The following is a 144,179-nucleotide window of genomic DNA, read 5'->3' on the forward strand; positions in this document are numbered from 1 at the left end:
CGTACAAATAGTTTTCATTACGTAAATAGATTATAAGTCATATTGAATAGAATATTATTTTCATTACCCAAATAGAATATTAATTTCCATGTGTTTTTTTTGTGCATGCGCTAGCCAGCGCACAGGTTCTGACACCACTATTCGTATGCAGATAGAGATTCTGAGAGCTGAGATGAGGGCACTACAGGATGCGAGGGCACCCCCTCATTTGGTTGCGAGTCTAGATTCAGTTATTGAGGCTCTGGGTCGATTGGACACAGTTGAGGACGTTGTGGATAGCTTTCAGGCACAGGCTGAGGCAGAGATCACTAGTCATCGCTTGGATATTGGAGAGCCATTCGACAGTTGTTTGAGCATGAGTCACATCACAGGTAGGCCTTAGAGGATATGTTTTGGGATGGTCACACTGAGGCGATGCGGCTGCCCTTGCATATTTTACGTTGTAGGCACCCCATCATAGCAGCACACATTTATCCGAGATATCTTGCTGCAAATGGTGGTCGATTGCCTCACAACTGTCAGATAGCCAGGTCATTTGCCATGCAGCTATACGCTGAGTTTGTGCTTGGTCATCGGGTAGACTACCTTAGTACCCGTCCAGGATCAGGAGCGGGACATGGTAGGATGGGGCATCAGGAGCGTCAGACTGCAGGTGTTCTCGGCATCGACGCGAGGCACCAGAGTTGCACACTATCCCTGCACCGGCATTGTGAGCTATTGGAGGACGGATTAGGGGGGATGTTCATTCAGTGGCATCATCCTTGCACCACATGGTCTCTACCCTATCGAGATCACTTTCGATTCCACCTCCCCCACCTCGATCATCGATGGAGCCTCCCACATCTACACCACCTCCCACATCTACACCGCCTCAGCATGAATTGGAGACTCGAGACGCACGGATTGCAGAGTTGGAGGCATTGTTGGCCGAGTCTAGGGATGAGGTTAGTTACTCTGATTATTTTAGTTTATTTTTTTGTAGCGTGTTTTGAACTGAAGTTTTTTGGTTAATTCTCACCATGTACGTGACATGTTTGCATTGCAGGCACATCTATTGCGACAGGATATGGAGTCTCGTGTATGACTGTTGGAGGTAGATTTGGAGGAGCAAAGGATTCGGACACGCATAGCATACCATCGTGCGAAGCACTATATTTTGCAGTTGAGACATATTAGTCGTGATCCATCTCGCCATAAGATCGACCCCAGCGTGGCCCTATACCACCCTGCTCCTCCTGTAGATGTGCCGACTAGGACACCCATAGACGCAGCAGTCATAGCCAGGCTTCCTACCGCCACTTGCGTCCTTTGCCACGAGGAGTTTGACACCGTAGGGTGGTTTGGACTAGGGTGCGGCCACATCGCACATCTCCATTTCATGACCCGCCACATGGTGGCACGATCAGTCTGCCCTGTATGCTTTGCTGACATTGATGTGGCCACATACAGAGGACTAGGCATGGATGATCTGTATCCTGGTTATCGTCAGGCCATTGATCCATTCACCTGCGTGGTCTTGACAGAGCACTATAGGGAGGAGGCACAGAGAGCTTTGCTGATGCAGGAGGGTGCTGATACATCTGTGGTTGTGACGTGTGTTCCACGACGCTTCTCATATGGTGATTTCATGCCAGGTGACGAGGCACGAGTAGAGGAGGCATGCCGTATTGAGCGAGAGGCAGAGCTACAGACATCATTGCAGTAGTGGGTGGAGCAGCAGCTTGGGCGGGGACGAGACCAGTGTCTTCTACATGTAGAGATGATTACTCGCGCTGGATTTGAGGCACGAGTATTCGCAGATGCATGACTATGGGAGCTGAGATGTGCATACATAAAGGAGGCGAGGGAGGCAGAGATGGCAGCGATGGCTCATGCAGCATGCCCTCCTCTTCATCAGGATGAGGCTGGCCCATCTCATGCAGGAGATGAGGCTGGCCCATCTAATCCGACTGGCTTTGCCTGAGAGGGCACACAGCGGACGGTTGGGCAGCGGGTCATACAGGAGCCATGTCAGAGGATGACTAGAGGATCATATGTGGAGTTATCAGATTCTAATTCAGGATGATTGTTTAGGCTTCACACATTTCTTGTTTAGGGATGCACTTCTGCACGATGATGATGATGATGTACATATTCATTTTGGTACTTTCATGATATTGTTCTTACTTTTATAATGTATGAGCATTCTCATACTTTCATGATGTTCTTCACACTTTGTTTATCTCAGTTTATAGTTTGTTCAAATTTAACATAAACATTTAAAATTAGGAGTATGATTTTGAATTTTGAATATCTCAATTCACACATCTAATACATAAGGTATTTAAAAAAGAATGCCATGTGAAGTAATTGTAAACATTAAGCATTGAAAAAGTATTCAAGTATAAGCTCTCTCTCTCTCTCTCTCTCTCTCTCTCTCTCTCTCTCTCTTTCTCGTGCTATGAACTTTATCATTTTGAATATCATATTGAATTTCGTATATATCAATGCTTGCAATTATTACACTAAACCTAAGAGCCGTGCGAAGTTTCATCCCCATGTGCGTATTTAAAATTAAGAGTATGATTTTGAATTTCAGATATCTCAATTTACACATCTAATACATAAGGTATTTTAAAAATAATGCCGTGTGTCGTAATTGTAAACATTAAGCATTGAAAAGGTGCTTGCAAAAATGTACGCATTATACCTTCCACGTGGTGCATACCAAATCAGTTGGACACCAAATCTTGCGTGGATGTACGTCTAGGGTAGCTAAGAGCCGTGTGAAGTTTCATCCCCAATAGGGTTAAGGATTTAGGGTTTAGGGTTTAGTCGTGCTAGTAGGGATTGTAAAAATGTACACATTATACCATCTACGTGGCACAAACCAAATCAATTGGAGACCAAATCTTGCATGGATGTACATCTAGGGTAGCCTAAGAGCCGTGTGAAGTTTCATCCCCAACAGGGTTTAGGGTTTAGGGTTTAGTCGTGCTAGTAGGGATTGTAATTGTACGAATTATACCTTCTACGTGGCGCATACCAAATCAGTTGGAGACCAAATCTTGCATGGATGTATGTCTAGGGTAGCCTAAGAGCCATGTGAAGTTTCACCCCCAACAAGGTTTAGGGTTTAGGGTTTAGGGTTTAGTCGTGCTAGTAGGGATTGTAAAAATGTACGCATTATACCTTCCACATGGCACATACCAAATCATTTGGACACTAAATCTTGCTTGGATGTATGTCTAGGATAGCGTAAGATCTGTGTGAAGTTTCATCCCCAACAGGGTTTAGGATTTAGGGTTTAGGGTTTAGGGTTTAGTCGTGCTAGTAGGGATTGTAAAAATGTACGCATTATACCTTCTACGTGGCACAAACCAAATCAGTTGGGAACCAAATCTTGCATGGATGTACGTCTAGGGTAGCCTAAGAGCCGTGTGAAGTTTCATCCCCAACAGGGTTTAGGGTTTAGGGTTTAGTCGTGCTAGTAGGGATTGTAAAAATGTACGCATTATACCGTCCACATGGCACAAACCAAATCAGTTGGACACCAAATCTTGCGTGGATGTACGTCTAGGGTAGCCTAAGAGCTGTGTGAAGTTTCATCCCCAACAGGGTTTAGGGTTTAGGGTTTAGTCGTGCTAGTAGGGATTGTAAAAATGTACGCATTATACCGTCCACGTGGCACAAACCAAATCAGTTGGACACCAAATCTTGTGTGGATGTACGTCTAGGGTAGCCTAAGAGCCGTGTGAAGTTTCATCCCCAACAGGGTTTAGGGTTCAGGGTTTAGGGTTTAGGGTTTAGTCGTGCTAGTAGGGATTGTAAAAATGTACGCATTATACCTTCCACGTGGCGCATACCAAATCAGTTGGACACCAAAATTTGTGTGGATGTACGTCTAGGGTAGTCTAAGAGTTGTGTGAAGTTTCATCCCCAACAGATAAGTCCACGTGCATATTTCATTAGTACATGGGCCATTTTTCATACGTAGTCGTGCTAGTAGGGATTGTAAAAATGTACGCATTATACCTTCCACGTGGCGCATACCAAATCAGTTGGATACCAAATCTTACGTGGATGTATGTCTACGGTAGCCTAAGAGCCGTGCAAAGTTTAATCTCCAACAAATAAGTCCACATGCATATTTCGTTAGTACGTGTGCCATTTTTCATACGTAGTCGTGCTAGTAGGGATTGTAAAAATGTATGCATTATACCTTCCACGTGGTGCATACCAAATCAGTTCGAGACAAAATCTTGTGTGGATGTATGTCTAGGGTGGCCTAAGAGTCGTGCGAAGTTTCATCCCCAACAGATAAGTCCACATGCGTATTTCGTTAGTACGTACGTGTATTTCGTTAGTACGTACGTATTTCGTTAGTCACGTTTTTAAAATGTCCTAAAGCACAAAACAAATTACAACATTACTTCTAATAAATAATTTTTTGTTTTACAAACACGACAAATCCCATTGAGAAGACATCGGACATCATGTATAAAATAGAATCTAATACAATGATGTGTATGAATGTGTATACAACCATCAGAGTGAAATACAAAATATGAGTCCATGAAAATTACAATGGTACGGTCACACAGTGAGCCTATACATATCGAATACAAAAATGTGTAATCAACTAGTGATACCCAATAAAAATCAATCTGATCAACTGATGATCCCAAAAAATATGATATGTAAAGTGCTACTCCTCAGGATCAGCTCTCATGCCTATAGTTGCAAGTATGCTCTCGTGATCCGCCACTGCAAGGCGCCATCGTGGAGTGGACGTCGCCTTGCGAGTGCGAACACGACTCAAATTAATCTTGATCCCAACAACAAGATGAGAATACATGTATGCCTCCTAATCTGCCATGTACTCCTGGAACTCAATATAGCGACCACGCCTCTGTATCTACTGAAAATAGTGGCCACCTACGATCATGCTATGAGCATTGAAGTGCATCCCATGCCCATCCACTGTATCCTCATTCAGCACACTCTTCAGCATAAAGCATCGCAATAAGTAATAATCCACACCCTCCTCATTGCCCTCCGAAGCAATAACCGCGAAGATATCACCAATACGCAAAATATCTGTAAGCTGGTCATAATCTCTAGAGGAACTGAATCCCGCATCCTGATCATCATCCTGATCATCATGTACCTCCTCCCAAGGCTGGAAGGGAGAAAGCACTCGCCGTACCCATGGATCGGCCCATGGTATCATGGAGCACCCTCCCCAATCATCATATATGCATGCAAAGCAAAAACATGCAAACCGTCAAGAAAAGATCGCGGGGTGAGACTCATCTACGCTCCTGATGGAATGGAAATCAAGAGTGCCAGACACAGAACGACAATCAAAAGGCCTAGACCGATCAAGACTCCCAATGTCCATGCACCAAAAATACCGGCTCACCACCCTATCATCACACGACTGAAACGAGGAGATAGCACTAGTGAATAAGTGCTCGCTGCACCATCGCACCACATCATGTGCATCCTTGAAGCGATAAGCACTGTGACGCAACTGGTATCGATGCAAAGCATGCTTCACGCAAGCACCTGCACCATCATGCTCTCCCTTACCGTGCCCTGTCTCGAAGTATCTCCATGTGATCGGAATGCCTGTCTCACAGTGCCACCTGCAGAACCAATAAAACTGTCTAGCGGATTTGAACTAACCACCACAGCCGTCTGACCAGATCCAGCGCCGCTGCCATGTGACACCATGATCCCTCAAGAAACTATCATGCAAAGTGAAGCAATGCTACACAAAATGAGCATCATGTGATTGATCATCACTAATGTAGAAGTGATACTCTCGCACAATGACACGTGAGTCCATGGTGCTATCAATGCCATCCACATGAGCCTGAGCATGACGATAGCTAATGTGCACAAATATAGCAACCTACAATATGGCATTGAAAAAAAATATGACTATTGAAATAATTCAATATAATGAGGCGGGGAAAAAATCAATACTCAATCACACGTCACCTATTCGGAGAAATAATACTCCGATTGGATCTCATGCTGTGGTGCAAAGGTGAAATTCTCCGCAAAGTCCACCACTGAGACAACCACCCCTGTAGGAAATGTCCTCAAACATGCACGGAACTGACGATCCTCCCATTTCGCAGTGTGTGAGTGGCATATGTAGCGGTACAGCTTCCCTCGAAAACTATCAATAAATACAACACGTGGTGTCTCCTTCCCCACAAGCTGCAACCTCCTCGACTGTGCACCACCATCTAATGTCAAGGTACTGTACTCATACTGCTGCCAACGAACCATCTGCACATCACAAGTATCTAGTGCAACTCATGGCACTCTAGCAAAGTCACCACACAAAGTACACCTGCCTTCCACACAATCAAGGGAGTGGAATAAAGCATCACCATCTCGTGTACACAATATGGAATGAATGAAGTCGCGAGGGCTAATAGGAACCACTCCCCTATGACCATCAAGGGAACGGAATACGTCATATATCAATCCAAAATCCACATGGTAGCGACAACAGCATGTATCACGCTCTTGAGAGCATCGCACAAACCATGGCCTGCGTCGCTCAAATGAAGTCTACCCAATCCTGAACTCCAGGTGTGCCTCTACAAACTGAGTGTACAACTCAGTCTGGGTACACTCCAAAAAACACGCACCATGCTCAATGTACACATCGCATGACACCCTCTTCTGCAATGCCTTCTTGAACACCGGGGATGCTCTGCAATGATCCTCCCAAAACTGTTGTATGAAGGACCTAGTGGAATCATCCAACAATCGATCGCTGCGAGGTGCACGACCACTCGAAGCCCAAAGAGCATAAGTCTCACTATCCTCTAGACTCTGCCTCCTAATCATGCCTGCTCGCAATGTGTGCAGTGCAATCTGAAGAAGACATGAAGCGGTACGCACATGGCCTATCATATGAGGTCTACTAATGGCAGCCACAATAGCACGATGTGCTGCCAAGGCATCACTGGAGTTCCTATGCTTAATAGAAGCATAGGAACGTCGAACACTGCTAAGGACCTCACTAGATACAACCCTATCTCTACGTGCACCAAGACCAGCAAGCCTCCTACACTCTACCAAGTCAGGGTGATCAATCAAGGATGTGAGAAGAGAAGACTTCGAAGCTGGCGTGAGGTCACAAAAATAAGACTTCACAATCTTGCTAGTACGACGATGGATAGTGGACTTCGGCAAGTCACGTCGTGAAGCAACACTGCTGCTGCAAGGTGGGGCAAGGGGATCAATGGGAGATGGTAGGGTGGACGGGGGAAGGGAGGCACCAAGGGGAACGGGGGGAGGGGGAGGGGGAGGGTGGAGGGTGGAGGGGGAAGAGGTAGAGGTGGAGGCCAAAATGTAGGTGGCTAGGGGAAGGGCGGAGGCTAGAGGTAGGGGAGCGGATGAGTATGGGGGGACAATGGAGGTGGGGGTTGGGGTGGGTGTGGAGGTGGAGGTGGAGGTGGGATGTAGAGGTAGAGGTGGAGGTGGATCGGTGGTGGCAGCATGAGCTCTAGCTTTAGAGGCTCTCTTGTACTCACGAGCCTTCTGCTTGCACTCCTTGTCAATGAGATTTGGGGGGGGGTTCCTGCATCTTTCACGTCTACTAGCTCTACGGCTTTGAGAACCCATTCTCAATGAAAATAGGATGGAAGGTGTGACAAAGTGATGAGGAGGCAAGAATGGCTAAGAATGGGTGAAATGAACCAAAACCTGGTGTCTTATAGAGAGCCTCAACTCATCCACTAGATTGCTCTTAGATTGCTCTTCATTATTATTGGTGGAGAAGGTGCTAAGATTGAAACTAATTGGCTGGAATCCAACGTAAATTTTGAATATTTGCATCGTTTGATTTTATTCCAGTTTTGTACCTTCAAATACCTCGATCGAGGTATGTTATGCCAAGTCATATACCTCGATCGAGGTATTCAATGCCTCACACAGGTATAAACCTCGATTGAGGTACCCCTTGGTCATAGCACATACCCCTCGGTCATATACCTCGATCGAGGTATTCTATGCCTCACCCAGGTCATATACCTCAATCGAGGTATTCTGTGCCTCGCACATCGTGATGTGTATACATGTGGCTGATGTGGCACCATGCATGGTCATGATGTGGCAATATAGTCTCTTCCATGATGTGGAAAGGTGATGTGGCATGATGAGTTGGCATTCATGAGGTGGTAGATTGACATGGCAAATTGAGGTGGAGGGATTGGTGATGTGACAAGGTTGATGAGGTATGCCAAGGTGGCAAGGTGTGATGACATGGCTCATGATGTGGAATGATGAGGTGGCACATGTGGCAGCACGTGTGGCAATGTAAGGTGACATGGCAAGGAGTGATGTCACATCTCCTTAATGACATGGCACCACGTGGTCTAACAATGTGGCATGGTTGCAAGGCAAAAATAGATGACTCAGCCTTCCGCATGGGCAGCATGCACACTCCAAAGGCTTGCCACTAGGGTCAGTGATGCTCCTAGCCTACCTCACCAAGCCTAATACCAAGCCTACCTTGTCTTGGTATTAGGCTTGGGTGGCCCTTTTTCCCCCACAAAAGGGAGATTTCACTCTTGGAGGCCATATCGTACGTTTCCTTTACTCAAATTTAACCAAATTTTTTTCCTCTTATTCATCATGCGGAGGACTAAAAATATTGACATTTTTGAAATGTTTGGTCATGTTTGAGAATTACTAGATTTATTGCAAATATTCTTTGTTGATCCTCTCAAGAGTAAAAGTAAAAATTAAACTTCAATCTTCCTAAATCTAACCGTTGGATTTGGGATTTGATGATTCAACCACACACCCTTATGTGCCTACTAACCTTCCACTGAATTGGATTTGCTTAATTATTCAAAATACTAAAAAAATGTGGTGTGCTACTAAAATGCATGTATTTTATGACTTTATTTATTATAAATAATTATTTATAATTAGATAAATCATTCAAAAAATTACCAATAAATCAAGTTAAGCTCTACATAATGCAAAGAGACCACTTACAAAGTTTCAATAACATTTAATCTAAAATGAGTGAGAAATTTAGAATTTAATACGACACTCTCTATTCGTGACAAATGTGTGACCACCCTGGAACCATGCCGTGTGACACAAAGAAATTTTTTGTGTGTGCATCGAATTTTCGATCAGACTATACGATTGTGTGCACAATAGCAAGTGTGATGTTGTGTCAGAAGACTTCAAAGACTAGATCCATAGGGAAGTAGGTGAGATTTGCATTTTTGTGTGCTAAAAAGCTTGTTTTTCCACCTCCTAAGGATTGGGGAGTGAACAAAAAGTGGACACCCTTAGCTTGCTACTTCGTGTGATTGTCCTAAACCAGCATGGTTGAACAGACATTTGTTATTGACCAGCCCGGTGGTTGAAATTATTGTGTTTCTTAGTACTTAAGTTCGTTAAATTTAATTTCCTACTATTTGGGTCATATACCACTGTTAAATTGTGGAATTCAGAAATGAAAAGCAATATATTATTATTTTCTAATGGTGAAATTCAAAAATGAAAAGAAATATACTTGTTATTGTCTAATATGTGAAGTTGAGACCATCAGGCTAAACCATCCCAGTGGTTGAAACTGTAACAGTGTCCTAAACAATCCCGGTGGTTAAAATTGTGACTGTCCTAAACATGTCATAAACCAGCCCAGTGATTGAAATTGTGACTGTCCTAAACCAGCGCAGTGGTTGAAAATTATTTTGCTTCATTATATACTTTAATTAGACCTTTAATTAGACTGTGTTTTGTATCCTTTTAGTAGTAGCAAAAAGGGGGCTCATTATTCTGTTGTTCCCACATGTTGGGTCAACAGACGGAGTTGTATCTCAAGTTTGTGGATCAGAATCCGGACATTTCAATTGGGCAGAGGAGCTTTGAGCATTGTAAGCCTTGGTATGTTAGGAAACTCAAAGATAGGAATGTTTGTTGTTGCAAAACATACATAGACTTTGACCTGGCCCGGCAAGCTATGAATGACTTGAGATCTAGTCATGTTGGAGCATTTCTCCATGGGGATCGATGCCCATGCCTCCCCAATGAATGTGCAGTCTATAGGCCACTTGGATCCTCATCACGTGTTGCAAGGCAGGGCAGGTTTTGTAGCCTGAGGTCTTTGCACGGTCTTTGTGGGAGCCAGTGGTTTGTCCAAAGGGACACCGTGAGTGGCACGGGAGTGAATGCATTCGCAGCACATGCAAGCATTGCAATTTGAAGCTGAAGAAGAAGACATTCAATGTTTGTCCAAATGAAATGAGGAAAGACAACCACATTGCTCTAAAATGGAGGAGATTTGAAAATGTCAATGTTGAAAGATCCGATAAAAGAGATGGCTATTGTCATATATAAGAGCACCCAGCCAAGGGAGCTTGTAGGTCATGTGGTTCAATCCATCCCAAAATATGTGCTTCACAATTTCATGGCCAGCTGGCAGGATAAGCAGTTCAGGACGTGCCTTGCCAATTTTCCCCATGAACAAGATGAGATACAAAGTGCTCACTAGTACAACAAGCAGATAACAATTCTTGTGCATATCATGTATAGTCATTTGCTTGATTCTTCCACACCTGATGCCAATCTGCTTGGTGACTCACAGGAGTCCAAGTCAATGCAACACACTTAAGTACCATTTCTACATTTCAGATGATAGGGAACATGACACCCTATTTGTGGCAGCATGCTTTTATACTGCTTTTATACTGCATTCAGAATGGCTGAAAAAGAAAAATCCCCATGCAGAAATAATAAAACAACATTGGGTGTGGTTAGATGGTGCTACCTCTCAATTTAAATTAGCAGGTGGATTCTACTTCGTCTCAAGGATCAAATCCTTGACCAATCTAGACATGATGTGGAATTTCTTTGGGTCTAGCCATGGCAAGGGTGAACATGATGGATGTAGTGCTGATATTAAGCAAGCTCTGTTTAAACACCAATTAGCATGCCCTCAAGAAAAATTCAATGATGCCCATGATGCTGTAACATGGCTTATAGTCAACCTCTCCATAGGAGCACATTCAACATACAGTAAACAAAGCCTTAAGAATCCTGTAGTACACAGAGTGTTCCATGAAGTGAAAGTGGATGAAGTGCAAAGGAGAAGCCGGCACAATTGCAAGAAAATTAAAGTAGTTCGTGGTCTGCACAGCATATGGGGCTTTTCTAACAACCAACTGATTAAAACAAGAAAACTTTCTTGTTTTTACAGTGCGTGCATCATAGGGGATCATGATGATTGTGAGAATATTGCAATTGCGAAGACATGGGATCGAGTTCAAGATTTTCCTCTATGTTTAGATGGAGTCTTAAACAATGGAGGGACAAACTACTCGCCATAGTTTGGGGAGAGTTTTAATGACCTCACTGACTGTCTAGAAGAGGGGGATAACTTTGCAGTTGTCACAGATTCTGGGGAATGAGGAAGATGACCCATACTTTTTGTTGCAATGCACAAAACCTAAGTACAATGTTGAGGAAACATTTAAGGATAATTGGGGAACACTTATGAGAAGTGGGATGTAGTAGTCGGAGCTTTTTGGTACAAAAAAACATCCAAGAGGGGGCACAATTATGAATTGCTACATAAGAGTCCACAAACATGTGTGTACTCTCATCTAGTAAGAGCTATTAAGTTCCAGATGTACCGTGTGCCACAACAAAAGAAGGGCAAGAGTGTCTTCAAATTGGATTTAGACATGCATGAGCACATCTTGGGGTGTCTTAGAGTGGTGGATGAGGACAACTGAGATAGTACTAAGAAAATGTATGTAGTCTCATCGCAGGGAAACAATATGTCCATTTGTCCTACAAAATGGAATTTGTATTGAGACTGCTTCTTATATCCCAAACAACCACCGTGCTGGTTTATCCAATTATTTTTGTAAATCCCAAACAGTAAAACCCATGCTTGTTTTTAGTATATCCCAACAACCACCGTGCTGGTTTCCCATAACGAATTCACATATTCTACAAATCCATTCATCTTGTAATAATAGAAGCAACAACTGCATTGGTCCTAGTGCAAACCTACCACCGTGCTAGTGATAACTTATCCTACACTTCTACCATGCTATCCCTACACTATTGCCGTGCTATCCTAAAATTTGTTGCACAGTGCTATACTAAAATAGTGCCCTTTAGACTGTTTATCATTTTGTTAACCATAAGATTTCATCCCCTACTTGCTTTTAGTATATCCCAACAACCACTGCGCTGGTTTCCCATAACGAATCCATTCATCTTGTAATAATAGAAGCAAGCCACCACGCTGGTGGTTGTTCATATTCTAGTGCAACCAACCACCGCACTGGTGATAACTTATCTTGCACTAATCCTACACTACTACTACCGTGCTATCCCTACACTACTGACCTGCTATCCTAAAATTTATTGCATAGTGCTAGTGCCCTTTAGATTGGTTATTGTTAATCGTTAGATTTCAACCACCGGGCTACTTAAAACATTTAAGTACTAACATGGAAGCAAGTCGATACAAAATCAGTTATTACAAGCACCATGAGAATATCCACAAGTTCAAGAAAAGTCTACAAGATTTGTATTATTTCAACAAAATTCTAGACTCACAACTATCTTATTAAACTCCCTATAGCAAGCATCGCCCAGCTTTGGAGGCTAGTCTGCTGCACTATGGCAGACCTCTTCACACTCAGATCACACACTGCTTGCTTGACTCTACCGACTTATATGCCCATAGTAACTCCTCCTTCCGCTAGGGGCCCTCTTCATCCTGCTCCTTACGCTCTATACATCTTCGAGCCTCTATGCCCTGCCAAAAGAAACCTACATCATGAGCTTGACAAGAACCTTAGAGTTGTCTAATTGAAATCTTTCGTGCTACAATAGTTCACTAATCGAAATCTTTTAGTCTCACATTAGTGATCTAATCGAAATCTTTCGTCTCACATTACGTGTCAAATTGAAATCTTCTGTCTCATTATTATCACCGCATTGACATGGATCAAAGGACACTATCTAGTCACTTAGCTGAGAAAATATTGCCCAAGTAACGTTTAGAGAAGATTAACAATTCAATAGATTACACACAGATTACATAGATTACAATCTCAAAGACTCCTTCCCTTCATGCCGCTTCCTTTTTCCTTGATTTGAGCTTCCTGGTTTCAGGCTCTGCCCTTTTTGCTCTTTTTCAAAAGGGGGTTGGTTCCTCCCTTCAGGTTCCCTTTCCTCGTAGTCAGGTTCAATCTTGGTCTTCTTTAATTTGAGCTCCTTGTCTTTAAGATCTTTTGCCCAAATGGCGAATTGAGCTGTAGCATCTACTTTCTCATCATAGATAGTTGTAGCAGGCAGGCACATTTGATCTGTCCATGACCTGGGCAATGGTAAATGGCATTCTTTACATAGCAATTTTGTATGCACCCACACTCCAAAGCAAAAAACATGCACAGGGTGGTAGCATGCAGGCCATCGAATACAGCAGTCATCTATGATGGGGGTATGGCAAACCATGCATTTTGGACCCTGCTGCATAGTAGCATAGGCATCCGATTTAACTATTGCTGCCGTCAATACCATAGTCTTGCTCTGTACATGACAAAGTTGCTTCTTGATTCCTTCCTCCCTCATCCTAAGGCTGCGGATGTTCTCCTTCATCTCCTCTACTTTTTGCTCACTCTGTGCAACAATTGCATTAGATTCCTTCAGCATCTGTTGAACTTTCGTAAATTCTTGAAAAACTTCTTCATGGGCGGTTTCCAAGACTTCCACTGTAGTTTGTACATCTCGCAGGGTGACGGACTACTTTTCATAACTATGCAAAGCCACGGCAAGCTTGTAAACATCTATCATGATCTTCTTGTAGGGTATTGTAGGTTGCTCTTTGGACTTCCAATAGTGTTTTGAAAAAACAACCCTCATTGTGGCTGCTGCAAAGTTCTCCACCGCGGTGGTTGGAACTTGCTCCACCGTGGTGGCTGCACTCTGCATCTTTCCTAGCCTGGGGAGCTACGTCATTGTCTTCTCCACCCAGCTGCTCTCTGCCCCATCCTTCCACTTAACTAGACATTCTTGCCATATTGTATGTCATGTTCTTTTTTCTTGTTTATCTAAAATTCTTTTTGGTTCATGCGGTAAAGTATCTGGTTCAATGAGTTCAACCAAGACTTCATTTACAATGAGATTATCCTCATCTCCTAACTTTCTTTTTAGCCTTCTCACATGAAAAACTGGATGTACTCTACATCCCTCAGGTAACTTTGCTAATTTGTAAGCAGGTTCTCCAATTCTCTTAAGCATTGTGAATGGTCCACAATACCTAGGAGACAAATTCAGACATTTACCTGTCTTTAGGGATTCTGAAGATTTAGGTACCCTGAGGTAGACTTTCTCATTTACTTCAAACTCCAACCTTCTACGGTGGGGATTTACATAACTTTGTGCTCTATCCTAAGCTCTTCCTATGCTATATATAGCTAGCTTAAGCATTTGATTCATATCTTCAAGAAAGGCTTTGGCTGCTTGAACCTTCTCTTTTTCGGGTCCAACTGCAACTAGGGCTCTAGATTTATATCATCATGAATGGACTAAAACCTATAGCTGAATGTGTGGCATTATTGTACACAAATTCTAATATGGGCAAATATTGCTCCAAATTAGTTTGCCATTTACTTGGGTCAATGTTAGCTTGGGTGTAGCCAATCACGAAACTATTTTTGGGGCCATTTTGGGGCCATGACGCGATGCGCTTCTTGGTGAATATTTGTATTCTGCGTAGACCCACGCTCTCGTCGAAAATTTTCCTGACGTCATGAAGGTGCACTGGCATAATAATGAGATGCATAGCTCAACACATGGCATCTTTGCACTCCTTCGTGTAGTACAGTTTCTGGCCTACACCACTTGATCATTTATTATTGCGCAGCCTTTTGCTATAGCTTTGCCACTTGTCACTGGGCACGCACCCATGCAGATCATTAAAATTGAAGGTTGGCTTGGAGAGACCACCGCGCTAGTCCTTGTCATAATAATTAGACACAATCTATCATTCTGAACACCAGTGCAGCATGGTCTTTGGCCTAACCATGTGTCATCATGCAACCTTTTGCTGTTTCTTTGCTTGCAGCCCATGCAAATCATAGGTTGGCTTAGAGAGATCATCGCACTAGTTTTTGGTGTAGTAATGAGATGCAATCTATCATTTTGAGCATCACCTCAATGCAGTCTTTGGCATGACCACTTGTCATTGCCCAGAATTCAAGGTTGTCTTGGAGAGACCATCACGCTGGTTCTTGAAGTTATAGCTCTATTACCTATTTTTACGTATTACAGGAGGAGATCTATGAAAGCCACCACGCTGGTTCTTGGAGTTATATATTTGTGTACCAAGGAAAATGTATTCCGTTGTGCAACCAAGCAAAATGCAATTGATGATATGGCCCTGGAGGAGTCCCCTTCAAGGGCAAGGGCCATATCTACGTGCATTATAGAACATCCAGGATGCCACTAGACAGAAATGGCATGTCGATATGGCCCTTGCCCCTAAAGGGGACCCCTCCAGGGCCATATTGTCAATTGCATTTTCTGAAAGTTTAATTGTATTTTTTTAGATGTATCTCCATGCAACCACAACGGTGGGGTTGTTGGAGTTATTTTAGCGCTATTTTGGTCATAAACCAAGGAAACTGTAGTCCTTCTTTCTTGGTATTAAGTCCTTGTTGCAGTAAATATAAATGATGGCAAAAGTATAATTTATCGAGTGAAAATCGAGAAAAAGAGATTACAATGTACATTTACGTCCAATAATAGGTTATATAAAAATTATCAACTTATACTAAGCAAAAATTGAACGGAGGATCTTACATTTATAAAAACTTGGCAATTGTTGAGACCCTTAAACAAAAGATTACATGTAGCGGCCATAACCATTCAAATACAAATATAAAAGTTAACAACAGTGCATACTGAGAGCCTCAAATTGAACAAAAAGAGATTACATAACTGCCTTAGTCTCTTAGAGACCAAAACATTACATATAGTGAGGAATTTGTACAACTCAATTTTTAGCCATAGCTTGTTGCATTAATAATTTTTAGGGAGCCAAAGGAGGATACGATGGAGAGGCCAAAAACCATGCACATTGCTGGGACTCAGTTAATCACCCCCCCAACAAGTTGAGAGTACTCTGCTCTGAAAATATTGAGAGCTTCGTCGACATCTAGGGGGAACCCATACAACATCGCCACAAAGAGGCCCTCTGTGAGCATGTTATCCAAGGTGATGACATTCAGATGTGTGGGGAGTCACGTGTGGGGACAAAGAGTCTCCACTAGTGAGAGCCTTTCTATTCCATGTGAGTGCAATGCAATAACCTTATATGTGAAGGCAGATATTATTGGAATCACATAGCATCGAGAGGGGGACCAACTAGGCATGTTGAAGATGAGTGGGTGAGCAAAAGATGAGCAGGGGAGAAGACGCAATGTCGAGAGTTGGAGGAGGGAGTGTGGAGCAAAGTAGAGAAGGGGTGGAAAAGAGATAGAGGATAGAGGAGGGGTGTGGAGTAAAGTAGCAGAGCATGGGTGGATCAGAGCAACGTAGTAAAATGCCAAATGCCATGGATCTTATATATATATAAAGTTCGATCCACCATGGTGGATGGAGCTCGGGTTCCATCCATATCAATTGCAGGCCACTATGGTGGAATCCCCCAGATGGGCTAGTAATCATAAAGAAGATGCCATGTGGTGCCACTCCGGTGACTGGTAATTAGCTTAGCCACGACAGATGTGGCTGATGAGAGCCACCATCATCGGGCAATAATTCTCATTACCATGTCTAATCACTCATTACCATGCACTCTAGTTCTCTATTGAGCATGTGATCCCGGTGATTGGTAATTTTTACTGCACTCGTAGTGATTATGCATGCTAAAGCATGGTGGTGGGTGAGTGGTGGCACAATGGAATCGTAGCCACAATAGACGTGGCTGATGACAGCGACCACCATCGGGCAGTAATTTCCACAAAAGTAAATCATGAAGCCTAATCACCTCTAATCCCTCATTACCATAATTTACTGGTCGTAGTAATCATGCATGCAAGCATAGCTAGAAGCTGAGTAATTGTGGGCCACTGCGGTGGCTGATAAGTAACTGACAGCCTAGTGGATCTTAGCTACCACCACAAACGTGGCTAGGAATCTTAGATGCCACCACCTCTAATCATTCATTACCATGCAAGTCAGTACTGCCTCCTTGAATTATTCAAAATTTGGGCCAACCACCGCGGTGGCTCTCACCTTGATAGTAGTTGGGATACAAGCACCGTGGTGGCTCTCACCTTGACAATCTAGTCGGCTATTCCATTCCCTTAATCGTTTCCTCTTATATCCCTCTCGAATATTTTGTTCTCCCTTGCAATCTCAAACCTCCACTACTCCATTTCCTTCATTGCTTCATCTTCTATCCCTCTTGACCATTTCTTTCTTCCTTGCACTCTTCCTGCAACTTTTATCCCCTCTCGTAATGGACCCTGCATAGTCTGGGAACTCCTCACACAATCTTTCCTCCCCCTCTGCAGCACAGTGCTAGAGCCCCTCCTCCCCTCATCTTGAAATCATGAATATGGGAGCTCCTCTCTCGCTATTCAATAGGCCAATTTGGATGCTCTCCAAAACTTCACCATGATGGTGCAAGAGGTGAATGTGAAGGAGGGGCAACTAGTCTGTCAAGGTCACAAGATTGCCATCAATGAAAGCGTGATTGAAAAGGCTCTAGAAAGATAGACCTGAAGAGAGTTCAACATGGGAAAGGTAAGTAATCTCCAGAGGAGGTTTTCCAATTTTGTTTTCGAGGATGTAAACAATTCTTAAGGGGAAGGGAATGTTACGTCAGCCACATAATCCGGGAGTGGCATGATTATGGTGAAACGAGGAATCAGAGGGCCTACGGTTACTTGGGGACCCCATTGTTTGGGTCTAGGTTTATGTTAAGCCTAGACATTAGTGAGAGATGCAAAAGGGAAGCCCATAAGAGGGCCTAAATGGCAAAGTCATTTGAGGGACACGTGGCATCAAGTTGGTTTCTACTTGGCAAGCATTGGGTTTAGGGGAGGTTTCTAGGAAGAGAGCTCATCTTAGAAGAATGGAGAGAGAGAGAGAGGGGGGGGAGAGAGAGAGAGAGAGAGAGAGAGAGAGAGAGAGAGAAGAAGAAGACGGGGTTCACATGGTGAACAAGATGAGCACCCTGGAAGCTGAGGCTGAGAGGAATTGAAAAGAGATCCCTCTTTTGTTGTCACAACAAGAGAGTAAAAAGAGTGCAATAGAAAAAGTATGCACAAAGGTGTACAACTGATCTTCACTTCCCCTCAGTTGTTGCAATTGGTGAAGACAAAGTTGATGTCAAAAGTGTATAAACTTGTTAAGGGAAAGTGTCTTGGTGAAGATATCTGTAACCTATTCTTGTGTTAGACAATGTACCAGGTCGATCTCTTCTTTGAGAACTTTTCATGAATGAAGTGATAATGCACTTCATTGTGTTTTATTCTAGCATGAAACACTAGGTTCTTGGCCAATTGGATGCTACTCATATTATCTAAATAGAGCAAGGTAGGGTCTCCAAAAAGGATCTCAATCTTTGAAAGAAGCCACATGAACCAGATTGCTTCACATGTTGTGTTAGTGAAACCTCTATCATCTACTTCGATGGAAGACAATGCCATTGTTGGTTGCTTTTTGCTTTGCCATGACAAATTGATGGAGCCAAAACTGAAGCAGTTTCCACTTGTAGATCTTCTTCAATTTACACTTCCTACCCAATCAACATCTGTGTATCCATGGAAGTGTAAGTCAGATGACTTGGCATAATGTAGTCCATGATCCCATATACCATGAAGGTATCTAAGTACACTCTTTGCTACTATAAGGAGGTGATTCTTCTTGGGATTTTGTATAAACTGACTGAGAACACCAACTGAATAAGAAATATCTGATCTGGTGATAGTCAAGTAGATCAAGTTGCCAATGAGTTGCATGTATTGAAGAGAATCTGAAGATGGAGAATTGGCAAGTGCTAGCAATTTAATATTGGAGTAAGGAGTGGCTTGCAATCATGTAGATGAAACTGCTTATTTACCTTTTGACTGTATTTTCTCTGATAAAGTGTAATCCCTATGTCATTTCTCCATATTTCTATCCCAAGAAAATCATGGAGTTGTCCCATATCCTTCATGTCAACTCTAAGGTGAGCTGACTCTTGCTTCTGAGATGAGTTGTTCATTGGAGCCAGTGATGATCAAGTCATCAACATAAAGTACTACAAGAAGGATGTCTTCTATAGTGTTCTTGATGTAAAGAGATGGGTTTGAATTTGATGGTGGCTAAAAACTAGATGCTAAGAAGTGATACAATGAACCCTTGTATTCCATGCACGAGGGACCTATTCAAACCATAGAGTGATTTTTGCAACTTGTAGACCTTATGTTCCATCCCATTAATGGCATACCCTAGAGATTGTCATGTAGATCTACTCATCCAAAACACCATTGAGGAAGGCATTCGTCACATCCATATGATGAATGGGCCAATCAAAGTGAGATGCAAGAGCTATGGATGTTCTGACCGTGGTTATCTTTGCACAACTTTTGCAAAAGTCTTCTTATAATCACTACCATACTCTTGGCAATATCCCTTGCCTACCAACCTAGCCCTGTATCTATTGGCCTCTCCATTTAAGGTAAGTTTGACTTTGTAAACCCATTTGCATCCTATGGGCTTCTTCTATATAGGAAGATCTATTAAGGTCCAAGCCTAGGTCTTGAGAAGAGCATTGTACATTCCTATAAACTAAAATTTAAATAAATTTTAGCAAAAAAAAAATGCTACATAAAAAAAACCTTACCTGGACTCTCCCGCTCCGTCCATCTCCGTCGTTATCCGTCGGTCGCTCTTCGTCGCTGCCGCAATTCCATCGACCTCCTGCAAATCCGAAATCGAACGATGAGGAGGAGCTCGATCGAGGTATGAAGAATGAGAGGGGTCACTCTCCTTTTATAAGAAAATTTAGGGTTTCCCTACCTCGATCGAGGTATTTCACATGCAACATACATATCGCTCCATCATACCTCGATCGAGGTGTAGACATGCCATGATACCTCGATCGAGGTATTTTGACATGCCCATACACATCGGTACATGTACCTCGATCGAGGTATTGACCTACCATGATACTCGATCGAGGTATGTCAGCAGCAGTCGGATGACACATAACACCTATTTAATTAATTTTGGACTCTTGCACTGTCCAAATTCATTTTGTGAGATAATTCTAGATAAAACATTTCAAAAAAAGAGGCTCTTATAAAACAAAACATTGAGTCAAAAAGGAAGATTTAAAAAAATCAAATTAGAAAAAATGACGTGAGATGTTAAAAATAGAGTACATCACATTGTTAAAAGAGACAAAAAAGTAAGATTTGAAAAAATCAAATTAGAAAAAATGGCGTGACATGTTATGAAAACTAGAGTACATTTCAAAAAGAGCACATCACATTTGTAAAGAAGTAGATCATATTACTCAAAGCCATATGGTGTCAAAAAACACCTTAATACAGTCTCTCTTAACATCATCTTAACATCACATTTGTACAAGAAGTAGATCATATTACTCAAAGCCATATGGTGTCAAAAAACACCTTAATACAAAGCCATATGGTGTCAAAAAACACCTTAATACAAAGCCATATGGTGTCAAAAAACACCTTAATACAGTCTCTCTTATCTAAGTCTAGAAGATCTCATCATTGGTCTCTCTTATCTTCTCAACAACCCAATCCTTCACTGCCTCCACAGCTGTATCCTCAACATAATTACATGCGAAGAAGAAGTTTAAGCAATCACAAATTGTTTCTTTATAATTTCTCTGAGAGGCTCTTATTGTTCTCTCAGCATCCGCATCAAATCGCCCATGACGAGAGCTGCGATAACGCAGGTTACTTAAGAAGTCTAATAGATCTTGTCGTGCTTTTATCATACGTCTTAGAAGTCTTTCACTGTCTGCTATCTTGAGAGTCTCCTCCCTCTTTGCATGCCTTTGTGCAACAAATTCCTCTCTCTCCATGTGTGTCAAAGGAGAACCTTGTCGAATTCTGGCCTCTCTCTGTGCTCCTTGGTCAGCAATCCATTCTTTGAGATTGTTAATTCCAAACTCCACGTCTTCGACAATGCCAAGGACATCCATGGTTGGGGAGATGATAAAGAAAGGGAGATGGACTACGATGCAAGAAAGAAGAGAGTGTCTGTGGAAGAACTAGGATAGAAGAATACTTGGTTATCAGGATGGATGAAAGAAGACTCTGAGAGTGTTTGCGGAAGGACTAGGATAGAAGAATACAACAAGAATACAAGTTAATGAGAAGCACTAGGATGCAAGAAAGAAGAGAGTGTCTGCGGAAGAACTAGGATAGAAGAATACTTGGTTATCAGGATGGATGAAAGAAGACTCTGAGAGTGTTTGCGGAAGGACTAGGATAGAAGAATACAAGAAGAATACAAGTTAATGAGAAGCACTAGGATGGATGAAAGAAGAGAGTGTTTGTGGAAGAACTAGGATAGAAGAATACTTGGTTATCAGGATGGATGAAAGAAGACTCTAAGAGTGTTTGCGAAAGGACTAGGATAGAAGAATACAAGTTACTCAGAAGGACTAGGATGTAAGAAATAAGAGAGTGTTTGTGGAAGGACTAGGATGGAAGAATACAAGTGCACTAAGGCACGATGTGTTCACTACGATAAGGATAAGGGTTGGAATAAAGTGAGTGGCACGATGTGTTCACTATGATAAGGGTTGGAATAAAGCGAGTGGAGATTGAATGCTCTACTTTAAGTGAGTGGAGATGATAAGGATAAGGGTTGGAATAAAGTGAGAGAAGCATTGCGAATGCTCTACTTTAAGTGAGTGGAGACTGTCCAACTGAATAAAATTCTCATCACACAAGGATTTATTTCCAAATAATCACATCATCACACATTCATATCATAAAATTGTGTGCATGAAGAAATATATTACAAATATTACATCATCACATATTCATATCAAAATTCTCATCACACAAGGATTTATTTCCAAATAATCACATCATCACACATTCATATCATAAAATTGTGTGCATAAAGAAATTATATAAATATCATGATTATGCCACTTAAGTAATAAGTCACAAATTGGTGTATAATCAACAAAAACTACAAACACAACATCATCATACATGCATCACAACTCTTGTGATACTTCTAGTGGAGACTGTGGCAACTCTTCGGATGCTTCCAATGGAGGCTGTGGTGCTGTAGATGTACACTCGGTCTCTACTTCTTCTGTAGTATGTAGTGCTTTCGGAGTAGACTCAGTATCCTCTTCCTTAAATGCAAGCGGAGGCGGTGGCAACTCTTCTGATGCTTCCAGTGGAGGCTGTGGTGCTGTAGGTGTACATTGGGTCTCTACTTCTTTTGTAGTGTGCAGTGCTTTCATAGTAGACTCAGTCTCCTCTTCCTTAAAGGGAAGCTCTGGTATTGCTTCAGTTGCACGTTGTATTCTAATGGTAGCAATTAGGTCTCGAATGATTTCAGCCCTAAACAATTGTATATCCTCCTCTGAATATTTGAGCTCCAAAGAGTCTTCCGATGAGATCTGTGGCTTAAGTGAGAAAATTTCTTTGAAAATCAACATGCAGTTGTAGGCAACTCTCCACCCACAACTATGCCCATCTTCCTGCTCTACTACTAAATGCTTTTGGAAGTCTACCGAGTCTTTGTACTGTCCTGTTTCTCTGATAGCAGATACCAACTTCTCAATCGACCTGCTCATCGTGACATATTAAAAAAACTTAGTGTATCTATCACATAAGGTACATAATATAGAAGTAACAACAGATTAATAGAATACTTACGTTTGCACTGAGCCATGAAAGCCTGCAATCGAGTTAACAAACCAACAATAGTTGTCTTCAAGGTTCCAAACCACCAGACTCCAATGTTCCCTACACGAATAATTAAGAACCATTATTATTTAACACAATGTTGCCAGTATAAGATGAAAATAAAGGTTGCCATGATACTTACATCTCATGATATGCCATAAATAGGACTCGCACGCCATGTAAATGTAAAGGCTATAATAATTTACAAACATCGGCTATTGTCTTTCTGCTATCGCTAAGTATAGGAGAAAGGAGGGAATCCAACATATACACACGATTTTGTACGACTCTACCAAATCGTGAGATAACTATACTGCACCAACAAATAAATGAATATTAGCTTATTAGATTTAATCAAAATAAATGAATATTAGCTTATTAGCTTATTAGATTAAATCAAAATATTGAATTATCAAGTAGAGAAAAAGTTTGTATCAAACCTGAGAATGGCCATCATAACGTTGTTATTGACCTCATTTGAAGCTCTAGAGAGAATTGAAATCTCCTCTCCCCCAAATTCAAGATACTGAGGTCTATCTTGAATCATAACCCTAACATTAAAAGAGCTTCCCAATTCTTTTAATGAAGCCATGTTTGTAGAGTTGAGGTCATCTATCCTCTTTGACTCTTTGATGGCATTCATTTCGCAATCAATGATTGCTCGAATGGTACATGTTATAAATGCATAGAGATGCAAATCCGTATATGTTGATAGTGTGGTGTCATTTTGCATCTCAAAAATTTGACCAAGTACCAAAAAGCAATTGTAGCCCACCCTCCATCCACAATTATAGATGTGGCTATGATCTTGATGTGATACCTGACATGTTATATACTCTATTTGTTGTGCCAAGTCACATTGCCGCATTACTATGTCGATAGCATCTACTAATTTTCGAGCTGATCTGCATATCAAAACATATAACAACAATGAATATGTGCATTGCATATCAATCTACATGTCAAGAAGTGACAACAAGTGTAGTCTATACTTACTCTAACACATTGCCATGGACGGATGTCATTGAGTTTGCAAAGAAGCACTTCTTCGCAAGGATGTCCACGACTACCAGACTCCAATGTGAGCTGCATTATCAATAAAGAATAATTACTGTGTTTGAGACAATTCTAGCAATGCAATAGAAAAAACAAGTAGGGTTTGATGCTTACTTCTCATAATATGCTGTAAAAATAACTCGTGCGTCATTCATAGGAATGTGCTTCAACCACTTGCAAACATTCTCTATGGTTTCTTCTTTGTTGCTAAGCACTTCCGAAATACGAGGATCGAGCATATATGAAACGCTTTGTATGTTTTGCGGAAAATTTGCTATAACATTACTATATTTAAAAAAAAAGTATTAGCTTCTTGGGTTTAATCAAAATAAGCAAAGTATAAAGCCAAGGAAAAGGCTGCATCAAACCTGAGGATGGTTGTAATGACTTTGACATTAACCTCATTCTTAGGATTCAAGAGGATTGAAATCTCTTCTTCACCAAATTCAAAAAAATGAGGTTGTTGTCGAATTAACAACATAGCAGTGAATGAACTTCCAATCTGCTCCAATAGATTCATATTTTTATGACTCATCTTATTGAGGGAGTAGTCTACATCGTATTCTTCTTCACTTGCTATGTCCTCCACATCCTCCTTCTGCCATAAAAATATGAAAAAGTTATGCGATGTACACATCCCAAATAAAGGCTTAAACAAGCAGATAAGGTTTCATACATGCTTTCATTAGTGTAAGTCTCTCCTCTGCTTGGAGCAAAAATTTAAAAAGGTTTCATACACGCTTTCATTAGAGTGAGTCTCTCCTTCTCTTGGACGAAAAATTTAAAAAGTTATGAGATTTACACATCCCAAATAAAAATAATGGTTTAAATAATCATAGAAGTATAAAGATAGCATGCTTTCATTAGACAAGTTATGAGATTTACACATCCCAAATAAAATTAAAGGTTTAAATAATCATAAAAGTATAAAGATAGCATGCTTTCATTAGACTCATTCTCTTCTCCTTTTGGAAGAAAATATAAAAAAGTTATGAGATTTATACATCCCAATTAAAGGATCCCAATTAAAGGCTGGAACAAGCATACAAGTATAAAGATAAGGTTTTATACATGCTGCAATGTAGTCATATTTTCATGTTGTTTCCCAATGGTAGTAATTAGATGCTGAATACTCTCAGCTCGAAATGCTAGCAGATCAGCTTCTGTATATGATTCCATTTTGACTGGTAACTCCAAATCAAAAATCTCTCTAAGAAATAACATGCAGTTGTAGGCAACTCTCCACCCACAGCTGTGTCCATCTTTTTGCTCCACTGGCAGACGTCTTTTGAATTCTACTTGATCTTGTTGCTCCGTGGTTGTTCTGACAGCAGATACTAGCCGATATGCAGCACTGTCCAGCATGACATATGAAATATATTAATATGTCATGATCATAAGATACAAAATAAGAAAGTATCAAAAATATTAAGAGAATAATTACCTTGGGGAGTTGGCATGATAGCCTTCTATTGAATTCACAAACCATAAATGGTTGAGTTCAAGGTCCCAGAAGATCAGACTCCAATGTGAGCTACACGACCAGAATAAAAATGATTATTGTTTTACACAAACTTGCCAAAGAAATAGTAAAAATAAGGTTAGAGTTGATACTTACGCCTCATGATAAGGCATTAAGATGACTCGCACCCCATCTAAATTCAAAGGGCTTAACCAGATACAAACATCTTCTATAGTCTTTTGAGGAGAGCTAAGAATAGAAGAAAGGAGAGCATCGAGCATGTAGACACGATGCTGCACTGTACTAGGAAGCTGAGAAATAACTACACTGCACCAAGAAATAAACAAACATTAGCTCATAGAATTGATTTGCATTCTGCACTAGGAAACTGATATATAACTGAACTGTGAATAAATAAACAAATGTTAGCTTATTGAAGTAGCAATAAATAAATAAACATTACCTGAGAATGGCCAAGATAACATTGTCATTAACCTCTTTTAAAGGATTGGAGAGGATTGAAACCTCCTCTCTACCAAAGCTTAAATACTGAGGTTCTCGTTTCAAAACGATCTTAACTTGAAATGAGCTCTCCATTTTATCTAATGCAGCTAAATTTGATTTTTCAATCAAATTTAGAGGTGGTTGCATTGTTGAAGTAGAAGGGAGTGCCTCCGTATTGACTTCATCCATTTCTTCTCCCTCTATTGCCTGTAAACAAATATGAGAGATTAGATTCATTATCTTTAAATTTAAATCTTATTTAAAAAATTGTATTTAGTTGAGAAATAGAGAGTTCATACCGCTAAGTATTGTCGTAGTGGCCTTTTTTCATAACCCTGCGAGCCATAATTATCAAAGAAGGCATCATCATATTTGTCTTCATCCACCAACCTCTCTGTGAATGGGTCATGTAAGTCCATCTTTTCATCATCAACAACTGGGACATTATGATCTTCAAGGTAATCATCCATGTCATCGGTGTCCTTGTGGTCTATCTCTTTTTCATAGCCTGTGGTTAGATCTGCTTGACGCTAGAAATAGGCCATGAAATGCTTATTTTCAATAATATTGGTGGAGTTGCCTTTTCTTAGGAGATCCTCAAATAAATATCCCATCCTGCACAAGGTGACCTCCCAACCTGCCGGCAGCAAATTCTCCATCATGGTAAGCAAGAGACTCCCACTTTTTGCAGGACTTCCATAGTTGTTTTTTTGATAATGTATGGACCTAGGAATATCTTGCTCTTCTAGCATCAATCTCAAATTATTTGAATTCCCTCTTATGTTCTTTTGTAAGGAGTGATCAAGGTTGGGACTCCGCATACACAGAAAGAATGATTCAAGAGTTTGAATCGCTATGCCACATTCTCTCTTGCCTCTCTTTGCTGCATAAACACCACTATATATCTTCAAATCTGATGAATATGCTCACTCTAGAGTAACCTGCATGGCTTCTTTGTCTTTTTTATCAACAAATATGACAATGTTACAAATCGCCACTTTGCTAATGGTGGTATATACTATTCTATCAATGAAGTTATGGATATCATCGCTAGAAACTTCATTGATAAAGAATAGTTGTGGCTTATCCCATGCTGACTCATTCTTGAAGAAGTCATCTTCTGAGACTCCCCTGAAGTTGACAAGCTTTCCAGACTCTGCCGTAACCTCTACATTGAATTGAAAGCTTTGGTGCATATCTGTCGGCATTCTTATCTCGCTGATTAATCTTTCCACATATGCAACCACCTGTTGTGGGATCTCTTTTCTCATATAAGAGGTTACTATTTCCGACCCATCTTCATTCTTTTTAATCCACCTGTTTGCCCATAGCTTTACCTTGGGTGTTGACAAAGAAGCTATATGCTTCACCACATTATAGTCAATGTTACAGTGAGTAAGTGGAATTTGTTTCTCTGATAGCAAATACTTGATGGCACTATGCACTGCATCATGCCTCACCTGTACATTGATGCATTCTTCCATGCAGTGGTCTTTGTCTTTTTTTCCAAAAAACCATTCTTTCTTTAAAATTTTTTGTGCTGCCATGGATGCATACTTATCAGGTAAGTACTTTACAGGCCTCCACATCCCTTCCGTCAACTCCTTCTTATCCATTACCTTTGACTTGCCAGAGATAAACAAAGGAGCTTCATAGGTCAGCTGTCCATGCTCACAAGCAATGCACGTTTCAAGCATCTCATTGAACACTTCAACAGGATGAAATATGATAGAAGTGCAGTCGGCATATCTGTCCCTCACCACCTTGAGGCTTGTCATACTTTCTTCCCGCTCTTGGGTTCCCCTAGGCACAACTGCACTCAAAGAAGTATAAAAGTTTGTGAGTGTGTCGGCGTCTGCTTTTGTGACCTTTCGCTTCAAATCAGGATTTGGAGAACCAAATGTTGTCCATATTACCCTTGCCTTTTGTAAGACCTCTGATGTTGAGGATATCTTACGCTTTCCATGGACATAATGATTAAGTCTTTCGGACTCAATCAAATACTTAATCTCATGCTTGAATATACAGATCGTTGCAGGATAATAATGGAATGAGCTTATCTTTACAAATTGTTCTGGAGTGAGTCTTTTGCCCTCCTTTGCTTCCCTTGCGATCTGATTACAAGCATAAGCCCAATGTTGACCATCAATGGGCTGGAATCTGCAATGAAGGAGAAATTCCTTCTTGACTTCCTTTAGCATATTCTCTCCTTGTGCCTCTTCGCCTTGTTCATGTGGAATATTTTTTAGAGTGTTTTTAAAGAATTGACTGAAGATCTCCTCGAAATTTGTAGGCCCTGTAAATGTTATTTGATCCAGAAAACTATTTTTGGTTGGACAAAACATTATTGGGCGCAAGACCACATTACTTGCCACAGGTTTCTTACCATCTCTCAAAGCCTCATATATATGCATTGCATAGGATATATCAAGGCTTCGGCTATTAGTAAACAGAGCTGCAGCTTCCACATCTTTGGCATTCACAAACCACGTCATATATCCCACATCATCATCTGTAACTACTTCATTAAGACGCAGATTAAGATTTTTGATTGATGTGAGTTCATCCTGATCATCTTCAGCCTCGGATTCTGAGTCTTCTTCATCTTTCTCTTTTTTTGACCATTTTTCATCCACATTATCTTTCTCTACAGTGGGACGATGTCTTTTCTTACTGCTTGGAACCGTGGCTCTTGCAGTACTAGGCTTTTGCATTTCACGTCGTGGTTTGCTAGCAAGAGCTTCTAGCATAACTGCAGTGGATCGACCTTGATCTTCTTTAATTTTTGCTAATTCCCGTGCACTCAAGGCTTGTTTTTCATCATCCTTAGTTACATCCACCATTTCTGGCTCTAGAAGTTTGCGCTCATGTTCTACAGGTTTGTGACAGTGTGCCTGTTCTTCTTGCCCCTGCATTGAAGTCTGAGCTTTTTGATCTCCTTCATGTGATGATTCTTGCATATGGGGAGCATATTCTGCATCCTGAAAGTATTCAAACATTATCTTTGCATGCATCCTTTTTGCCACCACACTAGGAAATTGCTCCCAAGTATATGAAAGAGTCTCCAATGCCCTTTGCAGCTCTGGAAACTTTGATGGTTGAGGAGGAGGCATCACAAAGGTCTTTGCGTCTCTCCTTGACACAATAAAATGCATACCGCCAACTTCAGGATTTGAACTCTTTGTTAAAATATCCACAAAGGTGTCTTTTCGCTGAATTATTATGCCTACTACAAGGCTTGAAGTCATATCTTTTTTGAAGAAAGTAGCATCCCATGGATCTTCAACACCATTGAACTCCCTTTTTGACATAAGTAGAAAGAGTCTCTTTTCCTTTTGATGAAGAAACCAAGCTCTTCTACCCATGTGATATCGAGTCCACCTACCAAAGCCATTGGGGCTATATTCCTTTCCTTTGAAATTCAAAGTGACATCAGAAACCCATTCTCTGATCTCAGAGTCATTTAGCATAGCCATCACATTAGCTGATTGCTCCATAATCCTACAAGAAAAGATAATGAAGAATTTAGATACATACAAGTAAAGTACAATATACAACCCTTGATACAATAAATGTGGAAAATAGCCCAAAATGCTTTACAAGGCTTCATATGGCAATAAATGTGGGAAATAGCCTAAAAGGCTTTACAAGGCTTAAATATTTGTACAAATGTAAAAGAATTAGCCAATAAAGCTTTACAAGTAATATAAAATGTCGTCTAGTGATAAAGCTTCAATCTTCGTGAAGATTCATGTAATCTGTCCATCCATTGATATCTGAGCACTGATACCCAATTGGTGTAATCTATCCACTAAAAACTGTTCCACTGATATCCACTTATGCAGCCCACATGATATCCACTTATGCGTCTCTCCTCTAAGGCAATCTAATCTATGCTAAACTATGCTAAACCAACCGTCGAAGCGAAGAAAAGCAATAAATAATTTCTTTTTCTATGTTCATTTTGATGTGCTGGGGTTTAAGAGGCTTAAATATGCAAAAGAAGGGGTTGTGATGTAGAGGCTAAACCTGCATGTGATATAAATGAAGAACAAGTATCTAAAGAAAAGTTAATTTAAAAGATGAATATATATAAAAATATTATCTCACCTTCAAAACAAACCATAAATTCACTCTTTTATAATTTTTTAAAAGTATAATATAAAAGATGTAAATATATAAAACTCTCTTTACTTTCTCTCTCTCTCTCTCTCTCTCTCTCTCTCGACTCCTAAATCTCTTTGTAGCCATAGTCAAGACACCTCATTCTCTCTCTTAATCTCTCTCTCTCTCTCTATAACTCTTAAGTATTTTTCTCTCTATCCTCATCCCACTTATTCTCTCTCTCCCTCTCCCTCCCTCTAGCAGAGAAGTTTCATTCCTCTCTCTCTCTCCCTCTCTCTCCCTCTCTCTCTTTCTCTCTCTCTCTCTCTCTCTCTCTCTCTCTTTCTCTCTCCCTAAGTCTCCCTCTTCTCTTCTCTCTCTCTCTCTCTCTTTTCCTCTCTCCTCTCCCCATGTTTCATTCTGATAAACATCTCTCTCTCTCTCTCTCTCTCTCTCTCTCCCTCTCTCTCTCTCCCTCTCTCTCTTTCTCTCTCTCTCCCTCTCTCTCCCTACTCTCTCCCTCCCTCAAGCAGCCACGGTCCCCAAGAGACCCGCTTCTCTCTCTTAATCTCTCTCCCCCTCTCTCCTCTCTCTTTCTTTCCCTCCCTACTCTTCTCTCTCATTTAAAAATATAATATAAAAGATGTAAATATATAAAACTCTCTTTACTTTCTCTCTCTCTCTCTCTCTCTCGACTCCTAAATCTCTTTGTAGCCATAGTCAAGACACCTCATTCTCTCTCTTAATCTCTCTCTCTCTCTCTTTGACAACTCTTAAGTATTTTTCTCTCTATCCTCATCCCACTTATTCTCTCTCTCCCTCTCCCTCCCTCTAGCACAGAAGTTTCATTCCTCTCTCTCTCTCTCTCTCTCTCTCTCTCTCTCTCTCTCCCTCTCTCTCTTTCTCTCTCTCTCTCTCTCTCTCTCTCCCTAAGTCTCCCTCTTCTCTTCTCTCTCTCTCTCTCTCTCTTTTCCTCTCTCCTCTCGCCACGTTTCATTCTGATAAACATCTCTCTCTCTCTCTCTCCCTCTCTCTCTTTCCCTCTCTCTCTTTCTCTCTCTCCCTCTCTCTCTTTCTCTCTCCCTCTCTCTCCCTACTCTCTCCCTCCCTCAAGCAGCCACGGCCCCCAAGAGACCCGCTTCTCTCTCTTAATCTCTCTCCCCCTCTCTCCTCTCTCTTTACCTGCTTCTCTCTCTTAATCTCTCTCCGCCTCTCTCCTCTCTCTTTCTTTCCCTCCCTACTCTTTTCTCTCATTTAAGGAGCCCCTCTTCTCTGTGTGAATCTCTCTCTCTCTCTCCCTCTCTCCCTCTCCTCTCTCATTTAAGGAGCCCCTCTTCTCTCTCTTAATTTCTCTCTTTCCCTCCCTCCCTATTCTCCCATTTCTCAAATTTACAAACTCAAATATAAATAAAAAACTAATTAAAATAGAACTCAAAAACTCAAATAAGAAACTAATTTAAAAAGAATTGTAATGCCTTCTAAAAGACCACCCTCCTCAAAAACTTTAAGAATAAACTAATTGAAAAAGAATTATAAGTAAAGAAAAAGAATTACAATACAAATTTTAAGAAATAGAACTCAAAAACCTTAACAAGAAACTAATTGAAAAGAATTGTAAGTAAAGAAAAAGAATTACAAGACGAATAAAAAAGAATGCAAGTACCTGGAAAAAGTGAAAAAAGTAAGGCTCGGCTTATCCTTTCTCTTCCGCTCTTGGTTGCTTCAATGAAATGAGGAGAGAGTTAAAACTAGTCCACTCCTCCTACGCATAAATTTGAATTTTCAAAAAAGAGAGGGAAATTTGAATTCATTATAAATTTGAATTCAAATTTGTGTTCAACATTCTTCTTATACTTTCTTCTCATACGTTCCTTTTGAATTCAAATTTGTGTTCAACATTCTTCTTGATACTTTCTTCAACATTCTTCTCGATTCTCGTAAGTCCTTTTCATTCTCGTAAGTCCTTTTCATTCTTCTCGTAAGTCCTTTTCATTCTTCTCGTAAGTCAAATCTTATTTGTCGTTCTTGCTCGTGATAGTAAGTCAAATCCTCCTCTCCCATCTCTCTCCTTCTGCTCCCTCCTCTCCTCTCCCTCTCTCTCTCTCCTCTCTCTCCTTCCTCTCCTCTCCCTCCCTCCCTCCATCCATCCCTCGACCCAACCCTCTCCTCCCTTCTCCTTCCCTCCCCTCCCTCCGCCGCCAAAACTCCTCCCTCGACCCCTCCCTTCCCCTGTGAAGATTGTGGGAGAGAGGGAAGGAGTCTCACTTACGGCTTTCTCACATGCACAAAATGGGGGAATACACACAAAGGTGGAGGCTGAAAACAGTTTTCCTCTTCTTAGTTGTGAAAGCCAAAAGAACTCTAGTACAAAGAAATAGAAGAACCCTATATGTGGGTCTCAAACCAAACTCAACTAACTAAGGTGGCATACTAACTGAGCCACGAACTAGTGTAGATAAGGATAGCTGTCATCCAGCTATTATTCGTGGGCGGTGTACCAACCGCATCTCCAGCTAACAAGTCGGTGACATAAATGCACAACAGTCAGCCTGGCATATCGCGAGTGGAGCTTGATATCTCAACACTCCCCCTCGAGCTCAATCCCAAATCCTGCACACCAAGCAGGTCTCTGAACTTGCGCAGCTTCTCTGCACCCAATGCTTTCGTGAATATGTCAGCTACCTGATCCTCTGTGCTGACATAAACTAGATCAATAAGACCTAGTAAAACCTTCTCCCGCACATAGTGATAATGCACCTCAATGTGCTTTGTTCTAGCATGAAAGACTGGGTTCTTTGCCAAATGTATACTGCTCATGTTGTCACAATAAATGACAACCGGCCCATCTGTCTGATGCATATCATAAAGTAGCTTATGCAACCAAGCTACCTCGCATGCAGCCATTGCTGCACCACTGTACTCAGCCTCTGTGCTCGACAAGGCAACTGTAGGCTGTTTTTTGCTGCTCCAAGTGACTGCAGCACTCCCAAAAGAGAACATATATCCACTGGTAGGTTGTCTATCAGAAATACTACCAGCCCAATTAGCATCAGTGTATCCATGCAACTGTATCTGAGAACCCCAGCCTCATAAAATAGTCCATACTGCAATGTGGACTTCACATACCTGAGTATGCGTCTAGCCGCATCCAAATGCGGTTTCCTTGGAGCCTGCATAAACTGACTTACCAACTCAACAGCATAGCTCAAATCTGGCCTGGTAATAGTCATGTAAATCAAACTTCCTACTATGCGTCTGTACATAGTAGGGTCTTCCAGAAGCTCACCTGCAGCTGTGCTCAGCTTCACATTCTGCTCCAAAGGAACTGAAATAGGCTTACAGCCTGTCATCCCATATTTGGACAGCATGTCCAATCCATACTGCCTCTGCAAGAGCTGTATCCCACTTGGTGATCTAATCACCTCAATGCCCAAGAAATAACGCAGCTCTCCCAAATCCTTCATCTCAAACTTCTGCCTCAATAGCATTTTCACATGAAGGATATCTTCATCACTATCACCTGTGATGATCAAATCATCAACATAAATGACCAGCAGCATAATCCCTTTCTCTGTTTTTCTCACATAGAGTGAGAAATCTGCCTTGGAAATCTGAAAGCCAATAGTGACAAGATACTGTCCTATCTTGTCAGACCATGCTCTAGGTGCTTGCTTCAAGCCATACAAGGCTTTTTTCAACCTGCAAACAAACTCAGGATGAGTAGCATGAAAACCTACTGGCTGCTCCATAAAGACCTCTTCTTGCAAATCACCATGCAAGAAGGCATTCTTTACATCCATCTGATGTAAAGACCATCCCTTTGATGTAGCCATAGCAATGGCTGCTCTTACGGTTGCCATCCTTGCAACCGGGCTGAAAGTTTCTTCATAATCAATGCCATATGTCTGTGCATACCCCTTGACAACTAATCTTGCCTTGTATCTATTCACAGAACCATCTGCATTGTGCTTAATCTTATAAACCCACTTACAACCAATTGCATTCTTGCCTTTAGGCAAAGGCACCAATTCCCATGTAGCATTAGCATCCAAGGCATCCATTTCTTCATCCATGGCTTTCTCCCATTTTTCATTTCCCATGGCTTGCTCAAAAGAAGTGGGTTCTGGTTCCTGTATCACTTTGACCATATAGGCATAGTGAATGGCTGTAAATCCATCATATTTCAGCCTATCTACAGGATACCTAACCCTGGTAGACCTGCGCAAAATAGGCTCACTTCCAGGTGCTCTCAAAACATCCCTGGTCTTCCTTACTCCAGGTGTAACAATAGAAGGAATACCCAACTCATCATCAATGCTCTGTTCTGAGCCACTGGATTCACCATCCACACAAGAGTGACCTGCATTCACATCATACATGGGCTGATCTACCTTCTCTTTTCCTTTTCGTGATACCTGCGTACCACTCTCTGCATTGCTTTGAGGAGATTCTCCTGATCTCAATCTGCCTGTCCATGGCGAAGTATGTGAACCACTGGTAGAGGACACTCCAGGTCCACTGATATTTTGTGATTGCTGCTGTGCATTCTGTGCAGCATTACCATTTTGTGCATCTACATCAATCATCACATTTACTGGTTTATACCAGCTGTTCATCTCATCAAAAACAACATCTCTGCTCACTGTGAACTTACGTGTAGAAGGGTTATAGCATCTATACCCTTTCTGCTGCAGAGAATAACCAATAAAGATGCACTTCTCAGCTTTTGGATCCAACTTGGACCTCAACTCATCTGGCACATGGACATAGGCAATGCAACCAAAAATCTTCAAATGAGAAATATCTGGTTTCCTACCAGTATACATCTCCTCTGGCGTCATGCCATGTATTGCTGCAGTGGGAGTCTTGTTCATTATATAGACTGCTGTAGCAACTGCTTCAGCCCAATAATAATCTAGTAGATCTTTTTCATTTAGCATAGCCCGAGATACCTCTCAAAGAAATACTTGTCTGATGTATTTCATGTCCCGAACATCACCAAGAACCTTGTTTCTGTTGGTGGTCAGATGGTTGAGCAGGGCTTGCAGGTCAGATTTAATCCTCATGGATGCTTTGTTGAGGATATGAAAAATAATGGTCGCTTGATAGCAAAAGGAAAGAAGAAGGGCAGGATGTTTACGTTGGATGCAGACATGCCTGAATTGAGTGCAGCAATGTTTGCACATGGGACCGGTGTAGTTGCAGATATTGATATCTGGCACAAACGCATTGGTCATGTTAATATACAGCGACTTAAATCAATGCAAGCCCAAAATATTGTTGCAGGATTGCCTAAATTCAAGGTTGCAGAAATGCACAAGGTTTGTGAAGCCTGTCAATTTGGGAAACAGGCAAGGAAACCTTTTCCTAGGCATGTTCAAGAGAGTAAAAAGCCATTGGAATTAATCCACTCTGATGTGTGGACTACAAAAGTTGCATCTATTGGAGGCTGTCACTATTTTGTCACATTTATTGATGACTTCAGCAGAAAACTGTGGGTGTATTTTATGAAAAAGAAAAGTGAAGTGTTTGGGCACTTCAAAGCTTTCAAAGCTATGGTTGAAAAAGAAACAGGCCTGCAAATAAAATGCCTAAGGTCAGATGGAGGGGGAGAGTACCTCTCAAATGAGTTTGCAAGGTTCTTGCAGGAGCATGGTATAAAGCAGCAATATTCATGCAGTCATACCCCACAGCAAAATGGAATTGCAGAAAGAAAAAACAGGCATATTGCCCATCCTGCATAGACAAAGGAATTTTGCCAATCTGCACAATAGGATGTGCAGTATCATCACCAGTCTCCACAAATCCTGGTTTTTCCATTTTTCTTGCATCCTGCATCCATTCAGCATGACCTGTCATGTGGTTTGACGCACCTGAGTCAACATACCACACATCATTTTGTTCTTCTACACTTGTCACAGAATTGGTCATATGCTGCACCATAAATAGATGCTCATTTCTGTCATCACCTTGCCTGCTAGAAGATGCATAATTGTCTTGCTGCAATTTTCCATTCATAATGTCATTCTGCTTTTTATAGCAGTCCTTAGCCATATGACCCATTTTGCCACAATAGTAGCATTCAATATTGCTGTTTGCATTTTGGCCTCTCTGCCATCCACCACGGCCTCTTTGGCTCCCCCTGCCTCTAGAGTTACCACGTCCTCCTGCATAGGACTGGTTTTCTTGCGTTTGCTGCATATTCTGATTTCTACCACGGCCTGCAGATCGGCCTCCTCTACCTCTGCCTCTACCTCTGCCAGCATTTGAGTAGAAGACAGTTTCTTTTGAAGTTCCTGCTGAAGAAGATGCACCCCCATTTCTGTGCTCTTCGGAAATTAGAAGAGCAATCAACTCCTCAAAATCAGGAAATTTTTCACGGACGGCAATGGATGTCCGGAACTGTGCATAATCCTTTCCTAGACCATTCAAGGTCACAGAGACCAAATCGTCATCATCCACTGGCGACCCAATGGAAGCAAGTGCATCTGCAATTTTCTTCACTTTCATGTGGTAGTCATTTATGCTCAAATTTTCTCTCTGCACATTGTGCAACTCCTGTTTGAGTTGCATTTTCCTGGCTTGCGTATTTGTGCTGTACATTTTTGCCAAAGTATCCCATGCCTCCTTTGGCGTATTTGCATCCTGAATATGCACAATCATGGAGTCCGAAATACTGATAGACAGCCAGTACATAACTTTCCTGGCTCTCTCATGCCATCCTTTAAATGCCTGCATTTCCTGTTGACTGGGAACATTAGGAAGAACAGGTTCTTCTTCATTTCCTGTAATGAATTCCCAATAGCCTTTTCCCATCAAGAAATTCGTCATTCTAAACTTCCATGCCTGGAAGTTGTTCTTGTCAAGCTTTTCAGTGACAATCTGTGAAAGAGAATCAGATGCCATTACAGAACACTGCAAAATATTCTGTCACTGCAAAAAACACAGCTTTTGCCTCACACGGGCAGATTTGCAAAACTGACGAAAGTGGTATTTCACCACACAGTCACTTCCTAGTGACGATTTTGCATCAACAGGCAACAGGCATGAATCTGCAACTCCCAATATCTCTGCACACAGGCATACGATGCAATTTCTGCATCTGGCTTGGTAGGGATCACCTGAAAAGTAGTCGGCATAGAAATTCCACATACATCCACTTCTAGATTCTTCACAACTCCCAAGGTCTTTACCCTAGTGTTGTCACCCAATTTGATGCGATAAGGAGAGGTAGTACTATAGTATTTTAAATCAGCATCTATCATGGTCTTCTCACTCATGACATTAATCGATGCACCTCCATCAATGTAAACATTAGAAATCACTTGACCATCAATGATCACATCAACCATAGGTACATCATTACCAACATCTATATCTACCTTTTGAACAGTAGGAATGGCACTTTTCTTCTTTTTCTTCTTTGACACTCTTGTGCTTGTTAGCTTTCCCCATTCCTTCCGTAGTTTTGGAGACAAAGCAAGTAACTGACCAAAGGTGATATGAGTTTCCTTTTCTTTAAGGTCGAACAACAAGTCATAGCTTCCAATGCTTTGTCCTAAAGGAAAGTCTGACTGGCTAATTCTCCTTCTTCTTTTTCTTACTACGGCATTCCTCTTCTAGAACCATTACTCCCACTGAACTTCTCATGGCAATCTCATCTTCATCACCAAGGCTTCAAAACCATCTAAGACCAATAAATGTGGCAACAAACGTCAGTTCTGAATTGCATGTTCAAAGGAGCATCTCTCCAATCCAGCTGGTGTCAAATGTACAAACCAGAAGCACACATCTCAAAGATGGTAATGTGGAAGATCTTCCCGCAGACGGAGTTCAAACATGGTGCTGAGTAGGGTTTGCCAACAGTCTGAACACAGATCAGTGATAAATCAAAATAGCTCTAAAGGCTGACAGAGGCTCTCTACATGGAGATTGAGAAAGTCTGTCGGAGTGTAGCTGATGTCTGTGAGAACTGCATATGCAGAATAGAAACTCCTCTCTTGAAATCTTTAAAAAAATTCCTCAATGATGTCAAATAAGAATAAGAACCACGATTTCAAACCATATCTGCACTTCCCTTCAACAGGTAATCATCTCATTCTTCCCATTCATGTATTAACCTATTTAACGAGCCACAACCTGAACTCCAATCATTAGCTACTCAAAACAATTTTTAAAAACACACTCAATAGAAGTCTTTTTCATCAAAAACACACAAAAAAAGTTTAATAAAACTGAGGATTACTAGTGCAAATATGAAGAGTAAGATAGCTCTAAATTTTTTGTTCTAGTTCAAATTCTATTTAAAAAGTAAGTTGTCTATCTATAATTATACCTTTGTGGTTGTTCCATACATCCTGTTGGTCTTCCAAGGACACTGGAAGATTACAGGAAACTTGTAATCCACATACATATGGACAATGATTTCTCCTGGCGAGTGGACTAAACAAATTGTAATCTGAGAGAGAGAGAGAGAGAGAGAGAGAGAATGGACATGATGTTCAAAATTACTGGACGACAGGACAATTCCAAACCAAATATTCACATTCGTAATTACGGAAGGATTGATATTGAATTTCACTGCCACCTCAAAATGGAATCAGTTATCAATGTGTGAACAAAAATCTTTTAACAGGAACTGTGCTCTGGCAAATCATGATATCATAATCCAGTTATTCAGTGATGATTGCAATGCACTCATTGCAACAAAGTGCGTGCCTTCTGAAGGACACCATCAGGTGTAAACCCAAACTTCTTGAGAACGTCTAAATATGCACCGCTTAGACCAAATGTTTCTACACCCATGATATATCCAGCATCACCCACATATTGTCTCCATCCCAAAGGTGATCCCGCTTCAACAGACATCCGCCTTTTCACATCACCTGGAAGTACACTGCTCTTATATTCTTCACTTTGTTGCTCAAATAACTCCCAACATACTAATGATACCACTCGAACCTTTCTTCCCCCTGTTCTTAGTCTTCTAGCAGCATTTTCGCACAAGCATAATTCAGAACCAGTTCCAATGAGTATCAGCTCTGGATGCCCAGAGGAGTTGTCACTTACCACATAACCACCTTTGGCCACACCATCCATGGAAGTTCCAGCCAAATTTGCTTCTACTTTTTGCCTCGAAAGAGCAATCACAGAAGGTGCTTTACGGTGTATAATAGCCATTTTATAGGCTCCAGCAGTCTCATTTCCATCAGCAGGCCTAAAGACTAACATGTTTGGAATCGCTCGCAGCCCAATTAACTGCTCTACTGGTTGGTGAGTGGGCCCATCTTCCCCTAAACCAATTGAATCGTGGGTGCAGATATAGATCACGCCTGCTTCACTAAGAGCAGAAAGCCGCATAGCATTTTTCATGTAATCTGAAAAAACAAGAAAGGTTGCTGCAAATGGAATAAGGCCACTACCATGCAGTGCAAGGCCACTTGATATTCCAGCCATCGCATGCTCTCGTATCCCATATCTTATGTTACGTCCCCAAGGGGTATGCTGGTTTAGATCCCCTAAATCTTTTAAGTAGGCTTTATTTGAGCTTGCCAAATCTGCACTTCCACCAATCAAACCAGGCAACACCCTGGCTAATACATTCAAACATGTCTCAGAATAACCACGTGTAGCATCGACTGGATCATTTTCTGACCATGTCTGCCAAATCAAAGCCTGTGTCAAAATCTCATTCTATCCTATCTTACATCAAATTTTCAAACCAAGTTTGCAATTCTTTAAGGGTGTGTACAAGGTTAAGAGCCAAGCAAAAGCATATACCGGCAAACAACTTTCCCAACCAACAGGGAGTGTACCATTAAGAAGCTTCTTGAACTCATTTCCTTCAGCGGGATAATTCTCCTGATATCTTGCAATGATAGAATTCCACTCATTCTCCAACTCCTGCCCATGTTCTGCTTGCTTTTCAAAATCCCTGTTAAAAAGAAGTAAGAAGCATACCAATAAGTTTGTAAGAAGCAATTATTTGATAAGAGGTTGGATCACAGAGAATAAATTCCAACGAATAGCAAATTACAATTTATTAGAATATTAAAAGAAAATTTACTTGTAAACCATTGGGATCACATAAAATGGATCTCTATCATCCCATCGAACTGCCTGTCTCATTTTTGTTACATCATCTTTATCAAAAGTTCCATGATGGGCTTTAGATGTCCCTTCCTTTTTTGATAACCTTCCAATAATCGACTTAACCTGAACAAAAAAACAAGGGTTCAGTTTGTATATCCATGGTCCTGCAGCCATGCAGTTTCTGATGGTACTGAGCATGCATGTACCCTGATGAAGGTAGGCCTCTCAGCTTCAGTATAAGCCATGTCTAATGCTGATTCAAAAGTACTCAAATCATGATACAGTCCTTCAACATTCATAGTATTCCACCCAAGAGCCTGAAATCGAGCTGTAACATCCTCAGAAAAAGCAAGACTGGTGTCTCCATCAATTGTATTATGATTGTCATCATAGATGACTATCAGCTTGTTTAATTTCAGATGGCCAGCCAATGCTGCTGCTTCATATGATATTCCTTCCATCGCACACCCATCTCCCATGATACAGAATCTGATAATAAAATACAGGAATTTTCCCTTTAATTAGCAGAATACATAAGATCCCATGATTGTTATAGTGACCAAGACCCAGCCAATTATTCAGCATTCCCTAAAGTGCCTAAATTTCCCAGAACTTTGCTCATATGCCCTTTTTTACATTAATATCAGCTGAAAAACCAAAAGTAGAAAACTCACGTTCTGTGATTAACAATGACACAATCATCCTTGTTGAAACGGGCAGCTAAATGCTTCTCTGCAATTGCCAATCCAACAGCATTTGCTAAACCTTGTCCAAGTGGCCCTGGATCAAAAGGTTAAAACAAATAATTTAGTGCATGAGAATAAAAATTTTAAATATGTAAATTCATGCATATGTGCTTGCAGAGTGTGGTTGTGTACATGCATGCATAAGTAAAATCCAACTAAGGGTTATAAGTGGACCTGTTACAATTAATTACACACGGAGCATTTATTGAATACATTTCATGCACATACAAGAAACCATCAGTGACAAATTCATGACAATGTAACATCGACGATGAGAGATCTGTGGTTTCTGAATAAATGGATCGTTTATTGGAGAGAGCATTCAACCCCTATAACAGAACCAAATGAACACGACGTAGGGCACTACCCAAAGGTTTCAATGTCAGATCTCATGTGAATATCGTTCCTCAACTCATCATTCCCATAAGGGTTTTCTATCTATCCATAGCAAAATGCAGAAGACAGCAACTATGTACCAAGGGAGAGCCAACCCTAATCTCTTTATACCACTCTCTCCTCATTCTTTTACCGTCCTATTGGGCCCGTCTAGCTCCAAGACACAATCCTGGCTCTATGGACTTGCCACTGTCCATCAAATCACATCACTAACTAGCGGTGGCATATTGTTAATCAATCTTGTTAACAGTGACCAACTTCTTACACATTTCAGAGGAGGGCTTCATTGAACCACGAGAGTATACCCAGATCCACCTCACCCATTCATTGAGGATATTGATCGGGCAGTTTTGTGTCTCATTGCACCAACTCCGTATTAAGAGTGGATGGGCTGAGGGGTTGTGAGGCCAGAAGTGGGAGATGACTTCCCAAGGGACATCCCGCTCAAACCAATGGTGCTCCCTCCTAGAGGGTACCACATCTGCACTTCATGTGATCACCAGACAAGAGATCAAGATAGATTAGCATTTTTCTTTTATGTGTTGTGTACTATGAGATTCCAGCTCGTTATCCTTGTCTCCTCAACAATGGCTTTACATCCCTCTCTAGCTTCCTATCTTACCTAGATCAAATATGGCTAGCGCTGAGGCCTTTAGACGTAGGGAGAATTTGATCAACACTGTTATGGATAAAATTGTCTAAGGAAAAAGGCATTAATATGTATGTGTGTTTGTATATGTGGCAATAGTATAATCAAATATGGTGTGCATAGGGCCCAAGGTTGAGGTGGCAAGGCATGACCATGTGCCACCCTTCCATGTAAGAGGACCCATAAGGTGTGTTGTACATAATCCATAATAGTAATATTATAAAATGCAAGGTGGCATGGCTCCTCCATGTGCCACCCCTCCACCTAGGATGCAATAATTGAGATATGGCTCAAAGTCCATGGGAGAAGCAATATAAAATGGGTGGAGATGGCTATTATATTGAGTTATTCCCTCCATATGGGATAGGCCCATGTGGGAGAGGTATAGAAGGACAAAGAGAGCTAGTTAAATAATGGGGAAAGTAGGATGAGGTGGCAAGATTCCTTGTGCCAACCCTCCACTTGTCCTCCTAGAGGTTTGAACCTATTATAAAATTGGAAAGAGGCCAAGGGAGTATCATAGACTTGAGATATGGGGCTTGATTTATGTGGAAAATTGAGGCAAAGGGTTGTCGCACACAATTGAGAGTGCGTACCCACCTAGCCCACATGGAAGACTTTTCCACACACACCATGCATGTGGGAGGATACATTAATGTGGAGAGACCCCCTCTTTTGGCTATAAAAGGAAGGGGCTATTCCTTGATGAGACACGCTCATTCTTGTAAAGCCACCTAGCTAGTATTTTGATATTTCCCTCTCATCCCTCCTTTCCAATAAAGTATGGTTCACTTCCCTTGATGTCTACATCTCAACATTCCTCTTCCTATCATGTACTTGCTTCTCTTCCCACTCTCCCTTTCCCCTTGTGTCATAGTCTCCCTTTTCCTTCCCTCCATTTCTAATTCCTTATTCACCCCTATGACATCCCTTCGCCCTCGTGATCTCCTTTTCTCTATGGCCTTTGAGCGTCGCCATACTTAGTCTCTAGCCTTTGGTCTCGGTTTCTTTTCCGGCTAAAAGTTTTGGTGTGGCTGCTGGGATACGAATCTCCACGGCTGTTGACGAATCTTCTATTCGTACGGGTTACATCAACAAAACTATACCATCTGTGCTCTTTCTAAGCTACTGCGCGTGCATTCGCTTCGTGCGTCTCCTACGCTTCAGTTCTCTGGTGGACTGCTGCGATTTCTGGTTGCGGACAGTTCTCTGGACTGCTGCGACTTCTGGTTGCGGACAGTTTTCTGCGCTTCAGTTCTCTGGACTGCTGCGATTTCTGGTTGCGGACAGTTTTCTGCGCGACAGTTCTCTGGACTGCTCTGGTCGCGGACTGTTTCCTGAGCCCCTGCAAAAGAGTAACAGCAGATCCCGCGCCCCCCCTATCTCTTCTCTTCTTCTTCTTGTCCTTCTCTTTCTCTTCTCCTTCTCCTCTCCTCTCCTCTCTTTTTATTAAAGAGTAGGATTGGAACCCAAGACCTCCCCCTTCACAAAAGAAAGTCTTATCATTGGGCCAACAAGTTGGAAGTGGTAAAAATGTAATGATTTTTGTTCATATATTGAAATTGCGGGAGCTGTAACTCTCTAACCATAAGGAGTTTGCTCTTGTTGTAAAAAGCAAAAATATTTCATTTTATGTTCTCTATCCACTTCTCTTGCTAGATCGCCAATTCAGAACTTCTCCAAGCCCACTTCACGGACGCACGCCTCACGAGAAGGGTGGACATTTATGTCACTTCTCAACGCGTTTAAGGAATTGGTGCCTGTTCCTCCGCACCTTACGGCTACCAATGCACGAGATGTATTCCTTGATCTTCATGTCGACCTTCAACGGCTGATTGTCCAGTGCATTATTGATGGTGATGACGGGTGGAATGACACACCGTGGATAATTCAGGGTGACGAACTACTGATACGCTGGGAGGATTTTGACTTTACTTCTACTCATTGTGCGGTGATCGAACTACTTGCTGCTTCAGAGGTAATCAAAACGGTTTCCTTCTTCGAAGGGTGGGATGCTCCCCAAGCTTGGGGGGAGATTTGGCGCATCTGCTTGTTGATTCCTGTGGAAAAGCTCGTCCTGAATGGTTTATTCACAATCTCATTACAAAGGTTTCTAGGCCTTGGCTATGGTTGGTAATGTTTCGACCAAGGAATCCATTTGTACCTAATCAGCCTTTTGTGCCTCATTTCGAGCTTCAAATTGTAATTCTTTTTGGGCTTAAGATAAACTATCAACAAAGAATTGCAAGTTTATTTGGTGCTGAACGTTTGGCTCAAGTGTTGAATTCTCCCCACCCTCTCCTCCTACCTATCTTGGACTACCGAGAAACTTGATGTCCGAATTCTCGTCTTGGTGTGATGACATCTTGGATTCTTCAATTTGATGGAGCTTACAAACCTTCGACCAAGGCGGCTGGCGTGGGTGTGAAGCTCACTTCACCGAGTGGTGAGGAGTTTTGTTACAGCAAGTCTTCACCCGCAAGTACTTGCAATCAAGCTGAGTACTCGGCGCTCTTTGGGCTACAAAAGGCACAAGAACATCATGCCAAGCAATTGGAGGTGCAAGGAGATTCTCAACTAGTGTGTGAACAAGTTAGTGAAAGGTGGAAGGTGCGGAGCAAAGGCTTGGTTCCACGACATCAACAAGCCTTGGAACTTTGCAACCAATTTGAAGAGGTAAAAATTCAGCATATCCCTCGAGCTCGAAATCTTGTTGCTGATTTCTTGGCACGTGAAGCTTGTATTTCAATCACGCATGACGCGAGTGGAAGCGCCACCCCAACCAAGCCGCAAGCCACGAAGGAGGGTGATCATTTGTAAGGAATGCAAAGGTTGTGGTCATCATGAAACTAAGTGTTGGGCCTACTTGATACGAGTTCACCGACTTCGGCAGACCATCAGGAGGGTTCTCAAGGACATTGCTCAAAAGAAGGATGCCAGACCGCACACCCCTTGAAGAAATAGAATGGCGACTACAAGAACTGGAAGAAGCTGAAGGTGATGTGCAAGCTCTCCAACTGTTGACATTTGTCATGGCATTCTTGTTTGCCTTGATGAACAACCTTATGCGACGCCGCACCTCTAACCCTCGCGTGTAATGATCAAAGTGATATCATGAGGATTGGTCCTTTTAAGATAGTCTATGTGCTATTCTATGCTGAAGATTCTTCTCGTGTAATATTTCACACTACACCAGTGACACCTTACCCTGCCTATGTGTGCTTTTTGGATGTATCTTCACCCGATTTTCAGTTCAAGCTTCCTCTTACTATTGTTCGTCCAAAGATAAGCCCCTCTTTCCCATCTTCCAAGCATGGCTGACATTCCCGTGTTTTGTGGGCGGGTAGAAGAAAATCCAAATGAGTATCTTGTGGCTTTCAAACGCCGTTGTGTCTCTCTCAACTTTCTTACTGAAGACAGATGGCTATTGGTTCTCCCCACATTTCTAGAAGGTTTGGCTCAAGTGTGGTATGAGAAGCAAACCGAAGATGTTCGCCAAAGCTGGCCAAGGTTGACAGCAGCAATGATTGAGTATTTCGGCAAAGAAGAGGAGCCGGAGAATGTGTACCTGCAGGTGGCAAATTTGAAGCAGTCAGAAGGTGAGACGGCGCGTCGATATGTGGATCGAGCGGCCGTGCTCCTGGACCGTTTGATTGCCACACAGGAGGACAATGCCGGGTTTCGAGCTGGAATGACTCAGCATGTGCTGGGCTACCTTGTAGCAGGAGCGAGTGATGAATTCCGCCTCAAGCTTAAATGGGAGAATCCAGAAACTATGGTGCTAGCACATGAGATTGCTCAAAAGTTTGACAAAGTTCAGTCTGACCCCGCTTCAAAGAAGACGATTGTCCCTCCGCATCCCCCTCCATTCCTGCAACAACAACCTGGGGAGTCTAACTCAGGGGCATACCCCCACCCCTCCACGATGTATCTACCGCCTCCACCTCAGATGTATGGTCCTCCCTTAGATGCTTACCCTCAACAAGGTGGATATCCTCATCCTCCGCCTCGAAGATTTCCCCAACCTCGCCCACGAGCCCCCCTCCTCTCTACTCCCGTGGCCCCTCCAACTAAAGAGGCCCCCCCTGCAACAGAACCTGGAGTCAATGACCTAGCCAAGGCCCTGAATGATCTTCGCCTTGAGATGGTGGGCATCAAAAATCAAGCCAACCGCCCTCCAAGAGATCGTGCTAATGTTGTATGCTACGAGTGCCACCAGAAGGGTCATTACAGAATGCCCCAATATTCCAAGGGTGAATCTTCTAAGTGAGTCGGGCACTGAGGATTCTGATGTGGAGATCCTTGATCTCGGGAAAAGAACTAGTGCTATCTCGGACCCCTCTCCAAACCGTGGACCGGGCCGCCCCAAGAAGAAGGTGTCCTTCTCAGAGCCCTCAGATGCTGAGATGGCAGACCCACCAACAGAGAAGACTAAAAGATCTCGCAGGAGTAAGTGGTCACCCTCGGATTTTCCCATCGGCTCAGGGCAAGAGGACTATTCGGTCGTTCAAGACCTTGCTCATCGTTCTTTGAGCATCACACTCCCGCAACTAATAGCATTAAGCCCTAAGGTGAGACGTGAGCTGCAGCAAGGTCTCTCAACAAGAAAGAGCAAGAAAAAGGGAAAGGTACGAGAGGTATCTTCTATCTCTGAAGAAATTGATCGGCACCCACACACAGTAGATGTCATCATAGATAATTGCCGTGTCAAAAATGTGTGTGTTGATGGGGGAGCTGCATGTAATATCATGGTGCCCCGCATCATGAAGAAATTGAATTTGAAATGTACAAGGCGTTCCTCCACTCGAATCAAGGTAGCAGATGGTCGACGACTCGCCACCATGGGAGTCATTGAGGATTTGCCCATCACTGTCAACGGGCTGACCACCACTGTCAATTTCTATGTAGTGGACATTGAAGATACAGGCAGAAGTTACCCTGCCATACTCGGGAGACCATGGTTGAGAAAAAGTGATGCAGTCAGCTATTGGAAGACAGGACACATGTCTTTTGGTGCTTCCAAGGAGAAAATCCCTGTGCAACCTGGTGCCATGGAACCGGAAGAAGAAGAGGAGCATGACAGTGATACTCTCTCATCTTTAGTGTCTGAGTCCATGGAAGAATCAGACGGAGGGGAGGAATTCTCAGAGGAGGAAGTTTACATGATGGGGGTGTCTCCGACCCTGCCACCTGCAAAAAAGATAACAGCTAGTCCTCAACAGCTCGAATCAATGCTTTCTCCAAACCTCACTCCAGGTGAGAAAGATGAGTTTCTTGAAATGTTCAAAGATTTCCCTGACCTCTTTGCAACTAGCTACCACCACCTTCGCCATGTGACTGCCATAGAGCACAAGATAGAGCTGAAGCCTGATGCAAAGCCTGTGGCTCAGAAGTATCGGAGATTAGGGCCCCTACAGACCGACGCTTTGCGATCAGAGTTGCAGAAGCTTGTAGAGGCTGGGTTTATTGTTCCGGTTCACAATACTGAATGGGTTTCACCAGTGGTAGTCATCCCAAAGAAAAACAACAAGTGGCGGGTCTGCATCGACTATAAGAAGCTCAATGCTGCCACCAAGAGGGATCATCATCCTCTACCCTTTCAAGACCTCATTCTTGAGAAGGTAAGTGGTCATGAGATGTATACTTTCTGTGATGGTTACTCTGGGTTTCATCAAATCAGAATTGCTGAGGAAGATGTGCTTAAAACCACATTTGCCACACCCTGGGGGACATTTGCATTCAAAGTAATGCCATTTGGCCTCACCAATGCTCCTGCCACCTTTCAAAGATTCATGCAGATGGTGTTTGCTCCTTATTTGGGGGATTTCTTGGAGGTGTTTTTAGATGATTTCTGTATATTCTCATCACGTAAGGAGCACATCATGAAGGTTAGATTGGCCTTCCAAAGGGTCAAGGATGCAAATGGCAGTCTCAACCCTGAGAAATGCACCATTGGAGCCACTCAAGGGAGGTTATTGGGACATGTTGTCTCATCCGAGGGCATCAAGCCTGACCCCGAGAAGGTAGAAGCCATCCTCAAGCTCTCCCCACCTACAACCAAACGTCAGGTACGCTCATTTGTCAATCTAGCAGGATACTATCGCCGCTTCATTGATCAGTATGCTGCTTTGACACGGCCCATGACTATGCTATTAAAAGATGGGGTTGATTTCTCTTGGAATGAGGATTGTGATCATGGGTTTGCACAAATCAAGAATGCTTTGGCTTCAGAACCCATTCTACGCAATCCAGACTGGTCAAAGACCTTCTATATCAATACTGGGTTTGGAGAGCACACTCTGGCAGGTATTCTTCTCCAGCAAGGGGAGGATCGGTTCATGTATCCCATTCGATTTGCGTCTCGACAATTGCTCGACACTGAGCGACGCTATTCAGAGGCTGACAAGCATGCCTTGTCTTTGGTGTTTTGCATTGAGAAATTTAAGCATTATGTGGCTGGAAGGTCCTTCTTTATACTCACTGACACTGGTCTTGCAAAGCAGGTTCTTCAATCACCAAATCCCATGGGCCGGTTGGCCAAATGGTTGGCAGTTCTACAAGAATATGATTTTTCTTTCAAAATTGTAAAAGGGGGTTGTTCCAACTTGAAGAATGCTTTGATTGATTTAGAGGAGTGCCTTGATGTAACCCTGGTAGCAGCCATAGAAGTTGGGGATCCTTGGTATGGTGGTATATATAAGTTTTTGACCGCTTTCTCCTTTCCTTCAGAAAGTACAAGCTATGAGAGAAAGAAGATCCACAGAGATAGTAGGCGCTACACCCTCCTTGATGGGGTGTTGTACCGTCAAGGCATGGATGGGGTACTCAGACGGGCCATTGATGCAGATGAAGTGCCTAAGGTATTGAAGCATTATCATGATGGGTTTTGTGGAGGCCACTATGCCAGTGACTATACAGCTAAGAAGATTTTACATGCTGGATACTATTGGCCGACATTGTTCAAGGATGTCACTTTGTATTGCAAAACCTGTGAACCATGTCAATTCTTCGGTAGGAAGGATTTGCATCCCGGGCAACATCACCCAGTGATGTCCATCCATCCGTTTCAGAAGTGGGGAATAGATTTTGTCGGGCCCTTGCCCATGACTGCCCGCAAAAAGAAGTATCTTTTGGTAGCCACTCAGTATGTCACTAAGTGGGCTGAAGCTATCGCTCTCTCTGCTGCAAATGGCAAGGCAGTTTCAAGTTTCATATTTGAACGTATCTGCACAAGGTTTGGGACACCCATGGAGATAGTCTCTAACCATGGGAGTCCATTCTTAAATGAAGCAGTGGAGTTACTCATGGATCGCATGGGCATTGATCATCACACTTCTAGCATCTATTATCCAGCATCCATGGGTCAAACAGAGCGGACCAATGGCCTCCTCTGTAAAACCATAGGAAAAATGGCCGCAGGGAATAGGAGCCAATGGGATCAGAAGGTCACTGAAGCAGTGTGGGCTTACAACATCACTCATAAAACATCTATAGGTCACACCCCTTTTGAGTTGGTGTATGGTACTGAGGCTGTTTTACCACTTGAGATAGAGATTCCGGCCTTGAGATTGGCGCAGGAACAGAGGATGATAGAAGATGAACATGTAGAGGCCAGATTGGTACAACTTGAGAAGTTAGATGAGACCCGACGCCTTGCACTACATCAAACAGAGATCCAAAAGAATCGACAAAAGGCCCGATTGGATGCTAAGATTCGCAAGGGATGGGTAAGACACTTTGCTGAGGGGGATGTTGTGCTATGCTTTGATAACAGATTGGACCACCAAATGGATAAGAAGTTTCTGCCACTGTGGGCTGGTCCATACAAAGTCATCAAAGAACGTAGCAATGGGTCTGTACAAGTTCAGGAGCTGCATGAACCATATGGCAAGAAGGTGATCAACAAGCGCTACCTCAAGCCTTTCTTTGTGCGTTATGGTCCCAGGCATGGAAATGCGGTGCATTCCCTGTGCCTGGGGGAGGGAACTGTTATGGATAAAATTGTCTAAGGAAAAAGGCATTAATATGTATGTGTGTTTGTATATGTGGCAATAGTATAATCAAATATGGTGTGCATAGGGCCCAAGGTTGAGGTGGCAAGGCATGACCATGTGCCACCCTTCCATGTAAGAGGACCCATAAGGTGTGTTGTACATAATCCATAATAGTAATATTATAAAATGCAAGGTGGCATGGCTCCTCCATGTGCCACCCCTCCACCTAGGATGCAATAATTGAGATATGGCTCAAAGTCCATGGGAGAAGCAATATAAAATGGGTGGAGATGGCTATTATATTGAGTTATTCCCTCCATATGGGATAGGCCCATGTGGAGGAGGTATAGAAGGACAAAGAGAGCTAGTTAAATAATGGGGAAAGTAGGATGAGGTGGCAAGATTCCTTGTGCCAACCCTCCACTTGTCCTCCTAGAGGTTTGAACCTATTATAAAATTGGAAAGAGGCCAAGGGAGTATCATAGACTTGAGATATGGGGCTTGATTTATGTGGAAAATTGAGGCAAAGGGTTGTCGCACACAATTGAGAGTGCGTACCCACCTAGCCCACATGGAAGACTTTTCCACACACACCATGCATGTGGGAGGATACATTAATGTGGAGAGACCCCCTCTTTTGGCTATAAAAGGAAGGGGCTATTCCTTGATGAGACACGCTCATTCTTGTAAAGCCACCTAGCTAGTATTTTGATATTTCCCTCTCATCCCTCCTTTCCAATAAAGTATGGTTCACTTCCCTTGATGTCTACATCTCAACATTCCTCTTCCTATCATGTACTTGCTTCTCTTCCCACTCTCCCTTTCCCCTTGTGTCATAGTCTCCCTTTTCCTTCCCTCCATTTCTAATTCCTTATTCACCCCTATGACATCCCTTCGCCCTCGTGATCTCCTTTTCTCTATGGCCTTTGAGCGTCGCCATACTTAGTCTCTAGCCTTTGGTCTCGGTTTCTTTTCCGGCTAAAAACACACACAGGTAGGATCAGGGTACACAACCAGTGTCACGAGGGCATGATTTCTGGCGCATGCTTGTTGGCTTGCATGTGGGCACAACTCTACGAAAACAAGGACGAAGGTCATGGGTTGCTTGGTTTGCTAGAACCCCTAGCAAATAATGCATTGGGGGTAAAAATAGTGGTTGAGTCCAAAGAGAGGAGCAAAAGCCCTAAGGATCCAAGGTTGGGCCATTGGAATGGACCCCATAGAGGGGGCAAGGTGAAAATTAAAGACCAAGGGGCAAAGTAAAAATGTGAGCATGCCACATAGCATTTTCCCATGCTTAGGATGCATTTGGCAAGGTTGCCCATGGAACCTACCAGGAAGGATCACGTGGGAAAAGAAGGCGGCTAATTGATGGCAGGCAAAGATCTTCCGTGCGTGCATACCCTATACGGAGTAGGACATGTACGGAGCTATACGGAGCTCGGGCTATAGGTAGTGCACAGACTAGTACGTCTGACTACGGGCTGTTGGGCAGAGGCATTTTTTCGTACGGGAGCTATGGTGTGAGCTGTAGCTAGCCTATGTAAGGAAATCCGAGGGGACTTGCTAGTCTAAGTGTACAGAAGCAACTCGGTTGCTGATTTGCTGATTGCAAACGGGTGTGTATGGTTGGAGCTTGCATCTTGTGATGGTATACAGGAATGTGCACATATGGGCTGTTGTTACCGTACGAACTGTAAGAGATTACAAAGATATGGTGTTGTAGGCATAAAGTCAACCCTCTGGTTGACCAGTAGTACTTGGGTACTATATATACCAAGTACTTGTATTGTTTCATTTGAACATTTCTATTGGAGCTTTCTTGTGTGTGCACTCTTGCTCACTTGTGTTCACTCTCCACTTTCTTCCTACATTTGGTATCAGAGCACTTCCGTCTCTAGAGCCCATTCCTGAGCTTGCTTCCAAACTCCCGCAAGCTTGGTGCTCCAGTGCGTGTTCCTGGTTCTCAGATTCAGCTCTCCAGCTTTCGTTTGAGGTAGCTCCAACGGTCCAACGGCTGTTTTTTGACCTTTTGAGATCCGATTTTAATGTTTTTCGAATTTTTTGAGCTGCCCGCATAAAAACAAACCTGTCCCACACCATTTTAGGTGGGGGGAAAATTTTCCCTGTTTTTTTGTCCGTACAGTTGTACGGAACTGTATGGACGTCTGTATGTGCGTACGGATCTATCCATACAGTTGTTTGACAGTGCTGGGAGTCCATACGACTTGTCAGAAGGTGATTTCAAGTAGTTTTCGGCTATTTTTCGCCGTTTTTGCTCAGCTCTCGACCCTTTTTAGCTCCAGTCTCTCCTGAGTGTGTTCCAGCAGCTCCAGGCATCTCCATACTTCTCCAGGATCTTCTCTGCACGTGTGTTGTGTTCAAAAGTACTCCCGACAGCTTCATTCAGCTCCAAACAGCTCACTTCAGCTCCTTTGTCATCTCCAGCTTGCCCACACAGTCAATGGACTGTTTTGCAGGTGGTTCGGGCCAAGTTGCACTTCCAGTAAGTGTTTTGAGCTGTGTATTTCGCTTCGGGACTGTTTTTGCAGCCCATACTCCTGCACTCTCAGGTGCATTTGCAGATACTCTGCATTGTTGGGTGCATTTGCAGTTGCTCTACAGTTGTGAATGCCTTTGAGCTTCGTTGGATGCATTTGAGCACTTGTGTGTTAAGTACATTTCCTAATCTACTACTGCAGATCACGGGAGTAGCACTAAGCGTGAGAGCTCACAGAGAAATCAAAATCAAAAATCACGTAAAAGTTCCTTCTCCATCTCTCACTAACTCCAACAAGCCCCATCTCCCTAGACGGATCTAGATGCCACATGTCATCATCATAGGGCCTTCCTAATGCATCTTTTCACCCCTCTCTTGGGATACTTTAATTCCAATTGTCCCTAGGTACATTGCTTGCATTAGGCCCTTAGCCTTAGACCCACCTAGTCTGGTGCTATCAACCCTCACCTAGGACCTTGACATTAATTCCCTCTCGATCATTTACATGAAGCACAAACAAATATATTACAAACATAGATCCTTAAGGGAAATGTCGACTGATTCTTCCGAGGTCATGCCACCTCAGCTAGAGCGTAACATTCCTTCCCTCTTCAGACATCAGCATCCTCGATGATAAATTTTGGGAACACTCTCTGCAACTGGTATACGGATTCCCAGGTAGCTTCTGATAGAGGCTGACCATGCCATGCAACCAACACCGTGGGTATCTTCTGATTTCGCACTTGCATTGTTCCTCGGTCCAGAATTCTTGTTGGTTTGTGCCTTGCATTATCCTCTATCTCCTGAAACAAAACCACACCTTCGATTAGTGAGTCACCTGTATGCAAAAATTTCTTTAAACGAGAAACATGAAACACTGGGTGCGCCTTGCAACCCTGTGGCAATTCTAATTTATAGGCCACCTTGCCTATTCTCTTTAGAATTAACCACGGTCCACAATATCGAGGTGATAACTTAGCACACTCTCCTGAAGTTAACGACTTCGAGTGCGAAGGAACTCTGAGAAAAACTTTTTCTCCTTCCTTAAATTCTCTTATAGACCGGTTTTCATCCGCATACGCCTTGGCTCTATCCATAGCTTGGCATATATTAGCTCTCGCAAGTGCTAGCATCTCTCGCATCTGAACCACAAAGTTTGCGGCACTAGGCACTCTCCGAGGTATTCCAACTGTAGTTGGATTTGCTGGTCTATAACCATAATTCAATTCAAACGGACTAAACTCCGTAGAGGAATGTTTTCTATCATTGTAGGCAAACTCTAACAATGCCAACCACTTGTCCCACGTATGTTGTCTCAATGACACATATGCCCTCAGCATATCCTCTAAAATCTGGTTGACTCTCTCCGTCTGACCATCCATTTCAGGATGATCCCCACTACTCATTCCCAACTCAGTCCTTAGTGTCTCAAATACCGCTGTCCAAAAATGACCGGTAAATCTGACATCTCTGTCTGACACTATGGATCTAGGCAATCCATGCAGACGAAATATATGTCTAATAAACAAATCCGCCACTTGCAGGACACTAACAGACTCTCTAGTCGGAATGAAGTGAGCCATCTTGGTTAGACGATCAACCACTACAAGGATAGAATCATATCCACCTTGTGTCGCAGACGGCCCTACAATAAAGTCGATGGAAATGCTCTCCCACTTACTTAGTGGTATCTCCAAGGGCTGCAAAAGTCCGGGTGGCTTCACCCGCTCGGCCTTGCTTACCTGACACGAAAAACACCGTGTCACATATTCATGAATATGCTCTTTCATCTTTGGCCAAAAGAAATCTCGCTTCACGAGATCATATGTCTTCTCGACTTCTGGATGTCCCGCACATGGGCTATCATGGCATTGTTGAATGACTCTCTGCCTGAGATCATTCTGACTAGGTACTACTACCTTGCCAGTTCTTTTCAGCATACCATCCCTTATGGTATATCTTGCATAAGTTTGACCTTTTCTGGATGCCAGGTCATCCTTTTCGTTTTCCCCAAGTTTTAATACATGAGCCTTAGGCCATAGACTCTGGACAAACTCGTCCACCTTTTGAGTTTCTCTAATCTCGGTCATTAGAGCACTCTCTAATACCGTAAAACTCATATTGTGCATAATGCGAGACAACGCATCAGCAACCTTATTATCCTTCCCTCTTCGGTACCGAATCGTCAAATTAAACTCCTGCATGAGCTCTGCCCACCTAGCTTGGCGGCCCATCAAGTCAGGCTGTTTACAAAAATGTTTCAGAGTATCATAATCCACATCCACATAAAACTCTGAACCATACAAATAATGCCTCCATGTTTTCAAAGCATGGATAACAGCATACAACTCCAATTCATGAGTTGGCCAATTTCGCTGAGAGGGAAAAAGCTTCTTGCTTTCAAAGGCTACTAGCCTTCCCTCTTGAAGGAGAATTGCTCCTACCGCAATGCCACTTGCATCGGTTTCCAGGAACAACGGTTTCTGGGGATCAACTATTTTTAACACCGGTCCTGTGACCACAGCTTGTTTGATGGTGTTAAAACTTTCTTGTTGATTCTGTCCCCATATAAAAGGTACTTTATCTGAGGTCAGATCAGTCAATGGCGATACTATTTCGGAATATCCTTTGATATGCCTTCTATAAAATTGGACAAATCCCAAGAATGATCGCAAAAGCGGTCAGACTCTGAGGGATTGGCCAAGTCAGTATCGCCGCCACTTTCTTTGGATCCATTTCTACCCCCTCTGGAGTAATTATGAATCCCAAATATTCAAGCCTAACCATACACAATATAGTTTTCTTTTTATTTACATAAAGGCTGACTTTCCTTAAAGTACCGAACACTATTCTTAAGTGTTCACGATGCTCAGTAATACTTTTACTGAATACCAGAATATCATCAATAAAATGTACTACAAACTTTCCGATATACGGACGTAGTAAATCATTTATAAGCATGACGAATGTAGCTGGAGCATTGGTAAGTCCAAAGGGCATTACCAAAAACTCATAATGACCAAACCTGCTTCTGAAAGCGGTTTTATGCACATCCTCGGCTCTAATCTGGATCTGATGGTAGCCACACTAAAGATCTATCTTGCTGAAAATCATGGCTCCATGTAATGCATCTAGCAAATCATCAATCCGAGCCATCAGATACTTGTGCTTAACAGTGATATTATTCAATGCTCTGTAATCTATACAGAGGCGAAACGTATCATCCTTTTTCTTCTTTAATATCACTGGCGAAGCAAAAGGTGAGAAACTTGGTTGAATCTGCCCCAACTTGAGGTATTCTTCCAGTTGCCTTCGCACCTCCGCTTCTTCGGTAAAACTCATTCTATAGGGAGGTCTATTTACAGGTTCTGCCCCCTTTCACCTTATCCGTATCATTAAAGGCTGTATACCCCGTTGCTGCGGGCTTAGATAGGATGTTATCAGGTGCACTCGTTACTAGCTTAGCAACAGACACACATAACAAACAAGGTACTGACCTCTGAGAAGATCCCGCTAGCTAAATCTACATCTGTTCCGCTCTGGGACTTCCCTCCATTTCCACGTCACATTCTGAGACTACCATCTCAGCCATCCGACGATCCTTATTTCATGGACAATCCTTCCACTGATGAGGCTGAAGGCAACCAAAACACAAGCCTTCTCTCCTCGCTTTTTCTCTTTGCTCTGGGTTTAAGGGAGACTTAGACCAAGCTCGGGCTGCCATTGGTGTTACTTTCCTCTTCACTCCAATGGTGGTACTTGATTTAGGAGTTTCAGCTGGTTTCGCCTGCTTGGGTTGACCACTCGGCTGAGAACCACTCCCTTTACTAATCCACTTCTTAAACCCAGATTTCTTCTGGTACCCATACTGGGTTCCGACCTGTGCAAACCCACTTGGCCTGCTGCCCTTGGCATCTTCATAGTTCAGGGCTATGGCTATTGCATCATCCAACGTGTTCGCATACTTAGCCCGAACTTCCATTTTAATCCGATCATTCAATCCAAATATGAAATCTTTCACTTGGATTGATTGAGGTAGGGGTTCATCAACCTTCATTACGCTCTCTCGAAACTTATCAGTGTATTCTGCCACTGACAAATTTCTCTGACGAAGATTTCTATACTGATCCCAAGCTCGGGATGCTTCGTCAGGAGGTAAGAAGTGTTTTCTGAATTCCCTTTTAAACCCCTCCCAGGTAGTGGATGCAATACCATCTTTTTGTTGTTTAATCCACCACCGATCCGCTGCCTCACTAAACATGTGGGTGGCCTCGCGGATCTTCTTGATATCATTTCTAATTTCACAAATGGTGAACGCCTCGTCCCATTTGTGTAACCAGGTCTCAATGACATCAGAACTACGGTCATTCATCCGACCATAATACTTTTTCGGCCTATAATTGGCAATATTAGGTACTTTAGCCTTTTTAGGCTCGACCGTATGGATACTAGACTCCGGTTCCATTGGAGCCTTTCCTTTCTCATCTCGAGAAGGTCTGGCAGACATACTGTGTATCACTCTTCTAAGGTCAGACTGCCCTACATTTGCCTGTAACTGTTGCGCTAATAACTGCTGCAAGGCATCCTCAAGTAATGCAATCCTGCCAGATAAGGTGTGAGCTACTGGGCGCGACACCTGTTGTCCATTCAGGTCAATGGGTGTTTTGCTTTTTTTAAACACCGCTAAAACACTGTACTTACAAACTGACAAAATTCAGTGTACTGGCACTCTGACACAATTCCCTATACTAGGGAATACCTGCAATCCCAGATTCACACTAACTAGGCATTTGACACAAGCATATATCACAATATACCCCAAACCACTTTCCCTATACTAAAGAAATTCCTGCAAATCAACTGTGACTGAAGCACACAGGCATAGTCTCAAAGACTGTCCATCCCAAGTCTGCTACAACCACAAAAGCCTAATCTGTTTCTAACAAAACAGAAATGACAAAACAAAGGGAAAAATGGGTAAAGTGCTCCCTAGTCTTGCTCCTGCCACCCGATTTAATACCCCTGGAGTCTTCACGTAGCGCAAATGTCCCGAAGCCTTCTTCTGCCAAAGCCTTTGCAAGTCTCTAGGTTTCTGCAAAACTCTATGTTTCTGACAAGAGATTAACTGACAGCAGATAAGTGGAAACTGGTGGCCAAAGAAAACTCTCTGTTTTTTTTTTCTTAGTAATTGGATGGATAACTATCTGGTTACCCTAACCGGACCAACTGGCTCTGGTTTGGTGAACAGATTGGTACCACCAATTGATACGCTCCTCAACTAGAGTTTGCTGCGCTGACAACTCCTCCCGTCACCTGTCTTCCTTCGTCGGTGGAGTTTCGTTGATGAAACAAATTCGAAACTCCCACTACTATCACGAACCCCGTGCATCGCCCATCGCCACGTATAGCCTCAATTTCGTAGGTCTTTTTAATTCAACGCTGTTTGCGTAGGCCAGCGTCGATCAAACCTCTCCGTCAAGCCCACGAATAGTCCCGCACCCCTTGCCTGCGCTCTGATACCAAATGTTAAGTACATTTCCTAATCTACTACTACAGATCACGGGAGTAGCACCAACTTAATTCCACCCAGCCGATTCCTGTTGAAGCGTGAGAGCTCACAAAGAAATCAAAATCAAAAATCACGTAAAAGTTCCTTCTCCATATCTCACTAACTCCAACAAGCCCCATCTCCCTAGATGGATCTAGATGCCACATGTCATCATCATAGGGCCTTCCTAATGCATCTTTTCACCCCTCTCTTGGGATACTTTAATTCCAATTGCCCCTAGGCACATTGCTTGCATTAGGCCCTTAGCCTTAGACCCACCTAGTCTGGTGCTATCAACCCTCACCTAGGACCTTGACATTAATTCCCTCTCGATCATTTACATGAAGCGCAAACAAATATATTACAAACATAGATCCTTAAGGGAAATGTCGACTGATTCTTCCGAGGTCATGCCACCTCAGCTACAGCGTAACATCGTGGGTGCGCTATTTCATATTTGGGTTGTGCATTTTCAGTTTGGGATTGCACTTCCAATTGTAGCAAAGTGCAGTGATTGGTTGATGCCATTTTTGCAGTGATTGCATTGTGTAATCAGTGGCATTTTAGAGCAGCCAGTCGTACTTTGCATTTGCAGCAAGCATTAGTTTGGGATTTGCGGGCACATTTGCAGAGCCAATTGCACTTTTGGAACTTGCAGTTCTTTTTGCAAGTACATTTGTAGCTTGTGGGTATCCCATTTTGCATCATGTCGACTCTTTCAAATAGTTTTGGCAATTTGTCCGAGGGTGACAAGCTGGATGGACCAAACTATGCCTTGTGGTCATTCATGCTTAAGAACATCTTGGTTGGTAAGGGCTTGTGGAATATTGTTCATGGGGATGAGGTGAGGCCAGCAGGCTCATCTACATCCAGCACATCTTCTTCAGGTTAGACTACAGGCAGACAACAGACTGCTACAGTCCCTCCTGCTAGTCCCATAGCATCGACGGAGGAGCAGAAGAAGTTTGACCGCCGCAGTGCCCAAGCGATGTTTTTTATTGCCACAAATGTCAAGAGGCACATTATGCCGACTATCAAGTCGTGCAAGGATGCAAAGGCAGCATGGGAAATATTGGCAAACATGTATCATGTTAAGAATGAGGTAAGGGCCATTGCCTTGACAAATCAACTCAAGGATCTCGAGATGCAAGAAAGCCAGGCCATCACTGATCATATTGCCAGGATCACTGATCTACGTGATCAACTCACAAGTATTGATGAGGAAATAAAAGACAAGAAGCTCGTCTCTATTACTCTCAATAGCTTAGCGCCTTCATATGGCACATTCGTCACGTCATTGACCATTGTTCTCAGGGCAGCCCCACTCTCGTTCTATGAGTTAGTTGGGCTTTTGTTGCAGGAAGAGAAGATATGCCCAAATTTTGCCAAAGCCTCTCGTCAGGATGAGCAAGCGCTTGCCATGGGTGGAAAGGGCAAATTTCAGAAAAAGTTTGAGCCAAAACATAGCCATACAACTCAGCCCAAGGAGGGGACTACAAGCTGTTCAAGCAAAAATCAGAAAAAGGGCAAATGCAATTATTGCAAGAAGCCAAGACATTGCATCGCAGAGTGTCAGAAAAGGATTGCCAATGAAAAGAAAAGGCAAAGGGACAGCTCTAGCATTAGTTTTGTTGCCTCCACTAAAACTTGTGCTTCATATGCACATGGTGAAGCTCATCTTGCCCAAGGTGATAGAGATTTTGTGTTTGCTGCATTTAGTGAGAAGATGGATGCTAGGGGGGATTCGAATGCTGAAAATCAATCAAGGGATTTGAATGCTGAAAATCAATCAAGGGATACTTCTCTTGTTGCAAGTGATATATGGTATATCGACAGTGGTGCTACTAAGCACATGACTCCTCGCAAGGAGTGGTTTGAGAGCATCACACCTGTTCATGGCAGACAGGTTACGTGTGCCAATGATGCTTCTCAAGACATCATCGGAGTTGGGCACATTCCTATTCAGCTTGATAATGGGAAAGTTAAGTATATCCGAGATGTTTGGTATGTTCCAGATTTGAGGCAAAATCTGATTTCAGTTTCAAACATTTCCCATGATCAACATATGTTGGTCAAATTTCAGGATAACCAATGTAAGATCAAGGATCCAAAGAAAGGGTATGAGGTTGTAGCAACAAGCACATATGATAGAGGCTTATACAAGCTTGATGCTGAGCCTTATGATCAGAAGGGGTATTGGCTGTAGCAAACACTTCCCAGGCTGATTTATGGCATGCCAGGTTTGGACATGTCCATCGTAGGGCATTGTCCTACTTGTATAACAATAAGATGACTCAGGGAATGCCAAAATTGCAGCAACCAGCAAATGAAGTGTGTGAGGGGTGTGCACATGGCAAATTGCATCACTTGCCATTCAGGAAACAAGGCAAGAATTGGGTCAAGGCAACCAGAGTGTTGCAGATAGTGCATAGTGATGTATGTGGCCCCATGACTATTCCCACGCATAGAGGAGCAAGGTACTTTGTGACCTTTATAGATGACTTCTCCAAGTTCACATGGCTTTTTCTCATGAAGGAAAAATCTGAGGTGTTCTATTGGTTTCAAGAATTCAAGGCTATGGCTGAGAACCAAACCAATTCTAGAATTGGAACACTCAACTCAGATAGAGGGGGATAGTACATGTCACATGCATTCCAAGGATTTTTGAAGCAGCATGGGATTAAACATCACTTGACATGCCCTTACACACCACAGCAAAATCCACTCCCTGAGAGGAAGAATCGTACTCTCGTGGAGATGACGAGATGCATGCTGAAATTCAAGAGAGTCTCAAAGGCTTTTTGAAGAGAAGCAGTTGTGACAGCCACTTGTATTCAGAACAGATGCCCTACCAAAGCTTTGGTTAATGTGACTCCATTTGAGGCTTTGTATGGCTTTAAGCCAAAGGTTAGTCATTTCAGAGTTTTTGGCTCAGTGGCATATGCTTTGGTTCCAGATGCACATCGGACAAAGCTTGATGACAAGAGTGTCAAATGCATTTTCGTGGGGTATAGCACTGAAAGCAGGGGATTTAGGCTTTATAATCCCACTAGCAGGAAGGTAATAATCAGCAGAGATGTTCTCTTTGTGTTTGAGGGGAGGGGTTCCTATCCTTCCGGAGGTGTTACCGGAGGCCAAAGGCCACTGGTGTGAGAAGCATGAGTTGTGCAATGCTCTAATGCAATGGATCGTGCAGAGCGCACCGTGCAGTAGTGTGCGAGTGTCGTATGCTATACTGCAGTGAACGACGACGTAAGAGTGCACTATGCTAAGTGACAATCACCGGTGAACTCCACAACATAAGCAAAATAAGAGAATCCTACACTGGTGAACAATCCCCATATCCGGAAGAGACAAGAGAGATGAGAAAGTGACCGAATTGGCCAATGTACATATCACTGGACGTGTCCCCAGGTCACAAGTCGCAAGTCACAAGAATACACAAGTCGCAAATCACCAGAATACACAGGTCTATCCCCATAGTAGACAAAGGGTACACACAAATCTCTCACATTCGCTCCTTGGCGAGCTCGTAGCTCTAGCCTCTCTCTCTCCTCACTCTCCTCCTTTCGCTCCCGTGCCGAATGCCGAATGCTGAATGCCGCCCCCTTCTCTCTCCCTTCTCCTTCATCTTCATCCCCCGCCTTGGAGGGTCCCTTCTTCGCTGAGAATCTCCCCTCTTTCTTCCCATTGGTCATCCTCTTATCTCCTTAGCTGTTGAGGAAAGCCGTTGCGCCGCTGGCTCTCTTGATGGCTTCGGCGACTTCCTGACTCCCTGACTCGCCAGCCTGATGGTATAAATTCTCCATGTGCAGGTGAGCTGGTTCACCGCACCTCTTGATGGCTTCGGCGACTTTCTGACTCCCTAACTCGCCAGCCCGATGGTGTAAATTCTCCATGTGCAGGTGAGTTGGTTCACCGCACCACTGCACCACTGTATCACTGAACGTGTAATATAAATACTCCTGACTGCTCCATGTGCTAAGCTCACTCTCCGTGTGCGCAGCTCTTGATGACCTGTGGTTGACATGTGTCGACCTGTGGTTGACCTGTGTCGACCTGTGGTTGACCTGTGTCGACCTGTGGTTAACATGTGTCGACCTGTGGTTGACAGCCTCGGACAGTACTCCTGGATGAACCCGTGTGATCGCGTGGCTAACTTGTGTTGACACATGGTCAACATGTGGTCAACAGATGTCGTCATGTGGTCAACGCCTGTCGACAGGTGGTCGTGTGATAAGGTAACAGTTTCCCCCGCCACTATCATTCACCGTCCCGGTGAATAGAAAGGTTGGACGAATCCGTCAAAGAAAAATAAAGATGAACTTTCAAACCATGGATATGGTGATGGAGTGGGAAAAGGAAAGAGTACAGACCATGTGGTTGGCCGTGGGAGTAATCCAAGATTTGTATTAAGTGGAGATGTGAAAAATAAACTGCTGTATTACAAGGGACAGCATGGAAAATTGCAGAAAAAACTGAGTACAAGTTGAGGTAAAACACTGATATTTACAGTGAGGGCCAAACAGCTTGGCAAAATTTAACAGTGCAAAAAAAAAACCCAAACACCAACAGCCATGTATCAACTCTTCTATGAGATTACAGAGGGTGGTAAAGCTGCAGCCTGTTCCTCTGCCTTCTCCTCGTCCGCCTTCGTATTTGCCTCTGTGGCTTTTTGCGCATCCCTTTGCTCTGGCTCAGTCATAGGTATCTGTGGATGGGGTGCTTCCTCCTCACACTCAAGCGTGTCCATCACATTTCTCAGATTGTCATACTTGTCTTTATATCGGTGGTATCGCCGGTAGTAATGATCCTTTTGCTCTTGCAAGGTGGACTGGGAAGTCTGGAGGGTGGCCAACTGCATCCGAAGAGCTGTGAATTCTTCCTCCATGGATGCACGCTTCGTTTCCAATTCAGCCACTCTGGATTCTGATTTTTCTTTGGCAATCTCAGAGGAAGACAAAGACTCTTTTAACTTGATAATCTCCTGGTGAAATCTGGTCACCTCCGTGACATGCTGGCTGTGCAAAGTTGCCAGAGCTGCAGCATGTTGGCTGCGTAAAGATGTCATTGCTGCTTCCCATTCCTGCCTGTGATTATGGTGGCGATCCTCAAGGGCAGCCTTCTGAATATTCCAAGCGATGTCACGCTCATGTATTGCTGAGTCCTTCTCTTTCTGCCACCTTTCCTCCTGTTGTCGAAGTGTCACGCTAGTGGCGCGCTGCTGGGCTGCCTGAGCTCTCTCGAATTCTAACTTTAAATGTTGCTGTTGAGAGAGGAGCTTATGAGCATAACCTGTGGAATTGAAGACCGCTGTCCCAAGCTGCGTGAAGGTGTCATCCATGATACGCTGAGCAAGATGCAGGGACCTTTTCATCCACGCATACCTGTCGCTGTAATTCATCCTGTCCGCCAAATTAATGACGTCCCCCAATTCCTCAAACATGTCAGGAAGAGCTCCCTCTTCCTCGGTTGACAGGTTTCCTGTAGGTGCCAATTTGTCCAAGTGCACAAAACATGTCGGGGCCCTGGAGATCTTTTTGTTCTGTGCGAGGCAGTCCTGCAAGGGAATGGTGAAGATTTGAGTGAGATCCTCCTCTTCCCCACATACTGGTGAGCGTTTTTTGTGAAGGACAGATAGTAGTTGGCTGTAATCTTCATTCTGTTTTTCCACCAGGGAAATATTTGAAAGAGGTGGGCCCGATGAAGCAGCTATGTAAGCTGTGAACATATCATTCTCATGAAGGGGTGGGCAATCCACAGATTTGGGCAGAATCCCTCCCTCAAATACCTCCTCTGAGGCTGAAGTGGCCGATGGAGCATCTCCGCGAGAGGGGCTCCCACTCCCGTCTCTAGTCCTGTCTCTGCCTGGGGAGGCTGAAATGTGAAGTACACCCTGGGATGACATCTCCTGAGAAAGCCCATGGGAGTGGGAGTCGGGTCCCAGGCTAAGGTTCAGGTCCAATACCTGGTCCAAAACATGGTCAGAGGTCGCCTGAACTGTGGTGATGACTGCATCGGTGAAAGTGGTAGGGGGTGAAGACGAAACAGCTGCAGTCCTGCGTAACAATACACCTGTCGAGGAAGTCCCGGGTACAACAGTCGTCGTCACGGGTACAACAGGAGGTGTACCTGGTGCAATTCCTGGAGAAGCCTGGACAAGTGTGACTGATGGAGAGGCAAGTCCTGGCACGGGCACGACTGATGGAGATACAAGACATGTCACTGGTGGCAACCCTGTGGCACCGGTAACAGAATATACTGAAGAAGCTCCGGTGCAGACTTCATGAGGTGGCGCTCGGCGAGGTGTCCTCCTGAGCGAAAGAGGAGAAGAGGCAGTCCCGGGAGAAGGAACACTAGAAGTGGCAGTAAACGTTGTAGAAAAGGGGGTGATAGAAGGGGAGAGAGATGATGAAGGGAGGCGACCTGTGACAATGGAAGGAGGGTTGGCCTTCCACTGATGAAGTAAGAAGGTGAGGTGGGGCCCACAAGTACAGGTATATGTGCCCCGACGCTTGCGAACTGTGTTACGAAAGGCAGAGTAGAAGAGTGAGGCAAAATCATAGGGAGTGACCGAGAGAATGGAGTCTAAGGCAGAATGGATCGCCTTGGTGATGAAGAAGTGACCTGGGGCAGAGTAGAAGTGTGTGAACAAATACCTCGCTAGAAGCGCCTCTCGGCTGTTACCCTCGAGAACTTTCTTGCACTCATGTCCTCTGCGATGAGTTTTACAGGTAGACAAGAAGGACAGGAATGTGGGTGAGCCGGTGTGAGGTGGCAAAAAGGGAAGTGTGGGAAGACGGAGATATGTGGATACGAGACTAGGAGTGAACATGTGACGGAAATTCAAGAATCCGAATGTGTCTGTTGCAAAGTCATAAGACTGAATGAACGCAGTACACATTTGGACATCCACCGGGGGAAGTGTGACATCATCAAACTCCACGAGAGACATGCGGGCTATCTCATCAGGTGACAAGATGCTAGACAGCTTGAGTGTGGGATCAAGGAAAGGTTTGAAAACCACCCGAATGATCGAGGAGGATGAAGCTGGGGGTGGAAGATCACAAGCCGTACTTTGTGGGGCCAAATCACCGTCACCGTTACTGTGACCACTGTGCCCACTGGATGCCTTGGATGGTGTTTTGATTGTACCTGTGGGGGGCAGATAGTCAGAGCCTCCATGATCTGAATCAGAGGAACTCGAAAAGGGGGATAGCTCCTCATCCGAGATGATAGTGATCCTGTCGGAGGGAGGTGAATCTGCAACTGCTCGAGGTCGTTTCGAAGTGCTTTGTGGTGTAGACCCGGCACCCAGGTCATCAGTGGTGCGCTTGCCAAGTGATGCCATGGAAGATGGGCCCGATCCTGTCGTGTGGCCTGCTCGAGCCCGATGGAAGTCAACGAATAAAGTATCGGGGGGTAATCTGGGTTTGAACTTGTGGCGAGAGGCACGGATAGGCATGAACGATGGCGTCCTACGAAGAGGAAATGAGTACAGAGGGGGTGTCGACGTCGAGGTCTGGAGAGGCAAGGAAGAAGGAGGAGGTGTAAAAGAGTACGGAGGGGGTGTCGATGTCGAGGTCTGGAGAGGCAAGGAAGAAGGAGGAGGTGTAAAAGAGTACGGAGGGGGTGTCGATGTCGAGGTCTGGAGAGGCAAGGAGGAAGGAGGAGGTGTTGAGGTCGAGGTTAAGCCCGGAATGCTACGAGAGAATACTTTAGCAGATCCACCAGTGCAGGCCCAGGCTTCGATGGAGAGGAAAAGAGTGAGGAAGGGGTGTCGGTGGAGAGGGAGAGTAAAAGGACGGATGTAGACTAGGGGGGGAGGAGGGGGGCTAGAGCTAGGAGGGGAGAAGGGGAGATGCAGAGGGTGTAGGGAGGAGAAGGGGGGAGAGCTGCGCAGGAGAGGGGGACGTAGGCTGTGCGCAGGAGAAGGGGGGAAGGGCAGGTAGAGGGAGAGGAGGGAGGTGCTGCGCAGGAAGGAGGGGGAGAAGCAGGGTGGTGAGGATAGCAAGAGAGGGGGGCTGTTGCGCAGGGGGGAGGGGGCAGGTAGAGGGAGAGGAGGGAGGTGCTGCGCAGGAAGGAGGGGGAGAAGCAGGGTGAGGAGAGGAAAAGAGGGGGGGCTGTTTCGCAGGAGGGGAGAGGAGGGGTGGTGAGGAGAGGAAGAGAGGGGGAGCTGTTTCGCAGGAGGGGAGAGCAGGGGTGGTGAGGGGAGGAAGAGAGGGGGGGCTGTTTCGCAGGAGGGGAGAGGAGGGGTGGTGAGGAGAGGAAGAGAGGGGGAGCTGTTTTGCAGGAGGGGAGAGGAGGGGTGGTGAGGAGAGGAAGAGAGAGGGGGGGGGGCTGTTGCGCAGGAGGGGAGGGGAGGGGTGGTGAGGAGAGGAAGAGAGGGGGGCTGTGTCGCAGGAGGGGAGAGAAGCGGTGGTGAGGAGAGGAAGAGAGGGGGAGTTGGAGCTGTTGCGCAGGAGGGGAGGGGGCAGGTAGAGGGAGAGGAGGGGGGTGCTGCGCAGGGAGGAGGGGGAGAAGCAGGGTGGTGAGGAGAGGAAGAGAGGGGGGCTGGAGCTGTTGCGCAGGAGGGGAGGGGGCAGGTAGAGGGAGAGGAGGGAGGAGAGGGAGCTGCGTGGAGAGGGAGCGAGCTGGTTGCCAAGGAGAGGAGAGTTGGGAGGAGGATAGTTGGCCACCCAACTAGGGCGCTTGTGAATGGGGTATATAAAGGGTGGAGAAACCAATGGAGGGGAGAGAAAGCCAGAAAGCAAATCCGCCAAACTTAACCTTATCCACCAAAAATAGTATATCCACTAAATTTAGCATATTCGTCAAATTTAGCTTATTGCCAAATTTAGCATATCTGCCACATTTAGCTAAGTGCCAAAAATAGGTTGGACGTGCATCAGGATGATGGAAGATGGAAGAAAAAGAGATGAGTGTGACAAAGGTGGAAAGAGAAGACATTTGTAAGAGGGAGGTAGGGGTTTGGTCATAGGGTGGAAAGAGAAGGTGTTTGTAAGAGGGAGATGGAGAGTTGGTCACAGGGTGGAAAGAGAAGGTGTTTGTAAGAGAGAGGTAGAACTTGGACAGAGGGTGGAAAGAGAAGAGTTTTGTAAGAGAGAGGTAGAAGTTGGACATAGGGTGGAAAGAGAAGGTTTTTGTAAGAGAGAGGTAGGGAGTTGGACAAAGGGTGGAAAGAGAAGGTGTTTGTAAGAGAGAGGTAGAACTTGGACAGAGGGTGGAAAGAGAAGAGTTTTGTAAGAGAGAGGTAGAAGTTGGACATAGGGTGGAAAGAGAAGGTTTTTGTAAGAGAGAGGTAGGGAGTTGGACAGAGGGTGGAAAGAGAAGGTTTCTGTAAGAGAGAGGTAGGAGTTGGACATAGGGTGGAAAGAGAAGGTTTTTGTAAGAGAGAGGTAGGAGTTGGACAGAGGGTGGAAAGAGAAGGTTTCTGTAAGAGAGAGGTAGGAGTTGGACATAGGGTGGAAAGAGAAGGTTTTTGTAAGAGAGAGGTAGGAGTTGGACATAGGGTGGAAAGAGAAGGTTTTTGTAAGAGAGAGGTAGGGAGTTGGACAGAGGGTGGAAAGAGAAGAGTTTTGTAAGAGAGAGGTAGAAGTTGGACATAGGGTGGAAAGAGAAGGTGTTTGTAAGAGAGAGGTAGAACTTGGACAGAGGGTGGAAAGAGAAGAGTTTTGTAAGAGAGAGGTAGGGAGTTGGACAGAGGGTGGAAAGAGAAGGTGTTTGTAAGAGAGAGGTAGAACTTGGACAGAGGGTGGAAAGAGAAGAGTTTTGTAAGAGAGAGGTAGAAGTTGGACATAGGGTGGAAAGAGAAGGTGTTTGTAAGAGAGAGGTAGAACTTGGACAGAGAGTGGAAAGAGAAGGTGTTTGTAAGAGAGAGGTAGGAGTTGGACATAGGGTGGAAAGAGAAGGTTTTTGTAAGAGAGAGGTAGGAGTTGGACATAGGGTGGAAAGAGAAGGTTTTTGTAAGAGAGAGGTAGGGAGTTGGACAGAGGGTGGAAAGAGAAGAGTTTTGTAAGAGAGAGGTAGAAGTTGGACATAGGGTGAAAAGAGAAGGTGTTTGTAAGAGAGAGGTAGAACTTGGACAGAGGGTGGAAAGAGAAGAGTTTTGTAAGAGAGAGGTAGGGAGTTGGACAGAGGGTGGAAAGAGAAGGTGTTTGTAAGAGAGAGGTAGAACTTGGACAGAGGGTGGAAAGAGAAGAGTTTTGTAAGAGAGAGGTAGGGAGTTGGACAGAGGGTGGAAAGAGAAGGTGTTTGTAAGAGAGAGGTAGAACTTGGACAGAGGGTGGAAAGAGAAGAGTTTTGTAAGAGAGAGGTAGGAGTTGGAGAGAAGGTAGAAGGAGAAGGAGTTTGTAAAACAGGATGAAAAGGGGAGGCCGTAGTTAGAGAGAGAAAGTAACACAGAGTGAAAAAGGGAGGCCGCATTTTAAGGGTGGTCATTTAGAGAGAGATAGTGGTACGGGATGAAGAAAGGTGGTCACACTTAGAGAGAGAAAGTGGCTCGGGGTGAAAAATGGAGGGCTCACTTAGAGAGAGAAAGTGGCTCGGGGTAAAAAATGGAGGGCTCACTTAGAGAGAGAAAGTGACTCGGGGTGAAAAATGGAGGGCTCACTTAGAGAGAGAAAGTGACACTCGGGTGGAAAGAGAAGGACCCATTTAGAGAGAAAAATTTGGCGCCAAGGGGAGAGAGGAGGAGCCATGTAGAGAGAGAAAGTGACACTAGGGGCAGAGAAGAGGACCCTTGTAGAAAGAGAAAGTGGCCCTCACTCAGAGGGAGAAGATATCACCAGGAAGGAGAAGGACTAGGAGGGTGTTTTCTCATTGATCATGGTACCTCTTGATGCGTGACCCATTCACCGGTGCAGGTAGGAGTCTGCCTTCCAAAGTGGCCAAGTAGACTCCACCACTTGGGATAAGCTTGGCAATGAAAAATGGACCTGTCCAACCACTCACAAACTTAGGTTTGTGTTTGAGAAACTTACTGGAATACAAGAGTACTAAATCTCCGACTTTGAAATTTCTTTTTCTGAGGTTCCGTTCATGCCAAGCTTTTTGTCGCTTCTGCCAAACTTCTTGAGCGAAAACTGCTTCACGTCGATGCTCTGCCAGTGCTTCCAAATCCCACAAGCGTTCCATTGTGCAGGCTTCGAAGTTGTCATTTTTGGCTGGAAGAATCCTGTGAGTGTCAAGATGAAACTCATAAGGCATAACGGCCTCCAGTCCATAGACCAGCTCGAAGGGTGAATACCCAGTACTCGCCTTGTAAGCCGTTCGATAGGCGAATAAAGCAGCTGGAAGTACGTCGTCCCAATCGGCTAGAGAGTTTAGGCAAAGTCGATGCACGACCCCGCACATTGTGCGATTTGAGCTCTCAGCTAGACCATTGGCACGTGGGTAATAAGGAGATGAAAATTTGTGAACTATTTGAAGCAGGTGAACTAGTGCAGCAATGGTGTCATTTAGGAAGTGAGACCCTCTATCACTTATCAACTCAACAGGACAACCAAACCGAGAGATGATCTGGTCATATAGAAATGTGGCTACTACCTGGGCTGTACAGTTCTTGACTGCCTTGGCTTCGACCCATTTGGTTCCATAGTCGGTGGCAAGCAGAGCATACTTGTTCCCTCGGCGTGTGGCAGGAGAGATGGGTCCAATGAAATCCAATCCCCAGCGATAGAAGGGAGGCACCGGAGTGAATGGTTTGAGAGGGAGGTACTCACGCCTCGTAGGCTTGGGGCCCGCTCGTTGACATGAATCACATCTGGTCACATGAACATGGCAGTCGCGGAAGAGCTTCGGCCACCAGAACCCTGCTCGCATGATCTTACGAGCAGTAGCATCTGAGGCCATATGCCCTCCACCTATGCCAGCATGTGCCTCTTTAAGAATGGATTGTGTCTCGTGTGGAAGCACACACCGTCTCAAGATCTGATCCTTCCCAAGCTTGTACAATTGACCTGCAATCAACTTAAAAGGAGCAGCTTGAAGGATCCGTTTGCGTTTCTCTGTTGGAGTTAATCCTGGAGGAAAGCCACCTGTAGACAGGAGGTGTACTATGTTGGCATACCATGGTGGGAAGCAGTCCACCGCAAATAGGCATTCATCAGGTAGTGCTGTTATCCCGAACAAGCCTGCATCGGGTAAGTCATCGGTGATACCACTGGCTGGTTCCCCGGAATGTAACCTGGACAAGTGGTCTGCAGGTTGATGCAGTCTCCCAGCCCTCACCACAATGTCGAATTCAAATTCTTGAAAGAGAAGAATCCATCTGCTTATCCGGCCACCAAGAGTAGGCTTATTCAATAAATACTTAAGAGCTTGATGATCAGTGATGATCACAAACTTGTTGCCCAAGAGGTAGTGACGATACTTGGTCATGGCATAAACCATGCCGAGGCCCTCCCTCTCTGTGGTACTGTAATTGCGTTCTGCTCCATTGAGTTGTCGACTCGCGAAGTAGATGGGCAAATCAATCTTAGTATCCTGGTTAGGTTGAGCCAGTATAGCACCTACTGCCCACCCACTAGCATCCACATGGACATGAAAAATTACGTCCCAATCGGGCTGCCGGAGGATGGGGGCCTTCACGAGGCGATGCTTGAGATCATCAAAGGCTAGTTGTTGTGGGGTGGCCCAGACAAACGATCGGTCTTGATGTAGGAGTTCTGTCAGTGCAATAGCAATGTCGGCATAGAAACGTATGAACCTTCGGTAATATCCTACATGCCCTAAGAAGGACTTCACCTCTTTGGGTGTACGAGGGATGGGCAATGAGATGATCACCTCTACCTTTGCGGGATCCGTGGTCATGCCCTCAGCAGAAACAATATGACCAAGGAGAACACCTCGGAGTGCGAGAAAGAAACATTTGTCAGGGTTCAAACACAGGCGCACTTCCCTGCACTTATCAAAGACCCATCTCAACTTATGTAGATGATCATTTTGTATGGCCGGATCAAGATGGGAGGCCGATTTACCATTAAAAACAGAGAAGTCATCTAGAAATACCTCAAGAAACTTGCCGATATTCTCTTGAAAGAGTTTAGTTACAAGTCGTTGAAAGGTTGCCGGGGCATTACATAATCCAAAGGGCATCATTCGGTAGGCGTATGTTCCCCATTGAGTGACAAAGGTAGTCTTGGGCTGATCCTGTTCTTTCACTCGAACTTGGTTGTACCCGCTATATCCATCCATGAATGAGTATAAAGCATGTCCTGCCACTGTCTCCAACACTCTATCTGTGAAGGGAAGGGGGAACCTATCACGTCGTGTTGCAGCATTCAAACTCCGATAGTCAACACATATTCTAAGTTTGCCGGTCTCTCTTTTGGGTACAATGACAATTCCACTGACCCAATCAGAGTAATCCACTGGGTAGATTAATCCTGCTTGCTCCATTTTCTGTATATCTGTTTGGACTGCCTTGCCGTAGTTGGGATTCATGCGGTATGGACCTTTAATCACAGGGTCTGCATCGGGATATAAGTCGATGCTATGCTCCATGAAATCAGCGGGCACCCCCTTCAGATCCTTGTAGGACCAAGCAAAGACATCCACAAATTCTTTAAAAAGGTCGGTGACTGCAGCTAGAAGATAGTCATGTTCCCAGACCCAAGTGGCTAACTTCAAATGCCTGGGTTGGTCCTCACTTCCAATGTTGAGATACCGCCAGTTACGTGCCTCATCAACAGGGGCAATGCATTGGGATGTTGAGGTACTTGGTTCACCCATTCCTAGTCCTGTATGTGCTGGAGTATCTTCAAGGGGAAAGTCCCCCTCCACTTCTCTCAACCAAGATGAGGGGTAAGTAACTGGGGAGTTCTCAGGCATTGACTGAGATGTAGAATCAGTAGATGTTGCAGATGTTGTGTGCCTTCGATGCCTCGGTGACTGTTTCAGCATGCCCCGGTAAGGTAAGCCTTCCACCTCATAAGTGGTTTCCGGAAGGTCTTGAATTGAGGGGTGGTCGGCTTCTGATAAGAAAAGGTCAAGCAAAGTGAGATCGACCATGTCCTCATCTCTGTATCCGGTATGCACCCTGGGTCCGCCCAAGACCTCAAGCTGTTGGTGGTGATTCTCCTCAAGTTCAGCAATGTCTATGTCACTTTCTTCTAAATCACTATCATCATCAGTCTCGTCTTCATTAGTGTTCCTGTTTTCTCTATCATCATCATTGCACTTAGCAGTACCATGGTTGTACACCGTAGTACCATGGTTGTGCACCGTAATACCATGATTGTACTCTGAAGTACCATTGGTGGGTTGTGCCCTACTAGCCTCGTCCCTAGTAGATCCTTCATTGTATCCTATAGTATTGTCAGCATCATTTTGACCAATGTCCTCCATGTCGGCCACTGGACGATCCTCAATGTTTACTGCAGTACCATCATTGTCCTCAGTACGATCTGTGGTGTCCACTGTAGTACCCCTAGTGACCATTCTCTTATACATGTGTGGACTATTGCAAAGTCCAAAGGGCATCCTTTCGTAAACTAGTTCAGCCAGACCCTGTCGTTCTGGGTGGATTTCTGACACTGCAAGTAGGTGTTCTTCTTGATCTTCTTGTTGGCATAGTTCCACCATGTTGACCGCTAATGAGCCCAGGGCTCCCATCCAATCCAAAATGACAGCCTCCTCGTCTTCTTGATCAGCCCGATCCAACAAGTATGTCAAACTTTCAAATCCTTCTAGGGTTGTCTCCTCATTGATACCTTGGTCACCACCCGTGGGCCAGTCCCCACAGGCCCAATGCTCCTCTTCGACTCCGGCTTGTTCTTCAAAATCCTCCTCTCCTAGTTCTATTGGTATGTGCCTTGCCTGCCCTGTGACCATATCTATTTTGAGGGTTGTCGATCCCAGGGGCAATCGAACTTCATCAGTTGACCAATCCTGAATGGCTTTTGAAGACCGCAACCATGGCCGACCAAGAAGTAGAGGGTAAGTTTGTTCATTTTCGGTCATATCAAGGACAACAAAATTGGAGAGAAAAGTTACTCCGCCAATCTTCATGTGAACACCTTTGATTGCACCCATTGGTTTTACTCTGCGTTGATCAGCCATGCGTACCTGAAAGTGAACATCACTTGTCAACTTCAACCCTAGTTTTTGGAGTGTACCTTTTGGCATAATGTTCACAGCCGCCCCACCATCGAGGAAGACGTCCTTCAGCTCCACGCCATGGATCTCCACGGTGAGCTTGGGACTTTGTTCACAAGTGAGGGCAGCGTAGGCAGAGAAGTGGTCCGGTGTAGACCCATGCTGAGCCGGTAATGTCTCTGGTGGTGGCCCACTCGGAGTAGATCCCTTGTGTCGACCTCCTGGGAGGCGATTCAGAAACGTAATAGTCTGATGCTTGATTTGGGGGGACAATAGGCAAAGTTGTCGTAGAGTGAGGTTGGGTTTGAAACTCATAAGATCTTCAAACAAGGAGTAGTGGTGGACACTAGCATTAGCCTTTTGCAACTTCATCCTCCTAGCCTCTGGCCGAGGGTCGAAGCTTACACGTTGATGTGGATGTAGGTCTGAACTGTGAGTCATTGTCTCCAATGGTTTCTCTTCCATTACTCCTTTTCCTTTTTCCTGGGCAGAACTAGATCTTGTCCCCATAGCCTCTTCTCTGTTGAGTGCTGTTGAGGACAAAGTGGGAGGACCTACTCGTGCCTCCTTATCCCGGTACTGTCCGAGGGTTGTCACTTCTGTTGCAAACCTCACAGTTCTGGACTTGCGGGATGGAAGCTGACGTGTGCTACCTTCATCTTCAGAACTTGTTTGAAGATCTCTCGTGACACCCTTTACTACCTCCTGATACCTCAAAGGCATAGAGTGATCCCCCGAGGATGAGGCACTCCCAGAGTTAGTGGTTGACCTTAATGGTTGTGGGCCCTTCGAGTTTGTTTCTGAATCACTATCAGAAGCCAGCATGGGTGGTCTATTCCTGGGCGTACTATGTTCCTTGGAGGAGGAGAATGACATCGGTGGGGGAACACTTGTCGAACTCATTGGTGCTGAGGTCTCCGGTGCTGACTCTGAGTCACCCTTACATTTGTCACCTTTTGTATGTGACCGTGTCACAGCGCCCAACACTGCGCCAATCAAATGGGGATTGTTGCCCTCCCCCGCCACTACTACATCAACCATATTCACTTGGGATGCGGGTTCCACTCTTCTATTGGGACAATCTCTGGTGTAGTGGTCATTTGTGTTGCACTGTGTACAAGAGGGTCCCCCGAACGGCTGTGTACAATCATCTTGGTAGTGGCCGTACTCGCCACATCTGTAACACATGATGGGTCTTCTAAAGTTTGTACCCCTGCCTGCACCTCCGCGTCCACCTCTGAAACCACCCCTTCGACCGCGTTGATAAGAGGGTCCATAGCCACCTCCTGACATAGGTGGTTGGTACGGGGCATAGTATGGTTGAGGATAGAAATAAGGGGAACCAATTGAATTGGGGGCAGGAGCTTGGAGCAAAGGGGGAGTCGGAAGCAATGGAGGTGGCATGACAGGAGGAGGAGGTGGCTCAGATGCTCGTGCAAGAGGGGGAGCAGGAGATACTTCTGCTGGTCCAGAAGTTATGGGTACCGTTCTGTTGACTGCAGCAATCAGAGGTTCCCCCGAGGTATACTCTGGAAGAAGCTTCCTTAATCCTTTAAGGTACCTACACTCAGAGGCATCATGTCCATGGATCTCACAAAATGTACAAAATGAGGTAGAAGTAGGTACCTTTCGCTTGGAGGGGCACTCCCAGTAACCATGGTTAGAACCCTTGCATTCGGTGCACCAAAGGCCACTTCGAATTTGGGCCTCAAAGGACGATTGGCCATCCACCTTTATTCTATCTTTCAGGCCTTCTTTGATTTCTTCTAACTCCTTCTTGAGTTGCTGCCATGCGGATGATCCCTCCTCTCTTGGGAGTTGGGTGGTCGTATTCGTTGATGAGGCAAAGCTTAACTGTGACCGTTCCATCTTGACAGCTTCTTTTAGGAAGTCTTGAAGTGAGGCATGTTCAGGGAGTTTATCCACCAACCTTATAGCAATGGAAGGGGGTAATGCTTTCAAAAACCATCCCTTCATAACAGCATCATTAGGTGGCACAGACATCTTTGCCGCCAAGACCCTCATCCTTGTGTACATCTCAGAGATGCTTTCTCCAGGCTTCATGGTGTCAGTGGACAATTCTTGGACAATCATGTGTTCGAATTTTTCCAACTTGAAAGTGCGTAAGAATTCCTCCCTTAGGTCTGTCCACGTCTGGAAGTGGTCCGGAGGAAACTGACTGTACCATACATCCGCTGCATCCTCCAATGACGAAGGAAAGATGTGAAGGAACGCATGCTCATTCTCCACACCTTTAGCTTTACATGCTGTGAGGAACTTCCTCACATGAGCTTCCGCATCCTCATGGAGGTGGCCTTTGAACTTTTGAGTCTTCACGTGGACCTTGTTGAGTAGCTCAAGAAGTCTAGCTCTGTCTGGGGGACTGAGAACGGCCATCCCCACCCGAGAGGTTGGAGAAGATGCAAGAGTTGGAGGGAGTCCTGATGGGGCTGTAATGAGTGTTGGTGTTCCCAAGGAGGAGACCACCCCGACAACTCCTCCTGTGGAGGACCACAATGGGGAAGTCACTACTGATGTAGTCATAGAGGGAGTGTACCCAGATGGTAGCGCGTAAGTGGGGGGTCTCGGTGTTGCAGAGGGAAAGGGTGAGAACATGGAAGATGTGGGGATGAAAGAGGATGGGAGAGCATTTGGGAAAGAAAGGGACGGAGCTGAAGTCATGGATGAGTAGGCAGAAGGGAAGGAAGGAGGTGGTGGAAAAGGCAACACCGGTGTGGATGGAAAGGGAGATGAAACCATCGTGGCAGGTAAAGGCATGGCCGGAGCAAAAGTACCCCCCAATGGAATAGATGTAGAAGAAGGATTAGCTAGGAGCCCGGAGCTATGCATAACAGATGAGGTCGCAGCTTGTCCACAAGAGGTTGAGGCAGGAGCAGATGGAGTCACCACTCCAGTAGAAGAGGTGGTTGATGAAGACATCGTTGCAGGAAGAGAAGAGGGGCTTCCTTGACCTTGATGAGTCCCTGAGGAGCCCTCGTCCTTAGTACCCTCTTCTTTCACCTGTTCTCCGCTTTGCACTTCTTCTTCTCCGGAGTCCGGATTTGACCACCAGGGTCCCTGTTGGTCCAAGTCAATGAGAGTGTCGATGAAGTTACTTGCTCTGGCTACTGCTCCAGTGGGCTCACTTTGTGCTCGAGTTGAGGGCTTCGCAAACTTACGTCGCACGTAATGCTTCTTGTACCTAGTTTGGTCTGCCGGAAGTCTTTTCTCCACTCTCCTCAAGTACCTCCTAGTTCTCTCACTAGCTCCTTCAAAGGTTTCAGAACTACTCGGCATAAGACCTCTCTCTAGGACCCTAGATCACGACTTCTCTCGTGCTATTCAATACCAGCAGTGTCCCACCGTGATTTCTCTCGTGCTACTCAATACCAGCAGTGTCCCACCGTGATCGCCATAAACTGTTTGAGGGGAGGGGTTCCTATCCTTCCGGAGGTGTTACCGGAGGCCAAAGGCCACTGGTGTGAGAAGCATGAGTTGTGCAATGCTCTAATGCAATGGATCGTGCAGAGCGCACCGTGCAGTAGTGTGCGAGTGTCGTATGCTATACTGCAGTGAACGACGACGTAAGAGTGCACTATGCTAAGTGACAATCACCGGTGAACTCCACAACATAAGCAAAATAAGAGAATCCTACACTGGTGAACAATCCCCATATCCGGAAGAGACAAGAGAGATGAGAAAGTGACCGAATTGGCCAATGTACATATCACTGGACGTGTCCCCAGGTCACAAGTCGCAAGTCACAAGAATACACAAGTCGCAAATCACCAGAATACACAGGTCTATCCCCATAGTAGACAAAGGGTACACACAAATCTCTCACATTCGCTCCTTGGCGAGCTCGTAGCTCTAGCCTCTCTCTCTCCTCACTCTCCTCCTTTCGCTCCCGTGCCGAATGCCGAATGCTGAATGCCGCCCCCTTCTCTCTCCCTTCTCCTTCATCTTCATCCCCCGCCTTGGAGGGTCCCTTCTTCGCTGAGAATCTCCCCTCTTTCTTCCCATTGGTCATCCTCTTATCTCCTTAGCTGTTGAGGAAAGCCGTTGCGCCGCTGGCTCTCTTGATGGCTTCGGCGACTTCCTGACTCCCTGACTCGCCAGCCTGATGGTATAAATTCTCCATGTGCAGGTGAGCTGGTTCACCGCACCTCTTGATGGCTTCGGCGACTTTCTGACTCCCTGACTCGCCAGCCCGATGGTGTAAATTCTCCATGTGCAGGTGAGTTGGTTCACCGCACCACTGCACCACTGTATCACTGAACCACTGTGTAATATAAATACTCCTGACTGCTCCATGTGCTAAGCTCACTCTCCGTGTGCGCAGCTCTTGATGACCTGTGGTTGACCTGTGTCGACCTGTGGTTGACCTGTGTCGACCTGTGGTTGACATGTGTCGACCTGTGGTTGACAGCCTCGGACAGTACTCCTGGATGAACCCGTGTGATCGCGTGGCTAACTTGTGTTGACACATGGTCAACATGTGGTCAACAGATGTCGTCATGTGGTCAACGCCTGTCGACAGGTGGTCGTGTGATAAGGTAACACTTTGCTGAGAATGAGTGCATGCAGCCCGCTAGTGCAAACTTGCCACCATACGATGACACCTCTTTGGACATCATCCAGTTTGAGGATGATGAGATAGAGTTCAGATGGCTAGCCACATGTTGAGGATGGCTCTCCCTCATTTTAGATTTGCAGCCAATTAATGAGAGTAGACCGCCTCATGTTTGGAGGCATTATCAACGTCGTGAGGCCACTAAAGATGTTGATGCAGCCCCGAGTGGTATAGCAGAGAAATCTATTCCACATTGGGCAAGGTTGACCATTCAAGATGCTAAGGATCAGCCTACTTTGGGGAAAACCGCCAGCACTCAGAAAAATCAGAAAAATGTCAATTTTGCTTTGATGACCTCAGTAATGGAAGCTGAAAATGAGCCTCAGAGCTTCAAGGATGCTCAGCATAATCCGGCATGGCAGAAAGCTATGGAAGCTGAGATCAAATCCGTTGAGAAGAATGCCACGTAGGACATGGTTGATGCGCCCATTGGGAAAAATGTGGTTGGCACGAAATGGATTTATGAGGTGAAATATCATTTAGATGGCACAGTTGAGAAATACAAAGCCCGTTTGGTTGCCAAGGGGTATGCACAAGAGGAGGGGATAGATTATGAGGAGACTTTTGCTCCAGTGGCCAAGATGACCACCATTCATTCTGTCATCTCTCTTGCTGCGTTTTATGGTTGGTCAGTGTACCAGATGGATGCCAAGACCGCTTTCCTCAATGGAGATCTTAAAGAGGAGGTCTATGTACATCAACCCCAAGGTTTTGAGGTGAAGAGACAAGAGCACAAGGTATGCAAGCTCAGGAAGGCTCTATATGGGCTGAAGTAAGCACCTCGTGCATGGTATCAGAAGATACATCAGTTTTTGTTGTCCCAAGGCTTCGTAAACACTCACTCATACAGAGCCAAATCTGTATGTTCTGCAGGAAAAATCAGAATTGGTCATGTTGGCACTATATGTGGATGACATCATACTCACTGGCAGTGATTTGCAGCAAATTACAGCAGTGCAGTCCGCTTTATGTCACAACTTTGATATGATAGATTTGGGCCTATTGCACTATTGACTTGGCATTGAGTTTTGGCAGATCCATGATGGGATTTCTATGTCACAGACAAAGTATTCGAAGGGGTTGTTGCAGAAAATTAAAATGGGGAATTGTAAGCCTGTGGCTACTCCATTGGAAAAGGGACTCAAGCTGAGTAAGCATGATACTGCTAAAAAGTTTGATGGCACTTTGTACAGGCAGTTTGATATATCTATGCTCCACACGGCCTGATATTGCCTACGCCACAGGGTTTTTGATCTAGTTCATGCATTGTCCCACGATCACACATTGGAATGCAGCAAAGAGGGTTCTCAGATATGTCCATGGCACTCTCTCTCTTGGCTTGAATTATGCTTCAGATTGTGATCTAAAGCTGAGTGGTTTCACCAACTCAAACTGGTCAGGGGACATTGACGACAGACAGTCCACTATTGGCTATTGCTTCATTGGGTTCAGCCTGTATCTCATGGCTCAATAAGAAGCAAGAGCGAGTCTCTCTTTCCTCCAATGAAGCAAAGTACAAAGCTGCAAATTCAGCCACTATGGAGTTAATGTGGTTAAGGAAGCTGCATGACTTGCATCATGCACAGGATGGCGAAGCAAACTCTATCTTATGTGACAGCCAGAGTTACATTGCCATAGCCAACAATCCTGTCTTTCATGCTAGCATGAAACACATTGAAAATCATTATCATTATGTATGGGACTGTATTTCTGATGGCTTCACTGATCTCATCTATTGTCCATCTAAGGACAATGTGGCAGATATGTTCACCAAAGCCCTGTCAACAGATCTTTTCTTACGACATCGACATGGCTTGGGGATCAGAGACATTCTCACAATGTCAAGGGGGGTTTTGAAGTGATTCACAATGACATTGTTTTCATGTACTCCCATAGGTTGCATATCCATCTGGATGAATTTTTGCAACCATGATACTTGAGGTACTGCAGGGTACACCTCAGATGTTTCCAGGGTACTTTCAGCCATATCTTTGAGGGGGGATTTATAAGTGATTACAAAGATATGGTGTTGTAGGCATAAAGTCAACCCTATAGTTGACCAGTAGTACTTGGGCACTATATATACCAAGTACTTGTATTGTTTCATTTGAACATTTCTATTGGAGCTTTCTTGTGTGTGCACTCTTGCTCACTTGTGTTCATAACCTGTCTCCACTTTGTTCCTACACGAACGTATGGATTTGGATGGGGCTATGAGGACGGCCTTGTACGGGCTGCCAACAGGCTAAGTACAGCCTTTATGCATGGGCAATCTTGCTCATGTGCGCTAGTACAAGATCTATATGGACTCTGCACAGGAGCTTATGCAGGGTACGGGTTGTTGTACGAAGTAGATAGGCTGGTAACTGAAATGGATGCCTATTAACCATATTTGGTGGGAGCCATTCTCAGCAAAGAACATGCATTCTTTATGGATGCCTTATGGGCTTTGTAATGTCATTGATGCCAAAGGGATGATACTTGTATGACTTCCATTTTTTTTGTTATGTTGAGATGCAAGTCCTCTTGTGGGAAACAAGTTGATGTATCAGGATGTATGCTACCGATAGGGTGAGAGACTATACGTAGTGGTAGTCCTGAACAGTGGAGAAAGATCTTGTATGCTTTTCCTTTTTTTCTTTGAGTAGATAGGGGGTTGATTGGGCACTAGTGACAACTATGGGGAACTATGTGGCCAAGTGTGGTTCCTAGTGATAGATCCATGCTGTGTGCAAGCTTCTTAGACTAGGGATGAAGATCTACTGCCAGGATTGATGAGAGCAGTGAACAGTAAAGGATATGCAGGGTGTGTGGATGTCTAATGGGATGTGGAATACCCAAGTGCTAGAAAGAATGAATTCTTTATGTAGCCTGGAATTTTGGGCCTCTCACTTAATTAAAGAAATACCAAAAGGGGCGCCAAGGTTTGGGGCCAATTTGTGTCTTCTTCTTGGTGCAGAGGCACTCTAACTACCAAATCTAGTTAGTTATAGTTTTGCTGAATTGTTGATATAACAATGTTGGCTGGTTATTTGTCAATTCTAATGCCCTTTAATTTATTGTTTCCGTTTCCGGGACATCACCAACTTCCTCAAGGGGTGACTCCGTGCTTGCTTTGGTGAGGAGACATCACCATCTTCTTTAAGGAGGTGAGCCTGTGTTTGTCTTTGGTGCAAGTATGGCTTGCTGTCATTGAATTGCAGTAAGGAGAATTCAGCAAGTGACAAAGATTGGGATATGGAAGAACACTCCTCTCAAGATGGGCAATCTTTCTTTGAGGGAGCTTCTGGTGATGATGATCAAAATGTTCATAGGTAGCCATATGGACTTATGCCATTGAATGGGACAGCCAATAGCTATGCCAAACTGATAGGGTGCTCCAATGCAATAGTTTATTCATGGTCTTGGTGTTGATTTGCATGGCCAAGGCAAGTATCTTTGACCGTAGTCAATCCTTTGACCATTAAAATAACTCTTTGACCATAATTAACACATATAAAACTCTTTAATTATGATCAAATAAATGGTCAACTGTACTTTGACTTAGGATATTTACATTGTGGTGACATCCCCTCGGCTTCTGTTCAGTTGACCTCAACTGAAAAGCTTCCTTGTAAACATCCAAAAGCTGTGGATAATCGGATAACATGTCTTCGTCCATCCACTTGGCATCTAATGCTGTATAATTCTTGAATTTTACAAGATACCTGTAAAACTCCTTACCCTGAGGGCCTTTACGTACAATATGGTACACAATTTGCTCTGGCTGAAGGACTTCCTCCAGCTCATCCACTTCTGGTGGATCTTCTGATACTGGTTCTGTAGGCTCTGGTCCTTGAAATTTCTTTAGAAGACTCACATGGAATGCATTGTGAATCCTCCAATGCTCTGGCAATGCTAATCTGTATGTAACCTCATTTATTCTTTCTGTAACCGTGAAAGGGCCATAGTATCTGCGAGATAACTTTGCATACACTTTCTGTTTGCCTTTAAACTTGCGGAGCCTAGCTTTTTCAAACCTCTAAAGTACCCAGTCCCCTTCCTTGAGATCTAGTTGTCTCCTATGCTTATCTGCAGCTCTTTTATGTTTCTCTTGAGACCTTTCAATTGCTGTCCGGACTTGGCTGTAAGCTGTCTGGAGGTCTCTTACAAACTGATCAGCTGCAAATATTTCATCTTTGGTCCTCAATATAGGTGGCAAAATCACTTTCCCATATATGACTTCAAAAGGGGCTTTCCCTGTAGAGTTATGTACTGTATTATTGTAAGCAAACTCTACTAATGGTAGGTACTTTTCCCAGTTTGAACTTTGGTCACCCACGTAGCATTTCAGCATATCCAAAATTGTAGAATTTGCTACTTCACTTTGACCATTTGTCTGGGGATGGAAAGAAGAAGAAAAATTCAGATTCGTCCCCATGTTATCAAATAAAGCTCTCCAGAATAGACTGGTCATTCTGGGATCTCGATCACTAACAATGGACTTAGGCATACCATGATGTTTGAAAATTTGTGCCATGAACAGCTTAGCCATATGATCTACCTTTATGGTTTTGCGAACCGGAATGAAATGAGCTTGCTTGCTGAATCTATCTATGATAGTCCGAATCCCATCATTCCCTGACTTTGATCTCGGCAAATAAAAAATAAAGTCCATTGTAATACTTTCCCATGGTGCCTGAGGCACGGGAAGAGGCATAAGTAGGCCAGGTGCCTTCCGTCTATCATACTTCATTTTCTGACACGTAAGGCATTCAGTAACAAACTAATGTATATCTTTCCGCATTCCTGGCCAAAAGAAATACCTCTCCAGTGCTAGAGTTGTTGCTGTAATTCCTCTATGTCCAGCATAGGGAGGTGCATGGCATTCCCCCAAAATCTTTTTCCTCATCTCCTGGGTGATGCATAGGCAATCATCTTTCATTAAATACCCATCTTTCAGGGAATAGTGACTGGTGGATTGCCCCTCTTGCATTTGCTGTAAAATTTCACCAAAATCAGAATCATGAGCATATTGTTCCCTCATGCCTTCCAGGTCCTGATGATAAGCAATAGTTACATTATTGGCCTGGGGTCTTCGGGACAAGGCATCTGCCACTCTGTTCCGAATTCCTGGAGTATGGACAATCTGAAAATGATACATTGACAGCATGTTTGCCCATTTCATATGCTTCTCGGAAAGCTTGGTCTGAGTCAAAAAGTATCTCAGACTTTGGTGATCTATTTTGACAGTAAAATCTACACCCAAAAGATAGTGTTTCCATGTATGGATGGCATGAATTACAGCCAATAACTCTTTCTCATAGATTCCTAAATATCTTTCCGCCTCCCGAAGTCGCCTGCTTTCATAGGCTACTACATGACCATTCTGATGCAATGCAGCCCCAACACATTCTCCACAAGCATCGCAATCCACATCAAAAGACTGATAAAGATCCGGGACTACTACCAGAATAGGCTCTGTAGTCAACTTCTCCTTGAGTGTATTGAATGCTTTCTTCTGTGATAATCCCCATGTGAAGGCTGCATTTTTCTTAGTAAGGTCATGTAATGGAGCTGCGATATCAGCAAAATGTCTGATAAACCTTCTGTAGTAAGATCACAGGCCTAAGAAGCTTTGAACTTCATGCACAGTTTTCAGCTCTGGCCATTCCTGAATGGCACGGATCTTCGCTGGATCCATTTGTATCCCATTCTTGGATATTATATGCCCCAGATAGTGGATTTCTTCCAAGAAGAACTCACTTTTCTTGCTGTTTGCATAGAGCTGATGATTTCTCAGCTCTTGAAACACTATAGCAAGATGTTCTCTGTGGTCTTCCTCTGTCTTAGAAAAAACTAAGATATCATCAAAGAAAGTACCCGTAAAATGCCTGTACTTCCGGAAGATGTGATCCATCATTCTATTGAATGTGGCTAGAGCATTTGTCAACCCAAAAGGCATCACTAAGTATTCATACAACCCGAATGTAGTGCGGAATGCTGTCTTGTGCACATCCTGAGGCTGTATCCTCACTTGGTGGTAGCCACTCTTTAAGTCTATCCTGCTGAAAACTGAAGCTCCATTTAACTGATCCAGGACATCATCAATACGCGGAATAGGGAATCTATTCTTGATGGTCATTTTGTTCAGTGCGCGATAATCGACGCACATACGGAATGAACCATCTTTCTTCTGTACTAACAGTACAGGGGAACAAAAAGGAGACGAGCTGGGCTGAATCAACCCTTTGGACAGCAAGTCCTGTACCTGAGCCATAATCTCCTCTCTCTGAGTCGCAGTGACTCTATAAGGGGGTCTATTTGGTGGCTCACTACCAGGCATTAACTCTATCTGATGATCTTCTGGTCTCTCTGGGCGTAACTCCCCTGGCAAAACATCAGAAAAGCAATCTTTAAAGTTTACAAGAAACTGAAACTTATCTTTGTCTGCATCATTCATTTCAGCATGCATATCATTCTCTTTTTCTTTTACAAAAACCATGTACGGAGAAATTGCAGACTTTATTGCTTTACTGCATGAAACATCAGATACAATGGGGATAGTGTCCCCTTTATTCCTGGCAATTAAACGCTGATTTTCCCCCCTATGCACAAACTCCAGCACTCTTTCAGGAAGAGTCAACTTCACTGCCTTGCGGTGAAACCAAGGCATCCCCAAAACTACATCATAATGTTTCAGTGGAGAAATGAAGAAGTCTTCCTGATCCACATAACTCTGAACATGAAGACGGAGCTTCCCTATCAAGGGAGTAACTGGCACAGGATTCCCACAAAACATTTGATCGGCATCCAAAGCCCTGCCTAACTCTTCCGTCTTTATTCCCAGCCTCAGGGCTAGATCCTCTGATATGAAATTATCAGTAGCCCTTGGATCAAATAAAATTAGCGCTTGCTGGTCTCTAACTTTGCCCCATGATAGCAGCAATTCTCGTTCTTCTGGGTTCAAAGCATGACCCAGAGAGTGGGCCATGCAGAGTGGCCAGAATCTTGCCATTCTACTGTTGGATTTTGAAAAAGCTTATGACAGAGTAGATTGGAGTTTTTTGGAGGGCACCCTTCTACGCTTTGGATTCACTGATGTTTGGATCAGAGGTGTTTCCTCTTTGTACAGATCAGCCCATAGCCAGGTACTTATTGGTGGGGTAAGGGGTGAGAGATTTCAGATTTCGAGATCAGTCCGTCAGGGATGCCCCCTTGCTCCTTTCCTTTTTTTATTCGTGGCCGAAGCTATGAGCATCTATGTTAGATCTCAAGCTGACATCCTTGGGCTGAGACTTCCCATCAGAAGAGAAGAGGAGCTGCTTGACAGTGAGTTGGCTGATGACACAGTGATTTATTTGGATGCCTCTCCACAGACATTGACTTCTTTCAGGACAGCTTTGGATTTATTTTTCTTGGCGGCAGGGGCGCAGATAAATTGGCATAAATCCAATGGCTTTTGGATCAGTGATGAGGACACTCCAGTTTGGGGGCTTGACATAGGGTTCACTTGGGTTCAGAGGGGTGTGCCTATCAGGTATTTGGGCTGCCAAGTCGGCTTGGGTATTTCTACCACGCAGCAGTTTGCTCCCGTGTTGGAGAGCATCAGAAGGAAGCTTCTCTTTTGGAGCTCAGCCAAGCTGGATCTTGCCTCTAGAGTTGTGGTGGTCAACCAGGTCCTCTTGGCCACTGCCTGGTTTATTTGTTCATGTTGGTGCCGTTCTAGGGACTGCATCATTCAGCTCAGAAGACCGATCAGGAACTTTCTCTGGAGTGGGCTTGATGGCACAGCAGATGCCTTAGCCAGAGTGGCTTGGGAGACCCTCATCCTCCCTACACAGGATGGGGGTCTCAATATTATTGATCCGGATTTACAGTGCAGAGCTTTACTTTGCAAGATAGTGGTGCGAGGACTTATGCCAGGACAGGAACCGTGGAAGGACTTTCTTATCAGCAGCATACAGAGGTGCACACCTTCCTCAGGAGGAGACTGGATGAGCAGTGTTAGATGGATCTTCACATCAGCACACCTCAGATCACCTTCATCCCCTCTCATGGTTGCCATTCTGAAAGCTTGGGCTAGTTTCAGAAGCTCTCTTCGGAGGATTCCTCCTTCCTCCCGGGAAGAGATTGATAGGCAGCCCATCATGTGGAACGACAGTATTTTAGATGATTGTGGCAGACCACTGGGTGCCTCACTCTACATGCAGTGGGCCAGGTGGGAGAGGGGACCTGCTTCTTCTTTGGGATCTTGGAAAGCTTTCCGTAGGCTTCCAGAGGAAACCAAGTCAAGGTTGACAGGACATCTCAGAGGGAGTGCAGGGAGGATCTTACAGATTGAGACAGCCCTTCCAGAGGCTTGGATAGACACAGATGATATGCCTCTCACTTCCTCCACTTGGGCAGGTGCTTTCTCGAGAGGCGGGGTTCCACTTCAGGTCTTAGCCTTCCGAGATGCACAAGAGGATGCTTTGGTTTTCAGTGTCCAGGATGGTGGCAGATTGCTCAGATCTACAGATGATATCTTGCTTGAGTCTGCTTTTCAGCCTATCAGGGTTGTAGGCCTTTTGATGCAAGGATCAGATTCAGAGTGGTTCTTAGACCCTGACCCCCAGTTACTCTCCACCGGGTCTTGGAGACTTTGGCTCTATGGAGGAGTTCCCATTAGGTATTTACAGTGGGACCCCGGAGAGTGGGAGTGGATTGACGCGGGGCATCGAGAGAAGACCATCGCCTTCTTTTGTTACACGGTCAGTAATACCAGGAGATTTCAGCTCAGTAGTAGAGGCTGGAGACCCTCCAGAGTTCCTCATTGGGAGACTTTTGGTATTACTGCGGATCAGCAGAGGTACTTCTGGAGGAGGCTCTGGAAATCCCACAGGAATAGAAAGATCACTATCTTCTTTTGGCTTTCTATTCATGGAGGGATTGCAGTGAACCTTTGGAGGTCCAGATTCGGAGCCGACCCTACTTGCCCTCGTTGCCTTTCTGCTTCGGAGTCTATTCAGCATTGCTTATGGGATTGCAGACAGGCGAGATTGATTTGGATGGGGATAGCCAGGATCTTCAGTCACTTTGCCCATTCCCCACTTTTTATGACTTGGGGCTCGGTGGCTTGGCTTTCTCTTACAGGATCTCAGGTTTTCTATGAGGGACTTGACTCCTCTCGGGCCATTTCGGTTCGACGTCATCGGGTTGAGTTCTGCTCGTTGGATGTGGTTCCACACCGTCCTTTTACAGCTGTACATGCCTCTGTGGATACTTCTTGGGAGATTATAGCGAGCATAGCAGCCTGGCATATCTGGAGAGCCACATGCACAGAGGCTATGGAGGGTACTCAGGTTCATCCCTCGCACACACTGGCTAGTATCTGGACAGACATCGTACACACTCTGATGGCCGTATGGACGGGTATGCAGGGGGACTCCCGTGCAGCCTCAGCTAGGAGGGCTTCTTTCTTCAGGGAATGGAAGGATTCTCCTTTCTTCTCTGAATCTACTACAGGGTTGAGATGGCACTTTCAGCCTCAGCCTTGGTTTCTTTCCACCTCTCTCTGAGGGGTTTTTTATTATTCTCATGATTTCATGATGTATTCCGCTTTGAGATTGCTCTCGCGGGTTTTTGTTCTTACTTAATAGAAGTCTTTTTCATGAAAAAAAAAAAAAGGCATGACCCAGTATATCAGGAATTCCCCCCGCCATTGGCTTTTGCGGTCCTCGTGGCTTCTTTGCCTCTTTTCCCTTCGATGTTGAAGGCTTTTCTGGGCACTGGGCAGCCACATGCCCCTCTTTACCGCACCTGAAGCATTTCCCATCTCTACGGAATTCCGCTATCTGTTCAGGGGTGAATAGAGATTTGCCCTTATAAGTCTTTGAAAACTGAGTACCCCTCGGCTTCTGAGGCTGAAACCCTTTCTTTTCAGCCTTGGGGTACTCTTTCTTTTCTGATTTTGGAAAATCAGTTTTCTTTTTATCAGCACGTCCTGCATGCAAGGATGGCACTGTAGATGGATCTTGTAGCAGCACAAGACTCGCTACTGAAGCTGAATGCATAAGATCTTGAATATTCTTTGCCCCCAAAGCATCGCCTGAATTCTTGGAGTGAGACCTGCTCTGTACTTCCTCATTTGGGTGCCTTTGGAGATCTTTTTGAAAGGTGCAACCTGCAAATAAGCATCCCAAAACTTTTGGTTGTACCCATCCACTATATCTCCTGCATCCATGTGCAAGCTGTCCCAGTCTTGAAGAACATGGTCTCTAAACTGTTTAGGCATAAACTGTTGGTAGAAGGCTTTCTTGAAGCCCTTCCACTTCCTTGGGGCTGACCCATCTATGGTCTGTGCACTCCACCATGCACTAGCCGTTGCTGTCAAGTGTAAACTGACCATTCTTAACTTGGAGGATTCTGAAAATTTTTCTGTACCGAATGCAGCATCAAACTGTCTGATAAACTGCAATGCTTTGTCTGTATGACCATACTGTCCATTGTAGGTCATAAACTTGACAGATTTTCCTCCCTCTTTAAATTCCTTGGTCGCTTTGGAAGACTTTCTCTTCCTAGACTTCTCGTGTTTCCTTCTTTTCCTGGATGGTTTATCTGATAAGGAAGAAGAAGACACAGAAGTCGAACTGGAGGTAGACGGTGATGGACTAGGAGATCGGTGATGATGCCTCGATCTCTTTTTACTATGGGACCGTCTCCTATGAGATCTATGAGATCTCTCTCTCTTAGGCTGTACACGACGAGAGTGTGCCTCTGGCATTGGCACGTCATATACTGGATTAGGCATAGCTTCTGCTTGAAACAAATGCTGAGCCCTAGGATCCCTTTTGAGATTTTCCAGCTCTTGTATACGAGTGCGTACCATCTGTTCAAATTCTTGTTGAGGTTGCGGCACATTTCTCTGTCCTGGATGTACATCCCTATCTTGTGAATCCCACTGGATAGGTGATTGATCCATATTCTGAGATCTGCAGATTTCTCACACCGTGCAGGTAACTGATGCACACTACTTTTGCTTTTCCAACAGAAAAAGTACCTCAACAAGAGGTGTTTTGCATTCACAATCTATGCCAGTACTATCTGTCAGTTCAAGGCATATACCCACACAGTTGCCAAAGCATCAACAACTATATTGCCCTTTTCTGGCTGCTGCAGATGGCTTCAAAAGGCATCTGTTTTTCCCTCTTTTTACTGCTCAAAGGCATGCATACTCTTTTTCTGCAAATCTCTGATTCCTCTGTTTTTCTGCTGTTTTCTGACAGTAGAGATCTACTTTCTCTGTTTTCTCTGCTTTCTCTGTTTTTCTGCTGCTTTTCTGACAGTAAAAGTCTGACAAGCAGGCGAAAATTGCTAGCAGAAACAGTCTCTGCAACTGTTCTTTTTTTTTTTAAAGAACAGTAACCAGATAGAGTAACTGGCTAGTTACTCTAACCAGACTGACTGGTTCTGGTCTGGTTAGTTTGCAACTGGGCCAACTGGACTGGTCACAGTCTGGTTGCAGTGACCAGACTGGTCTGGTTGGGTCAACTAACTGGACCTCTAACCAGTCCACTACCAAGGTTGAGTTAGATTAACCCCTGGTTAGCCATGTCAGCATCCATGTCACCTGTCAGAATGCCAGGTCATCTCACACGTGCATGCCACGTCAGCAATTGCGCTGTCTGCCACGTGTACTGCCACGTCAGCTGCTGAGCTGTCTGCCACGTGTCAGTGCCACGTCATCAACCCCACCGCTCCATCCGCCACGTCAGCGCCTGCACGTGCGGACGCCACGTCACCTGTGTGCCACGTGTCTGCCTAAGTGGCACCCCTGCCACGTCAGCAACAGCCAAAGGTTTCAAACCTTGGCTATGCAGTGGTCGTCGCGCGTCGCGCCTGCATCCTGATCACTTTTGCAGCACCTAACGCCTGTGCAAGGGATCGACAACAAAACCTACAAATCCCGTCAGAAAATTTCCAGCACTCTTTCATAGCTCACGTGAGGCTCACACCCGTACATTTCCTTCTCAGCCCGCGCCTAAGTGAAGGCATTTGTTTGCGGGGAGTTCACCATACCCAACGCATGCAATCCTCTCCTCTGTGCCCGCGTAAGTAAGAAAGCCTCCTTAGTCGTCGACGGAGAATTTCCCTTCACACAGCCTCCACGCTACCGGACGCTCAGAGCAATGTTGGCGCCAAAACAATCGTTGCCCAGAACATTAGTCCCTATCACACTGCCTGGAAACCCACGTCTGGCGTACGACTCAGTTGAGTCAGCCTCTCTGTCACCAACGCTTCGTCCACGTCACTGGCCTTGAGCACCTTGGATCGTCGTTGTCAAGGAAAACAATGATCCAGGCTCTGATACCAATAAAACCAGACGGATGGTGAAAGACAGCTATCACCACTCTTAAACGATGGGATTTATGCTCTCAAAAGCTCTCCCTCACTCCCTCTCTCTGAAGATGCACTAGGGCCCAGGACAAATCGTCGGGCTGGACCCCCCCGAAGGTCTTTATTCATCCAAGAAAATCTGTTACAGAAGTTCAGCGTAGAGCTATCTCGTAAATCTCCACATTACAAAACGTGAATAATCCCTTTTCTTACAAGAGCTTCAAGCTCCCTTCAAATTGGCAACATGCCACTTGTCTAAAATCTAGACTAAATCCTATTACATGCCACTAAGGGCCATTCTGGAGTCTTCAAAGCTCTTGGTCACACGAACTGCCTCCTAGATGCTTGTCAGGCTCCCATTACGCTTAGGAAAAATAATCCTTCCTAGTACCTGCAACAATTAATTAAAGCGCACCACCATGGTACCCATTAATTGTTAGCGCTTTGCATGCAAATAACACACTGTGGACTAATCCTAGTCACGGTGGGCGTCCCCACTGAACACATGTGCACATCTAAACAAATATATATACAAATAAATATATATATATTCTCTGGTTGACCGGAGTCAACACTCTTGATTATAATTAAAGAGCTTTGACCAAAGGTCAAGGCGCCTTAATTATAGCCAAGTCTCTCCAACCGAAGTTGGCACATCTTGGTTAACCGGGGTTAACCCTCTTGGCGCGTGCCAAGTCTTGTTGACCGAGGTCAACACTCTCTGACCGCAGTCAGGTTTACTTGACTAGAGTCAAGTATCTTTGACCGTAGTCAATCCTTTGACCATTAAAATAACTCTTTGACCATAATTAACACATATAAAACTCTTTAATTATGATCAAATAAATGGTCAACTGTACTTTGACTTAGGATATTTACATTGTGGTGACATTCAGCACCCAGCACTCTCTTCCAAAGCAGCAGCCCAAGTCCCATATGTGAAAATACCCAGCACTTGCAATGGCCCTTCTCTCCAGCCCGATTCCCATGCAAACAGATTCGTCTCAGTCCATGAATTCTCCACCAGCCTCTATACGTATATACCTTATGCGTGCTCTCAATGAAGCACCTCCGTTATCTTTCACCTCTTCATGCTACGACAGCCTCTTCTCCCACCTTCGCAATCGCCTCCCTCGCTCTTCCTGGTCCTTTTGCTTCTCAAAAACCCAAAGAGCTCATGCGCAGCTCCCAAACTCTTGTCCTCTACACACTTCAGCTTGCAGTCGCGATCCCCAACTTAGTCCGGGTCCTTCCCTTCAGTCAAAAGCCTCCCTCAGCCGGATTCCAGAGCCCCCTGTCGCTCAAGATACTCCCCGACCTCATGTACTCCCTACACCATCCTTCCTAGGCCACGTTCAAGCTCTCGACCCCCGAACTTCAGAAGCTCTCCCCTTCAGAGCTCTCCTTCTTGTCGCTCACAGAGCTCTCTTCCTCTATCTCCCCGCCAGCCCGTCGAATTCCGCCTCCCCTGCCAGAGCTCTCCAGCCAAAAGCCTCTCCTTCTCACCCGTCGTCATGACCCGTGCTCCTCCTCTCCTGTGATCCCTTGTCTCTAGCTTCTCGGAAGGGATGCTCCAGCCACCAAAAACTCCCGAGGTTGGTTCTTTGACATATCATTTCATTACAAACACTCCTTTGGTTCCTAGATTTGGACGCCAGGCTGATCGATTCTGCAATTCAATGGTACCACGGCCACCATCCGTCCCTCGACTCCTTCCTATCTTCACGTGATCATCCTCCGTGTGCCCACGAACTCCTTCCTGAATCCTCCTGCAAGCTGTCACCTTCATCTACGTCTAGCTCGTCGACTAGAAGCATCCCTTCATCCATCACGTAGCCACCTTTGCATGAGCAGGATGCCTTCCTAGTCAGTCCAGCCACCTCAGCCTAATTTGCCACCTCATCAGTGACATTTTACCACTCTCAAGACATTTCCCCCAAATCACGTTAAATGCACATTTTGGACCTTTAGTCACACAATTCCCACACACATTAGCATGCACATTAAAGCTTGCATGCAACCCCGTACACACACATGAAAAGCCCTTTGACATGGACACCATAACATATAAAATTCCTGTAACATGCAAGTGCACATTGACTCAAGAAAATTTAAAAAAACCCTTCATGACTTGACTTTACATGACCCCAAAAACATTTCACTTGACCACACACTAGACACCCTTGCTCTGGAAGTCTGGTACAACCACATTGCATTTCATCATTTCCCATGAAGTCCCTGCAAAACATACTTTATTATCTCAAAAAAATATACATCAGTCCATCATGCTTGTGAAAGAAAAATCTACAAATGCCAAAATCCCACACCTAACCTAATTGTGTACAACTATGTGCCTACCCACAGCTATATACAGTGCTAAAAAAACTTGATACAGATTTTGTCCTATCAACGTGCCTAGAAGCAAATTGAAAAGGCATGCATAACTAAAACACCTTCAAGTGGATTCATTAAACTTGCTTCAAATTTTAGCAAACCCCACCCATTTTCTAAGATGGAAATAAAATTTTTATTCAGGTAGATGTATTTAGATAAATAAACGCCCTTCACTTCATACCTTCAAATGGATTCATTAAACTTGCCTCAAATCTTAGCAAAACCCCACCCACTTTCCAAGGTCGCGAGAAAAGACGTATTCAGTCAGAGATGTATTCAGATAGATAAGGTTGCTGATTCTCAATGCCGAAGAATTGCCATAGTCTCGTGATCTCATTTTCTAAACCTGGTTGCGAGCCCCAATTCTAATAGATATCATGACTCTAGCATTCTCCCTACAAGTGACTTCAACACCTAAATCGTGCTGCCTCCTGCTATCCATGCTTCCTGCCCACGCTGCCAAACAGTCCGCCATTTCTACTCCTCATTCTGCCCCAAAATTGCACCACATCTGTCCTCATTTGCTGCAATTTCAGCAGCCCACGCTGCCTATTTTCTCTGCCCATTGCTCAGTTCTGCCTCAGCCACCATAACTTACATTCTCTGCCGCATCATTTGCAGCTGCCCCTTTTCCCTTGAAACCATTTGCAGCTGCCTACGCACTATCTCCCCTGCTCATTTCCTCTCCAAGTGTTGATACCATGGAACCTAGTCCTCCTAGAGCAGTCACTCCCATCTTGGGAGAAAGCACTTGTCCGTATCAGTGTGAGGTCAGATAACGGATTGCTCCATCACTTTGACCTCACTACTTCCGCCATGGAGATCAAATCCAAGTTCGAAAAGCTTCACCCTACATCTACTGGACCTGACCGACGAGCTATATCTATTGTTTTACATGATCTATATGAAGTGAGAGATAATGGTTAGGGATATTTGGGTACTCTTCCCGGGATGTTTCCCAAAATGAATGTAATAAATAATGTGTGCTGAGTCAATAAAGGTCCTCTGCCTTGGATTGTCCTCCTAAAATGATGTATTTCTTTTATGGTGTGTGACTCCATGTTTCTAGTTAGTCCCTGGAGTCAAGAGGGGGATGTACTGTAGGATCAATGTATTAACATTGATAGGGTCCAGTTATCAGGCCTAGCATATGAGTTCCAGGATGTTGGTGCATTGGTCTTCTAGACCTCTAAGTTGTTCATGCATCCATGCCGAGACATGAGCCTCTAAGTCATGTTTGGGATGTAAAGCCATGTGAGTGTTCAGTCCGATCTCTGAACCATGCTCAAACTTTAGCCTCTAAGATTGGCATGGGAGCCATGTCTAGTTCAGACACTGCAAAGTTTAGTAGTCCTATCATTGTCATGTTCTGTTCTTGGCTCCATTCTAGTAGTCTCACACTGCTTTCATGGGGTGGTGTTAGAATATGAAGCCAAGTTGAGTCAATTTGGTGTGTTCTAGTGTGAGTTCTACTCTAGTATGTCCTATGGATGCCACGTGTCACATTGGGAGTTATCCCATGTGCATAGGTGTTCATATGTGTGTGTGTGCTCTTATATAAGAGCTGTACTTGTCTAGTGTCAAATCAATCAAGTATCAAGCTACAAGCTCTTTGGTCTACATGTGAGTACTCTTATTTTGTCATTGCTTAGTCATTTCATTTCCGGTTCATTATGTCTCTCTTGAGTATCACTTTCTCTCTCCCTTCTCCACCATGTGCCTTCAGATAGTCATGAATAAGAAGTGTTTAGTCTTAAGGAATACAATGAACTCCCATTCTATCTAATTTTTTTACATCATTGAAACTCTCTGCAAGTAGTAAGATCTAAGGATTTTGAGATTTAAAACGATCCATTATCTTAAAAATATAGTCAAAATTTCCCAATCCGCATCCACGTGGCAAGTTTCAAACTCATAATATCCATGAAAATGTGTCAAAAAATAACTTACCAGTTGTCACTTCTATTCCATGGGTAGTAACATTCTCTGGATGGCCAGGCATGCGGCTTTCAAGTTTACAGAGTTTTTTCAAGTCTTCAATCTAAGCAAAAGCGATTGAAAAAATGAGCATTCATAACCTTAGCACAAAGTAAATAATGAGACAACTTAGAACGTGCATGTATATGTGTGCACTGTGTGTGTGTGTGTGTGTAAGAAAGAGAGAGTTTAATGTCCGCTAAGAATGCACACATATGAGTGAGAGGGCGAGAGAAAGAGAGAGAGTTATCAAAAGTATCAAAAAGACCAATTGGTCAATGAGGTTGAAAGAACTTGATACAATGAGCTAAAAGGGTGGAGCCTCTTAGCGGGCATCAAAACCCTGACAAATCCAAACTAGCCATAATCTTAAAGACGCCAATACACAGAAGAATCTATAAGCCCATCGAGAAGATGAGAGCTATAATGTAGCAGCAATGTGATAACCATCTAGAAGCTGGTGAGGAGGTCAAGCCTAAGAGGAAGCCAAAAACATATAAATTCGTGAAGGCATAAAGCCCATGATAAAGTGCTCGGCTGTCAATATGTGTGGTCTATTGTGGTCTCCTAGCTATGCCACCTGTATCAGCATAAAGCCTATGATAGATTTGTCGATATGTGTGGTCTGCTATGGTCTCCTAGCTATGTCCCTGCATCACACAATTGCCAACATTCCCAAGAGGTATCTCCCAAGGGGTATCCACAGAGGCATGTACAGCTGCAAAAGGAAGGTGTAGTACTACATCCAAAGAACAAGACTCAACATGATGATGTCGAATCAAAATGGCCAAAGGAGAGTCATGTCTCTCATAAAAGACCTGAGGCCCAGTAAGAGAAAGCCAAGCCATTGAGCCCCATGTCATAAAGAATGGTACATCCAAAGAACAGGACTCAACCTGATGACGTTGAATCGAAATGGCCCAAGAAGAGTCATGTCTCTCATAAAAGACCAAACCCCGGTAAGAGAGAGCCAAGCCACTAAGCCCCATGTCATAAAGAATGGGGAGTGCACAAAGTGACTGAAAATCCTGGCTACCCCCATCCAAATCATCATCACCTTGTAGGAGAAATGACACAATGAATGGTAGTCATCTTGGCTACCGGAGCAAAAGTCCCCTCATAGTCAATTCCCTCTTCTTGAACATACTCCTTGCAACAAGATGGACCTTGTATTTTTCCATTGTACCATCGCAATGATACTTAACCTTATAGATCCATTTGGTGCCCATAATACTTTTACCAATAAGTGCATCAACCAAATCCCATGTGGCATTCTTTTCAATGGACCTAATTTCAGATTCCATGGACTTCTACCATGAAGGATATCCCTACCTTTGAGGCTCAATCTCAGCTTCCATAACAGAGGTCATCAATGCAGAATTGACCTATCCATGAGCACTTTTTGTGCTTGCCCTAGATCTCCCCAAAGTAGGCTCATCCTTTGCATCCTAAATGGTCAACCTTGCCCATTTTGGAATGGATTTCTCAAATGTACTGCTGATTGTACCACTTGGAGTTGTATCTTGAGGTTGACTGACTCCACGATGGTGATAATGTATCCAAACATTGGGCTGTTTTTTCTCACTAGCTGGCTGCTCATCTAGAACATTTGAGGGAGAATCACCCTCAACATGTGGCAAACTAGCTGAAGTATGAGAGGAGGAAGAAGTATCCTCTGGAGAACCCATATCATCATCCTCAAACTGAGTTATATCCAAAGGAATATCATCATAAGGTGGCAAATCCACAATAGTGGGCTGCATGTATTCATTTTCAGGAAATGCAACATCTCTGCTGATTATTACCTTTCTGGTTGCTGGATCATAGAACCCGAAGCCTTTACTTTCTATACTATATCCAACAAAAATGCATTCGATGCTTTTGTCATCAAGTTTTGATCTAAGATGAGATGGAGTCAAAGCATAAGACACTGAGCCATACACTTTGAGTGGCTGTAGTAATGGCCTCTCCCCAAAATGCCTTTGACACTTTCTTGCATTTCAGCATGCATCTTTTCTTGTGATGCTTGATCCCATTTTCCTTAAAATACCCTTCAAACACATTTGATGTGTACTCTCCCCCATTGTCTAAACAAAATGTTTGTATCCTGAAATTCATTGGTTTGGTTCTCTGCCAGGATTTGAACTCTTTGAACCAATAAAACACTTTAGATTTAGCCTTCATGAGGAAAAGCCATGTGAATCTAGAATAGTCATCAATGAAGGTAACAAAATACCTTGCTCCTCTATGGGTTGTCACATTCATGGGACCACATACATCACTATGTGTGATCTGCAAAACTCTAGTGGCTTTCACTAAACCTGAGCCATCCCTCTTGAAAGGAAGATGGTGCAATTTGCCAAGAGCACACCCTTCACACACTTCATTACCTTTCTTCTGTAATTTTGCCATATGTGAGACAGCCGGGGCTTTGCCTTTGTCTTGAACAGAGAAAAACTGTTTGACCCCTTTGTTTTGACCATAGAAGAGGCATTTGCATTCTTATTCAAAGGCTGAACCATTTCAGCTTGCACTGGCATCCGTGGAGCTCGGGAAGGGCATTGTGAAGCCATGTGCCCAAATTGCTTGCATTCAAAGCAAGCACCAGCAAATAGCCCCCACTTGAGCTTGTAAAAGGCACTCCCCATGGAAACATTATTCACAGTGATCGAATATGAAGTTGGAGTGGGATGATCTGTATCCCAAAAAATGCAGAAGCGATTGAACCGTTTCATTGTTGTACAAGTAGGCCAATGCCCTATGATGAACATGGCCAATCCTGGCATGCCATAAATCATTGGGAGAAGAAAATGAGACAGCATATGCTTGATGTACATAGGGCTGAGCATCAAGCTTGTATATGGGATCCTTGATCCTGCATTGATCTTCTTGAAACTCAACAAGCATGTGATGATCATGGGCAATAGAAGAAACTGAAATGAAATTCTTTCTCAAATCAGGGACATACCCCAAACATCACGGATGATTTTTTCTTGCCTGAATCCAAAAGGATGGAAATATCTCCCACTCCTATGATGTCCTATAATGCATCATTTGCACATGTAACCTATCTGCCATGAACAATTGAGATTTCCTGAAACCACTCCTTTCTAGAAGTCATGTGCTTAGTAGCACCACTAGCTGACCATACGAATGAATGCACAGATTTCCGTACTGATTTGTACGGCCAAAATGCATAGGTTGTACGGCAGGCTGTACAACCAAAATGCGCAGGATGTGCGGCCAAATGTGCAAGCTGTACAACAGATATACAACGGGCTGTAAGGCCAAAATGCACAGACACTAACCGAATGTACGGCTATCGGGAGTGGGTGGAGCAGGACCAGTAAGTCAGCTCAAAAGTGCTCCCACGAAGGTGCTCTGAAGTTCATGAGCAGGCTGAGGTGACAAGAGCAACACACGAGGACACCGGTGAACTTGTTGGGTAACAGGAAGCAAGGTAGGGACCGGTACTAGTGACAGAGGCTTTGAAGGAGCAAATGGAGAAAGATTGTGAACGCAAGTGAACAAGAAGTGGTCACACAAAAACTCCAATAGAACGCTCAATGAAAGTGAGGTACAAGTACTTGGTATATGTAGTACCCAAGTACTACACGCCAAAATAGACTAAGTCCTAGTCTATCCTACACCACCATGTCATTGTATGCGTCTACATCACTCCTATTGGGCAGATTTTCTAGATTCTTTCCTCCCTGGGGAGTCTTGGCCTAGCCCATCTACCTTTGTCTACCTTCTAGATCGTGGGAGCTGGCTCATATTCTGCAGATTATATGCCTTTTGAACATGGAGACATCCTCCCTAAGATATTCCTGCATTTCATACTTCTCCATCAGGTTTATCTCTCACTTGTGAGTCTTGCCATACTTTCAGTAGCATTTTCTGCATGACTAGCTCTATGATTTTCCCTTCTTCCACTGGGATATCTTCAGCATGTAGTTCCCATGTCTTGCTCCCCTCTCTATGTCAACCTGAATTTTTTGTTGCCTCCATGGCTCTGTGAGTCCGTCTTCGTTACCTTGTGAAGGTATGTTGAGAAGATCTTCCCCTTCAAGCAGTATCATCCTTGTCTTTCCTAACATGATGGGAGAGGGAGTTTGCACTTTGATCCCTAGATCTTCTATGAGAAACCTTTTGTGAATTGTTTCTATTTATTCAATATTCTTTGGAGAGTCTGGGTGCCCAGGCTGTGCATCCATAGAGGATCAATATTTGAACAACTGTTGTGTGTAGGAACTTAGCTCCAAAAATTTTCTTTTTTGCATTTGTTAACTATATAGGGCTTTCAGACCCCCAATAACTGCTCTCCACGCATGCATTTCACTTATAATTTTTCTTGAGCTCGTCGAGCCCCAAATATTTATGGGTTGTGACTGCTTTGAGGGTTTACCCTTCAAATGTAAAGGGTGTCTATTGGTCCCGTGTTCTGATTAACATGACCTTTGTCTTTGCAATATTGACTCTCATGCCTGATTGTTGGAAAATTTTGCCTAATCCATCCGGGTGTGTTTGGATGTCCTTTTTGTCCTTTGCAAAGAGTATTTCGTCATCTTCATAAATGAGTAGGAGTATAGCATATCTAGAAAGCTATATCATTGTATGCTCTCATCCAATCTTCTAACTCACCTAAGGACAGCCGAAGAGAAGTGTTGAGAGGGGTCATCCTTGTTTGACCCTTATATCACCCATCTTCTCCTTAAAGTTCGATCCATCAAGTAGGTGCTTTTTCAATTCTTTGAGTACCTTGTCATACAATCTGAGCATTGATCCTTTCCCATAGTTTTTTGCGGGGTACACAAAACAGCAGTAAATACTTTCTTCTTGTGACTAGGTAGTCTATTGTTAGTGCTTGGGCATGAGACCCACTTGAGATGGTTCCTTTTTCCCATGCTCAACTACCAATTTATTGATTTTTTGCTCGAGTATAGTACCATATTGTATTGCCACTAAACTGTTTACCATGCTCGTTCAATAATTGCTTCCTGTCCTATTCTTCTTTAATAAGCTTGGCAGGATGCATAGTTTTTTACAACTCCTTTTTGAAGAAATTTGCTTCCTTGTGCCCAATGGAGTCGGACAACAAGCTTGATAAGGGAAATAGCTCTTTCTTTTTTTTGATTCCATAATTTTGACTCTTTTCCAATTTCTAAACTCTCTATTGTAGTGTAAAGAGTATCAACACCGACTATCTGAAGAGCATCCATCATCTCCATGGCAATGCCACCAAATGTGGTGATGGTAGGAGTTCTTCACACTACAAGCTCTAAAATAATCCCAACACCTACCTCCAACACTGACAAATTTTTTAAGCTTATAAATGCAAGACCTAGAAAATTCAAACTGCTTAAATGTTGGTTATTTGGCATTGAGAAAACGTATGACGAGCTGGACTAGAGTTTCTTGCAAGGAACTCTATGCGTCATGGGGTTTTTTGAGCAGTGGATTGTAGGAGTTTCCTCTCTAAGTTATCTTTCAGCTTAGAGCTAGGTTCTCACTCAAAGTGGCATAGGAGACAAATTTCAGATCTATAGATCAGTTTGCCAAATTTCCCACTTGAACCCTTCCTATAAAAGGCTGAAGCTATTATTCACTTTCTCCACTCACGAATATGGATAATTGGTCTTTGCATTCCTATCAAGAAGGATGGGCCGGATTGAATAAGGATTGAAGGGACGGACGCAAGATGTGGAAACATCACCCACACTTCATCTATTAGGGGCCCTCTTTTTAAAAGAGCCATATACTTGCAAATTTTCATATCAGTTGGACATCATTTCTATGGTGGGGCATATGTATTTGCTCATTTTTTAACCATTCATGATGCATAAGCGTGTGAACATTCACAATGGTAGGCTTAGAACATACATGTATGTGTCCCATTGTCATAATACTCATGATACTGTGTGGGGCAATTTCCTTGAGTGAGGCACATTTACTTGCAAATTCTCATAATGCATGGGCATCATTTGTATTGTTGATATGTACATCTTCTCATTTCGACCATGCATGGTAACTGGTCACAAGGGCTACATCCAAGAAGTCCTAGCTTAGTGAACAAAAGGGGACAGATGCATTTAACAAAGTCTTGGACCTGCCATTTCCAACGCTTTATCTCTTGTGAGGTTAGAACCAAGAGAACCAAGTTGATTTAGCAACAAAGAAATCAAGGTGGGGGATTATCTAAGGATTGCTATCAAGTGGAACCAACATTCGATGAAAACTATGAAGAGATAAAGACAGGACCACCAAGCCCTAAGTGGCTAGAGGACGACTTCATGAGAATCAATTTAGATGGTACTCATGCAATGCTCACTCTTGCACAGGAGCTAGCAAAATTTCACATTCTCAAACAATCCAACAAATTGAAAGGGACCAAAGTATGTATGGACAAAGAATTCACTAGATTCCAACCTAGGCAAAAGGCCACTGAGTTAGCGAAGGTGAAGGCAGCTAGAAACGAGGGTAAGTTGTTTACCATGAAGGCAAGGCTCTCATCATGGAGTTCAAGTAGAAACCTTAATACTCTCAATCTATAATTGATATAAGTGGTTAAGTGGGTTGTTTACCATCGTTCAAAAGGCGAGACTCTCATCATCGAGTTCAAATCAAAACCTTAAGACTCTAAGTCTCTCTAAGTGATATAAGTAAGTAGGTTTTTGGGAGTGGATGCCCGCTTTAGTGGCTCCACTCTTTGAGCTTTCCGATCTTCTTTGGACTATAATAGACTCTCTCTCTCTCTCTTTCCCTCCTTCCTCCCCCCACACGTGTAGACATATACACAAACATACACACATATACACATGCGATGGGTAATTAAATCGCAATGCGACTGCTAGTGCTAACAAATGATATTCTTCAAACAAGCGGTATACGAGGTGAAGATATGCTACCTGCACAGAATCATATCCAGCAAGGTGAAGGCAGATATACTGAAGGAGACAGCCGTGGCCTGCACTTAGCACGAAGCGATCCCTATTAAACCAGCTGGGATTTTGTGGATTATACCTCATGGCTTTCCTGTAAAGTACATAACCAACCTCGGCCATTCCCAAAGGTAATCCAGGATGACCGGCCTTCGCCTCCTGGACAGAGTCGATTACCAACATCCTTATGTTGTCAACACACCTACTGTCGATTTTGGCTTGCAGCCAAGATAAATTGTTCCAGTCTTGTTCGCCAGTTGTTCGCTCTAGTTCTGTTTTCCACGCCTGAAGGTGGCCATCATCATCCTCAACAGATGACGAGAAATTTTCCCGTAATCCCGCAGCCCCCCCATGATTCAAGCGAGAGAAACTTCCTTCTCGTTTTTCTGCTTCTTTCAGGTCTGTATGTTCATCATGAAAGCAATTGACACTGGTCTTGCGCGAGCTACAAGCATTTCCGAGTTGCTGAAAACCTGACAATTCAGAGCAGTTGAAAGCCGCAGAATACGAGCTTCTACAAGAGGAATACTGTATCGCCATATTGCGGATGAAGTGCCCTTTGCAACAGCAGTGGTGCGCCAGCCGTTGCCAAGAATTCTGCAATCCATGGAACTGAAACGTTGTAACGCGATGAAAACTGTGGGGAGTGAGCGAGGCTGGAAAGCCATGATGGGCAGAATGGCTGGAGGGAGAAACCGGCATGGCGAGTGGGGAGATGCAAGCAGATGAAGCTAGACGAGCGACGAGATGGGCGACGGTGGGGGGAAGAGAGTTGGCGATGGGCGAACCATATGTTGAGAAAGTGTTACGTTACGTGGGGCGTGGAGAGGAATGCATGGGAATTGATCGACACATGTGATCATACGTGGTGCCTGCTCGCCACATCTCTGGCTATTTATCTTTTTGCACTTGTCACTACACCATCTCAAAGGGGAGACATCGGACCCATTCACACCCCCCTCCCAACACCCACACACTCACCACTCGCCTGCCCTGCATTACCTCGCACTTGTTTTGTTTTGTTTTGAGAGCCCGCTTCGCTGTGTGTGGCACTTACACCCACCAAGCATCTCATGGAGAACTCTTTCCCCCCACCTTACTTATTCAGTGCCCTAGGTGGACCCCGTTGTGCAACGTCTAAAGAGATATAACTAGCATGCGGTAGGAAACCTCTAGACTAGAATAGAAGACTGGATGCCATCAAGAAAGCACAAACACTCGAAAACAAAATGGACACAAACACTAGAAAACAAAATGGATGGTAACATAATTATAACAAAACATATGTTGTGAGACTATGCCCTCTAAATGGCTTTTGGAGGAGCACAATGCTCTAAGAGATGGTTATAGAAAGAAGTCTATATTTTGAAATCTAATATCCCAGTGTTGGAAAGTTTGGGCTTGCAGATTCATTGATGGAAGAAGACCCACCTCTGGAAATTAAGGAGGTGGAATTTTCTTTAGCATGGTTAACCTTGCCTTCTAAAACTTTACTATCACAAGAATTTAGTAAGTAAAATAGTTGTTTTGCTGTCAAATTTTGTAGATTTAGAGAATCAAAAAGATGTTTGAAAGACACCTATAAGGTTGAGGGGAGAAGAAATTGTCCCAAAACCTTTGAAGAAGCAATTAAGGATGCCCAAATATATGACAGAAACTTCAAAACAAACCGGTTTTGTTCCCAAGTTCAATAAACTTTCCAATTCGAAAAGAAAGGGGTACTTCAAGAAGGAGGCTTCCAAGGGACCACCTAAGAAACCTAACACAAAAATATCCTCTCTTGAAGAGAGAGGATTATGAAAGGACCAAGTAGGAAAATATTTGCTTCAAATGTTTGGGCAAAGATCATGCAACTTGGAACTGTCCTAAAAACAAATAGATGGGAGCTAAAGCCCCAAATAAACCTCCACAAAAACAAGTACATGTGGTGCAAATGTTGCCGCTTAATGGTACTAAAAAGTACACTAAGGTAGAGCTTTATCATGAGGATAGCACCCACATGTGATGTCTATCATCAGCAATGTGGCAACCCACCTTTGGTCCTCATGATTTAATGAGGATGTATGGAAAAATAAAGGGGCAAAGGGTAAGAATTATTGTTGATGATAGCGCGACACATAATTTCTTAGACTACTCGCTAGTCAGAGAGTCAAGTCCCCATAAATATGTGGTCTCTCTAGCAAAGGGCAGCGATAAAAAGGTTTGGGACACCATGATTCATGGTGTAGAGGTGCACTAAAGGTTATGAGGATGCCTTGGATTTCCAAACTATGCATCTTGATCGAACAAATGTTGTTCTTGGTTAAGAATGGTTGTATAGTCTTGGGCATAGCTTACACAACGAAGTTATTTAAATAACTCCATTATGCTTGAAAAAGATGGTAGAGTATTCCAGATTTAGGGAGAACATGATGTGCTCAACTCTCCTCTTATTTGTTCGATGGTATTGGAATGACTTCTACGACAACAACAATGCGTATCTTTGTGAAGTTTCTTTTATTGGTGATTTTATTCCTACTAAATCTAAAAAAGAATAAATTTTCTCTTGATGTGATTAACAAGTATGACTTTTCTTTTAAAGATTTAGTGGTTGAATATAAAGATGTTTTTCCTAATGATTTGCCTGATGGTTTACCACCTGAATGAGAGGTGGATCATAAAATAGATATAATTCCAAGATCTACCCCTGTCTGTAAACCATTGTATAGACTTAGTCAAATGGAAGAATGTGAGGTCGAAAGACAACCAGTTGAATACCTTAGAAAGGGCCAAACTCAACCTAGTAATTCACCATGGTCATCGCTAGTTTTATTGGTAAAGATAAAAGATGGCACTATGTGTTTATGCATAGATTATAGAGCTTCAAACAAAATCCCAATAAAGAATAAGTATCCTATGCCTCGCATTGATGAGCTCTTTGATCAATTGCAAGGGGAAAAATATTTTACTAAATCGACAATCACCAAGTGTGAATTAGAGAAGAATGTCCCTAAGACATCATTTCGTACTAGTAGGTACAGGCATTTTCAATTCAAAGTAATGCCATTTGGTTTAATTAATGCTCTAGCAACTTTTATGACACTTATGAATAGTGTCTTGAGACCATATTCAGGAAATTTTGTTATAGTATTTTAAGAAGATATCCTAATCTATAGTAAAATGAGAAAAAAGCATCTCAAACATTTAAGGAAAGTGTTCTAATTCCTTAGAGATAATTGTCTTCTTGCAAAAGAATCCAAATGTGAATTCTTTACAAAAGAAGTGAAGTACTTGGGACACATGGAAATGGTGACACACCACAGGTTGGTGATAAAGGACTCAAATGGAAAAAATATACTATTGAAGATGGCTACCTTTATCACCAAAGGTTGGTGATAAAGGACTAAAAAAAATACTATTGAAGATGGCTACCTACTCTACAAAGGTAGAGTATGTGTCCCGAATAATAATGACATTACGTACCAAATTATTTTCAAGTGTCATGATAGTTCAAGTGCTGGACACTTGGGAAGTCAAAAGACGTATGCACTTCTGAAGAGGCAATTCTTTTGGCCTCGAATAGATAAGGACGTCCAAGACTATGTATTGAAGTGCCAAAAATGCCACATCAATAAGACTAAATAGCTTAAGGTAGGAGGTCTCCTACACCCATTGGACATTCCATCTACAAATGGGAAAGTATGTCCATGGATTTCATTGTTGGTTTACCTAGGACACAGAGGGGGCACGACTTTGTGTAGGTAATTGTGGATCGATTGACAAAGATGGCTCACTTTATTCCAACCAATGAAGAGGTTAAAACTCCAAAATTAGCTAGGATATTTGTTGAGCATATTTGTAAATTGTATGGGCTACCAGCCGTCGGTATTGTTAGTGACTGGGATAGCAAATTTAACAGCCATTTTTGGAGGGTTGTGTTTATGAAGTTGGAAACTTCCTTGAATATGAGCACCATGAATCATCCATAGAGTGATGGTTAGACTAAAAGGGTCAATCAGATCATTGAGGATATGGTTTGATCATATGTAAGTGGGTCATTGTTTGTTTGGGTGTAGCCATTTTTGGTGAGGTTCAGGGACTTTTCTGTATATGGGTATCTTGCATGACCCATAACTTATGCATTGCTCAACGGAATTCGGCAAATTAATTTGTCTTCAAGTTGTAGTACACATTCCAAACTTGAACATGAGAGCAAAAAATTACGGAATAAGTATTTGGAACGAGACCGTTAAAGCATTATAAGTGCTATGTGTTGCATGTGAAGCATGCATACTGAAGACTATAGGATATAGCAATTTATTCAAAAACATTAAAATTTTGTTCTATACATACATGCAACCAAGTAATCATTCTAAAGTACACTATATGAGCTTCTCCTCAACCCAAGGACACACCTAAATGAGATCATTATGCATGGGTTAATGGGCCTCCAATGTTGTGCTAAAGTGATGCATACCCATTTAAGGGCACACTCCATAACTTTCTTTTCATTTGTTGAAAACCATTTGAAATGGATTGAAAATTTAGAATCCAAACTATTGGGACTAGTGCATGGTGGTCTTAAAACATTGACAGTTGTTGGTATTGGTATCTAGATTCACCCTAAAATGGAAGAAGTTGGAAAAGTGCAATTTGTGCATGTGCAAAGATATTTTAATAAATCCAACACTATTTACAATTTTGAATTGTTTCTTTTTCCATGCACTTGCTTGCTATATGGCTCATAAGCATGCCAAAGGTCATTGAAGCATTTTAGGACACATTGCACTTGTTTGGGATATCCAATTCTGCTGACGTGTATCGTCAAAGGGGGAAAAACCGAGGGCTGAAATTTTGCTATTCCCGTGAATTTTGAATTTTCACACCTCTCGCCCATTAAATCTTGGAAGATTTAAGTACCTACAGCTTGCCCCCACCCTACAAACGCCCTGCAACCTGCACGCACCTCGACATGACCTTGCGCAGACTTTGATTTGCCATTGTCTTCTTTCAGGTAAGTTGTCTTCTATTCTTTGCTTGCCTCACCAGCTAGCTTCTCTAGGTGTATTCTAGACTGATCGTGGCCATGGCATCAATGGCAACATGCAGCTCGCCATGGCTTGCAAGAGAAGCAGACAGAGGCTACCGCGAGACAGGAAAGCCAAAAAGCCAGGTCAAGGTACAAGGAACAGAGTGCGAGTCAAGGAAAGTGCTAGCACGGTATCGAATCGGCAATGGAAGACACTTTTGCAACATCTGCGAAGGGAGAAACAATGAGAATAAAAAAGACTCCTTGCAGAGCAGCAGCAAGAAGCGGTTGCAGATGTACACATTTGATCACTGCCATCAGAGCGAAGAACACGAGCTATGGTGTCACGATTGGTGGGAGCATTCGAGGCAGCAAGATTAGGCCATTCAAGTGATTACCAGTCTCGAGTCTTCACAAGCTTTAGCGTGCATCCTAAAGTTTGTAGAGTAACAACCCTACTAACACCTCGGGAGATGCACGCCCAAAAGGCAATGCTCTCTAACTGGAGAAATGGCCTACAAAAAGTGAAAGGGGTGCATAGCTTAGATCAACTAGCTACAAAGAGGGTGACATTAGCTATGTTGGTGTCCCCTGAAACAAAGGAGAAATGACTTGGGTGCACAACATCGAATATGTTGTCAATCAGAAGGACCAACGTGGCTCCAGCGGTTGAACATAGAGCAGAAGCAATGCACGATCATCCTGATCCAAGAAGTCTATGGGCTTCAACAAAATGCAAGAAAAGGAGAGACAGCCTAAGTGTGGAAGTCATTGCTACAGTGATGACGTTTTGCAACGAAATTACAAGAGTTTCTCCAAATAGAAAGGACATCTGCAAGAAGCGGAGGGGACGAAATGTGTTTGAGGGGCACATCATACACATGCTAGATACAATGCAGGTCAGTGGTGCCTAAACCAGCCCGGTGGTTGTTTGTGATTGAGCTTTGGGATAGTTTACTTGTTTTTTTCTTAAACTAGGCTTGGACTAATAGGCTTGGACTAAATGTGATTGTCTTAAACCAGCCGGGTGGTTGGAACCGTAGGCTCGTTCAGCTCAATCGCCAGTGATGTGATTGTCCTGAACCAGCGTGGTTGAAGAGACATTAGTTGTTGTCCAACCCAGTGGCATGGTTGAGCAAAAATTAACAGCAGAAATATATTTCGCAATATATTGTTATTTTACTAAACCAGCCCGATGGTTGGAACATCATGCAACCATGGCTGTGCTTCAGCTCAATCACCAGTTATGTGATTGTTTTGAACCAGCATGGTTGAACAAACATTTATTGACTAGCCCAGTGGTTGAAATTATTGTGTTTCTTAGTACTTAAATTCGTTAAATTTAATTTCCTGCTATTTGGATCATATACCACTATTAAATTGTGGAATTCAGAGATGAAAAGCAATATACTGTTATTTTCTAATGGTGAAATTCAAAAATGAAAAGAAATATACTTGTTATTGTCTAATATGTGAAGTTGAGATATACTTGTTATTGTCTAATATGTGATTGTCCTGAACCATCGTGGTTGAATAGACATTAGTTGTTGACCAACCCGATGGCATGGTTGAGCAGAAGTTAATAGCAATACATTTCAAAATATATTGTTATTTTACTAAACCAGCCCGGTAGTTGGAACATCATGCAACCATGGCTACTTCAGCTCAATCATCAGTTATGTGAGGGTGGTAGCAAGCTAAGGGTGTCCACTTCCGGACCACTTTCGGGTGAGCGTGACACTCGCTCGAGTGAAAATACAAAGGTTTTGCTTCGGTCTGCAATACCTCGATTGAGGTATTATCTCCAATGAAAATCACACACGAGGACAACCGAGCCAAGCCGATACCTTGATCGAGGTGCTGGACTTTTTTCACCGAACCGAGCCTATACCTCGATCGAGGTCTGTTGGCATTCCACCTATACATGCCACCTATACCTCGTTCGAGGTATCGCCTTCACACTAGTTAAGGGAAAGAAAACAATCCAAGCTGAAAGAAGCCAGAGAGCGAGTCTAGCTGTTAGTAATCCAAAAGAAGCCAGCCTTCTAGAAAGGTCAATGATGACAAAATGGATGACACTTTGGAGGAGGAGGAAGAATTCGTAGCTAATACACAAGATTGTGGCACGTCCAGCTATACCTCGATCGAGGTATGTGCCATCCGACAAGGCAGTTGGCATACCTCGTTCGAGGTATGCTGGACCGATGACTTGGCCGCATGTCGAATACGTCAATCGAGACATGTAACACCTATTTCATTAATTTTGGACTTTTTGTGTTGTTTTTGGACGAAGCCCAAAAATCCTTCCCAAATGAAAACTTTACTTTATGAAAATATCCTTTCCAAATCAAAATTTTACTTTCTAAAAAGTTTCTTCCCAAATCAAAAGTTCACTTTGTGGCACTGTCATATTCACATAAAAATATTGTTTTTTCAATCTATACTTTTGCACCAACATGCAAGAATTTGAAATAATCCTATATTAGAAATTCTAGCTATATCTAAGTTATTTGTTAATTTAATTATTTTTAATTATTTTCCTTGACGTTTTTCCTTCCCAAATCAAAAGTTCACTTGGTGGCTCTATCATATTCACATACAAATATTGTTTTTTCAATCTATACTTTTGCACCAACATGCAAGAATTTGAAATAATCCTATATTAGAAATTCTAGCTATATCTAAGTTATTTGTTAATTTAATTATTTTTAATATTTTTCCTTGACGTTTTTCGTTGATGTGATAAATTTATAAATCCATGAAAGGAGACTTAAATATTTCATGAAAATAACATTGTCACTCGGCAATATGCACAAAATTTAACAAAACTTTTAATAAATAGAAAGAAGACATGATGCCATAAGACCAAAGAGGGATAATAGCAATTGTAGCTTTATGTATATGATTACATTGAGAGACGTTGCTCTTAGCTAGAGTCTTTATATCCAAAATGATATAGATTGAACATATGTTTACAATTTAAATTGTTGCTCTTAAAGAGCCTCAATTCGTGCCATCTGCATAATTTGACACCCCATTGTCTTATTGCTCAATGTCACGACAGTCCCTTGCCAGTTTCCATCTGCATAATTTGACCTAGGCTTGTCTTGCCAAGCCTTGGCCCTTGGGTGCATTGACTCCCCATTGTCTTATTGCTCAATGCGATAGTCCCTTGCCAGGTGCCATCTGCATTAACTCCCTGTTGTCTTGCCAAGCCTTGACCCTTGGGTGACATCCAGTGCAAAATACAGGTGCCATCTGCATTAACTCCCACAAGTTATCTTGCCAAGCCTTGCCCCTTGGGTGCATTGACTCCCCATTGTCTTATTGCTCAATGTGATAGTCCCTTGCCAGGTGCCATCTGCATTAACTCCCTATTGTCTTGGCAAGCCTTGACCCTTGGGTGACATCCAGTGCATATTTTGACTCTCATTTGACATACGAGGTGATGACTCTGATTATAATTGTCTTGGATTGGCTCCTTGCCTAGTACCCAAATAAAATCCTTCTGAATCAATGGACTTCAATACAAAGCTTTAATGATGGACATTCTTCATTTGCGCTGTCTCCTTCTACTTCCTCCATGGCGAGCATCCTTAAAAATTTGTGTATATGCAAAATAGTTTGCTGTGGTATTTTTATTTTTCCTTCTACCTCATATCCCATGTGCTTTGATTTCTTTGCCCTTGAATGCCAAGACACTATGATTGTCTCCATCGAAACTTGAGAGACTGCTTCATCATTTGGGAACCACTCCTTCATTATACAATTAGTATATAATGTGTTGTTATCCATATTCTCCTTCCTGCCCTTTGGCTCATACCATACCGCTGTAAATGTTGTAGCTCTCCCTTGGTCATCTCTTTGCACATCAACTACTTTTGCAACCCAAAACTTCACATTCTCATATTCATCATCCGATGGCCGAACCACAACAAAACAATCGACCTCTATATCTACTTGTGGCATAAACTCTCTCTTCTTCGGTCCACAATATGGACGTGGGAGTAATGATACAAATTCATTTTCAAAGACTGGAGCTGGGCGCAAATCGTTATGAACATTTGGCCAAAACATATTGCATTCTTCCTTGACATCCTTTGAGCCTCGCATTCTCTCAAGGTCCTTTATTAAATTTCGTGTCTTGTTAATTACAGTGGTAGTGTGTTCTCTCCAAGTAGGCTTCGAATCAGGATATCTCCGGAGCATTTCCTCTTTGTATGTAATAAATGCTTTTAATCCATCTATTTCACAATTAGACCTCTCCTTGCTGGGAATTGAAGTTAAGAGACTGTAAGGTTCTTCAGGTTCCCATTTTGTATCATGAGAATACTGTTGCCATTGCATTACGGGTTTTTCATCTTTAAAAAAAAAACGAAAGTAGTGTGGATTGGTATGACCTGTCAATGCATCACCACCCGTTTGTATGAAAGGTAGAATGAAGCTCTTCCAATCATACATTCTTTCGAGCCTCTCACATACTGTACTTTCCTTATGACCACCAACTTGCCTGCCACATCTTCTTACCAAGTCATCTATTGTCTCCACATCCTTGCATTTAAGCTCCCTTGAGACTGTGCTAAAAACCTGATCGATATCCTCATGTGTATGCCCAACATACAAAAATCCACATTCGACCTCATTGAAGATTCGATGAGCAACTAGCATGGAGCAGAATGCAAACATGAGTACATTCTTATTTTCTCGCCAGCAATTATCAGCTTGTATTCTCAAAGTCAGTGGCAGGCGACCTTTTTCAGCATGTACATTGCGAATTGCCTTCATAATAGATGTTACAACTTGATTGCTATCATGTAGATGCAAGGAATCAATCCATATATCTACAAAGAACTTAATTCCATGCACTAACACTCCACATAGATGTGTCTTTAGAAAGTGCTTTCCTTGTAATTTAGGTGGAGTGGCAACAAAACGAGGCAATGTTGTTGTATTCTGATCCATGCCATCTACAATAAGGCACATGTAGTCATCAGGATGCGAAATAGCTTGCTCCTTCCAAAATGCATATTTTTGTCTGGAATGTCGAATAAGGTCATGATGAGATTTTTGGTTTTTTTTGTATAATTCCCTTTGATTTGGACATGTTGCACTCTCAATCGCTCGCTTTAAATCATCACAGACATTGCACTTTGACATTTTTTGCCTCCTTGGGATTTTAACATATCCAAAGTTCTTCTTCCAAAGAGTATACAAAGTATGAGAAGAAGCTACGGCATCCCCTCTTTGCCTTTGCTTTTCTGCAATAGAGTCAAATACTTCGAGCTTTGTCAAGCCCATTGGAAGGTGCATTTCAGTGATCGCGTCACCGTTAGGGAGTTTGGTAGATATATGGGGTTGAGGCAAAGCATTTTCATGTATGAAGTCTTGCAAAATTGCTGTTGCCCTGACAGTTGAGATTCTTGATTTGGACCTAATGCTAAATTTGTTGCCGCCCTTTGCCTTGGTGACTAAATCCCAATATGTACCATGGGATAATCCAGTAATATTGTGATATGCCTTATTGCAAATCCTTTTTCCATTTACGAGAGGTTTTACCTTTTGTCTTAAACTTAGCCTTTTATTGCCATTCTGAAGAAAGCAAGAGAGACTTGTGAGAAGGTATTCATTTCTTTCGCTTCCCCTTCTTTGCCACACGTGTCCTCTACATTCCCTGATGTCTGCAAGATCAATGAAGCGCATACATCTTCGCTTGCAACATAGATATCCCAATGCATTTAACATGTTCTCCTCCCTCATTACTCTCTTCCTCTTTGGTTGCTTTTGTGGATCTGCCTGGATTCTCTTTCTCTTCATGCATATGTATGACCGTTTTCGTTCCTCGTGCACATTGTTATCTGTATTTATGCACTTCTTCTCCTCACATTTGTTTGTAACCAAGCATCCATGATTGGTCGTTGCATCCTTGTTCATATCACAATCAAAGTTAAATACTGAAAATCCTCTGTTGATCTCATCCTCGTTTTTAACATACTCTTAGGACCATTCAATGAATTCAATATTCTACGAGAGTATTGGGAACCTTGAAACTCTTCCACTCCTGAGAGAACATCACTCATTGGGACATCTTGCATGGCTTTCACAAATCCACAACCTTGATTGACACCAGGTTTGTTAATATGCATGAACTCATCCACACTTGACAAGACATTGCTATTGAAACCTTTGCCCTTCTCACTGTGCAAGAATTCATCCACCCCAAATTGTAAGTAAGGCCCTTTGCAATAGAACTTTCTGTTCGCACATGGAACAGATGCATTTCATTAGGATCAATAATTTTCTCTTGCACCACTTCTGCAATCAAACATTGAGCTTTTTGAATCCTGTCTTGAAACTCCTTACTTAGCTTGGATCTCCATCTCACTATCCTGTTATCCCTTCTACTGGCCCGATCGTGACTCAATGGTGTTGTAGTCCTCTGTAAGTTAGGTCCTTGCACATGAAAACTCTCATCCTCCTCAAGCACAAAACCTGCCTCCTTCAATTGATCCTTTTCATGTTGCTTTATGGAATTCCCGACAGTCACCTTCCACACCCCTGGGGAGTGGCCAGGCACACCAAGTATAGACATCATGATCAACACACCACGTATGGGCAACAGAGGTATTGCAAAACCACACAAACTGTTCTTTGATACCATTAGGATGACAAAAGCATTTCAAAGCCTTTTGGGTATGCCATACATTCGCAATAGGTGGATCGGTGTATAGAGTTTTGGGGCTAGATTTCGTAATGGGATCTTAGTTGTGTCTACGTTGCACTTCCCAAGTAAACTCTAGAGAAGATTAACAATTCGATAGATTACACACATATTACATAGATTACAATATCAAAGACTCCTTTACTTCAGATTACATCTCATGGACTCCTTATTGAGCTTCTTGATTGCAGGCTCGGCTCTCCTTGCTCCTTTCCAGAATGGGGCTGGTTCCTTTTGTCATGTTCCCTATCATCTGAAATGTAGAAATGGTAAGTACGTTGCACTGACTTGGACTCCTATGAGTTAGCAAGCAGATTGACATCTGGCGTGGAAGAATCAAGCAAATGACTACATGTGATATGCACAAGAATTGTTATCTGCTTGTTGTACCAGTGAGCACTTTGTATCTCACCTTGTTCTTGAAAAGAATAATTTTTTATAAAATCTATGACAAATACAATAGTCACTAGGAAAATTGGCAAGGCACGTTCTGAACTGCTTATCCTGCCACCTGGCCGTGAAATTGTGAAGCAAATATTTTGGGATGGATTGAACCATGTGACCTACAAGCTACCTTGGCTGGGTGCTCTTATATGATAGTAGCCATCTCTTTTAATTGGATCCTTCAACATTGACATTTTCAAATCTCCTCCATTTTTAAGCAACGTGGTTGTCTTCCCTCATTTCATTTGGACAGACATTGAATGTCTTCTTCTTCAAATTCAAATTGCAATGCTTGCATATGCCACAAACGCATTCAATCCTGTGCCACTCCCGGTCTCCCTTTGGACAAACCACTGGCTCCCATAGAGACCTCATGCTATAAAACTTTTGCCCTCCCTTGCAACACATGATGAGGATCTAGGTGGCCTACAGACTACGCATTCATTGGGGACTCCATCGATCCCCATAGAGCAATGCTCCAACACGACCAGATCTCAAGTCATTCATAGCTTGCTAGGCCACGTCAAAGTCTATGTGTGTTTTGCAACAACAAACATTCCTATCTTTGAGTTTCCTGACGTACCAGGGCTTACAATGCTCAAAGCTCCTCTGCCCAATTGAAATGTCTGGATTCTGATCCACAAACTTGAGATACAACTCCATCTACTGACCCAACATGCGGGAACAACAGAATAATGAGCCCCCTTTTTGCTACTACTAAAAGAATACAAAACACAGTCTAATTAAAGTATATAATAGTAGCAAACAATTTTCAACCACCGCGCTGGTTTAGGACAGTCACAATTTCAATCATTGGGCTGGTTTAAGACAGTCAACCACCGGGCTGGTTTAGGACATATTTAGGAGTCACAATTTCAACCACCGGGCTGGTTTAGGACATGTTTAGGAGTCACAATTTCAACCACAGGGATGGTTTAGGACACTATCACAGTTTCAACCACCGGGATGGTTTAGTCTGACGGTCTCAACTTCACATATTAGACAATAACAAGCTTATTGCTTTTCATTTATGAATTTCACCATTAGAAAATAACAATATTTTGCTTTTCATTTTTGAATTCCACAATTTAACAGTGGTATATGACCCGAAGAGCACGAAATTAAATTTAACGAATTTAAGTACTAAGAAACACAATAATTTCAACCACCAAGCTGGTCAATAACTAATGTTTATTCAACCATGCTGGTTCAAGACAATCACATAAGTGGTGATTGAGCTGAAGCAGCCTCGGTTGCATGATGTTCCAACCACCGGGCTGGTTTAGTAAAATAACAATATATTGTGAAATATATTGCTGTTAATTTTTGCTCAACCATGCCACTGGGCTGGACAACAACTAATTAATGTCTGTTCAACCACGCTGGTTCAGGACAACCACATCACCAGCAATTGAGCTGAATCAGCCTACGGTTGCATGATGTTCCAACCACCGGGCTAGTTTAGGACAATCACATTTAGTTTAAGCCTAGTTTAAGAAATGAAACAAGTAAACTATCCCAAAGCTCAATCACAAACAACCACCGGGCTGGTTTAGGCACCACTAACATGTGTTGTATCTAGCATGTATATGATGTGCTCCTCAAACACCTTACGTCCCGCCTGCTTCTTACATATGTCCTTTCTATTTGGAGAAACTCTCGTATTTTCATGCCAAAACGTCATCACTGTAGCAATGACTACCGCACTTAGGTTGTCTCTTCTTTTCTTGTATTCTGTTGAAGCCCATAGACTTCTTAGATCGGGATGATCATCCATTGCTTCTACTCTATGTTCAACCATTAGAGCCACATTGGTCCTTTTGATTAACAACATCTTTGACATTGTGCGCCCAAGCTATTTCTCCTTTGTTTCAGGGGACACCAACATAGTTAATGCCGCCCTCTTTGCAGCTAGTTGATCTAAGCTGTACACCCCTTTCACTTTTTGTAGGCTATTTCTTAGGTTAGAGAGCATCGCCTCTTGGGCGTGCATCTCCCGAGGTGTTGGTAGGGTTGTTACTCTATGAACTTTAGGATGCAGGCTAAGGCTTGTGAAGACTTGAGACTAGTAATCACTTGAATGGCCTGATGTTGCTGCCTTGAATGCTCCCACCAATTGTGACACCATAGCTCATGTTCTTTGCTCCAATGGAAATGATTGAATGCGTGCATCTACAACTTCTTCTTACTGCTGCTCTACAAGGAGTCTTCTTTGTTCTTATTGTTTCTCCCTTCACAGATGTTGCAAAAGTGTCTTCCATTGCCGATTTGATACCGTGCCAGTGCTTTCCTCGATCCGCACTTTGTTCCTTGTGCATTGACCTAGCTTTTTGGCTTTCTTGTCTTGTAGCCTCTGTTTGCTTCTCTTGCAAGCCATGGCGAGCTTCATGTTGCGATTGATGCCATGGCCACGATCAGAAAATAGACCCAGAGAAGCTAGCTGGTGAGGCAAGCAAAGAATAGAAGACAACTTACCTGAAAGAAGACAATGGCAAACCAAAGTCTATGCAAGGTCATGTCGAGGTGCGTGCGGGTTGCAAGGCGGGGGTAGGTACTTAATCTTCCAAGATTTGATGGGCAGGAGGTGTGAAAATTCGAAATTAGTAGGAGTAGTGAAATTTTAGCCGCCGATTTTTCCCTCTCTGATGATACACATTAGCAGAATTGGATATCCCAAATAAGTATAATGTGGCCTAAAATGCTTCAAAACACAAATAGGCCAAAGGGCATGCTATCAGGTTTGATGCTGTGTATTATTAAATGCAATGACCTTTGGCATGCTTATGAGCCACATAGCAAGCAAGTGCATGGAAAAAGAAACAATTCAAAATTGTAAATAGTGTTGGATTTATTAAAATATCTTTGCACATGCACAAATTGCACTTTTCCAACTCCTTCCATTTTAGGGTGAATCTAGATACCAATACCAACAACTATCAATGTTTTAAGACCACCATGCACTAGTCCCAATAGTTTGGATTTCAAAATTTCCATCCATTTTGGTTTTCAACAAATCAAAAGAAAGTTATGGAGCGTGCCCTCAAATGGGTATGCATCGCTTTAGCACAACATTGGAGGCCCATTAACCCATGCATAATGATCTCATTTAGAAGTTTCCTTAGGTTGAGGAGAAGCTCACTTAGTGTACTTTAGAATGACTACTTGATTGCATGTATGTATAGAATAAAATTTTGATGTTTTTGAATAAATTGCTATATCCTATAGTGTTCAGGATGCATGCTTCACATGCAACATAGCACTTGTAATGCAACATAGCACTTGTAATGCTTTAATGGTCTTGTTCCAAATCCTTATTCCATAATTTTTTGCTCTCACATTCAATTTTGGAATGTGTACTACAACTTAAAGACAAAGTTTACCGAATTCCGTTGAGCAATGCATAAGTTATGGGTCATGCAAGATACCCACATACAGAAAAGTCCGTGAACCTTACCAAAAATGGCTACACCCAAGCAAACAATGACCCCGCAATTCACTCGCACTTCACCTATGAGGTTCATGATTACACCCTCCATTACCACACAATAGCAGCTTACGCGGCACTAAAGGAACCAGAGGTGCAAGAAGCACTAAGAGTTGTAGGCCTGAGTAGAGTGGCAGACTGCCTTCCATGCCACCTAGACACGAAACGTTTTGGTGGGAGAGAGAGAGAGAGAGAGAGAGATGCATGGGTTATGATGAGAGTTAACCTTTTAAAATGAACAAGAGCATGGAGAGAGAGAGAGAGAGAGAGATTCCGGATCAAGTTAATTTTTTACGTCATAAATTCAAACATATGAAAGTGAGTTAAGTGAATTGCATATAACAGCAGGATGTTATGAGTTTGATTTTAAATATAGTTATCGAGTGCGTTCTTATTTCTTCCTGAATAACGCAATGGCCTTAAGGATGTGTAGTTCCTTCTTTGTGGATAGCTGTCTGTCGATGTCACATGCCCAATCGATGGAAAAGGTCTATCCAACTATCTGCTTCATCTCGTCCACCCAACGTGAATTTCACCATGCTATGAAATATCTGCATGTGATCACTTGCAATTTCAAATTGTATTTATTGTTTTTAACTTAAAGGATCTGCCTTAGATATGGACCTGTGTTAATGGAGTTGTAAACTGTTTTGAATCTCCCAAAGGGTGAAAGGATTTCTTGAGGAAATGCTAAGCAAGCATGCAACGGGGTATGAGTAAGCTCGTCCACCCAACGTGAATTTCACCATGCTATGAAATATCTGCATGTGATCACTCGCAATTTCAAATTGTATTTATTGTTTCAAACTTAAAGGATCTGCCTTAGATATGGATCTGTGTAATGGAGTTGTAAACTGTTTTGAATCTCCCCAAGGGTGAAAGGATTTCTTGAGGAAATGCTAAGCAAGCATGCAACGAAGCTCGTCCACCCAACGTGAATTTCACCATGCTATGAAATATCTGACTCGCAATTTCAAATTGTATTTATTGTTTCAAACTTAAAGGATCTGCCTTAGATATGGACCTGTGTTAATGGAGTTGTAAACTGTTTTGAATCTCCCCAAGGGTGAAAGGATTTCTTGAGGAAATGCTAAGCAAGCATGCAACGGGGTATGAGTAAAATTAAAATGTTTGAAATAGAACATAAAGGGGCTGAATCCTTTTTTACATATACAGTAATGATGATAATGATCTAGGGGCTGAGTGCTAGAGATGGATGGAATTCACATGAGTAGTTTAGAGATATTGCTTATAAAGATTCCTCCTATGTGGCGGGAGTGATGTTTCACCATTCCCTACTACAAGGTTTGTCCATTGTATGTACATCTTGCTGTGCATGATGACTCCGGCATCATGGATTCATCTGAAAATACATTTCTTCTATAGTTGCAGAGGCATTAAGGTTTTGCTTTGTGATTCTTGTCCAAGTTGCAGTCTGCCGTTGGCATGACAATTCTGTCTAATTTGGGGGTTGTATTGCTTCATCAGCCACATTTTCTGTGCCCTTTCACGCAGAACCATTTGTTTGTTTGGGAGAGAATAAATCATTATCATTCTGCCACATGTGCAGGAACATTCATTGTCTGAAACATAGTCTGTCTACCTTTTCTATGCTATTTCGCTCAGAATAGTTGTGACAAAAACTCGGTACACAGACAGTTGAAGCCTTTTGAACAAGCCCCTTTGTTTTTTGATCAGCCATTTGCTGCCCTATTTAATTAATGCAACCATATGCGTGTTTTTTTCTGCTTCATAAGGAGCCCCTCCTATTGAATAGGCTATTGCAATTTTATGACGTGTTCCCTGGAGTACAAGGTAGAGTAATGCTCATGTGTGCTCTCTTTCAATTCATTAAGAACCAAATCCCTTGTTGAGTTGTGACAAAAATATGTTGTTGTCTCTGTAATCCTTTCCAAGCCTCTCATGGACTAAATGATCTGGTTTCAAATTTAACCCATGAGCAAGAGCAACAAAGAAAGGGAATACTTTCATTCAATAATAGGTGGGAGATTGCATGGATAAAACCAATTTGATAAGGATTAGGCTGCTGCTTATTAAAATTTAGAACAAGGAGCCCCTAGAAATTGTGAGCATCCAACCGCAGAGATAAGCACTGTAGTGGTCTTGAAGTTTGCAAATGATGGTGACATATGGCATGCACTGCCATCTCAGCCCTATAAATTTGTGAAACACAAATGAAGTCAAATGAAAGCCCGTAAGTGAGACTCCTTCCCTCTCTCCCACAATCTTCACATGGTATCAGAGCCTTGTTCGTGGTAAGGAGCTCAAGGAAGCAAGCCAAGTTCGTGGTGTCCTGGTAAGAGGACCAGTGTTGCTTTCCTATTTCGAGTTTGGGAGCAAATCTCTGCAGGTAGCACAGCCAGAAGTGCAAGAGTGCACTGTCTCAAATTGAGACGCCCTTCGCGGTGCACGTACCTATCCATTGATTTTGGGAAGGCCTTGGCTATGCAAGGTGAAGGCTGTTCAAAAGTGGGGTACTAGAGAATTGATTTTGCAGGGAAATGATAGGAAGGTGTGCTACAACATCAAAAGCCACAAAAAGGAAGTTGTTAAGGAGTCGTCTTCAACATCAAAGAGTTCGAGCTCTGGCTTAATCGATGAAGAAGAAGAGACAGGGTGTAGCTCTGATGAGACCCCAGCTCAGAGGGTGAGGTGCAAGGAGTGGGCTTTGGTCTTTGTCTTGGTGCTAATCGGGATGAGCCAAGAGGGAACAAGGTGGTGGTACAAGAAGATCCTGAAGAGGCACTTCATGTGGAGGATGTGGAGCACACTAAATGACGCCAATGCAATGAAGAGCTTCTTGGTGATTCTCTATTAGGTAGTGAGAAGCTCCAATACTTGGATATGTTAGATGATTTCCCATATCTGTTTGCAACAAGCTATTCATAGGTTCGATCAGTCTCTCTTGTGGAGCACAAGATTGAGTTGAAGCTAGAAAGCAAGCTAGTTGTGCAACGCTTAAGGCGATTGGGAGTGATTCAAGCTGAGGCACTAAAGAAAGAGGTAACACAACTACTTGAGGTGGGATTCATCTTTCCTATTGATGATTCAGAATGGATATCTCCTGTAGTTGTCACACCAAAGAAAGGAAATAAGTGGCGGGTTTGTGTGGAATTTCGTCCTTTGAATGCATGCACTAAGAGAGATCATTTTTCTTTGCCATTGCAAGATGAAATACTAGACCAAGTAGCAGGGCATGAGATGTATTCTGTATGTGATGGGTATTCTGGGTACTTTCAAATTCGTATTTGAGAGAAAGATCAAAAGAAAACATCATTTATCACACCTTAGGGAGTTTTTGCTTATAGAGTGATGCCTTTTGGGTTGACCAATGCACCAGCTACAAAGGTTCATGAGTCAAGTCCTTGAGCCTTACTTGGGAAAGTTCATAAGGGTGTTTTTGGATAATTTTTGCATTTATTCTCGGTGCATAGATCACATGGAGAAGTTAAAGATTGCCTTAGCTAGGATTGATGAAGCAAAAGGGTGTCTCAATCCTAGCAAGTGTCATTTGGCTCAAACAAAAGTATTGTTGGGGCATATTGTGTGTGAAGAAGGCCTGCAAATGGATCTTGACAAGGTTTCAAGTAATCATGGCATTGCCAAGTCCTGAGAGTGTCACTAGTGTTCGTTGAATTCTAGGAAAGAGCAAGTATTATCAATGCTTTTGTGATGATTTCACAGAGGTAGTGCATCCCATGAACTTGTTGACAAGAAAAGGAGTTTCTTTCCAATGGGGTGTGGAGCAACAAGAGCCTTTTTAGCAACTTAAGGAGGCCATGAGTAAGGGCCCAATATGGAAGCTCCCTGATTGGTCTCTAAGACTTTTATGTAAATCCAAGTGTATCTTTGCATTCAATTAGTGGTGTATTGCTTCAAAAAGGAGAGGTAGGTAGAATGCAACCCATTCATTATGCAAGTCCAACAACTTACAGAGGTGGAAACAAGGTATGAAGAAATGGAGTAGCAAGCTCTCTCTTTGGTGTTTTCAGTCATAAAGTTTCGCTCCTATTTATTACCTTGACCATTTTTCTTCCTTACCTCTCAGTTTGTATTAGCACATTTAGTTCGCAAGGCTAATCCTGAGGGAAGATTTGCAAAATGGTTGTCAGAGCTTCAAGAGTTCTCTTTCTCTTTTGTCACTGAAAATACCACTAGAACCAATATGGCAGATTTGCTCACAGGATGGGATGATCTAAGAGAAGAAAAGAAATATAAGGAGGACATTAATGATGAAAGGGAGACACCACCAACAGCTTTTGTCTTGTATTTTGATGGGGCTTTTAGTCCTTCACACCAACAAGGAGCCGAGGGGATGGTCTTGATGAATTATGAAGGTCAAGAAGTATGGGCTAGAGGACAGGAGCTTCCAAGTATCATAACTAACAATGCAGTTGAGTATAATGCTTTGATTCTTGGTTTGGAGGGTTGTCTTCAAAGTCAAGTTAAAGAATTGGAAGTAAGAGGAGATTCTCAGCTTATAAAGCAAATGCAAGGGCATTACAAGACAAGAAGTCCTCATTTGAAGGAGCTTAATCAAAAGGCTACGGCAAATGAGTTAGCTACTCAAGCCATTGTAGTACAAGACTGGGGGGTGGGTTTCTTTGGTAGACACTGGATGGCCAAAACTGCAAGATGTTTAGCAATATGTGGAAGAAGGCATGTTTCCTCAAGGGTTAACTCTACAATAGAAGGAGAGATTGGTAAGGAAGGCTTGTCCCTATACTATTGTTGATGACATTCTTTATAAATTGAGAAAAGATAAGGTGCTCCGTCAGGTGGTCCATCCCATGGAGACTAGAAGAATCCTAGAAATGTGTCATGAATGCTTTGGTCATTTTGCTTCAGCAAGCATAGCTAGGAGAATTCTTAATGTAGGTTACTTTTGGCCATGCCTCCATAAGGATGTATATGAATGGTGTCGAATTTGTAAAGTATGCCAAAAGTTTGGAAGGCGATAGTTGATTCCTGGGCCCTTGAAGCCTATTCCAGCATATGGACCATTTGAGAGGTGGGGGTTGGACTTTATGGGACCACTCCCTCACTCATATCAAGGCAAGCATAATTTATTGGTGGCCACAGATTATGCAACTCGGTGGGTAGAGGCCAAGGCCACAGTCAATAGCAAGCATAGCTAGGAGAATTCTTAATGTAGGTTACTTTTGGCCATGCCTCCATAAGGATGTATATGAATGGTGTCGAATTTGTAAAGTATGCCAAAAGTTTGGAAGGCGATAGTTGATTCCTGGGCCCTTGAAGCCTATTCCAGCATATGGACCATTTGAGAGGTGGGGGTTGGACTTTATGGGACCACTCCCTCACTCATATCAGGGCAAGCATAATTTATTGGTGGCCACAGATTATGCAACTCGGTGGGTAGAGGCCAAGGCCACAGTCAATAGCAAGGCAAGCACAGTTGCAAAATTTCTCTTTGATCAAATTTGTTCACACTTTGGTTGTCCTTTGGGAATTCTCATTGATGGAGGAACCTCATTTAGAAATGAACTAATTGAAGCTATGGTGCATAGGCTAAAGATAAATCATAGCATGTCCATGCCATACTATCCCCAATGTAATGGCTTGGCTGAGAAAACAAATGGATTGATTGTTGCTAGGCGCTTGTCTGAACGGCTATCAAATCTCATAACCAAATCTCCTTCTGCAATATTCTTCTTGCTGTGTAATTTGGTGTCAAAATGGGCCTTGCACCTTTTTTGAGAAGCTTCCAAGTTTTGCGAGGCCTATAATCTGCATTCATCCAAGGCTTCTAGCTATACCAAGCGTTGAGCATAGGCATCCTCCTATCCTTCTATTCTTGCAACAGTAGTGCGAAGACTATGTATCTCCAATTCAATGGGCAAAATGGCTTCTATTTCATACACTAGTTGGAATGGTGTAAACCCGATAGCTAGCTTGTGTGTGGTTCTTTAAGCCCATAAAACTTTTGCCAAGTGCCTATTCCAATGCCCTTTTTGGTGTCTACAAGCTTTCCCATGGAATTGCAGACAAAAAGCTTATCAGTTGATGGGAGGGACCATATTGAGTCAAAAAGAAGTTCACGAATGGAACCTATCAGCTTCAGGATGTTGACGGCATGGTGATACCTGGATGCACCAATGAGTATTGCCTTAAATTCTTCTATGCTCGACCACCTTGAGGGCCAGCAGACCCTCTCTGTAACTAGAGAGGATCTGCTTGGGGGGGGAAGATGTGACGCCAAAAATTGATATTTTTTATTTGACATTGGTATTGTTTTTCTCTATGTTTGATAAGAGTTTAAGTATCAAGTGATAGCCTAGCGGCTCTCACTTATTTCTATTTTCTAAGATATTATATGGGATTGAGAGGATGAGTGGAATGGATCATTGTAAATACCATGTGTATGAATGATAAATACCTTGGTATGGGGTGAGAGTTATTTGTGTATGGGATATTATGGGGTTTTGAGAAAATAGGAAGAGTGAGTCATATAAAGAGGTGGGTCTCATGTCCATGTGTTCCAATAATATAAGAGAGATCACATGCCAAGCGTGTGGAAGGCATGTGGAGGAGTGTGGAGTCAAGAGGAATCCTTCTAGAATTCCTATGTGGAATAAGGAGGATGTGGGCTCCATGTTGGGAGACTCTTGACTTTCTCAATATTTTAAGAGTCTTAAGCATCTTTTGATGGGGGACATGGCAAGAGTAGCCAAAAAGGACATGGATGGTGACATACGGGCTTATGTGATTGATGGGGAAAGGAATCTACAGGCAGAAACTATAAATGGGTGAAGGAGGGTGACAAAATCTCTATAAAAGGTCCCCTCCTCTCCCTTGTTCATCATCTCTTCCACCATTATGTCTCATGTTGCTGTAGCTCTAGTCTCCTCAAGCCTCTTCCATGAGCCTTCTCTCCCTCTTGTAGATATTCTCTTATGTAGACTCTTGAGTCCATCTCTCTCTAGTTCATTCTCTCTCTATGAATACTCTTGGAGCTTCCGCTCCCTCTTGTACGTATGAAACCTCTTCTTCTCCCTTGTGTTTGTAGTATTTTGAGTTGCATTGGAGTGGAGTCTCACTCTATTGACAATGAAGATCAATTCGTATTCCCTCTCTTGAGTCTCTCTTCCCTTTTCTTTCTTTCAAAGCCTTAAAAGTTCTTTCTATTCGGCCGCTCACTGCACACGCATGGTCCATCCATTTCCCGAGCCACCAAGGGAGTTACTTACCCTCTTCTAGGAGAAATCTATGAGTGGTGTATTGTTGATGAAGGTGGAGTCTTGAGGGAGCATCCTACTCAGGCAAAATTAGCATGGGTGGAGGGTAGTTTTTATGACAGTTTGACCCCCTGTTAGTGTTTTGCTCATAACTTTTCGCTCAGATTTCTATCTATTCGATCCATGGCTTGTATGCATATATTCAATTGAAAGCATAACAACACAAAAGAAAAGCAAATTGCAATGCAAATAAAATTCTTTTGGACATGAGTTATTGCATTCAAATAAAAATATAACGAGTAAATGGATATGGTTTCCTTTTTGAAAAATGTGACCCACACAGATTTGTTTCGTTTCCATAGAAGTTTTCTCAAGACTACATAGATTGGAACGTGGATGACCATCCCACTTCTTTTGGGATGTCTACAAAACTTTTGGCTTGGATCTATAAGTATGTGCACTTGAAATAGAGCCACATATCGAAGTGGCTACCTTTCCAATACTGATAAATATCCATTGTTTCATTCTCATCTCTAACCAACCCCATTGGACTAATGATGTACAATCCTTGAAACTCTTCTAAAAAACCTTACCCTTGCTAGTTTGTGTAATCATACTAGGACCTATATGAGCTTCAGGAAAAAGAACCACCTATCTATGATGCAGTAATTTGAGAGAAGGAGATTCGAATACTATTGCATTGTGAAGACAATACATGCAGTTAACATGCAGAACCCCAAAGTCTTCTCTGCTTAATTCAGTGGTAAAACAAAACAAGACCCTGATAGCCACATTGGGCAATTTGAGACTTGATGGGTAGTAAGTGGTTTCAAAGGACAGCTTGATGACATCGTGAAGAAGAAACAGTTGGCAGCCACTTTGGTGGGTAAGGTGATGAGTTGGCTCATTTAGTATGGCATGGGACATTTTGCAAATTATGAGGCTTTAAAGCAAGCTTTTCTTGCACGGTTTTGGCAAGAGAAAACACCAAAATCAATTCTCAGAAAGCTCTGGCAGTTGAAATAGAAGGATTTATTGGTGGAAGACTATGCCTAGAAGTTCCACAATTTGAACCAGAGGCTACCTAGCCGCTCCTTAGAGACCCGACTCAAGAGCAATTGGGTGATTACTTTTGTAAGGGACTGAATACCAAATTAAGAAGTGCTGTTGCTGGTAGGGACACCTTGGTAGGAGCTAATGATTTTGACAATACGGTAGAAGCCACACAACGAGTTGAATGAATATTTCGTATGACCAAAAGAAAATCCAAGAAGAATAGAAGGAGGGATATAGAGAATTCTGATTCGGACACAGGCTGGGATGGGGACTCTGAGACAGACCAATGAACATGAAGATACAGATTCCGAGTCCGATGTTAATGATTCAGATGGTTCCGATAATGAAGACAAGAAGACCAAAATCAAAAGAAAGAAGCAATCGAAGAAAGGGAAATCTAAGAGGAGCCCGAAGTCAAAGAAAAAAGTCAAATCCCCTTCAAGAGATGAGAAGTTAGAGAAAAAGATCAAACAACATTTGAAAAGCATGGTATTGTTAGAAGCCACTTCATCTGAGAAGCCTAAATGTGAGTTCTGTGGTAAAAGATATCACGAGAGTACCAATTGCTGGTATAATACGAATTACAAGGGGAGATTGCCTCCTCATATGGAAAATACTGGCGGAGTAACCCAACCATTTGTAGTTAATCAAGTGGGGGTGAATGATCTTGCTAACCAAGGAAGAAGACAATCATATCAAAATTTGGGAAGTCATCCTTGACAATCAAATCAAAATAATATTGCACATATTGTGGTCAAGTCGGACATCGGCAAGGCCCAAGTTATGAGTTGTGGTGCAAACACTGCAATGAGAGGGGTATCCACATTGTGTAGTATCAAACTCAATCACAAACACATAATCAACCTTGTTAGCCACCACCAGCTCAAGTCAATGCTGTGCTTATTCAACTAGAATAGAGTTGTTCGAAGGATGCACTCATGGAGGTGAAGTAGCCAGTTGGGCATGGAGAGAGATTTGGAGTCAGATGGCAGTGTCCTATGATTCTATGGGTTGCAAACAAGAAGGGGAGATGCTAGAGAAACAAGGTTATCCATAAGCACTCGCCATCACAAGATCTATTATCGGTTGAAAAGAAATTGCTTGTGGTAGCAAAAGATAAACGTCTAATTAATTGGAATGAGAAAAATAGAGTTTGTTAAGATGTTCTTAAAGCTCTTGATAAGGTGAATGCAAGAAAGGAAGTTAAGTGGGGAGTGAAGATACCTCACAATCTTAGCCTGTGGAAAGAAATATCAATGCAAAAATATAGATGATGGAGGAGAAGATCCTACCCCCACGTGCTAAGCTAGTAGTGAAGAAGGAGGCACCGGTAAAGGAAGGTGACCAGAGTGAAGGATGTACAAAGGATGTTGTTCTCAAAGAGTAGAATGAAGGCACATAGATAAATGATTTGAAGGAGAAGGATCCTTCCAGAGGGTGTTATCTAGTTGGGGAAATATGCAACAAACCCAAAGTCGTCGATGTAGTGAACCATGGGGAATTGTTTCACTGTTTGCTGAAGGCCCAAATAAATATTATGCTAGATGAGCTTCTTAATCTGGTACCAAAATTCAAAGCACAGTTGTTGCTGATGAATTTGTTGGATGGTGGTGTGAGCCTAATGGATAAGGCAAAAGAGGATGATGAGGAGCTTCGGGGAGTTGACCCCGAAGTTAATGCATCACAAATTGAAGATGTAGATTATACTGTTCCACTAATTTAGGTGGAATATAAATCATAGATCATATCGAAGGTCCTTTTGGATGGCGGGTCTGGTGTGAACATCTTGTCAGAGGATCTTTACAAAAGAATGTCTCAATGAGCTAGATCCAGCCCCTTTTTAGGTCAAAATGGCATATCAACGGAGGGTCCAACCTCTTAACATAGTGAGAAACCAATGGATTGGAGTTTATGGTCTGACTTTCATGGTCAGTTTTGTTGTTTTTAGAATGGAGGGAGATGATGGTACGATGTGGTTTTGAGTAGCCAAGATGAAGCAGGATTGGGAAGCTAATAGGGTAACTGTTTGTAAGGGAAACAAGAATTTTGAAATGACCTTGGTTCCAAAAACAAGGAGTGTTCCAAAAAGTGTTCAACCCTTAGTAGCTAAAGGAATTAATAGGGTGGCTAAAGTTGAAGATGATGAGGAAGAGTATTTTCTCAAAAGAAATCCCTCCTTAATTCCAATTTTTGAAGTGGAAGTGCAAGCCATAGTGGACCAATACAAGAAGAATGAAGTAGGCATTTCTTCATCAATGAAGGTTACTGTAGTTCCAAATTCGAAAAGAAATAGCCCAAAAGTGAAACAGAGGAAACACAAAGAACATAACTCAGATGAAGTAACTTCAGAATAGTGGGATGCTGATGAAGAAAAATAATAATTTTACATCAAAACATATATTTAAGCAATCATTAATGCAGAAATAGCATTTGAAGATCACTTAAGAAGGTGCACAAGAGTTCAAGAGGACGAGCTCAAAGAGATGAATCTTGGAATAGAACAAGATCCTAAGATGGTGCATGTTAATGCTTTGTTGGAGGGATTTTTTCATGAAAATCTGAAACACTTGTTGCTAGAATTCAAGGATGTATTTGCCTGGCATTATACAGACATAAAGGGGGTTGACCCATCTTTTTGTCAACATAGGATCAACTTAAAGAAGGATTATGTCCTGGTGATCCAACAAAGATACAAAATGAACCTAAATTATGCTCAGAAGGTGAAGGAAGAAATCGACAAATTTGTCAAGGTGGGGTTTATTTACCTAGTAAGATAACATGGCTTTCACCCATAGTCATAGTACCTAAAAATAATGGTAAAATCAAGGTGTGTGTTGATTACAGAAAACTAAATGCAACAATAGTAACAGATCCTTTTCCATTGCCTTTCTATGATGCAATGCTTGATGCTGTGGCTGGTCATAAGATGTATACCTTTCTTGATGGTTTTAGTGGGTATAATCAATTAAGGATGGCTCTGGAAGATAGAGACAAAACTGCTTTCATTACAGAGTGGGGAGTCTCTACTAGCAGTGCTATGACTTTTGGTCTAAAGAATGCACCTCCCACATTTCAAAAGTGGATTCAAGAAGTCTTTGCTCCACAGTTGAAAAATTTTCTCAGAGTTTCTCTTGATGATTTCTTTGTGTTTGGAAAGAAGGAGGAGCATTTGCAACATCGTAGATTATGTCTTGAGAGATGCGGAATTGCACGACTTAGTCTTAATCCAGAGAAGTGTGCTTTTGCAAGTTAAGAGGGGTGTTCTGTTGGGTCATATAATCTCTAAAGAAGGCATGGCCATAGACCCAAGGAAGGTGGAAGTTATTCAGAATACTCCTATACCAAGAACTCTCAGAGTAAATATCACGTTTTGTTGGGCAGATAAAATGGCATAGCAAATTTTTGTGCTATCTTTCCCATGTTGCACAACTGACAAATCTTACCAGGAATGGAGAAGCTTATAGATGGGAAGAATAGCAACAGAAGGATTTTGTTTTATTAAATAAGATGTTGGTTTGGCATCAATTCTCAAACCACCTAGCTAGAAGTTACCATTTCATATTTTTATTGATGCTTCGGATGTGGCCATAGGTGCAATATTAATGCAAAAATTTGTTCAAGGGTGGCTTAAGCACATATATTATGCTAGTAGAAGATTGGCAAAGGTAGTGCATAATTGTAGTGTTACTCATAGGGGGCATTGTGGGAATGGTTTATGCTCTCGAAAAATTCAGACACTATTTATTGGGGCGAGAATACATGTGGATCATCAAGCTCTCATTTATTTGGTAAACAAACATTATTGAGCTGACCAATATCAGTAGGGGAAAGCAAACCAGTGCACCTGTGGAGAGGGGAAGCATCTTTTTCAAACCTATAGCTAATGGTAGGGGTGCATGTTAGGAAGCCCATAGAGCAAAGAGAGTGGGTTTTCAAGGAATGGGTAAAATGATTACTTTGAGACGATACAAGTGAGGGCAAGATGGATATCATGAGAGAATGAAAACATGTCATAGGGGGAGTGGAAGATGATGTTTTATGTGCTTACAAATGATGGTTTTAGCTTGCAAGCCAAAACATGGGAGGGTAGTGCCATGTGGCACTATGAGAGCATGATGACTTGCACTAGCTTGGGCCTTGCCCAACATGTTCTACTTGATAAAGACATTGATGGAGTATTCTATCAAGACAAATGGGAAAGTAGTCCATCGCAATAAGAACCTACAACCCTATAGGAAACTTGTTGTCTCTCAGCCACCAGAGATCGATATGTTAGAGGTAGAAGTCGTCAACGATTTGATGATCACCATAGCCAATTGTGGATGATCTATCACTCCCATTTTATGAATTTAGTTATGCAGATGGATAGAATATAAGAGGGGGAGCATAAGGAGAGAAAAATGTGGCCTTTGCATCCATTTCTCACATCTTATAGAAGACAAGAGTGCATAATTTAGGGAAAAGGAAGCTCAAGGGCGGTGTTGCTACCACATTCAGATGCAAAGCATTAACGAAGTAACACTTTTGATAAAACAAAGATCAAGATGGGGTAAAAGGCTATTGGAAGCTCCAGTAAAGACAGAATCACAGTGGGCTTGAAAGCATCATCATCATCATGATCATCATCAAGCAAGCTAATGTTTTCACAAGGTTTTGAGGCATAGGATGCATGTTTATGTAGGAAGGGGAAATAAATGAGGTACAGTGGCACGTGTAGGTAGATATTGAGTAGATCAATTGCAATGGTAAGGAAAAGCCATGAAAGGGTTGAAAGAGGGGCATGGGAAACCCACTTGAGGAAGCAACCCCATAAATGAAAAAATGATAACGAGAGCTACGAAGAAAGAGTGGATCTAAGGAGGGAGGGGGCATATAATGTGGGTTTCATTTTGGGAAATAAAAAAAGACGATAGATAGTGAAATGCAACACAATGACCCCCCGAGTAGAATTTTAATACATCTTGCTACATTAACAGGAACGTCAATCATCCTGCAACATGCCTTGCATTCTCTCACTTATTTCTTATTTTCCTTACCCACATATTGCTACTGTACCCTCTTTCTCCTCCGCCTTCTCTTTCCTTGGTAGTCTCTCTCCATGGTGAGACCCAAGCTCAATCTCAAGTGAGTTCATTATTGAATCTATGACAACCCACCACGATAAAAAGTGATGACCCTATAGGGGAGAACAAATATAGAGCAAATAGGGAGGGAGGACGGGGAGAGGATATATACATACATATATGTATGTCTATATATGTATGTATGTATATATATACATATAGATATGTGTATAACACACACACACACACACACACACACACACACACACATGCATGCATGCACACATGCACACACGTGTATATCTATATGTATATATATGTAACATCTGCTCTTTTGCTTTGCCCTGTAATAATAATATTAGGGTTGTCCTTGGCCTTCATTTGTTTCTAGCCGTTCACCTCTCCCTTTTTCCACACATCAAAGATTTCCTCTTGGATGTCCCAGATTGGGTGTGATCTAAATGCTAGTTGAGCAACAATGAATCTTGAATACATGGGTAACCTTCTCATTAGTCCTCATGAAATCCAAGTATTCATTGTGGAAGAAACGGATCCTCTATATAAATGTCATGCCCGGTCTATACTCATTGTTAGTGTTGTGGTCCCAAGCCAATATATTACTCTCTTCTTTAGTGAGACAAACATAAATCTTGCACTCTACAATTTTGAAGTAGGGGGAGTTAGGATACTCAGTCAATAGTTGTCTCTTGGCATGCTAAGAATTGGCCATATCTCCTCATAGGATCATATCGCTTGTTCTCATAAAAAACTAGACTTATTCTTAATCCGGTCTCAGGGATCAATTTAGTAGCTTCATGTCTTGATGGGATTGCTAATCCAATCCTCGAGCCAAGAGATGTATGCTAAACCGATCCTGGGGATCGGATTAGCCTACTCTCCTGGCTAATCCATCAAATTAGCATGCAACCCTGTGGATGGATGCACGCTAATCCCATCCTTGGGATCGGATTAGCCCACACCTTTTGACCAATCGAATCCCCAGGACTAGAATAGCAAAGAGATGCATGCTAGTCCAATCCTTAGGATAGGATTAGAGTGTAGAAATTTGGATTTGGCAAGGTTTTTTTCCTTAAATTAATCTATTTAGAAATTATGAAATTTGATGAGAATTAGAAAACATCTAAACAGAATCTATTTATTCTACTTACTTTTGGGGTTTTTTTGCCATTCTAGATGTTGGCTGGGAATCTGATGGATGTCAAAGTTGGAAAGTGGAAGATTAGCTTTTGGAGAATAGTGAACAATGAGGGATAAGGGTTAAGGATTTGGATTTTATAGTTTAAGATAATTAGATTCAAATAAAAAAGTAGAAAACACTTTTTTGATTTTTAGTTCAAGATAGATTGCTTTTTCAAGTCTAGGGTTTTACCATATAAATTTTGTATTTTCCAAAATATGGACCTCAAAACCATTTTGTTCATCATTTGGGCTCCATTTTTTAGGGTTGGTTCAGGGTGCCCACTTGTAGGGTTAGATCAGGGTGTTCATTAAATAAACTTGAATGACATTTGCCTATATACGATGCCATGCTTTTGTTTATGCATTCCTTATTGTGATTGTGCATGATCTTCAAGATGTTTATCTCAATCTCAAGCTATTTTCCAAGTTTCTCAAAGTCATCTCAAAATACAAGCTTCATCATTCCCCATGAACTTTCAGTATCCTCATAGAACCCAGAATGCAGTATTGAGAATCCTTGTTTGAACATGTTGGTGAGCAAATGAATCTTTCAGTGTCCTCATATGAGCTAGAGTCTTCGACAAGGATTGAACCTAAAGAAGCATTGCAAAAGTTCTAGAGTTACCAGCGCCTACCTAAAGTTCATTTCACTACCACACAAGATATGGATGCCCATTTCTTGCCTATGATAACTTGAGTCTCATTTGTGCCTTCACCTTCACTAGCTAAACAAAGTGCATCTACTCCTCCAAAGGACCTAAGAAAAAAGGGAAGGATGCACATTGACAAAAGATTCATGAGTTATGGTAGGAGAAGAATGCAATTCCAGACATCCAAGGCTCAGTTAAAGGAGACATGCACTACTATGTGTTGTGTTCAAAATTTTTTGAGGAGATTAGGTGTGAGAAAGTTGAAAGCGGTCAGGATATAGTACTTTGGTTTGAACTGTGAGGAACAAAATTATTACTTGAATGCAACAATGACCCGTTGAAGAATAAGGACTTGCCCGTTTTAGAATAAGGACCTGGAGTATCATTTAGGGAGTATGAAAACTTGTAGATCAGCCTTTAAAAACATTCAATGATAGCTTGGTGAATGCAAGGCTTGCATGTGTGCAAAAGAGAATAAAGTGTCTTAGGAATCCATGTCTAATCAGTCCTATTGGACATATGGCTGTATCATGGATGGAAAGCTATTTTCTTCGAATGAAAAAGTGCAGTCTACAACAAAAAAATCACACTTGATGGATAATTACACAAGCCTTGCTTGAGATTTTCACACTCTATCAATGGTGGGGTATGAATTCGAGCTTTCAAAAATTTCTAAAGTGAGATCCACAAGCATTAATGAGTCTGCCCATCTTGAAATCCTCCCTTTACTATGATGTTTTTTCCTCATATTTTGATTTCCCATCCTCCCTCACTTTCTATAAAGTATACCTCTCCTTTCTTAATGTCTCCATCTCTTTATTCCCTCTTGCCATGTATATTCTTTTCATCTCCCTTTCCCTTGCCTCTCGTGCCATAGCTCCCTTCTTCATCTCCATCCCACCTCTTTTCATTTCATCACCCATGAGATCACTTCCTCTCTTTCCCACTCGCTTCCCTGTGGTGATAGAGCATTACCATGCTTTACGCCTGATAGTGTGTGGTGGCTTGTTTTTCCAATAACACACACACACACACACACACACACACACACACATAGTTTATATTATATATAAAATATTTATCTATATTTTAATATTTCATGTTATGTGTATGTGTGTGTGTGTGCACGTGCGCACGTGCGCATGTATACATGCATGTGTGTGTGTGTGTGTGTGTTTTCCTAATTTTCTTAAAATTCCTCAAAGTTTGATATTTATAAATGTAACCTTAAATTTTATTATTTGAAACTAAAGGCAAGCTATGATCCCAATTTTGAGACCCAGCAGAGCGGGTCTCTAACCTGTCATAGACGAATGATGCTACTCATATTATAAATCACTAGAGACAAAGTGTGCCATCTCTCTCCATACGTCGCGTATGAATTTTCTTTTTTTAATCTTTATAGCGTTCTTATTTTACAACTTTTTTACTTTTCTCACTTTCATATTTTTTACAAATTTTGGTTTTTCAAAATCCTATTCCTATAAAATTATGATTTTACCTATTGAGTCCTCTATTTCTTGTGAATATTCTTGACGGTAAGCGAGCACTAAGCAATTGCAAGAAACAACCATGGTGAATGCAAAACTGACAAGCGATAACACCAACATTAACATGATCATAGTCCATTCATTATATCTTGAATGCTGCAATGATGATTACTGCCACATTATCAAAAAAATAACTCACAAGCTCATGCGAGCAATCCTTGATTCGTGTATTTGTTGGGCTTCAATTTTTAAAAAGTGCTAACATTTGTCCATCAGGAATCATATAATTGCTACCCTTGATATTTACAGGAGGATCAAGTCTGATGGACCTGATGTTGCACCTCGTCGTCTCCAAAATTTTCCTACTTCTTTTAGTAACTCCTTTAAAAAATCCTAAATCTCCATTCTATTCCAAATCAGAGATAATGTGCAAAATAAAACTATACGTGCTCCATAACAAAGAAAGGATGTAAAAGATGGTGTTCAAAACAACGTTATTTGATGCCATTGAGGTAAAAAGCTCGATTCTAGGAGGATTAACAAAAGTGTGAATGAAATTTTCAAGGATGATAACTTGGCCATATTGAGTGTAACCACTAGTTCAACAACTGGGACGCATGTGAGCCAAAATATAAACATAGTACAATGGGATTACAGGAAGGGCTGGTTATGCGATGCTAATTTTATTTATATGTTTTTTGTTTTCTTTTTCCTTTTTTAAAAGATGGTTATGCTGAAACAATATAAAAGAAAATTCCAACACTACGACAACTTTCCAAGTTTAACACCGTACTCATTAAGGTTGTTGTATCCTTTTTCCCTATTGTCTGGATTCATAAGACACTCAAAATCTTAAAAAATATCGTATCTTTAGTGGAATATTTTACATCTATTCTTTTACAATTATTTCATGCGTATTCTTAAAATTCAAAACATCACTATAAATGCAACATACATATAGTATGTCTTTCTTAGATGCCGTCATACATTCAATTGTGCATTTTTGTACCCAAATCTACTTTCAAATTTTTGGTTTACAATGTGCTAGGAAACATAAATTCTTTTTCAAAGCCTTGGCGTTCTATTTAGTGAAATCAAAACTACGTTATGGGTGGTTTAGGGACTCACTTGGAATTGCGGGAGTTGCTTTTTGTTCAATAAAATTTTTTGTTTTTCCTTTAAAGTATTTGATACATATAGCCGCCCTATTGGGTACAATGTGTAGACTCTAGAGCTTCAACAGAGAGGCTTAGAAAATTACGAACTATGAGTATTTCTCTCGCGATCTTCCGTATCCTCATCGAAAGCGGAAACAAGAAGATCCTCCAGCCACTCCTCGGCTTGTTCCATCAGGCTAGGACTCGACCTGATCATGACGACGCAGAACTCCTCCAGGTTCACCGCTCCACTGCCGTTCGTATCCCCCATTCTGATCATTTCTATCACGTCGCCGTCGCTCATTCCCTCCAGACCCAGACGTTGGGCGTTGCGCTTCAAGGCCTCAAAAGTGATGGTGCCTGTGTTGGGATCCGCGAGCAAGCGGAATCCCAGGGCGAGTTCTTGCATGAAGCCTTCTTCGCCAAGCTTGTGCGCCATGACAGGGAGGAAATCAAGAAAATTCTCCATTTGTGCTGCGAATCGTTCGTGTAAGATGTGTGAAGGAAGCAAGAGATGAGGGAAACCATGGAGCCTGTTGATTTAACAGAGGAAGGAAGGCTAGGGAAGGAGGGAGGCAGCAACAAGGAAATGACATGACGTCGACCGAGGAGTGGTAGTGAAGGAAGAGCTCTCTCGAAGCGCTCTCTTCTCCAGATGATACACGCTTCGTCCCCAATGAATGTGCATCTGAACTTTCCACTCGGGAGGAAGGAAGGTGGTTTCAGTCAAATGGACGACTGAACTAACATCCACACTCCTCGGGGGAGATCTCTCGAAAAGTCTTTACTCACATCAGTTTCCTGCAATGAGAGAAACTTGATTTGCAATCACGGTTGAGAATGAGAGGTGAAAAAGAAATGGAATATGAGCAGATACTGTAAGACTTGCGTGAGTCTTGAGGAGGACGCAACACACCTTGAGGTAGAATTGAAATGATTCAGGCTTTTGGCAATGGACGCGATTGAAAAACTAGATGCCCATCAGATACAAGAAGATCCTTAGTTTGATCATTCATGGTTACATCCCTTAGTTTTGTTGGCTTTCTCATGAACTCGAGGGGTCACTATGTATAAACCCTCTATATCAAGTGAGTTCAAGGCCTATTTCTAAAATCCCTTATCTGTAAATTTTTCATTAATAAAATGTACCCTTTTTCTATACAAATCTGTAAATTTTTTTCAAAACTATTTTAAATAGTCCCTTATGTATATATATTTTCATAAATTTTAGAAATAAAAAATATCATTCTGTTGAACTCACGTGATAGGGTTACATATGATGAGTGACCCCCTCGAGCTCATGAATTGACAATCTCATTTCAATCATACAATGTCTGCTCTACTTTGCGTAGATTGCTATGTTCGAGCAATTTCACTCCTAGGGGTCTTAATCGATCTCCAAAGCTCTATGGGATCATGATCTCGGGGGGGTCACTATGTATAAACCCTCTATACCACGTGCGTTCAAGGCCTATTTCTAAAATCCCTTATCTGTAAATTTTTTTATTAATAAAATATATCCCTTTTCTATACAAATCTGTAAATTTTTCCCAAAACTATTTTAAATAGTCCCTTATGTATATTTATTTCTGTAAATTTTAGAAATAAAAAATATCCTTCTGTTGAACTCACGTGATAGGGTTACATATGATGAGTGACCCCCCTGAGATCATGATTTTCCTACAATCGCCGTGCTAGATAAAAATGGCATGTCCTTTACTCCTTTGACACTGCATCTTCTTCCATCTTGTGAAGGTAAGAAAACTGTAAATGTGGAGGAAGTGATTATGCTCATCTGCTAAGATAGAAAAATATAAGCGAGGTGAAGCCTCGTGACTACATCCTCCCTTACTTCCTTTATGAATATCGAACATGACCCTATGATTTTAATGCATTGTCTATCATCCAGGTTGCAAATTCAGCCATCTTCTTCATGCCTAATGATGTGATGCATAGCAAGAGCATGCTATTTTCAAACTTTCATGAAGGCATAGAAGCTAGTATCAGAAACCTTCTAACTTTTAATAGTGGAAACAATTGTTGGTGCTGTTGTCATGGAATGCAACAGCACAATTGTAGCAATCCATGAATCATTAAGGATGTGCCCTGATAGACATAGTCATTTGAGAAAAATCTCACACCAACCAATGCCATGAATTGTTGCTTTTGTTACATCTCGCGAGTTGCGACAATGCGCAGCCTGCAATGGGATCGGAAGGATTCTTTTATACATGAAACGTTCCATTAGAAGAATTAATATGGGGGTAGTTGCACGATTCTGTAAGAATTGCACACTCCAAAATCTCCACAATTGCTGGGAATTAGAGCACAAACCAAGTCGCCCCAAAAGATGTATTGATCTATGCCCCAGCTGTAGTTTAGAAATTACCATCAGAATCAAGCCGATAAAAAACATCGTTGTTGTTGTTGAAACCGATGGGGATGATGAAGGAGTGGTTGCACTTGACCTTTTCAAAATTGGGTTCTTACTAAAAAGTGAGGATTCCTCCACTGGGCTGTAATTCATGGTGGTGCCATGGCAAAGGGATGCTGCACAGATTGAATGGTATTGTTCTTGTGGAAAGAGGAAAATCCCATCACATAGGACGTATTGATGAATCTTGACCATTAATCTCTCTCTCTTTCACTCTCTTGCTCTCTCACACATAAAGGAAAACGTTTACACACACACACACAATACACAACTTGAGACTTACATCCAAGGATAAGGACAAAGCTCATGAGCTTATAATAAAGAGCTACGAGGGAAGCTTATTATAACTACAAGGGAAGCTAGAAGAGGGTCAATGTACATGACTAAGGATATCACAAGCTGCAAAAACCCAATGAAGACTATCTCAGGCAAAAAAATTCCATTTTCTAATGCTATTGATGCACCACGAAAGATAAGAAATAGCGATGTATATGAAAATTATCAAGGGTTGATGTATGCCATGCAAATCTGAATTCAGATGAGTTTAATCACGCTTTTGAGAACACAATTTTACTAAGCGTGAAGCAGAATTTTACAACCTCAAAAAAGATAGGGGCATTCCACTCCCCTCACAAACCAACACGATGATGTAAAAGCATCTAGCTTAGGGCCGCAAGGTTGTGAGAACAATATGGAAACACTGGCTAATTGGAACGAGGAAGACATTGATATCTTGATTACACAAAATATTAACGAACGATTCCTCTTAGCGTATGGAATTAGAGAAATCAAGGAAGATATCAGATTTTTAACTATTATACATAATATTAGATTTAAAGTTAGAAGAGAAGAAATGTTATCATGTACATACATATGGAAAATGATATGATTTGCATATTGTAGGACCTAAATCTTTACCAAAAAATTGGGAAGAAAGAAGTACAACATTGGTGTAACACATGTTACAATTTTATTAAAAAAATAAAAAAATCAAATTGATTATCAGCTTTAAATATGTCTCCTCATAGGATTTCATTAATGGATTATCAAAATACTATTTCAAATGGAAAGAAAAAATATATAAAAAGAAAGAGGACAACATCCACTACCAAAATAAAAGTATAAGTTTAAAATCTATATATTGAAGCAGTTATGTATTCAACAACATGCTACAACCTTCACCAACAAGGAAAACAAATAAGGAAGAAAATAAAGAAGTTCAAGCAACAACTCATTGACTTCAAGAACCTCACTTCATATTTCAATAGTCGAATCAATGGTTGTGAAACTCAAATTGATAAAATTTTGTGTAAATAAAAAAATAGAAAATCACTAACAGACATATTTAGGAAATATATTATGCATAAAGGCATTTAATTTTTAAACTAAGCAAATCATATTACATTGAATACATTTTAGTCAAGAAGATATAATCATTGAAATTTATCACAATATCGATATTAATTGATGAAAATACTGCTTATATTAAAAAAAATGATTTAAAATAAGTTTATGTTTACACATATATATTAAAAATGTCAATAAAATAAAATCATTATCATACTACTTGATTATTAATAACACATGAACATTTGGTTGTTTATAGTTATATTTTAGAAATGCATTATCATTTTAGAGAGAGAGAGAGAGAGAGAGAGAGAGAGAGAGAGAGATTTATTCTTCACAGATAGAGATCATTTTTATTTGAAAAAACAAGAATGATGAAAAGATATTCAAAAATAGCAAAAAGGTCGGCCTATTTAGGTACCTCAACAACTCGAATATCAAATAAGATAGAAAAATTTATGGATTTGCAAGACAAGGTTGACGAGCTTGAGAATCAAGCTCGTTTTATAAGCTATGTTAATTCAATATTTAAAATAAAATCAAAGAAATTGCATTAAAAATTTCATAATTTTATGAAGCAAGTCAATGCTTACAACGGAGTGATCCATAAACAAAATGTTAAACTAAATGATATTAAGCATAAGATTGATGAGTTGACAAAATAAAATAATGGTTTTATGTTTTATTTATTAAAAAATAGAAACTATCATTTACTTGGGAGAAATTTGTCATTTTCTTATTTAACGTATTTAAAACAATATCTTTAATGATTTTTATTTATTATAGAAAAAAGCTTTGATTACCAGTTATTTTATACTATGTGGCTGTATCTTAAATGTTTTGATAATGAAATGATCCACCCTATCTTTAATATATTGTGGCCTAAAACAATTTAAACAAATTAGCAAAAATGATAAGGCATATAGGACTACCAAATTAAAGTCCTAGGAAAGAAATGAAAAAATTTGTTTTGATGTTAAAGAATGAATTTTAACTTCTTTTGTAAAGAACATTTGCAAAAATTTCTGCAAAACTCTAGAGCAACAGGATACTACAACTCAATACCCAAAGGTACTTTAAATTTCTATATTTTTTTTAAAATTTGAGTGCCATGAGAGAAACAATTTTCCTCCTATTTATTATAAAATTATTATTATCAAATTAAATAATTTTTTAATAATAGTTTTAAAATCAATTGCTAACTTTAATATTTTATGAATTTAGATGATTTAAATAATATGAGATGTGTTAAGTTCAATACTTTAAGGTCAATAGCTGTTTCTTTTAAGAAGAAAATTATCAAATAATAAATAGGAAATCTTTACTCCGTGGCTTGCCACAGGTTTCCCACGAGTGTGTGTGTGTGTGTGTGTGTGTGTGTGTGTGTGTGTGTGTGTATAGAGAGAGAGAGAGAGAGAGAGAGAGAGAGAAAACGAGAAAAAAAGGGAGCAAATGGTGGAGATCACATGGTCCCAACCAATCACAAAAAAGGCGATGAAATTTTACGAAAAAATGAATTTTTCCTTTCGCAAGAGAGGGTGACTTTACTAAGGCCTTCCCTAAAGGACAGGCCAATAAAGATAAATTCCATTCATGTGGCCTACTATTAGCCGGAAAAGAAATCAGAACCAGAGGCTAGAGGCTAAGCATGGCGACGCTTGAGGGCCATAGAGGAAAGGAGATCATGAGGGCGAAACGTTATCATGGGAGGGGAAAAGGAATTAGAAGGGGAGGGAATGAAGAGGGAGACTATGACACAAGGGGAAAGGGAGAGGGGGAAGAGAAGCATGTACATGATAGGAGGAGGAATATAAAGATGGAGACATCAAGGGAAGAGGACCATACTTTATTTGAAAGAAAGGATGAGAGGGAAATATCAAAGTACTAGCTAGGTGGCTTTACAAGAATGAGCATGTCTCATGAAGGAATAGCCCCCTTCTTTTATAGCCAAAAGAGGGGGTCTCTCCCAATTAATGCATCCTCCCACATGCTTGGTGTGTGTGAAAAAGTCTCCCATGTGGGCTAGGCGGTTACGCACTCTCAATTGTGTGCGACAACCCTTTGCCTCAATTTTTCACATAAATCAAGCCCCATATCTCAAGTCTATGATACTCCCTTGGTCTCTTCCCAATTTTATAATATGTTCAAACCTCTAGGAGGACAAGTGGAGGGTTGGCACAAGGAATCTTGCCACCTCATCCTACTTTCCCCATTTTTTAACTTGCTCTCTTGGACCTTCTATACCTCCCCCACATGGGCCTATCCTATATGGAGGCAATAATACAATATAATATCCATCTCCACCTATTTTATATTACTTCTCCCATGGACTTTGAGCCATATCTCACTAAATGCAACCTACGTGGAAGGGTGGCACATGGAGGAGCCATGCCACCTTACATTTTATAATATGTGTTGTACATAACCATGGATTATGTACAACACACCTTATGGGTCCTCTTATGTGGGAGGGTAGCACATGGTCATGCCCTGCCACCTCAACCCTGGGCCCTATGCACACCATATTTTATTATACTATTGCCACATATACAAACACACACACACATATTAATGCCTTTTTCCTTAGACAATTTTATCCATACAGTTCCCCCCCCTAGGCAGCAAATGCACATCATTTCCATGCCTGGGTCCATCACGCACAAAGAAAGGCTTGAGGTAACGCTTGTTGATCACCTTCTTGCCATATGGTTCATGCAGCTCATGAACTTGTACATACCCATTGCTACGTTCCTTGATGACTTTGTATGGACCACTCCACAGTGGCAGAAACTTCTTATCCATTTGGTAGTCCAATCTGTTATCAAAGCATAGCACAACATCCCCTTTAGCAAAGTGTCTTTCCCATCCCTTGCGAATCTTAGCATCCAAGCGGGCCTTTTGTCGATTCTTTTGGATCTATGTTTGGTGTAGTGCAAGGCGTCGGGTTTCATCTAACTTCTCAAGTTGTACCAATCTGGCCTCTACATGTTCATCTTCTATCATCCTCTGTTCTTGTGCCAATCTCAAAGCTAGAATCTCTATCTCTAGTGGTAAAACGGCCTCAGTACCATACACCAACTCAAAAGGAGTGTGACCTGTAGATGTTTTATGAGTGATGTTCTAAGCCCACACGGCTTCAATGACCTTTTGATCCCACTGGCTCCTATTCCCTGTGGCCATTTTTCCCATGGTTTTACAAAGGAGGCCATTGGTCCGCTCTAATTGACCCATAGATGCCGGATAATAGATACTAGAAGTGTGATGATCAATACCCATGCGATCCATGAGTAACTCCACTGCTTCATTTAGAGAAAGTAGTCAGAAACCTATAAATACCACCATACCATGGATCCCCAACTTCTATGGCTGCTACAAGGGTTACATCAAGGCACTCCTCTAAATCAATCAAAGCATTCTTCAAGTTGGAACATCCTCCTTTTACAATTTTGAAAGAAAAATCATATTCTTGAAGAACTGCCAACCATTTGGCCAACTGGCCCATGGGATTTGGTGATTGAAGAACCTTCTCTGCAAGACCAGTGCTAGTCAGTATAATGAAGGACTTTCCAGCCACATAATGCTTAAATTTCTCAATGCAAAACACCAAAGACAAGGCATGCTTGTCAGCCTATGAATAGCGTCGCTCAGTGTCGAGCAATTGTCGAGAAGCAAATCGAACGGGATACATGAACCTATCCTCCCCTTGCTGGAGAAGAATACCTACCAGAGTGTGCTCACCAAACCCAATATTGATATAGAAAGTATTTGACTAATCTGGATTGCGTAGAATGGGTTCTGAAGCTAGAGCATTCTTGATTTATGCAAACCCATGATCACAATCCTCATCCCAAGAGAAATCAACCCCATCTTTTAATAGCATAGTCATGGGTCGTGTCAAAGCAGCATATTGATCAATGAAGCGGTGATAGTATCCTGCTAGACTGACAAATGAGCGTACCTGACGTTTGGTTGTTGGCGGGGAGAGCTTGAGGATAGCTTCTACCTTCTCGGGGTCAGGCTTGACACCCTCGGATGAGACAATATGTCCCAATAACCTCCCTTGAGTGGCTTCAATGGTGCATTTCTCAGGGTTGAGACTGCTGTTTGCATCATTGTCCCTTTGGAAGGCCAATCTAACCTTCATGACATGCTCCTTACATGACGAGAATATACAAAAATCATCTAAAACCACCTCCAAGAAATCCCCCAAATAAGGAGCAAACACCATATGCATAAATCTTTGAAAGGTAGCAGGAGCATTGGTGAGGCCAAATGGCATTACTTTGAATGCAAATGTCCCCCAGGGTGTGGCAAATGTGGATATGAGCACATCTTCTTCGGCAATTCTGATTTGATAAAACCCAGAGTAACCATCACAGAAAGTATACATCTCATGACCACTTACCTTCTCAAGAATGAGGTCTTGAAAGGGCAGAGGATGATGATCCCTTTTGGTGGCTACATTGAGTTTCTTATAGTCAATGCAGACCTACCACTTGTTGTTTTTCTTTGGGGTGACTATCACTAGTGAACCCTTTCAGTATTGTGAACCAAAACAATAAACCCAATCTCTACAAGCTTTTGCAACTCTGAGCGCAAAGCATCTATTTGCAGGGGCCCTAATCTCCGATACTTCTGAGCCACAAGCTTCGCATCAGGCCTTCAGCTCTATCTTGTGCTTTATGGTAGTCACATGGCGAAGGTGGTGGTAGCTAGTTGCAAAGAGGTCAGGGAAATCTTTGAACAATTCTAGGAACTCATCTTTCTCACTTGGACTGAGGTCTGGCGAAAGCATAGACTCAAGCTGTTGATGACTAGCTATTACCTTTTCTGCAGATGGTGGGGTCGGAGACACCCCCATCATGTAAACTTCCTCCTCTAAGAATTCCTCCCCCCCGTCTGATTCTTCCATTGATTCAGACACCGAGGATGAGACAATATCACTATCTTGCTCCTCTTCTTCTTCTAGTTCTGTGGCACCAAGCTGCACCAGAATCTTCTCCTTAGAAGCACCAAAAGACATGTGTCCTATCTTCCAATAGCTGACTGCATCACTCTTTCTCAACCATGGTCTCTCGAGTATGGCTGGGTAACTCCTGCCTGTATCTTCGATGTCCACTACATGGAAATTGACGGTGGTGGTCAACCCATTGACAGTGATGGCAAATCCTCAATGACTCCCAGGGTGGCGAGTCGTCGACCATCTGCTACCTTAATTCGAGTGGAGGAACGCCTTGTACATTTCAAATTCAATTTCTTCATGATCTGGGGCACCATGATATTACATGCAGCTCCCCCATCAACACACACATTTTTGACACAGTAATTATCTATGATGACATCGACTGTGTGTGGGTGCCGATCAATTTCTTCAGAGATAGAAGATACCTCTCTTACCTTTCCCTTTTTCTTGTTCCTCCTTGTTAAGAGCCCTTGCTACAGCTCACGTCTCACCTTAGGGCTTAATGCTATTAGTTAAGGGAGCGTGA

The 144,179-nt window shown here is 42.7% G+C and overlaps 1 protein-coding gene and 1 pseudogene across 1 annotated transcript; both read right to left on the minus strand.

The window, feature by feature from the left end:
* Window positions 1-38,664: 38,664 nt before the first annotated feature.
* Window positions 38,665-101,962, minus strand: LOC147890934 (transketolase, chloroplastic-like). The gene is made up of 7 exons (XM_087389120.1): window positions 101,390-101,962; window positions 94,455-94,545; window positions 40,863-40,968; window positions 40,395-40,677; window positions 40,163-40,311; window positions 39,877-40,030; window positions 38,665-39,756 (listed from the first exon to the last, which is right to left on the minus strand). Exons 1-7 carry the CDS (start codon window positions 101,960-101,962, stop codon window positions 38,794-38,796), a joined length of 2,319 nt encoding a protein of 772 aa, XP_087245246.1. The 3' UTR covers window positions 38,665-38,793.
* A 33,047-nt stretch (window positions 101,963-135,009) lies between these two features.
* On the minus strand, window positions 135,010-135,390 carry LOC147890935 (calcium-binding protein KIC pseudogene; annotated as a pseudogene).
* Between the last annotated feature and the right edge of the window lie 8,789 nt (window positions 135,391-144,179).

This window comes from Dipteris shenzhenensis, chromosome 18 (assembly GCF_047967505.1).
Source record: "Dipteris shenzhenensis isolate YYH24624 ecotype China chromosome 18, Dip_SZ_1.0, whole genome shotgun sequence".
NCBI lineage: Eukaryota > Viridiplantae > Streptophyta > Polypodiopsida > Gleicheniales > Dipteridaceae > Dipteris > Dipteris shenzhenensis.

Bases quoted from the DNA above. Each gene is read 5' to 3' on its own strand.
- LOC147890934 (XM_087389120.1), bottom strand. From the start codon at position 101,962: ATGGCGATACAGTATTCCTCTTGTAGAAGCTCGTATTCTGCGGCTTTC. The intron at 40,969-94,454 runs GTAAGTTATTTT...CTTTTGATCCAG, and splicing joins TGGAATAGAAGTGACAACTG to GGCCACTTGGACAAGGTTTA. The intron at 40,312-40,394 runs GTACATGCATGC...TTTTTTGTTCAG, and splicing joins AGAGGCCTACCTTCATCAGG to GTTAAGTCGATTATTGGAAG.